This window comes from Colossoma macropomum, unplaced genomic scaffold (genome assembly GCF_904425465.1).
Source record: "Colossoma macropomum unplaced genomic scaffold, Colossoma_macropomum, whole genome shotgun sequence".
Classification (NCBI taxonomy): domain Eukaryota; kingdom Metazoa; phylum Chordata; class Actinopteri; order Characiformes; family Serrasalmidae; genus Colossoma; species Colossoma macropomum.
The window spans coordinates 3531734-3675912 of record NW_023494805.1 but is presented as its reverse complement, the minus strand read 5'-3'; the positions used below and the strand labels follow the sequence as shown (position 1 = coordinate 3675912).

Below are 144179 nucleotides of genomic sequence, written 5' to 3'. Positions count from 1 at the left end.
GAGGAGGGGAAGGGAGGGGGAGGGGGGGAGGAAGAAAAGGAGAAGGGAGAAAGAAGGGGGGAGAGGGGAAGGAGAAGAAGGAGGGGGGGAGGGGGAAGGGGGGAAGGGAGGAAGGAGAAGGAGGGAAAGGAAGGGAAAGGAGGAAAAGGGAGGAGGAGGGGGGACGAGGGAAAAGGAAAAAGGGGGGGGAGAAAGGAGAAAGGAAGAAGAAAAGGAAAAAGGAGAAGAAGAGGGGAAAAGGGAGAAGAAGGGGAGAAAAGGAGAAAGGGGGGGGAGGGGGGGAAGGAGAGGGGGAGGGAGAGGAAAGAGGAGGGAGAGGGGGGGGAGGGGGGGAAGAGGGAGGGAGGGGAGGGAAGGAAGAGAGGGAGAGAGAAGAAGGGGAAAGGAGGGAGAAGAAGGGAGGAAAGGAAGGGGAAAAGGAAAGGAAGAAAAGAGAGGGGGGGAAAAAGGGGAGGGGGGGAGGGGAAGAAAGAAGAAGGGGAGGAAAGAAAGGGGAAAGAAGAGAGAGAAGGAAGAAAGGGAGGGAGAAGAAAAAGAAGGAAAGAAGGAAAGGGGGAAGGGGAGAGGGGGGAGGGAGAAAGGAAGGAAAGAAGAGGAGGAGGGAAGGGGAGGAAAAGGGAGGGAAGGAGGGAGAAGGGGAGGAGGAAGAAGGGGGGGGAAAGAGGAAAAGAAAGGAAGAAGAGGGAGGGGAAGGGGAAGAGGGGGGGAAGGAGGAGAGAAGGGGGAGAAGAAGAGGAAGGAGAGGAGAGGGGTGTGAGAGCGAAGGGGGAAAGGAAGAGGAAAAGAGGAAAAGAGAAAAAGAAAAGAAGAAAAGGGAGGAGAAAGGAGGGGAGAAAAAGAGGGGAGGGAAAAGAAGGAAGAAGAAGAAAAGAGGGGGAAGGAAAGAGGAAAGAAAAGGAAAGAGGAAAAGAGAGGAAGAGGAAAGGGAGAGAGGAAAGGGGAGGAAAGGGGAGAAAGAAGAGGAGGGAAGAGGAAGGGAGAAAGGAAAGGAAAAGGAAAGGGAAAGAGATGGAAGGGAAGAAGGAGGAAGGGAGGGGGGGGGAGGGGGGAAAGAAAAGAGAGGAAAAGGAGGAGGGAGAGGGGAAAGGAAGGAGGAGAAGGAGGAGGAAAAGGGAAAAGGAGGGGAGAAAAGGGAGAGAAAGGAAGAGAAAAGGAAGGGGGAAGGAGAGAGGAAAGGGGAAAGAAGGAGGAGAAAGGGGGGGAGGGGAGGAAAGGAGGAGGAGGGAGAAAAAGGAGAGAGAGGAAGAAAGGGAAGAGGAGGAAAGGGGGAAAGGAGAAGGAGGGGAACGAGAAGGAGAAGGAGAAAGAAGAGGGGGGAGGGAGAGAGGGAGGGGGAAGAGGTGAGGAGGAGGGGAGAAGAGGAGGAAGAGGAAAGGAGAAAGGGAAAGAAGGAAAGAGGAAAGGAAGAGAGGGGGGAAAAGAAAGAGGGGGGGGAAGGAGAGAAGGGAAGGAGAGGAGAAAAGGGAGAAAGGAAAATGAGGGGGAAGGAGAGGGGAAGGAAGAGAAGAGAGGAGAAGAGAAGAGAAAAGAAGAAAGGAAGGAGGAAGGGAAAGGGAAAAAGAAAGAGAGGGGGGGAGAAGGGAAAAGAAGAGAGGGGAGGGAGAGGGAAAGAAGGGGAGGAAGGGAGGGGGGAAAAGGAAAAGAAAAGGAAGGAGGAGGGAGAAGGGAGGGGAAAAGGGAAAGGGGAGAGGAAAGGGAAGAGGGGGGAAAAGAAAAGGGAAAGGGGGAAGGGAAGGGGAAGAAAAAGAAGGGAAGGAAGAGAGGGAAAGAAGAGGGGGAGGGGAGGAGGAGAAAGGGGGGGAGAAAGAGGGGAGAGAGAAGGAAAAGGGGAAAGGGAGAGAAAGAGGAAGGGGGGGGAGAAGAAAGGGGAAAAGAAGGAAAGGAAGAAGAGGAAAAAGGAGGGGAGGGAGGGGAAGAGGGAAGAGGAAGAAGGAAGAGGAAAAGAGAGGAGGAAAGGGGAGAGGGGGAGAGAGAGGGGGGAGGGGAGGGAAAGAGGAAGAAGAGGAAAGAGAGAGAAAAGGAAGAGAAGAGAGGGAAGGGAGGGGAAAGGAGAGGGAAGAAGAGGGGGAAAAGAAGGAAGGGAGGAAGAAAGGGAGGAGGAAGAGAGGAGGGGAAAGGAGAGAAGAGAGAAAGAAAGAAAGGGGGAGAAAGAAAGAGGAAGAGAAGGGAAGAAAGAGGAGGGAAAAGAGAAGAGAAAGGAAGGGGGGGGGAGGGGGGGGAGGGGAAAGGAGGGAGGAAGGGGAGGAAGGGAAGAGGGGAGGAGGGAAGAGGAAGGGAGGGAGGGAAGGAGAAAGGGAAGGAGAAAAAAAAAGAAAGAGAAGGAATGGGAAAGGGGAAGGGGGGGGGGAAAGAAGGGACGGAGGGGAAAAATGGAAGGAAAGGGAGGGAAAGAGAGAAGAAGAGGGAAAAGGGAAAGGAAAAGAAAGAAGAGAGGGGAGGAAGGAAGGAAAGAGAGGGGAAGGGGAAAAGAAAGGAGGAGGAAGGGAAGAGGGGAGGAGAAGGAGAGAGAGAGGAAGGGGAGAAAGGAGAGAAGAGGAAAGGAAAGGGAAAAGAAGGAAAGGGGAGAAGGGGAAAAGGAGGGAAGGAGGAAGGAAAGGGGAGGAGAAAGGGGAAGGGAGAAAGGGGGAAAGGGAGAAGAAAGAGGGAGGGGGGAGGAAGAGGAAAGAGGGGAAGGGGGAGAGAAAAGAGGGGAGAAAAGAGGAAGTGAGGAAGGAAGGGGAAGAGGAAGGAGGAAGAGGAAGGGAAGAAGGGAAGGAGGGGAAGAGAGGAGAGAGATGGGGGGGGGAAGAAAATGAAAAGGGGAAGGAGGGAGAAAGAGGGAGGAGGAGAGGGGGAAGGGGAAGGAAGGGAGAGGGAAAGGGGAGGAAAGAGAGAAGAGGGAAAGGGGAGGGGGAAAGAAGGAGAGAGAGAAGGGGGGAGAGAGGAAAGAGAAAGAAAGGAGGAAGAAAGAGGGAGAAAGGGAAGAAGAGGAGGAAAAGAGAGAAGAAAGAAAGAGGGAGGAGAGGAAGAGGAGGGGGGGAGAGGAAGGAGAGAAGGGAAGGGGGGGGGAAGGGAAGAAAGGAGGGGGGAGGGAGGGAAAAAGAGAAGGAGAGGAGGGGAGGGGGAGGGAGAGGGAAGAAGGAGAGAAAGGAGAGGGAAAGGAAGAGGGAGAAAGGAAAGAAGGAGGGGAAGGGAAAGGGAGAAAGAAAGGAGAGGGAGGGGAAGAGGAAAAGAGGGAGAGAAGGAAAGGGAGAGAGAAAGAAGGGGAAAGGGAGGAAAAAGAAGGGAAGAGAGGAGGAGGGGAGAGAAGAAGGAAAGAGAGAGAGAAAGGGAAAGAAGAAGAAAGGAAGAAAGGGAGGAGGAGGGGGGAGGGGGGAAGAAAGGGGGGAAGGAGGGAAAAGAGGGGAGGAGGAAAGGGAGGGGGGGGAAGAGAGGGGGGAGGGAAGGAAGGGGAGAAGGGGAAAGAAGGGGGGAGGGAAGAGAAAGGGAGAAGGGAGAGGGAAGGAAAGAAGAAGAAGAAAGAAGGGAAAGAGAGAAGAAAAGGGAAGGAGAAGAAAAAGAGGAGAAAAGAGGAGGAAAAGAGGGGGGGAAAGGAAGAGAAGAGAAAGAGGGGAGGAGGGGGGGAAAGAAGAGGGGGGGGAGGGGAAGGAAGGGGAGGGGAAAAGAAAGGGGAGGGGGAGGAAAGGGAGGGAAAAAGGGGGGGAGGGAAAGGGGGAGGGGGAAAGGGGAAGGAGGGGAGGAAAGGGGGAAGGGAAGAAGAAGGGAAGAAAGAAGGAGGGGGAGGGAGAAGAAGAGAGAGAGGAGAAGAAGAAAGAGGAGGTGGAGAAGGGGAGGGGAAGGAAAAGGGGGAAAAGGGGAGGAGAGGGGAAGGAGGGGAAGGGAAGGAGGGGAAGGGGGGGGAAGGGGAAGAGGGGAAGGGGAGAAGGGAGGAGGGAGAGAAGGAAAAAAAGGAGGGAGAGAGAAGAAAGAGGGAAAGGAGGAGGGGGGGGGGGAAAGGAAGGGAAGGAGGGAGAGGGGAGAGGGGGGGGGAGAGAGGGGAGAGAAGAGGGAGAGAAGAAAGAGGGAGGAGAGGAGGGAGGGAGGAAGGGAGGAAAGGGAGAGGGAGGAAAAGGAGAGGGAAGAGGAAAGGTGGGGGAGGAGGAGAGGAGGGGAGAAGATGAGAGAGGAAGGGGAAAGAGGGGGGGAGGAGGGGGGAAGTAGAGAAGAGAGAGGAAGGGAGAGGGGGAAGAGGGGAAGGAAGAGGAGGAGAAGAGAAGGGGGGGAGGAAGGAGAGGGAGGAGGGGAGGAGAAGGAAGGAGAAGGGGAGAGAGGAAAGGGGAGAAGGGGAAGGAAGAGAGAGGGAGAGGAGGGGACGAGGGGAGGGGAAAGGGAAGGGAGGAGCAGGGCAGGACGAAGAGGGAGAGAAGGGGAGTGAGGGGAGAGAAGGGGGAGGGAGAAGGGGAGTGAGCGAGAGGGAAGGAGGGAAAGAGGATGAGAGGGCGGAGGAAGGGAGAAGAGAAGGGGAGAGAGAGAGAGAAGAGGAGGGGGGAAGAGACGGAGAGAAGGGGAGGAGTGGAAGGAAGAGACGAGGGGAAGGAGCAAGGAGGAGAGAGGAAGAGAAAGAGAGGGAGAAAGAGGGATGAAAAGGAAGGGGGGAGGGAGAGAGGGGAGAAAAGAAGCGAGAGAGAGGGAAGAGAAGGGAGGGGGAGAGCGAGAGAAGAAGAGAGAAAGGAGGGAGGGGAGAGGAAGAGTGAGAGAGAAAGAGGAAGAGAGAGGAAAGGAGGGAGGAGAGAAGAGAAAGGGGAGAAGGGAAAGAGAGAGGGCGAGGAGGAAGAGATGAGGGGAGAAAGAGAGAGGAGAGAAGAGAGAGAGAGGAAGAGGGGAGAGAGAGGAGCGGGGAAGAAGGGAGGGGAGACGAGAAGGAGGAGGAGAGGGAGGAGGGAGAGGGAAGGGAGGAGAAGGGGATAGAGAGAGGGAAGGAGAGAGAGGAGGAGGAACGAGAGGGCGGAAGGAGAGGGGAGGGGAGAGGGGAAGGAGAGAGAGAGAAAGAGAGGGGAGGAGAAGAGAGAAGAAGAGAGAGAGGGAAAGAGGGGGAGGAAGGGAAAGGGAGAAGAGGAGGGGAGGAGAGAAGAGGAGAGAGAGGGGGGGAAAGGGCGAGGAGAGGGGAGGGAGGAGAGAGGGGAGAGGGAGGGAAGAGAGAGGGGAGAGGAAAGAGGGAAAGAAGAGGGGGGGAAGGAGGGGAGAGGGAGAGCGGGGAAGAGAGCGAGAGAGAGAGAGGGGAGAGAGAGGAAGTGAAGAAAGTGAAGAGAGGGGGAGAGGGAGAGAGAGAGAGAGAGAAGGGGAGAGGGGGAGGGGGGAGTGAGAAGAGAGGGAAAGAGAGAGGGAGGGCGGGAGAGAGGGAAGAGAGGGGGGAAGAGGAGAGAGAGAGGGGAGGGGAGGGGGAAGGGGAGCGCGGAGGGAGAGAGAGGGAGAGAGGGAGGGAAAGGGGAGAGAGAGGAAGGAGGACGAGGGGGAGAGAAGGGGAGAGAGAGTGAGAAGAGAGAGTGAGGAGAGAAGAGAGGGTGGGAGGGGGAGGGGAGAGAAGAGAGAGAAGTGAAGGGGAGGGAGTGGAGAGGGGAGAGAGGGGAGGGGGAGCACGTGAGAAGGAGAGAGAGAGAGGGAAGAGAGGAGAAGAGAGAGAGGGAAGAGGGAAGAGAGAGGGGAGGGGAGAGGGGGAGGAAGAGGGGGGGGGGTGGAAAGGGGAGGAGGGAAGAGGGGAGAGAGAGAGAGTGGGGAGAAGAGAGGGAGAGAGAGAAAGAAGGGGGGGGAGAGGGAGAGTGAGAGGGGAGAGAGGGGGGGAGGGGGAGGGAGGAGGGGGAAGGGAGAGAGGGGGAGAGAGAGAGAAGAGGGGGGGGGAGAGGGGGGAGAAGCGAGAGGGGGGGAAAGGGGAGGGGGAGGGAGAAGAGGGGGAAGGGGGGAGAGGGGAGGAGGGTGGGAGAGGGAAGAAGGGGGGGGAGGGGAAGAGAGGGAGGAGAGGGGAGGGGGGAGACGAGGAAGAAGAGGGAGAGAGGGGGGAGAGAGGAGAGCGAAGGGGGGGGAGAGGGGAAGAGAGGGGAGAGAGAGAGAGAGCGAGAGAGAAGGGAGAGGGGGGGAGAGAGGGGGGAAAGGGGGAGGGGAGAGAGGGGGGGGAGAGAGGAGGGGGAGGAGGGGGAGAGAGGGGGGGGTGTGAGGGGGGGGAGGGGGAGAGGGAGAGAGAGAGAGGGGGGGGAGGGGGAGGGGAAGAGAGGGGGGGAGAGAGGGGGGAGAGAGAAGAGGAAAGGGGAGGAGGGGAGGGGGGGGAAGAGAGAGTGAGGAGAGAGAGAGAGAGAGAGAAGAGAGGGGGAGAGAGAGAGGAGAAGGAGGGGAGAGGGGGGAGAGAAGGGAGAGAGGAGAGGGAGGGGGAAGGGGGGGGGAGTGAGAGAGAGAGAGGGGGGGTGAAGAGAGGGGGGAGAAGAGGGGAAGGGTGAGGAGGGGGAGAGAGAGGTAGAGGAGAGAAAGAGAGAGAGGGGAGAGAGAGAGAGAGAGAGAGAAGGGGGGGGAGGGGGAGGGGGGGAGAGAAGTGAGAGAGAGAGAGGGGAGAGGAAGGGAAGGGGGGAGGAGAGAGAGAGAGGGGGGAGGGGGGAGGGGGGAGAGAGGGGGGAGAGGAGAGGGGAGAGGGGAGGGGAGAAGAGAGAAAGGGAGGGGGTAAAAGGGAGAGAGAAAGGGGAGTGGGAGGGGGGGAGAGGGAGAGAGAGGAGAGGAGAGGGGGAGGAGAGGGGGAAGAAGGGGGGGGGGGGAGGGGGGGAAGAGGGAAAGAGGGGAGGGGAGGGGGGGGGGGGGGAGAGGGGGAGGGGGGAGGGGGGAGAGGGAAGGGGGGGGAAGGAGAGGGGGGGAAGGGGGAAGGGGAAGGGGGGGTGGAAAGGGGAGGAAAGGGGGGGGAGGGGAGGGAAGGAGGGAGGGGGGGGGAAAGGGAGAAGGGGAGGGGGGGAGGGGGGTGGGAGGGAAAAGGAGACGGACACATCAAACAAGAAGCTGAACAATGGACTGACCACCCCAGAGTCCAGACCTCAACACCACTGAATGTGTTTGATTACTTCAGAAAATGATCAACCAGCTTCTAAGACTGAACTTTGGAGGTGTGTCTGCAGATTCTTTGAGGAACTGAAAGTGAGTCTCCTGAAAAGAATGGAAGCTGTCGCTACTCAAACAGCTGATAGTAGATTTAGCTGTTGAGGCCTCAGTATGATTTTCCTTTTTTTTTTCTTGCTGCTGAAAAATAAGTAACTTGTACTTTATGGCTGTTTTGAATGGAAATTATCAGTGAAGAGTGATCTCTGACGTTGTATAGAATTATATGAATTACATTTTCTAATACGGACAAAAATCAGAGAATATCAAACTGCTGTACTTGCTGAAGGACATGACAGGTATGGGGGTGGGGGGTGCCCATTAATAGTGCCCCTCAAGATCAGTCAAAGGAGGCATACTGTGAGTGTGTGGAGCCATGCCCCAGAGACAGTCACTACAGGGTGTCAGATTGTCTAAGATCCACACCCAAGATCATTTCTGGGTTCATTTGATGGAGGGGCTCATTATGGCAGATATGTTTTCACACAGTGGAGTTTCTTCTGAATCATGGATGCACAATTCCATGTCATCTCTGTGTACACAGCTTTTGCAAAATGGTCCATAACAAGTTCAGCCCTTCACTGATTTTGACTGTAAAGAGATGGCAATTGACAGTAGACTTATGCTTTTATTATTATTAGATGCCTTTGGTGGGATTAAACAGTGGTGACTGGATGTGTCGTATGTCCTTGTGCAGATATACCTAAAAACGAGGACCAGTTCTCACTTGGGAAGATGTTTAGGCATGTCAGATGGCATGAGACGCGAAACTGTCAGTGCAAAATACCCGCACCACTTTTTGTCTCATTCCCCACCATTACAGAGCATTAAACTTGGAGTAACGTGATGAAACAAAAGTGAAAGGGATCTGTTCTCTGAAGCACCACTGGGCTCAAATACAGCTTTCAGAGATCAGATATGGTGCACATGTACACTATATTGCCAGAAGTATTCACTCATCTGCCTTCACACACATATGAACTTGAGTGACATCCCATTCTTAATCCATAGGGTTTAATATGATGTAACAGCTTCGACTCTTCTGGGAAGGCTTTCCACAAGGTTTAGGAGTGTTTATGGGAATTTTTGACCATTCTTCCAGAAGCGCATTTGTGAGGTCAGACACTGATGTTGGATGAGAAGGCCTGGCTCGCAGTCTCTGCTCTAATTCATCCCAAAGGTGTTCTATCAGGTTGAGGTCAGGACTCTGTGCAGGCCAGTCAAGTTCTTCCACCCCAAATTCGCTCATCCACGTCTTTATGGACCTTGCTTTGTGCACTGGTGCGCAGTCATGTTGGAACAGGAAGGGGCCGTCCCCAAACTGTTCCCACAAAGTTGGGAGCATGAAATTGTCCAAAATCTCTTGGTCTGCTGAAGCATTAAGAGTTTCTTTCACTGGAACTAAGGGGCCGAGCCCAACTCCTGAAAAACACCCCCACACCATAATTCCCCTCCACCAAACTTTACACTTGGCACAGTGCAGTCAGACAAGTACCGTCTCCTGGCAACCGCCAAACCCAGACTCGTCCATCGGATTGCCAGACAGAGAAGCGTGATTGGTCACTCCAGAGAACACGTCTTCACTGCTCCACTGCTTCACGAGTCCAGTGGCAGCGCTTTACACCACTGCATTCGACACTTTGCATTATGCTTGGTGATGTAAGGCTTGGATGCGGCCACATGAAGTTTGGAGGTCTGTAGCGATTGACTCTGCAGAAAGTTGGCGACCTCTGCGCACTATGCACCTCAGCATCCACTGACCCCACTCTGTCATTTTACGTGGCTGACCACCTCGTGGCTGAGTTGCTGTCGTTCCTAATCGCTTCCACTTATTATTATAATACCACTGACAGTTGACTGTGGAATATTTAGTAGTGAGGAAATTTCACGACTGGACTTGTTGCACAGGTGGCATCCTATCACGGTACCACGCTGGAGTTCACTGAGCTCCTGAGAGCGACACATTCTTTCACTAATGTTTGTAGAAGCAGTCTGCAGGCCTAGGTGCTTGGTTTTATACACCTGTGGCCATGGAAGTGATTGGAACACCTGAATTCAATGATGGGTCAGTGAATACTTTTGGTAATAAAGTGTATTTAACCTGGCAGATCAGTGCAAAAACATGCTTGAAATGCAATAACAAATTGACCTTCTTGACTGATTACAAAACTGAAAGCAGACTTTTCATTTTCCTAGGCAAGTGAGCAAGTCAACATTCATAAAAAAGGGTCTTATTGTGTTGCCACAGTTTCACACCAGCACTTTCATTTCTGCAGGTTCAAGCCAGTGGCAATCAGCACATACACCGAAACTTCTGTTTTTTCTTAGCGATTTTTAGGCTTATCGATATTTCAGTTTTATGTGGATTTCCAATAAATTTATGATAAAGTTGCATTGGGCTAATGTTAGACAAACATATTGTTAGACAAACAAACTTTGGTTTCAACGCATATAGAGATTCACAGGGTAAATATTACACAAACTAAAGCTGATGTAGTCTGGATAAACTAATGGGTCATGTAGACATAAAGCACAGTTCACTTTCCCTTAATACGGGGGCTTTATGTGAACACTTACATTTGTAGTAGTAAACCTTTACATTAAGCAGCTTAAACTGAGCATAATATTAAGCTTTAGACTAAAACAAACTTTATTTTTTTAACGTATCCCTGATGAAAAACCCCACAGAAACCATTAAGTGTTTCTTTTGGTTTCTGGTTTTGTAAGGTGTTTTGGCTTGTGGTTTAACAGGTTACCAATGGTTGATTTGTATATTGGTAACAATATCCTTCCTTGAATGGTAATATACATGGCGTCACATACAACCAGCGCAAACAGTCACTGTTTATCTCAGAGACGTTACAGATGAGGAGTCCGAAGACTGGTTGAATATTAATGAGATTATATAAATGCATTATCCTGTGGTATAAGTGCATTCACCTGTTGTGTAAATGCATTATCCTATTGTATAAATCCATTATCCTGTTGTATAAATGCATTATCCTATTGTATAAATGCATTATCCTGTTGTATAAGTGCATTATTCTGTTGTATGAATGCATTAACGTATTGTATAAATGCATTATCTTGTATGAATGCATTATTCTATTGTATAAATGCATTATCCTGTTGTATAAATGCAGTGTCCTATTGTATAAATGCATAATCCTGTTGCACAAATGCATTATCTTGTTGTATAAATGCATTAACCTATTATATAAATGCATTATCTTGTATAAATGCATTATCCTATTGTATAAATGCATTATCCTATTGTATAAATGCATTATCCTGTTGCATACATGCATTATCCTATTGTAATAAATGCATTATCCTATTGTAATAAATGCATTATCCTGTGGTATAAATGAATTAACCTATTGTATAAATGCATTATCCTATTGTAATAAATGCATTATCCTGTTATATAAATGCATTATCTTGTTGCATAAATGCATTAATCTATTGTATAAATGCATTTTGTTGTATAAATGCATTAACCTATTGTATAAATGCATTATCCTGTTGCACAGATGCATTATCCTATTATATAAATGCAATCACCTGTTGTATGAATGCATTAACCTATTGTCTAAATGCATTATCCTGTTATATAAATGCAGTGTCCTATTGTATAAATGCATTATCCTGTTGCACAAATGCATTATCTTGTTGTATAAATGCATTAACCTATTATATAAATGCATTATCTTGTATAAATGCATTATCTTGTATAAATGCATTAACCTATTGTATAAATGCATTATCCTGTTGTATAAATGCATTATTCTATTGCATAAATGCATCACCTTGTATAAATGCACTATCCTGTTGTATGAATGCATTAACGTATTGTATAAATGCATTACCCTGTTACATAAATGCATAAATGCATTATCTTGTTGTATAAATACATTATCCTATTGTATAAATGCATCATCCTGTTGCATACATGCATTATCCTATTATATAAATGCATTATCCTGTTGTATAAATGCATTAACCTATTGTATAAATGCATTATCTTGTCTAAATACATTATCCTGTTGTATAAATGCATTATCCTATTGTATGAATGTATTATCCTGTTGCACAAATGCATTATCCTGTTGTATAAATGCATTATCCTGTTGTATAAATGCACTATTCTATTGTATAACTACATTATTTTGCTGTATAAATACATTATCCTGCTGTATAAATACATTATCCTTTTGAATAAGTGCCTTATCCTATTGTATAAATGCATTATCCTGTAGTGTAAGTGCATTATCCTGTTGTATCAATGCATTATCCTATTGTATTAATGCATTATCCTATAGTGTAAATGCATTATCCTATTGTATTAATGCATTATCCTATAGTGTAAATGCATTATCCTATTGTATTAATGCATTATCCTATAGTGTAAATGCATTATCCTGTTATATAAATGCATTATCCTATACTGTAAATGCATTATCCTATTGTATTAATGCATTATCCTATAGTGTAAATGCATTATCCTATTGTATTAATGCATTATCCTATACTGTAAATGCATTATCCTGTTATATAAATGCATTAACCTATTGTATACATGCATATCCTGTTGTATAAATAGATTATCCTTTTGAATAAGTGCATTATCCTATTGTATTAATGCATTATCCTATAGTGTAAATGCATCATCCTATTGTTTGACATGCCCAACCTTTCTCCTAAAAATCCTAACCAGTAATCCGTCTCGTAATGTACCTGATCTTCTGGAATCCATCAAAACATTGTTTTCTTTAAAAGTATTTTTATTTATCAAAGGATTTGCAGTGACAGTAATGAAGTGTACTTTTAACTTGTGTACAGGAAAAAGAAAATCATAAATGAGGACATATTTAATACAGTTACACAGTGACAGAGTCATGTGAGCTTTCTGTTTAAAGTGATTTATAAGAAAAAGCTTTATTCTCTGGTCCAGGCAGAGACCATCCTAGCACTGCTGTAATAAGGAGATGAAAAGTGCATTCCATAAAGAAACCATACGCTGATTTCACATTAATCCAGACGGGGTTTAATCATCTGTGGAACCTTCCACATTTCTAATATCAATCTGGTCTATGGCTCGCTTCACCCACTTGAAGCCGGGGTCCACACACATACGAGCTTCTTTCTTGGTGATAAAACTGCAGATGAGACGAGATTTTTGTTTAATTACACAGAAAACATTCAGAAACAGTGTAGAATATCTATGAGGAAGCAGTTCTGTTCCAGTAGCTCTGACACACATCTAATACTATAGCACTGTAAGAGAAGTGTAAACTCATAGTTATAACATAATCCTCTCATCTCAAAAATGAATATTAATAGAGCAGAAGAGGGTGAAGACCTACACGACTCCAGCTTTTGGACACTCAGTTCTTGTTTCTTCATAGGACACGATGGATCTTACTGGGATCGGTTTGTTGAAGAAATTAAAACAACATTCATCTGGTGATTTTCCATCTGTGAGGAAAAAAGAATATTATTATTATTATTATTATTATTAATTGTAGGCTTGGTAAGAGTAATATTAAAAGCCATGCTTTTGCTCAGAAATATATAAATTTATACAAAAACAAATGACTTTTTATGTGACAGAAAATGTGCTAAAGTCAAAATTGGTTTAAACTACAACAACACTTCTACACTGTTGTATGAAAAAGTTTGGGCACCCCTGGTCAAATTATGTTTGGCTAATTTCTAAGTGAAAAATAAGAAACAAACAAACAAAAAAAATTATATATATATATATATATATATATATATATATATATATATATATATATATATATATATATATATATATATATATATATATTCCCAGTATGTTAAATTCAGCAAATAAATTGAAATTGTACACTAAAATTTGCAGAAAGTGTCATATTTAAGTGTGCGGCTCTCTGTAGAGGATGTTTTAACTTATTTTCACTTACAAAATCAACAAAATATGGAATTTGACTAGGAGTGTTTACATTTTTGCATATTGCATATTACTCCGTCTAGACTGTAAGTGTAGCATCTATAGAGCTCCAAAGGTCAATTACATCACAGAAGGTTACAGTCTTTAAACCAGAAAGAAATCATGTGCCACCTTACTGGTCACTACCAAGTCTTTGTGTTTTAACAGTCAGTATTTAAACAGACAAGCAACAATGTGGACTCAATTACAAGAAAACACACAGAATGTCAGAAGTACAGGTATAAAAGAGCTGAAAACCCAAAACAGGCTTACTGTTGCCTGCGGCGAACGACTGAAGGCAGGTGACCACCAGCAGGCCGAGCAGGAGAGCGCAGTAAAGGTTTCGCATGGCTGCAGATTCGGCTCCACAGGTGATGAGTGCTGCTGATACGAGGGTAAGGGGTGAGCTTTCTCTGGGCCTCAGTGTTTTATCGGTAGATGAGGGGAGGGGGTAAAGTGCAGTCTGGGTGAGGGGACAACATAGGCGACAAAATGTTCCACTTTGACTGAAAGAGACAAAGAAACGTGCTGCTTCCACAGGAAACCTTGTGGTTTTCACCTTCAGAAGAGACAATCGAGCAGCAAACATCGCTCATTACCCCAACTCATCACAGAGCCTCGCTGAAAACCGCCTCAGATCATACACAACACGCAAACGTCAACAGCTACAGCTTTAGTCAATAAGACAGCAGGTCTGACTTAATTAGTGTGTTTGTTTACTTAGTAAACAAAAACGAAATATATTTTTATACAGTACTGTGCAAAAGCCAGACAGCACCCTTCATTAGTTTAACCCCTTAAAATCCCAGCTTATTACTTTCTAAGGCTTATTATTCAGTAACTACAGGGACTTCAATGCAAACAGGCTGAGCTATTCTTAGGTTATAGAAGTGTGTAATAAAAAAATGGGCCTGCTGGTGGGCCCTGACCATTTAAGGGGGGTTCACTTTCAGTCAAAATGGAAATTAAGTACAAGTTACTTATTTTTCTAGAGATACTTCTGAGGAGATTAGATATGACATAATCCACTTTCATGAGGAAGAAGAAAATGTGGCTCCTAACAACCACCTGGAAGACCTGGTAGACCCCAAAACTGCCCCCATCAGATAAACAGCACTTAAAGCTTTCATCTTTGAGAGAGAAGAGAAAATCAAGCTGCTTCAGATCTGAAAACATCCACAGGTGTTTCTGTCCATCTTTCCACTGTGAGAAGACGACTCAGCGCTGTGGGTCTGAAAGGATGTGTAGCTGATCAAGAAGAACCTCACTGAGAAAAGGAGACGGACACATCAAACAAAGAAGCTGAACAATGGACTGACCACCCCAGAGTCCAGACCTCAACACCACTGAATGTGTTTGATTACTTCAGAAAATGATCAAACAACTTCTAAGACTGAACTTTGGAGGTGTGTCTGCAGATTCTTTGAGGAACTGAAAGTGAGTCTCCTGAAAAGTGTGGAATTTTGGAGATGGATATTCCACATACATGCATGTAGACCACTGATAGAAACTTGGAGCATGTGGCAACCCTAAAAGTGGCATTTACAATACAGTCTTAAAAATGAATGTGCCAAATAGGGTTCTTTGTAGGGATAGAACTACCACTTTTGGTTCCTTAAAGAACCTTCCAGTCCATTAGGTACACCTTCCTTGTATCTGCACTCATTGTCCAATTTATCAGGTCCACTTACTGTTTAGGTACAGTTTGTAGTCCAAGCATGTGCACAGGTAGACCCCAGGGGGGGCTTGAGCTCCTGCCTCTCTGCCCTCAAATGGGTTAGTGCCCTCCTAGTTGGTGTATCTAACAACTGTTTTTTGTATTAACTCTGCTGTTCGTCAAGATCTAGTTCAGTGAGGTGAGGCTCAGTTTCTCCCCGGGAATTAGGTTGGAGCCCTGGAGTTAGAGTTCTAGCTTCAACAACCAAGGAACAATCACCTGAAGCTGGTCTGGCAGACTGTAGTTGGAACTAGTCTACACAGGAAAGTAGATCTCCAGGACCAGTGGACAAGGATGACCAACACAAACTGTGCAGCAGCAGATGAGCTATCACGGGTTCATTAGCTCACTCATTGTTTAGCCTGTTAATGGACTCCCATTTAAACTGAAACCAAAGTTCAATCAATAGTTTATCATTTTAAAATCTAATTAGCACAATGTAACCCCCACCACCCCCCACCCCCCAACACTGCTGCTAACCTGAACCACAGTGTTGTGGCATGTTTATACATGACTCATTGTGCAACACAGCCAGTCAGCTCTTACTCTGACCGTCACACTTTATTGGATTCTTTTTGCATAAATCAGCAACTGATTTTTCATTGATGTATTAAAAATATTCTACATCTTCTTCTGTTTGTTTTTCTGCTTATTTTTGTACTGTTTTCATGTCAGTGTACAAGGTAGAACCACAAACTTTGCAGGTTCGTACAGCCTGTGGACCAAATCAGAATGTAAACAAATGTTGGCTGTATATCCGGGTGGATAACTCACATGCAGTCAGACTAGAAACAGTTCAATTTATGGCACAGTTTACACTAAACAAGAACAGAATATATATACTTTACATCTACAAGGTGGACTGACAAGGTAGGAGTGTCTAATAGAGTGGACAGTGAGTGGACACAGTGTTTACAAACTCCAGAAACAACATCACCATCACATCAGTGTCACTGCAGTGCTGAGAATGATCCACCACCCACATAATACCAGCCCTGCGGTGGTCCTGACTACTGAAGAACAGGGTGAAAGGGGGCTACCAAAGTAAACACAGTATGCAGAGCAACAAAGCACAAAGTGCACCTAGTCCATGTTTATAGATAACAGTCATACAGTGTCAGAAACCACATTAGCAAGTCTGTTAGAGGTACTGGACAACTTCACACAGCTTGCACCATGCTAACTGGTGGGGTATAAACTTCCATTACTTCTTAGCTACATTAGATTTGCATCTATACTACTAAACTGAAGATGCACTGAAGAATTCCACCGATTTCTCTAAATGTCTTCAAAATTAGATGGTAAAGATCTAAACAGAGTCGTCCACCTCTAAAAGCTCCCTCACAGAAAGTTATTACATTAAATGGTTATGAATTCACTGCCTGATGACTGAGACGCTGTTTTACGGAAGTTTTGAGAAGATTTTGGCCTTAAAATCCATTTATGTTGGAGGGATACATAATATGCAGGGTGCTGTGAGGCAAAATAGTCCTGAAATAAAACTTATTTTTTCAGATTTTCCACTATTTTCCATCATCAACATTCCATATAGACTCAGAAGACTCGTGTAGGTTCACTGGTGGTTCTGGATAGTAAATAAAATGTCTATATTTGTGTTGTAGTCATGGCGACCCCTGGTTCCTATCACCACCACTTTAAAGACATCTGAGCCATTTCACACCAGACCACTCTGTTTACATCTCACACACTGAGTTATGGAGGAATTTTGACAAGCTCCCCTTTAAAAATGAGAAAAAATAAAACAGATAATTAACTGTGTGTACTTTGAGATAGAAGAACAAATTGGTGCTCATATGAAACCATCATAAAGAGAGAATAGAGAAAGAAAAAAGCGTCTGGTGTGGAAAAACCCGAGTCGCGGTGCAGAGCTCAGTGCAGCTCTCTGCAGGCCGCGCTGTGGTCGCCACAGATGAGTGGAGGGGCGGCTGAGCGGTTCGATGTGAATCAGGTCACATTCTCCACTTTACTCTTCGTAGAGTTTACTCTCTCTTTAGGCCCTGCAAAAGCAGCTTCATTAGCTTAATCATTGTTTAGCCTATTAATGGACTCACATTTAAACTGAAGCCAGAGTTAAATTAATAGTTTATTTACATTTTAAAATCTAATTAGCACAATGTAACCCCCACCACCCCCCACCCCCAACAATGCTGCTGCTACACCTGAACCACAACGCTGTGGCATATTTATACATGACTCATTGTGCAACACAGCCAGTCAACTCTTACTCTGACTGTCACACTTCATTTGATTCCCTTTATTTAAATAAGCAACAGTGAATTAAAAATATTAAAAATATTCTCTTTCTTCTTCTGTTTGTTTTTCTGCTTATTTTTGTACTGTTTTCTTATCAGTTTTCAAGGTAGAACCACAAACTTTGCAGGTTCGTACAGCATGTAGACCAAATTTAGAATGTAAACAAATGTTGGCTGTATATCCGGGTGCAGTCAGATTGTAAGCAGCTCAATTTATGGCACAGTTTACACTAAACAAGAACAGAATATATATGTGTGTGTATATTACATTATTCATCAGTGCCTCTTTTATGTCCTATATAAGTATTTTCAGTGAAAAAAAAATCATTTTAATTTCTTTTTTACCTCCAAAAGTTTAAAAATATGAAGTGCTGTAACACCCAACCATACATGTTGATTGAAATAAACTATCCAGCAGGTAATTTAATTCTATAAAAGTCTGAATAAAAAAGTTTGGCATAATTTTTTGTTTGAAAACTTTAAAACAAAAACCATTTTACAAAATAAGGCAACTTTAAAAGTGCTCAACTCACTGTCCACTGGAAAACCCTTATTCACATGTTCGTACTCTCTCAAATTTAAGGCAGCACAACCAAAAACAAAGGACTTTCATTTTGACATGCTTTTACAAAAGAGGGGCCAGGGTATTGCATCATAAAGAAGACCCCAAGTGACCTTCATGTCAAGGTCAGTAGCTCTTATACAAATTTAGTTGAAAATGTAATTTTTGAGTCGTGGTTAGAACGGTTCAGTTTACCATGTCTAGGTTTAGGGCTGAAATGTGTAATTATTTAAAAATGTTTATTTATTTATAAAATGTAAGTGTAAACTAAGTTCAAGGACAAATGTGTCTTTGAGTGTCTAAGTAGATGCCTGCTTAATTTTAAATTAGTCTGAAAAGTCAGGTGGCTCAACCAACCCTCGTCCTGACTGAAACAGGCAATTAAAAGCTTTAATAACACTCACTATATTCACTAAGTTCTGGAGGTTAGGGAACCGGCCCTGTGACCAGAAGGTCGCCGGTTCGATTCCCAGAGCTGACAGTACATGACTGAGGTGTCCTTGAGCAAAACACCTAACCCCCAACTGCTCCCTGGGCGCTGCGGATAGGGCTGCCCACCGCTCTGGGCAAGTGTGCTCACTGCCCCTTAGTGTGTGTGTTCACTAGTGTGTATGTGGTGTTTCACTGCACGGATGGGTAAAATGCGGAGGTGAAATTGCCTAATAAGGGTCACTTAAATTAAAATAAAATTAAATTAAATATAAAAGTGCGCATCATGACCTTTTTAATAAGATCCACATAACCACCAGGGACACCATATTCACAACCTACCAATGCCTTAGCAACTACCTTGGATACCATAGCAAAAGCCTAGCAACAACTTAACAACCACCAGAAACGCACTTTGTCATATTTTTCATAACTTTCATATTTCATAAGCTACATTCACACGGTGGGGGTTGTATGAGAGCTGTAACTGTCTTCTTTCCAGTCAAATAGATGGGTGATGTAATAACCCTTAATAAACCCTTATAATAAAAGAAGCTGAACTCATTTTTTTTTCTACTGAAAGTCGACCCATTTTTCCACAAATCTGGGCTGTAAACTATAAACAGATGGCGTCTCTTCAGTGATCTGCTCTGTAAAAATGATTATAAAATAATACAAAGAGCGTCTCAGATTTTTGGCTTTCAGCAGTAAATTGTAAGCATATAGCAATATGTGTGATCATAAAACACGTTCAGTTAATTTGAGGGGAAGATTTTATGAAAAATAAATAAATAAATGAAATGAAAAACTTACATTTATTTCATGCAGTTACTGAATGATTTGGTCATGTAAATTCAGATGGACAAACCAAAATATACCCTGGAGCATAAGAGGCTAAACATAGAGCAGTTTATGATGCAACTCCTCTGGACTTTGGGAAAGTTCTGGCCTTTTGGGAAGCAAACAGAAATGTACCAGCAGTCAGGTGTCTGAAATTTGCGCTGGAGCTATGAGGCCAATAACAGCAAATAGAAGCTTACCAACTGAACGGGATTTTCCTCCAATGTTCTGTGTTTGGTGTTTGCCAGGCTGATTTCTTAAGAGGAACTTTAACGGCCTGACGTTACACGTTAGAAGTAAATCAGATCCATTTTTTGGCGGAACATGAATACGCCAATCATTAGTCAGACGAAGCTGAAATAACAAGAGATACGGAAAAGTGGCTGGGGTTGTGCGTCTAAGAGTTTTCCCAGTTGGTACAGGAACGTGTGGTTGAAAATCAGTGAGCAAACATATTTACCCATATTCAAACTAAGAGCAGTGAGGCTGTGGGGGGCTTTGTGGGCTTTCCTGAAAAACACAGATTTCCACCCAGTCGAGGCACAGTAGTAGTGTAATGTCTTGAACAAACACAGATCTCCGCCCCAAAACTCTGGCCAAACTCAAACAATCTCAAACAGATTACTCAGTAGCTGCGTTCCACTCAAAGGTCAGATGCTACTCACTCGACAGTGGCATTTCCTGTCGGCCTCCCAACTGAACAGAGCTGGTGCTGTTTCCTCACAGGTGGAGCACGAAGGCAGAGCACACACAGGCAGCTACAGTAGGTACAGTCAAGGAATCTGGGTCTATTACAGCAACAGGACATGAAGTCATATCTGCCTCATTTTTCACCTGACCTGCATGTGTGTGTATATATATATATATATATATATATATATATATATATATATATATCCACTGTATAAACCCTATATACTATATGTTATTTTAACTATTACACTTTTTTGAGTCATCAATTCAACAATATTTGGTTTTAAATCAATCATATAGAACTCCGAGCACCACAGAAGAGCTCCTCCTCACAGTCATGTGTGAAGGCTGAGGCCATATTTTGAAGTGAAAAACACGTTTTTCTGCAGTTTTAACTACAATAATCTATACATGACTATGAAATATATGATTTAAATTACATAAAGAAAACAAAAGCCAAATAAATATTATAAAATTTATAATGAAAGTTCCCCAGGAGTCGTGTCACTGGTGTTACTGCGTAACAAAAAATCTCTTATTTTGAAATAAAAGTCACACCGATGACATCACTTGACTTCCTTTTGCCTATTTTCTGAGGATCTATGAAGAAAAGCACATGGTGAGTCCACTGAGTCTTTCAGTTATCAGAGATTTTCTCATTTAGCTCATGATTTCATATGAAGCTTTTAGCTGACGTCACTGGTGTGACCGACTTTATTCTGAGGTAACTGTGATAAAATAGAACTCAAATGGATTAAATTACATATTTTAGAGGATATTCCATGACTGTCAACATGTGGTTTGATGCTCTGTAGCAGTTATTTTGTAAAATGTATTGTTCATTAAAATGTCTCTGGTGTTTCCTTTATTATGTGTAACACCAATGAGGATCAGTAACACCAGTGACTCCTATGGGCAGATAGAAAAGTGGACGTTTCTGTAGAATGACCCATTTATATATGTTGTTTTGTGTAAACCAGTGTACAAAAAAATACACCAGGTCAAGATCAGGTCGGAAAAACCTGGAGTACTCGAGACCAAGGCTCACTAGCCTTTAATTTCTGTGACCGTCAGCTTTTCTGGTTTTCTGCAGATGAAACCAACCACACATAGTGACACGTAGGTTAGTGAGGGGAAACTGTCTGAATGCCAACTGCTCTCTGTTTAACACTTTTAACCACTGCGGAGGAAACATGGTGAACTCCGTGAGCACAAGGAACCCGTTTCCACACACATCCTTAAACAGTAGAGCACTCACAAACTCACCTAGCAGCATGAGAGCGACCTGAATTCTCATAATAGCTAAAACAGACCAGCTGAAAGGCAGGTAATCCTCTCAAACCAGCTCCAGATTGGGCGGCTTCCCACCAAACTGGGCAGGGAAACACATGCTTTGGTGGGTGGACAAAATTTGGGCTGGTTTTGTTTATGAGTTTAGCAGATTTTTGGCTAAAAAAAAGTATATTAAATTCATAAACTGGACTGTTTAGTAATGCAGCTGAAATGTGCCTCACTGCTCCAATCAGTTATCAAATCTTCAATTTACGTTTTATTCACTCATTTTTAATTCATCATTTACAGCATATGTTGCATTTTGGATGCTCGTTTGCTGGTCAGCCAGTAATGAACGTCCAGATGTTTCAGTCCTAATCTGAAAATACAGTGGTCAGGTGAAAAATGAGGTAGATATGACATCATGTCCTGCTGAAAATAGACCCAAATTTCTAGACTGTAACCAACTGATTGCCCATACAATTAACTCATCCAGTTAACTGAACAATTACTAATGGTATAGTTCTCCAATTATTGGAAACCAGAATGGCCTCTGAGCTGTTCCTTGTAGCCAATGAAGCTAATCATGTCTTAAAAATATAAATACATGTATATATGATGAGTATATAACGTATATTTTCTATATTGTTCTCCATTTGTCTTTCTGATTGCATGGGGTCAAATATAAACAGTACATTTAAATAAATAAAATGTAAAAACTCGAAATCTGTGAGAAATTTGCACCACAAAGCAACTCCTGCATGTTATTAAGGTACGCAGACAAATTAAATTAAAGGCTACGTTCACATTACCAGGCTGAAGTGGCACAAATCTGATTTTTTGCCCTAATGTGACTCAGATCTGATGTTTTCAGAGCTGTGTGGACACAAATCTGATCTTTTCAAATCCGACCTGAGCCACTTTCATATGTGGTCCTAGATCGGATACGTATCCGATTCGTGGCCATGAAACCTTAATGAGACGCTCAGATCAGAATTCATGTGTTTTTTTTCCCACTGCTCCATCATTCAGCGTTACCATGGCAGCAGCGCTGAACAGAAGTTAAAGCCTGTAAACAGTGGAAAAGCAGCTCATCTCACCTTTTTCTCCTTCGTCTCGCTCTAATAATGAAGCTGAGAGCTGATCAGAGTTAATGATCTTCTCAGCGAAGCTCGTTCTGCTCGTTAGTTTGTGCTGATGATGAACGTGATTCATTCACGTGATGTTACTGAGTAGGATGAGCTCATGCGGGTCATTTCAGGACGCCGGTTCATCACATTAATGACAGATTTGAGTCACTTACCTAAACCAGTGTGAACCATCGTGTCAGAGAGATCGGATTTGAGCAAACAATCAGATTTGAGCAACGAGGCTTGTAATGTGAACGTAGCTATAATGTCCTAAATTATTTCCTTGTCCTGGAGGCTCTTGAGCTCTCAGGTTGCCATTTATCACAACTTAAATACGTTTCTGCAAAGTTTCAAAGGCATCAGTGATTAACGTCTCCAGCAGTTTGTTACTGATGTGGTGTTGTTTTAAACGCTGTAGTTTAGTTCTTTATTATAGTGGTTGAAATGCTCACCTTTGTCATGTTTTTTGACAGGGTCTGGCTGGAAACCATGGCGGCAATCTGGCAACCCTGGCTAGCCCAGTTATAGGTGATTGTGTGAGAAAAAGCGAGAGAACGAGTGGGCAGGCAGACTCATCTGTACAGTGGTTAACTCTGCAACCTTCGATTCCAGTCAGCAGCTAATGCACAGAAAACCAAACCCACAACCAAAACAGAGAGAGAGAGAGAGAGAGAGAGAGAGAGAGAGAGAGAGAGAGAGAAAAGAGTCGAATAGATGCTAATCATAGACGCTGATCATTGTGCTACATGCTAAAAGCGCTTTACCACACACTCTCCTCAACAATTAAAGATATCCAGTCATGTTTAGTGTCTGAAGTTTGCTTCTGCAGTTTTACACTGTAGCTATGAGGCTAATGTAGCTGACAAGTAAGATTTAGCCACTAGATTAGCATTCGCAAATGATTACACAGCCACCACAAACCACGTCCAGTTGTTCTCAAATGTGGTTTCTGACACTGTTTGACATTGTTATCTATAAAAATGGACAAAGCCACACACTTTTGTGGCTAAAAGCTTCCACTGTTTGTTAGCTACATTAGTCTCGTGGCTCCAGTGCAGAACTACAGCAAACTTCAGACACCAGACATGACTTGGCTGATAAAATACACTATATTTCACTCACCCATGCAAATCATTGAATTCAGGTGTTCCAATCACTTCCATGGCCACAGGTGTATAAAACCAAGCACCTAGGCCTGCAGACTGCTTCTACACACATTAGTGAAAGAAAGGGTCGCTCTCAGGAGCTCAGTGAACTCCAGCGTGGTACCGTGATAGGATGCCACCTGTGCAACAAGTCCAGTCGTGAAATTTCCTCACTACTAAATATTCCACAGTCAACTGTCAGTGGTATTATAACAAAGTGGAAGCGTTTGGGAACGACAGCAACTCAGCCACGAGGTGGTCGGCCACGTAAAATGACAGAGCGGGCGCATAGTGCGCAGAGGTCACCAACTTTCTGCAGAGTCAATTGCTACAGACCTCCAAACTTCATGTGGCCTGGCGTAAAGCGCCGCCACTGGACTCTAGAGCAGTGGAGATGTGTTCTCTGGAGTGACGAATCACGCTTCTCCATCTGGCTATCCGATGGACAAGTCTGGGTTTGGTGGTTGCCAGGAGACGGTACTTGTCTGACTGCACTGTGCCAAGTGTAAAGTTTGGTGGGGGGGATTATGGTGTGGGGGTGTTTTTCAGGAGTTGGGCTCGGCCCCTTAGTTCCAGTGAAAGGAGCTCTTAATGCTTCAGCACCAAGAGATTTTGGACAATTTCATGCTCCCAACTTTGTGGGAACAGTTTGAGGACGGCCCCTTCCTGTTCCAACATGACTGCGCACCAGTGCACAAAGCAAGGTCCATAAAGACATGGATGAGCGAGTTTGGTGTGGAAGAACTTGACTGGCCTGCACAGAGTCCTGACCTCAACCTGATAGAACACCTTTGGGATGAATTAGAGCGGAGACTGCGAGCCAGGCCTTCTCGTCCAACATCAGTGTCTGACCTCACAAATGCACTTCAGGAAGAATGGTCAAAAATTCCCATAAACACTCCTAAACCTTGTGGAAAGCCTTCCCAGAAGAGTTGAAGCTGTTATAGCTGCAAAGGGTGGGCCGACATCATATTAAACCCTATGGATTAAGAATGGGATGTCACTCAAGTTCATATGCGTGTGAAGGCAGACGAGCGAATACTTTTGGCAATATAGTGTACATGTGCACCATATCTGATCTCTGAAAGCTGTATTTGAGCCCATTGGTGCTTCAGAGAACAGATCCCTTTCACTTTTGTTTCATCACATTACTCCAAGTTTAATGCTCTGAAATGGTGGGGAAAGACAAAAAGTGGGGCAAACCACAGCCGCCACAAACCACGTCGAGTTCTTCTCAAATGGTTTCTGACACTGTATGACATTGTTATCTATAAAAATGGACAAAGTACGGACTAAAATCAGGTTTCAGAATGGCTGCTACACACTTTATGGCTAACAGCTTCCACTGCTTGTTAGCTACATTAGCCTTGTAGCTCAAGTGCAGAACTCCCAGATAGCAGACAGTTTTGGGCGATTCTGGCTTTCCTATGTGAGTACTGGTTGACTACCGGGTAGATGTTAGGTACGCAGACCAGAATAGGGCCAGATCCTGGACAGCTTCATCGTTTTGCCCCATGTCTACATTTGTGGGACAATTCTGGCGTGAATGTTTTGGACCAACAATGTAGTTGGGCCAGAATGGGTGTGTGGGTCAGATCTGGGCCGAGGACCCAGCTGTATACTGGGCCAGAACAAACCAAGTATGTGGCCCACAAGTGGGCCAGGCAAATTTTGCTAACTGGGCTGACTAAAAAGATTTGGGGTTGATCTGCTCTCTAACACAGAGTGAAGGTGAGAAGAAAAAGAACGAGAGGTAAGAGGGGTAAGAGGAATAGATGCGATCATGATGCTAAATGCTAAAGCTGCCACCACACGTTCGCCTCGTTAAGTGACGGTGTGATGAAAAAATCTAATTTAGTTTACTTCTTAACCCAAATGTAGTCAATCAACCAAGACATGCTCATTTCTTTAAGTTTGCACCGTAGCTACAAGGCTAATGTAGCTAACAAGCTTTAAGCCACTAAATGAGCTGCATTAACTGCATGCTTACATCACGAATTCACCTCAAACTGTGTCGAGATGTCCTCAACTGTGATTTCTGACACTGTGACATTCCGTAAGAGGGCTCCTTCTTGTAGCTAGCATAGTTACCCTATTATCGGCCGCCTCAAAACGAAAGAAGTATTATCTGCTAATCTGTAAAACTTTACACTCAGACAAATATCCTTCGCCAAATGCAAATGGGTCAATATCAATATTGATAATATCAATACCAATGCGCCTCTGGTGTCCCCGGGATAGACTCTATTTTATACCATCTTCTTTGATGTGGAAATGTGAATCTTCACATGTCTGAGGTGCTGCATGGTTCAACTGAAACACTCAAGTGGTTAAATAACAAATTCAAAAATTTACACATTTTCAAGTTTTAAAGAAGTTTGTTAATTAATCTGATTATTCATGTTGCCATTTTGATTAGTCATTCTCTCCCATTTTGTCCATCTTGCCATGACAGGGTGGACACAACTTGGTAGTTGTCATACGATGCTGGCTGGCCATTGCAAAATAAAAAGTGTTTAAGCTTGACACAGATGTTCTCTGGCTACTGTCGTATAACTATGGTGCAAAATTACTATTTTTTTGTTTGTTTTCAAGTTACGAGGTCCCAAAGAAACAGCATATATAACCCCAGTAGTGCAGTGTGTTTCTGCGGTTCCATACATGCAGAATTACACTGAGTGTGTTTACGTGCACTTAATAGTCCGATCATAATCGGATTTCTGCAGTTATCCGAGTATTCAAATTGTCATGTAAACACACTACTCTAATCTAGAAATCTGATTAAGAAATCAAATAAAGCTGGATTTTAGCTTAGTAATCCGATTTCTCAGTGCTGTAAACTCTTACTCTGATTTCTTTCAGATTTCTCAGTCTGAGCATGTGTGAAAACAGATGGCGGTAACGGAAATAAGCGAGCAGCGTCGCCGCGAGACGCAGCAAAACACTTTTGGAGTGACGCCGACACCAAATATGAAAAAAATTAAATATTCATCTTCTAGATGATGTTTGTTCATATTTTCAGTTAAAGTGGTGCGATGTTTTAAAAAAGCTGCGTCATGAAGTTTGAGTTTTACATTGTTTACATCACGTCTTTATTGGTTTATTGGCTGGTTGTAAAGCAGAAATCTGATTACTGTCTGACTCATGTAGACCTGGAGTTTCCCCATTATCTGATTACTCAAGTGCATGTAAACGTGTTGATCGGATTACTGACAAAATCTGATTTTCAGCAGTTATCGGATTATTGAGTTCATGTAAACACACTCACTGTTAGCGATACTTCAGTACTGTTTTCAGTGAATGCCCTTCTGAAGGGGGAGCTTAGTTTAACATTTTCTCACAGCAGTTGGCAAAGAGAGAGATGAGAAATACAATGTTAAAAAAGATGGTTCTCCAAGGGTTCTCCAAGGGAGAACCATCTTTTTTTATACACACAGTATGCAGAAGTGGCTGAAATTGTGTCGGGGGGGGAGGGGTGGTGTTACATACTTTTGAGGCTAAAAGCTTCCATTTCTTGTTGGCTATGTTAGCCTCATAGCTCCAGCGCTAAGGCTAAATAAGTAAACTTCAGACACCAAACGTGTCTTTGCAGACTAAGCACATTTGGAGTTGATCTGCACTCTAATACAGACGGAGAGAAAGAGAGGAGAGAGGTCAGCGGAACAAATGAGATCACAATGCTAAAAGCTACAGGTGCTTTACCACAGACTCTCCACCGGAGCCTCATATAGAACAGTGAGTTCAGCATAAACAGACAGGAAAAGAATTTTTTTTTCTCATAACACTACCGTCAACCCCAGCATGGAGGCCCAGTGTACTCAAAATGAATAAAGCTTATTTAACATGTCATGCTCTAACAGACTATTCCAAAATAAACTGCTTCATTTCTTGATTGATTGATTATTTATTGGTTTAATCAGCTCATTTTGAGTCATTCTGTCCTCCATATCCCACACCGAGTGCTTTTTAGTTCATCTCGTGTAGAACCGCCTCATCAGAAGCATCTCCAGAGGACACTTTAGTCATACAGAGACCAAGTGCAGCTTTTTCAGACCAGACAGACAAACTAACAAATACAAATCCACTACCACAAATCAGCCACCTGGCTAAAAAATAAACAAACCAATCAATTTTGCAAAGCAAAACAAATAAACAAACGAAAACATCAAATCAGACACTCAAGTACCATAAAAAGAGAAAGAAAGTAACACAGTGGTCAAATTTGAAGACCAAAACCAAACAAACTCGTTTGAGACTGTTGATCACAGGGTCTGGACACACATCCTGAAGCAAATTTAAATTAAAAAAGGGGCTTCTGGAACCCTATCAAACTAAATTTCCAGCAACATATCATCACTGTCATTTCAAATCCATCTCCATATCTTTTGCATCATTTTTATGATGAAAGTGCCCACAGAAACGGTCCAAAACTACTTTAAAAAAAAAATAAACTAATTTTATTAATGTACGTTAAAGTTGGGGTTTCTTTCCTTTTCCTGTCAAGCTCCCATTTCCACATATTTGAGGTTTTGTTATGACAGCGCTGATATGAATTATTAGACATTAGTAGTTCTGGGACAATGAAATATATTATTATATGTTGTCGGTATATTATAAAATATAAATAGAATATATTCAACGTTTTCAATACATTACTTTTTAGTATGGGCGGGATACCTGGCCCAAATATAGGTAATCTGGGGGCCCAAACTTAATGCGATAATCCACAAATCCAGCTTTAAATAACACATTTGGACCCTTTTCACATTCATAAGTTGATAAAACAATTTCGTTAAGCATATATTTTGATGTCAGTAGCTCATTTATACACACACACACACACACACACACACACACACACACAAACAAACATAGTGGACAAAACCCAATAACAAAGAAGTTCCAGTTTTAACGCTGTAGCTCAGCACAGACTGAAAGTGGCCTGGTTGGAGATCGAGGATGGAGGAACGAGAGCTGAGAACCATCAGAGCTCCAATTCGTTGTCCATATCAGCAAAGCTGGACGAACAAACCTTAAACACATTTTAAAGCGATAGTTCATCCAAAAATCAGATTTACGGTCTCCCCCTCTGGCTCGTCAGCCAAAGCATGTTTGGTTTCTGAAGTTTCTTTAGATTAGCACGGACTGAGGTAAATGTGGAATGAGGAATGCAGTGTGCAAGATGCCAATTGGTGGACTGGAAGCTTCCATTAAGATGAGTTCAAGTAAAATGAGTTTTAGGAAATATGGGTCAAAGGCCATGAATGACCGTCATTATTTCATTGTATATAATCAGCAACAGTTCATTTCTCTCATTTTAAAAAAGCAACAGCTGAAGTCTAAACAGTCCCAAAATATCCGACTACTTCACTTGCTAGCTACATTAGCTGAGTTGTATCCTCAAATAGACCTGCTCTTGTGGTTTCTGACAATGTAGGACACACTGGTCATCTATAAAAATGGACAAAAATACAGAAATGCATGATTCAACATGGTTGCTGCTACTGTTTTTAGCTACGTGATGCACTCACATGGCTAAAAGCTTCTGTTATTTGTTAGCTACATAGCTATTAGCTTCGTAGCTCCAGTGCAGAGACTAAGGACACCATACATGTCTTGGCTGAATGACCACATTTTTGGTGGGGGTGACCAGGAGAATCTGATTTTTGGTCAAACTATTGCTTTCAGGTGTGTATTAGTGTGACGCTTTCTTCATCCCCAAAGGAGAGTTCTGTCCACAGTAAAGTATCTCCTGAAGTGCGACGTGTTCAAACCGCCAGAGGGTTTGACTCCTGGAGTCCAGCAGATAGAAGAGGTATGAAGGTCCTGAGTCTTAAGGTTCTGCTCACACCGAGGCTGCTGGGTCTTCTCGTCTCCGTTGCTCCAGGTATGCGAGGTGTTTCCCTCAGCGCTTCAGTACAGGACTGGCCCGTTCCGGGTCTTTCTGAAGAGCGTGAAGAACCTGCACAAACAGGCAGAGTAGAAACTCATGAGAAAAGCGAATTCACCTTCACACAGCACGTTTACTATGTCACACACATGGTATGATCAGGGTAAACAGTCGACTCAGCACTTATGGGAAGGTTTAGCCACAAAAACTTGATGTGTTCACTATGTGAAGTTTGAAAGCATTGACAAATAGGCTAATTGTGGTCTGCAGAGTGATGGTTGCATCCGCAATGATGACGATAAGACCCAGTGCATTTAAAACGCTGTTACCTGTGCTTTCTTTCTAAGTAGGTTATTTTTGCTTTTGTGGGCATCACAATCTACATCAGGGGTGCTCAAATCCAGTCCTGGAGGTCTGGTGTTTCGCATAGTTTGGTGACTTACCTGCTCAAACACACCTGATTACACTCTGTTAATTGGCATGTTTAGTGTTTTTGTGTAGAGGAACTACCACACTGTGCTGGACGCCGGCCCTCGAGGACCAGAGTTGTGCACCCCTGATCTACCTGTACATACAAAGTATGTCCTGTGAAGAACTAACCAAATGTTCACTAAATACCAAAGCATTTCACCAAAGTTCTCCTCTTTCGATGTAAACTGGGCGGTCCTAATGTTGGATAACGCTTACACAAGTAGCATCCTCACCAATCACAAGGCTGTATATATATCCTGTATACACACCAATCAGGCATAACATTCTGACCACCTCCTTGTTTCTACACTCATTGTCCATTTTATCAGCTCCACTTACTATATAGGGTCACTTTGTAGTTCTACAGTTACAGACTGTAGTCCATCTGTTTCTCTGATACTTTGTTAGCCCCCTTTTACCCTGTTCTTCAGTGGTCAGGACCCCCATGGACCCTCACAGAGCAGGTACTATTTGGGTGGTGGATCATTCTCAGCACTGCAGTAACACTGATGTGGTGGTGGTGTGTTAGTGTGTGTTGTACTGGTCTGAGTGGATCAGACACAGCAGTGCTGCTGGAGTTTTTAAACACCTCAGTGTCACTGCTGGACTGAGAATAGTCCACCAACCTGTGGGCAGCGTCCTGTGCTTTTTTTACTTCCAGCAGTGCGCTCTCTCTCTCTCTCATATATATATATATATATATATATATATATATATATATATATATATATATATATATATATATTAATGAAGGCTTAAGCTGACCTTCTTAGAACTTGACAGCCTCAGCATGATAGAGAGAGAGTGAGAGCGAGAGAGATACAGATATAGCTCTCTGCATACCTGAGTCCACTTCCTGTTCCTGCAGCTCATGCTGATGGCTGCGATGGAGGAGAAGAGCGTGTGAGTGTTGATGTGTTCGGGGAGCCGTGTGAGGAACTGAGCGTTGTGGATGAAGTCCATGTGAGTGAGAACGTCCTCGTACAGCCGCAGGATTCCCAGAGCAGTGCGGAAAAGGAACTCCTCACCATCCCGACAAAACACGTCCCACACACGACACGCCACGTCCAGTGGGAGGGATTTACTGTACAGAGTGAAGATCCTGCACACGGCACAGAGAACAGCACAGTTAGAGAACACATACTGTACAGAGTGAAGATCCAACACAGAGTACTGAGAACAGCACAGTTAGAGAACACATACTGTACAGAGTGAAGATCCTACACACAGCACAGAGAACAGCACAGTTAGAGAACACATACTGTACAGAGTGAAGATCCAACACAGAGTACTGAGAACAGCACAGTTAGAGAACACATACTGTACAGAGTGAAGATCCGACATACAGCACAGAGAACAGCACAGTTAGAGAACACATACTGTACAGAGTGAAGATCCTACACACAGTACTGAGAACAGCACAGTTAGAGAACACATACTGTACACAGAGTGAAGATCCGACATACAGCACAGAGAACAGCACAGTTAGAGAACACATACTGTACAGAGTGAAGATCCTACACAGTACTGAGAACAGCACAGTTAGAGAACACACTGTACAGAGTGAAGATCCTACACAGTACTGAGAACAGCACAGTTAGAGAACACATACTGTACAGAGTGAAGATCCGACATACAGCACAGAGAACACATACTGTACAGAGTGAAGATCCTACACAATACTGAGAACAGCACAGTTAGAGAACACATACTGTACTGAGTGAAGATCCTACACAATACTGAGAACAGCACAGTTAGAGAACACATACTGTACAGAGTGAAGATCCTACACACAGCACAGAGAACAGCACAGTTAGAGAACACATACTGTACAGAGTGAAGATCCTACACACAGCACAGAGAACAGCACAGTTAGAGAACACATACTGTACAGAGTGAAGATCCTACATACAGCACAGAGAACAGCACAGTTAGAGAACACATACTGTACAGAGTGAAGATCCTACATACAGCACAGAGAACAGCACAGTTAGAGAACACATACTGTACAGAGTGAAGATCCTACATACAGCACAGAGAACAGCACAGTTAGAGAACACATACTGTACAGAGTGAAGATCCGACATACAGCACAGAGAACAGCACAGTTAGAGAACACATACTCTACAGAGTGAAGATCCTACACACAGTACTGAGAACAGCACAGTTAGAGAACACATACTGTACAGAGTGAAGATCCTACACACAGTACTGAGAACAGCACAGTTAGAGAACACATACTGTACAGAGTGAAGATCCTACACACAGCACAGAGAACAGCACAGTTAGAGAACACATACTGTACAGAGTGAAGATCCTACACACGGCACAGAGAACAGCACAGTTAGAGAACACATACTGTACAGAGTGAAGATCCTACACACAGCACAGAGAACAGCACAGTTAGAGAACACATACTGTACAGAGTGAAGATCCTACACACAGCACAGTGATAACACAGAGAACACACTGTACAGAGTAAAGATTGTACACATACAGCACAAAGAGCACAGTCAGAGAACACATCGTACAGCATGAGTAAGAGCAAAACTGTCATCCAACCTAATGAGACACTGTAACAAACACAAGCTCGGTTTACTGCTCGACGTGCCAGTATAAACACCCTGAAATCACCATGTGGGTATTTATTACAGTTCATCAAGGGAAAAACAGAAAACATACAGTTAAATAATATTAGTAATAATTAGTATTTGCAATTTTATAATTAGTAAAAAGAACCACAATCTATAACTGGAACCAAATTTAACAACTGAAATGAATTTCAAATATTTTTATTGCGCAAAACTGTATAATCGCTGCTGTCCGAACAAAACCTCATATCTTCTCATATCTCATAACTTTACAGGAGAAAGAAAAACATACTTTGCTTTTAATGGAAGTCAATGGAACCAGATTTTTGTTCAAGTAATTTTGGGCCATTTCTTTTGGTCCATTCATTGTGAAATTCATGGTAAAGGGCAAAAGACATTTTCAAATTATGTCAAAAACTGAAAAACGACAAAAAAGGAGACACAAGGTTTTGTTCCGACAGTAGCAACATACAGATAAACCTGTGGCGAGTACACATAAACAAGCAACTTTGCTGGCTCGGCAAAAACTGCGCTAAACGTTCACATCTGACCCGTCCCATTACATCTATGAGCATCAGACTCTGAGTTCAGTAAATATTACAGTCATTTATGTTAACAGTGGCAGTGCTTCTGAATGGGTTTCTTGGCTTGATTAAAGCACCAGGCTGCGAGACCACAGCGCTGTGTGTGGTGCAGCTACCTGATGGAGGCGCACCGCAGGCGGGGCTATAGGGCACGAAACGCTACGCTAAACCTAGGCTAAAGGCTACTGTTACCACAAAAGACCGGCGATTTGTTTTATATATTTTTTTTTTTTTAATGTCTGCTTTCTCATTTACAACCTGGACGAACATTGATTCAGACTGTACCTGACTACACAGCAGGAGATGAGTGATTACTGAAAGAAGCCTGACTAACGGTAAAGGGGCTTCTGTCTTAGACTGTTTGTATTGTTTGTTATTTGGCTGATTTGTGTTATACCAATAAAACTAATATCTTATGAAGAAATATAACCAGTACATCACTCACTAACTACTACTGCTTCATCTCGAAATACAGATGCGGTCATGAACATTTTTACTGCTGCTTGTAAACCCACACCGCCAACGTGTTGTTCCATCTATTGCACACAGGCAGGTGCCACATCAGCGATTACTTTGTGGTATTGGTATTCTCCATTACTGACACTGATACTGCGTTAAAGCGCCAGTACGGGTGATGATTCTGATACGGTATCAGTACAGGTACAACCCTAAATCAGTTAAAGAATGATTTTATGTTTAGCACGGCTGTAATTCTGCTTGTACGTGTATGTTTTGCTGTTCTCACAAAACAGTATGGAGACTTTTGCCAAATATCACTTATACTTCTATAATTCTAAACTTATTTTCAAAAATTGATGCAAATTTCATATGAAATTTAGAACATTTTCAAAACTCAATACAAATCTGACTGAATTTCATAGTCAGGGTCAGAAGTATCCCATCACTATAAACATTCATGCTCTGTTTTCTACAAAAACATTAGTCTAGCCCTAAAACTGAGATATGACAAACTTCTGCACAGCTTAATAAAGACAGCACTGTGCTGGCGCGCTCGAATACCGGATGTCAGCACCGTAACTGAAAAAAACACACAGAGGAGCGAATCATCTGTGCAGTATGTGTGTATTCTTTTTGTCTCATATCCTTTTTTAATCCTCTTTGTTCTTAAACATGGTTTCTTCATTCTCATACCTCAGATGCTCCAGAATTAGCTCTACGTCTCATTCACTAAATGACCCAGAGCTTTCAGAACTCTGTGACGTCGACAGCTAAAGACGTCTTTGATTCCACAGCGGCTTCCCCGACACGTAAAAACTGCAGTCCATTCAGAACATCTCTCAGTAGCTTACACACATCCTCCTTCAGTCTAAATATAAGTATACATTTCCCTGATGCAGGAAGAAGTAGTGGGAGTAACAAATATGTAAGTCATCAGTGTAGTAATAAAACTCTTTCAGCCACTGATACGTTTCGTTTGGGCTGCGTTACTCAGTGGTGTTACTCTGTAATAGAGAAAGTAATAGTAATTAGTAACAGTCAGTAATAGTCTTAGACCCCAGAGCACATTGTTTAAAGACTTTTATATATATATATATATATATCAGGCATAACATTCTGACCACCTCCTTGTTTCTACACTCATTGTCCATTTTATCAGCTCCACTTACTATATAGGTGCACTTTGTAGTTCTACAGTTACAGACTGTAGTCCATCTGTTTCTCTGCATACTTTTACCCTGTTCTTCAGTGGTCAGGACCCCCATGGACCCTCACAGAGCAGGTACTATTTGGGTGGTGGATCATTCTCAGCACTGCAGTAACACTGATGTGGTGGTGGTGGTGTGTTAGTGTGTGTTGTGCTGGTCTGAGTGGATCAGACACAGCAATGCTGCTGGAGTTTTTAAACACCTCAGTGTCACTGCTGGACTGAGAATAGTCCACCAGCCAAAAATATCCAGCCAACAGCGTCCTGTGGGCAGCGTCCTGTGGGCAGCGTCCTGTGGGCAGCGTCCTGTGACCACTGATGAGGGACTAGAGGATGACAAACACAGACTGTGCAGCAGCAGATGAGCTATCGTCTCTGACTTTACATCTACAAGGTGGACTGACAAGCTAGGAGTGTCTAATAGAGTGGACAGTGAGTGGACACAGTGTTTAAAAACTCCAGCAGCACTGCTGTGTCTGATCCACTCGTACCAGCACAACACACACTAACACATCTCCACCACGTCAGAGTTACTGCAGTGCTGAGGATGATCCACCACCCAAATAGTATCTGCTCTGTGAGGGTCCATGGGGGTCCTGACCACTGAAGAACAGGGTAAAAGTATGCAGAGAAACAGATGGACTACAGTCTGTAACTGTAGAACTACAAAGTGCACCTATATAGTAAGTGGAGCTGATAAAATGGACAATGAGCATAGAAACAAGGAGGTGGTCAGAATGTTATGTCTCATCGATGTGTGTGTGTATATATATATATATACACCTCATATCTCCATTTTTGACATTTTCCTTTTTTTGAGATAACTTGAAAAGCCCGTAGTCCTATATATTGTGTGTAAATTCTATGATAAATGGACCAACAGAAATTGCCTAAAATTACTTGGAAACAAGTCTGGTTCCATTGACTTGCATGAAAAGTAAAGTATGTTTTTTCCTTCTCCTGTAAAGTTACTATTTTGGAGATACGAGGTTTTGATCCAACAACAGCGATACATATACATATATATGAATACTTGGGTCATTTTATGAGTGCGACCTTGAGCTAATTCTGGAACATCTGAGGTATAAGAATGAAGTAACCACCCATGTTTAGCAACAAAGAGGATTCAAAAAGGGACATGACACAAAGAAAATCCACACATATTACATCCATGTTTCACTCGTCAGAGAAACATATATTTTGTGAGTTAGTTTGAAGAACAGTTTGAGTTGATTCTATGATTATTAAACTTTGATTATTAAATTTCATCAGGAACGCCTGATTTAATTTAATGAAGTACAGATTAGAATAGTGTATATGTATGTGTATATATATATATATATATATATATGTGTATATATATATATATATATATGTGTGTGTGTGTGTGTGTGCAGAAGTGTGTTCCCTGCAGAGGATGCATGAACTTACTCTCACTTAGAAAATCAATATGGAATTTTCCAGGGGTGTGTACACTTTTGCATATAGCTCCTCATGTCACATATACGGTGACTTGGAAACCGTTTCCATATATGGACTGTATGGACGGTAGGGAGTGAATGTTTGAAACTAACAGTGTTTACGATACAATAAACTTTATTTTTTAAAAAAACGAGGCAAATTCAGTTTGTTTTCCACTATATGGGCCTTTTAAATGTGCTTTATACAATAAATATATGTACTTGCTTAGTCAGCATGGCCTGGTCAAGCTCAGGTAAATAAATATCACACTCCTGCTTAAAAAGCCTGTAGCGTGTCTTTGCTCTCACACCTCCACACTCACACGTTCATTCTAAATATAAAAAGTGTGAATTTCCTGGTAAATAGTGAACGGTAGGTGAGGTTAGTGTGACTCGCAGGCAGCGCGCAGGCAGTTTCAGTACTAAAACACCCCGCTCCCCCTCCCCCCAACATACTAAACCTGCACCCGTTTAAAGGTTGTGTTAACCACATCAAGTGGGTGAGAAGCTTCCAAAAACCTCTCCGTAAACCTTTATCTCCGTCAGCACAAACCCAGCACTATATTATCAGCCCATCTGCGCCACAACAAAATAACTTCTTGAGGTTTACGGATAAATAAAGATAAATAAACAAAAATAAAATGTCTTTTTAAACATTACTCTCTATTCAAGCTTTGCAGATTTGGAAATACATGCAACTATACAGCTACATACACTCATCAGGCATAACATTCTGACCACCTCCTTGTTTCTACACTCATTGTCCATTTGATCAGCTCCACTTACTATATAGGTGCACTTTGTAGTTCTACAGTTACAGACTGTAGTCCATCTGTTTCTCTGCATACTTTTACCCTGTTCTTCAGTGGTCAGGACCCCCATGGACCCTCACAGAGCAGGTACTATTTGGGTGGTGGATCATTCTCAGCACTGCAGTAACACTGATGTGGTGGTGGTGGTGTGTTAGTGTGTGTTGTGCTGGTCTGAGTGGATCAGACACAGCAATGCTGCTGGAGTTTTTAAACACCTCAGTGTCACTGCTGGACTGAGAATAGTCCACCAGCCAAAAATATCCAGCCAACAGCGTCCTGTGGGCAGCGTCCTGTGGGCAGCGTCCTGTGGGCAGCGTCCTGTGACCACTGATGAGGGACTAGAGGATGACAAACACAGACTGTGCAGCAGCAGATGAGCTATCGTCTCTGACTTTACATCTACAAGGTGGACTGACAAGCTAGGAGTGTCTAATAGAGTGGACAGTGAGTGGACACAGTGTTTAAAAACTCCAGCAGCACTGCTGTGTCTGATCCACTCGTACCAGCACAACACACACTAACACATCTCCACCACGTCAGAGTTACTGCAGTGCTGAGGATGATCCACCACCCAAATAGTATCTGCTCTGTGAGGGTCCATGGGGGTCCTGACCACTGAAGAACAGGGTAAAAGTATGCAGAGAAACAGATGGACTACAGTCTGTAACTGTAGAACTACAAAGTGCACCTATATAGTAAGTGGAGCTGATAAAATGGACAATGAGTGTAGAAACAAGGAGGTGGTCAGAATGTTATGCCTGATCGGTGTATAAAATCAAAATATAGCGTCGCTAACCCCGAATTAACCGGGTTACAAATTTGCAGACGCCTCCCGAAGCTTTTCAAAGAGCCCGTTATCTGACTTCCTCATCTCCAAACCATCGACATATCAACACCACCATCTGAAAAACCTCATAAACCCCATTACAGGCAAACACAAGAATTTTTCAGTTGATAAAACCAAAATTTTTCTCTGATCTCTAAAACTTTTGATGCCTACGTAATGAGAATGAATGCAAGCCGTCTCTGCTAAACCTGCAGTGAAAACTCGATCTATTTAAAAGTATTTACACGCAAGATGATTCAGATACGTACCAGTCGATCAGATAAATATCAGGCGTCAAGTTGTTGCTCTTAAAATGTGCAAATAGCTTTGGTAGGTTTTCTTCAAAGAACACTTCAAATGCAGCAAAATATGTCAGCATCTGTGAAAAAGAAAGACCTTTTATTCACATGTTGAAATGCTTTTACTAAACTGACACTGATACAACATTAAAAAACGCTTAAGTCACTCCACATAATATAATGTTTTATACTGTTAACCGCATGTAAAGACAGTGGATGTTAATGCATTTTGATGCATTTGTTTATACAATGTTTGCAATTTTGCACATCAACATTGACAGACTACAAAAAACAAATTAATCAAAATGTACACAATTTTCCATTTACACCAGACACAGACGATCAGACAAGACAACAACGTTTAGTGCTCAAGTGTTGCTGCTTTAGTTTAGAGCTAGGCAGCCATTTTAGAAAACGTGTCTAAAAGTCCACTTTACATTCAAAACTGTTCACAATTTATGGTGCTTCTTTTTTTAAACACATATAATCAGTAAGAAAATTTAAGATTCAAATTCTGCAGAGTTAAACAGAGTCGTTCAGAGCGGTTTGGTGAGTCAGAATTATTCACAGTGGTGGTGATAGGAACCAGACGTCCACCTCTAAAAGCTCCCTCACAGGAAGTTATTACATGAAATGGTTATGAATTCACTGCCTGATGCCTGACACACTGTTTTAGTGATAGTTCTGAAAAGAGTTTGGTCTGAAACACATATTTTTAAAGTGTATTCATGGTGGAGGGATACATAATATGCAGGGCGTTATGAGGCAAAATAGTCCCCAAAGAAAACTTATTATTTCAGATTATCCACCATTTTCCATCATCATCATTCCATATAAACTCAATAGACTCGTGTAGGTTCACTGGTGGTTCTGGATAGTAAATAAAATGTCTATATCTGTGTTGTAGTCATGGTGACCCCTGGTTCCTATCACCACCACTGTAAAGACATCTGAACCATTTCACACCAGACCACTCTGAGTCTCTCTGTTTACCTCTCACACACTAAATTATGGGGGAATTTTGAAAAATCGATAGAATTATGTTCATAAGCCCACATGACATGCATGCATGAGAAGAGGAGTCTGAACTTTAGCACAGCACTTGTCTAAAGTAGCTGCCTGCAGTGCTCAGCTACAGAGTGAAGCACAGTTTATTTTTAAAGCTCACATTAAGTCACACTGTGTGCTAAACCACATCAGCAAGTCTGCACGACCTTAATGAAGACGTGGATGCAGTTTGGGCAGGTTGAGAGAAGTTTTGGGGATGCATTCAAGGAGTAAAAGATGTGGGTGACCACTGAATTCTAGTGTTGGTTAGCTACATTGACCTCATAGCTTCAGTTCTTAACTAAAGAAGCAAAACCTCCACCAAATAAGTCTTGACTGATTGACTACATCTGGGGTAAGTGTTTTTTTCATGTGTAATTGTGCACGTTTACACGACTAATAATAGCTGGCTTGTGCTCATTACATCCTTACAAGGCCCACTGCTACAATACTGAGGCTGGTATTGTGCGGTGGGTTAACACTGCTGTGCCCCCACATGGAAGACTGGGGAAGGGCTGGTGTGTTTTCCAACAAAGCAAGATCACACATGATACACTGACCATTTGCAAAGTGAACACTCAGGAAAAACTCTTCACAACAAACCTGCAGTGAGAACGGCGGTGGCAGTAAATCAGTCGGTATTATTAGAGTAAAAAAAGGTGCAAGGAACTATCCTTATCAACTTGAAGGTGGAGCTGTTTTTATTTAATTCCTGAAGCCAAAAAGGTTTTGGATTAAATTCTGTGGAAGACCAAACTCAGAGGTCAATCACAAAACTGTTAACAGACAGAGCTACACTGACTCTAAGGTGAGATACACTTAATCTGAGATACTGTATTTACTAAAAATCATTTTATATGATATCTAATGTTATACAACTGTTAGTTCTGGCCACGCAAGCTGACTGGTTGAGAAGCGTTCTACAACAAAATGGGCTGTAAGATGCTTTACAGACCGGCTGGAACAAAACAACATTAATATTGATCTAGCAAAAAAATGACAAAACTGAGCTAAACTTGATATTGCGGCTGTTTAATGGCTCAGTCTGATTTGGTCAGACTCTGAAGATCAGACTACACGTTTGGCGAATGGTATTCGGTTCATTTCTGGCTGATTCCAGGTTGTTTAGCTGTTCTTCTGTCACAGCTGCCGACTGAAAAGCTGCTCAGTGGTGACGACAGTTTGGGAATTTAGTGTAAGGAGCTGGAGAACGAACTGCCAGCTGTGCAGCGAGTGGGCGGAGCTCGTTACTCTGACGTAGCAACAAGCTGCTCGTTAAGGAACTATAATTTGGTGAAGGAACTGCGAACATTAAAACATATTAAACGCCGCGTTCACGGCCCAGTTTATTAATTTATTACTTTATTTATTTAACTGTTGTATTAAAGCAGTAGAACACTCGAGGAGTGTGTTATCGCCAATAACATCACGGCTGTGATGATCTACGGCGACCAAATCACAGCCATGATGTTATTTCAAGATAACAAACTCCCTCTCGTGTTCTGTTGCTTAAATAATGTTATAAAACAATGTTCAGATCAGTTTGCTGACTTGATTGACTTTTCTTAGCTTAACTACTTAAACACTTCAAAAGACTCAGATTTAACAGGACTGTACAGCACTCACATTAGTAATTAAACTTTAATACTAAATACCAAAAGCTTATTAGTAGGGCTGGGTATGGGCAAGAACCTGCCGATACCACAAGTATCATGATACAGGGGTTACAATTCACAATACTGTGATATATTGCAATACTGTAAGCAAGGTAATATATTGAGATTTTGGTCTAATTTTAGTATAAAAAAAACACACCATCGTTTGTATAAAATCTGAATAAAAGAACAATTTTACATTTTGTGCAATCAGAACAGCGGGAATCTGCACTTGCATTTATCACAGGCTGGGTTTCCATTGAAATGTTTTGCAAATGTTATGTGCATTTACAAAATTTCAGCGGAAAAAAATGCTAATTAAGTTGTTTTTCCATCCAATACAGTCAGGCAAAGAATCTTCAGATGACGTAGGCTACCATGATTAGGGGCTGCTTCGAAACGAGCAAGATGAAGAGATTTAACTCAGTTTTTGTTTTAAGTAGAATCATCTTTACAGTCACTTGCCATCTTTTATGGCCATGCGGGGCAGGATGACCAAATGCCCACCTAATGAGGGCTAAAATCTCTGCACCACCTCAACTTGCATCTGGAAACGCAAACGCACCAGACAGTTCTGGTGTCCGCTGAGCAGTCATTTTTCAAACAAGCTTTGGATTTGGCATTTCAGAATGTCAAAGACAACCTTCGAAAAGCTCTGCGGCACAATCAGACCATCTGATTCGTACGACTTACGGCTTGATATCATCATTTATTCGAAAAACTCTGTCCCATCACTCATTTTGGCTTTAGCTTAATTATAGCTCGTCCATCTCGTTCTAGTGTAAAACTCTTGTTTATTTGAATGTTGAGGTTTTTCCTTGCAGGCTTTTTTCGTGCATTTTCAAAATTTGGAAAAAGTGAAGGATGGAAAATCTGCTACATTCCTTGTAATAAGATGCTTGCAACATGATAGCACTACTTTTTGCGCAATCTAAACAAAATGGTGCTCCGACTTCGCTGGAATGAACATCTCAAGACACAACTAGCCCTTTGCGGATTGGATTTGGCACTGTTTCACGAAAATAATAATAGTGGTTAGTAATGACCTTTAGGGCCTCCACTTCAATACGAAAAGGGGATATTGGTAAATTCAATCTTTAAATAGCAGTGTGCCACTGTGTGATCTTTAGCATAAAAACCACCGTGAGGAACCACCATTCCGTTACAACTCAATTATAATAACAAACTAATACCGATGGAAAACCCACCTGCTCTCGTCCCACTATAACTGAGTAAGTGTTGGTTTAGTGGCCAACTCAGATGCAATCAGCGATAAGTACACTTTTATAGATTTGCTCAGAGCAAAAAAAAAACACCCACATCCTCCCACTTAGTCAGAGCAGAAACCGTGTAAAGGTGTGGAAGGAATTAAAGCTGAAGCATCTCTTCTACTTCTTCAAATATGTCTTCTAATGAACTCAAAACTCAACCAAATAACCTTCAAATGGCCTCTGATCACTGAGTAAAAAACAACGATTACCTCAATAACTTGATAACTCACTACACTCAGCTTTGTTATATGACACAGCAGAAATGTACCAAAATTCAAAATAACTTTATGTAACAATACAACTTGATATAATGCTTAATATAGGTTACAACTACTGTAGCTGTGAAGGTAAAACTATTCTAAAATGTTTAATTATGCGAAAGTACTGTGCAAAAGTCAGAAACCACTTTATTTCTTTAATTTCCATTAAAACAGCCAAGTTATTTCTAGTTTCCATTCCTTTCAGGAAACTCACATTCAGTTTTTCAAAGAAATACTGAAATAATACCGAAATATGAAGAGAGCCACGTTTTGTGAGAGGCGAAAATTAATTTTCAAAGAAATCTCCACTGATTGAATGATTTTTCCACACCTCCAAAGTTCAGTCTTAGAAGCTGGTTGATCATTTTCTGAAGTAATCAAACACATTCAGTGGTGTTGAGGTCTGGACTCTGGGGTGGTCAGTCCATTGTTCAGCTTCTTTGTTTGATGTGTCCGTCTCCTTTTCTCAGTGAGGTTCTTCTTGATCAGCTACACATCCTTTCAGACCCACAGCGCTGAGTCGTCTTCTCACAGTGGAAGGATGGACAGAAACACCTGTGGATGTTTTCAGATCTGAAGCAGCTTGATTTTCTCCTCTCTCTCAGAGATGAAAGCTTTAAGTGCTGTTTATCTGATGGGGGCAGTTTTGGGGTCTTCCAGGTCTTCCAGGTGGTTGTTAGGAGGCACATCTTCTCTGCAGCTTTTAATCAGTTTTGAACTCCAAACTTTAAGAGAGAGGCATGTTTGGTGAGCAACGAAATTTCATTTCTTGCATTTTTTTTTCTTCAGACGCTTTCAAAAGATGGCTGAATGAAGATTAACATGTAAATTATTTTTAGCAAACAAGACAACCAGGTTTCATTCAGTTTGTTTCTAAAATTGATGTAGAACACATTGAATTCTGTGGACTGTAACCGCCATGACAGCAAAGCGACCATCTACAACAGGCATGTCAAACTGGGAGACAGTCAAAGCGCTGTGGAGATCAGTGTTTACCCTCATTTACCACTCTGAATTCAGTTCATGAAGGTCTTGCTAATTAACTGATGAGCTGAATCAGATGTGTTTGATCAGGCAGAGTGCTGAAGTCTGTAGTGTTTTGGCCCACAAGAACTGAAGCCTGACACACGTGACCTACAAATTACACTGCAAATGGCAATCATCGGGGTCCAAGCACTATGTGCCATTATGGAGCCAGTAGATCACAAATGACAAAGTTTTTAGAAATGTTCTCCATTTATAATAGATACAGGTCTCAAAAGGAGATGTCTGCCGAATTTCACACATATTGATCTTTTGACTTTGTTATGGTAAAAAAAAAAAAAAAATAAATAAATAAATAAATAATTTTGCTCTTGTGTTCTTGCTTTGCTATCCGGTGTCAACCAGAGGAGGATGGGTTCCCCTTTTGAGTCGTGGTTCCTCTCAAGGTTTCTTCCTCTTGTTCTTAGGGAGTTTTTCTTGCCACTGTCACCACTGGCAACGCTCACGGGGGCTCGGACCGGGATTTTTCTGTAAAGCTGCTTTGCAACAACGCTGTTGTAAAAAGCGCTGTATAAATAAACCTTGACTTGACTTTTAACAAATCAATCAAAAATCACAGTACAATATTTAGACGTGACTTTGATATGCACAGTATTTGAAATCAATGAACAAATAATTATTCCACCAGAGCTACCATTGTATTATAGTGTTAGAGTGCACCAGAATGTCATGCTCAGATCACTAAAATTTTTTTACCAGGAAAAATTCTGCTGGACCCCACTGCTTATGCAAGTGGATTGTCTCAAAATCTCCTCAGAAAAATTAATAATTTGTACTTGGTGGCTGTTTTGACTGGAAATTAAATAAATGAAAGGTAGTCTCTGACTTTTTCACAGTACTGTACAGGATGAAACCCACAGTGTGATGCTATAATGCCCAGCCCTACTTAATGTGTATGTGCTGGGGAGACACTCACAAGGCTATGGTCCACCCTGTAGAAGGCCATCTGACAGGGTTTATTCAGCAGGTTGGCAAAAGCAATGAAGGCATCAGCAGTGTGCATGTTCAGGATCAGCACGGCCGCGATAAACGACATCCCCTGCACCTACACACAAAGAGGAGGAGGACAGAGCAGTTAGTCACTTCACCTGAAGCTAATTCATAACTGACATTATACACAATCTCAATAATTAAAAAAAAGAAAAAACTATAAATGTACATGCTAGTTAGAAAGAAACTGATCTGATAAAGACAGAAGAATTTGACTGTCAAAACACATTTATGACTGCATTAATAAAATACATTCTCAATACTTATCAACATTGCTGCTTATCATCACTGTCAGAACAAAACCTAGTCTCTAATTTCGAAAAAACCAGCAGTAAATTGGCAGCACTTTACCTGAACCCTGCTATACAGTGCTGTGAAAAAGTATTTGCCCCTCACACAATTTCTTCTATTTTTGCTAATTTATAACATGTAAATGTTTCAGATCATCCAACTAATTTAACATAAGATTAAAAACAACACGAGTGAACACTAAATGCAGCTTTTAAATGATTATTCCATTTATTGAAGATATAGATTTATTCAAAACTTCTATCACCCCTGTGAAAAAGTAACTGGTTGTGCCACCCTTAGCAGTAAAAACTGCAATCAAACGTTTGCAATAACATCGCTGTGGAGGAGTTTTGCCCACTCTTCTTTGCAAAACTGTTCTAATTTGGCTACACTGGAGGGGTTTCAAGCATGAACTGCCCTTTTATGGTCTTGCTACAGCATCACAATGGGACTCAAGTCAGGACTTTGACTTGGCCACTCCACAACCTTAATTTTGTTTCTTTTTGAGCAGCCCCAGATGATAACACTACCACCACCATGTTTTACTGTTGGTATGATGTTCTTACGAATGCGGTACTAGCTTTACGCCAGATGTAATGGGACCCATGTCTTCCAAAAAAGTTCCATGTTTAACTCATCAGTCCACAGAATATTATTCCAAAAGTCCAGGGAGTCTAGATGTTTTTAGTAAATGCAAAATGAGCCTTTTGTGATTTTTTTGGTCAGCAGTGGTTTGCGTCTTGCAGCTCTCCCAGGGTATGCCATTTCTGCCCAGAGTCTTTGTTTTGTGGAATTGTGTACATTGACCTTAACTGAGGCAAGTGAGGCCTTTTAGATGTTCGTCCGGGTTCTTTTGTGACCTCCTGGATGAGTCAGATTATTCACAGCACTGTATAACATTAACAGAACCATGCCATAAACATGTAATGGCTGATCTCATATGCTGTTGTGATGAGGACATGACAGATTATGCCCAGTAAGTGTCATGTTATCATTACTGTTATAGCAATGTCCCTAACGTTTGATGTAACATAAACTGTTTCATCATCACACATTTGAACCGGTCATGGCAATTTCTGGTAACAGTAACATGATGCGGTTATACTACTTAACAAAATCTCTCATGACAACTCATTATAGTATCTGCTATGACCAGTTTATGACATGGTTGTGTCAATGTTATGTAACAGCATTCAAGCTAACTCAAAACTTCACAATGAACGGAAACCAAAACTTGTTTTTAAGCCCAATTTTTTCATGTTACTTGCAAAATGCGCACAAAGCTGATGCAACCCTAACTTGTTTTGCACGAGTGTTTGGTTTTTGATGGTGGCTGAAGGTTTTGTCAAGGTTCTGCCTGCAAGTGTCATATCTGTTTAGAAGTAACACTATCTAGAAGGAAACGCTTAAAACCCACAGCAGCCACAGCGTTCGTATCTGTTTGTTTTTCTTCTGGGAAAAAACCCTCTGACCAGACCACAGGCGCCGAAAACAAACATGCACAGGCTGATCAGGCATGTTTAGCACCACTAATAGTTTCATTAGGGTGGTGGGTGACTGCAGGTCTGGAAGGTTACACCAGACGAGTTCTTCAGGTTTTTCAGAAATGAAGGGTGCATTTCTCGGCCACACTGAAGGATCCTTGGCCACACTGAAAGATCGGGATGGCCCTTCAGCGACACAAAGGCTGATAAAGGGCTTTGAGACGACCAATAGCCCAGAGTATGGTTACAAATCCATGCTCACGCATTTTGCTGTCATTCCCACTGCTGACTGAACCGTACTGAACCAGAGTACCCGGTTACCCTTCTTGAGCCCAGTCCTCAAAGTCCACACTTCATTAGCATGCAAACCTGTACACTCTTAAAACAGATGGTGCTTCAAGGGTTCTTTAGTAAAGAAAATGGCTCTATATAGAACTATGAACACTCAAAGAACACTTTGCATGATTAAAAGGTTCTTTGCTTATTCATGGTTCGACATAGACCCATTTTCTTAACTAAAGAACCCTTGAAGCACCATTTTTTAAAGGGTGTAGGGCAAGAGACCTCAAGGGTGCTCGGGTTAAGCATGTGCATTTGGGACATGAGCCATGCAGGATTCTAGGCTAACAAAAATGCAGCTTTAAGCTTAAACCTGCATGCACAGAGGTTTGTGCCGTGCAGTGTGTTTATGACTAAACTTGCATAAAAGGTTGAGGCTCGCCTGCGTAGCAATGCGGTTAAGCATGCTGTGTTTAGGCCGGAGAGGAAGGCTTATTTCTGTGGAAAGAATTGAGCTGCCATGGAACCAGAAAACTCACTTAACGTTAAATATTATTCAAATGTTGATGGTGAATCATGTTTCAGGCTGAGAATTACTGTAATATTAGTCAGTCATATATCCAACATGACTGTATAACAAATTCAGTAGCACAAAGAAAGCAGACAGAGGAGCATGATATCTGCCTGGGTCATCAGCTAACAGTTTAGCGTCACACTGTGTCCTAATACCAAGCGAGGCAAGTGAGGAACAACAAAACCAAAACACTTCAGGTATATTCAACAACACTGTTTACACCAGCTGTGAACGGCATAAGGCAATGCAGTGCGATGCAACACGCCATTTTTTGATGGTAGCTATTTGTGGTTGGTTTCTATTTTTGATGAGTCATGTTGCTCAGCAAACTTTCCGCCTGAAAATGGAAGAGGAAAAACTCGACTCATCCAGTAAACAGTTTTGTGAGAATTTTCCAGAGTGCTGGAGGCTAGAGGATATTTAGCTACTTAGCTACATAGACTTAGCAGATACAATTCAACTGATACAGCCGAGTGCTACAACTCTATTTTAACTGTTATTTAAACTACTGATGTTAAATGTGGGGATAAGACGTAACCTGCTACACATACTATTAAATCAATGTCCCAAAACCACAGCTGCACAGCTCCATCAGTACAGCAGCTATAACCTGATAAGTGGTTTGTTTACATTTTGACTTGCAGCACATGCCCGACATTTCCAGACATCCTGAAGGCTTTGCGATGTCATGTTGGCTTTTCAAGGGAAAAATCAGAATAAAGCAGTGTATTTTTTTAACTTCAGCTAGGCTATTTTTACACAGCAGGCAAAAGTGGCCCAAAATGATCTTTTTCTTTGTATGTGACATAGATAGTGTTATCTGTGTGGTGAACAGCAAAAAAAACATTTAATCTGACATTTTCAATTCCGATTTGAGACGCTTTCATATGTTGTACTGAAATCCGATCCGTATCCGATATGCGGCAATGTGACTCAGTCTGAACAGCCAGATCAGAATTCATGTGACTTTTACGTCAATCCAACTCGACATTTGTCATAATTTTGTGCTGCTGAGACTCAAACATTTAGGCTGATGTTTCTGTACAAAATTAGAAGAGATGTATCCAAAACCCAGTGTGGTCAAAGTGATTTCTAAAGAAATGTCCGATCGCGGCCGCAGGAGAACGAGGCTGCAGCGTCGAAGAACAGTTAAAAGTCTCAAAGCAAAGTTTAAAGAATCCCAGGACGCGTAGTAAAGAAGTGACCGCGCCCTTTTTACGGCTCCAACACATTCTGGGTGATGTGCCCAGCTGTCAGTCAGTGAAGCTTCAAGATGAAGCTGATCCTCCAGGGGGCGACTGGCGCTCGTTGGCAGTCGTGATTGTTTACCTCTGGATGAGCCGTGAAGCAGCGTGAAGCTCTGTTCTTTTATGCATGCGGGTCAGTTTAGGAGCTGATCTGTTCAGACTGATGTTGCATACAGATCACATTTAAAAGATAATGTGAACAGCCAAACAAAAAAAATCAGATTTGGTGAGAAAATCAGATTTGGGCCACTTTTACCTGCTGTGTGAACGGAGCCCTAGTTACTTCAGACTTCAGTCAAGTCTGAGGCACATTAAGGTTAGTAATGTTAGCAAATTAAAATAACATACAGCAGTACGACACTTCATGAATGAGAAGGCTGAGCTGTCAGTTCATTAAGTACACCTGCCTTGTAGCTCTCATTAACCATTTGTCTTGCACAACTAGAAAGTAAGTAGTAAGTAAAGTTTATTTATATAGCGCTTTTTACAACAGGTGTTGTCAAAAAGCAGCTTTACAAGGAAATCAGCATTACAGAAAGAAATCCGGATCTGAGCCCCCATGAGGTCGCCAGTGGTGACAGTGGCAAAGGAAAAACTCCCTAAGAGAGACAGGAAGAAACCTTGAGAGGAACCAAGACTCAGAAGAGGAACGCATCCTCCTCTGGTCGACACCGGATAGTAAACATTGTTAGTACAAAACGGGGAAAACAGGTGGAGCAATGATTAATTTGATTAGTTTAGTTTATGCAGCAGCAGCATCAGTGGAACTGCACCATGGAATAGGCGTTCGAATGGGGTCGACCTTTAATATTTAGGCCTACAGTTCAACACCGCCTGAGTCTCTCATTAGATTTTGACAGCGTCAGCTACTTTTGTTACACCAGCGTATCAGTCATGCTCATTTTTTTAACGCTCACCTGTAGGGTTGGCTTGAATACCATGTTTTAGGCTCTGGAGCTTCAGCAGTAGTTACTAATTTCACCCCACAGCAGACACCCGTGTTGAAAGCACATTCGCGGCTTCATCCGCTGTAAAATCCGAATCTCCAGGCCAGCTGATTTCCTCTCAGAGCACTGCGGTGCTCAGAGAGTGGCTTTGCTCCATCCACCAGGCCTGCTAACCTCTCTCAGTGGTGGGCTAGGGGGTAACAGCACACTGCATGCACAGGGTTAATCAGCACTTCACTGAGGTGGTCTAACTCGAGGTATGAAGGGCAACACTGCGGCCCTAGTAAGGGTCCAGTACGGGGGCCCTGCTTGCAACCACACTGGGAATACATGCTGTCTAGCATCACGTTAGCCTGACGTTCACTGCTGTGAGTGAGCAGGATGTCAGGCGCCCGAGCGGAAGTGGTTTATATTTAAACATTTTAACAGAACCTTTAAAAAGTATACGTTTAAGGATGTGCTAAAAACGGACTGTGGCATCACTGCGCTGTCAGTAGTTCATGTTTGTAAAGAGAAGAAATGTTTATGTTGGGCAGTTTTAGGACTTTTATGTTGAAGAGCCTGAATGCGGGTGGAATGGTGGGTTTTCTGGAGTAGAGCAGGGGGCTTAAGCTGTCTGTTATGTCTGAGGCTATGTCTGTTTTCAGCATCTGCAGCATCTAAGTTCCTCCCAAAAACCCAGAATGTTCTTATTTTGCAGTTGCCTTCATTGGTAGCCTAAATAATAACAATAAAAAATGAAAAGTTAACAAATATCCAAATCCCAAAATTAAAAACTGAACACCTGCCAAATGAACGAATATCTGAACAGTTAAATTTTGGGGTCCAGCCTTACTAACTTGCGTAATTCATCACCAACTGCATAATTCATCACAAAGAGAGCATAATTAAGCCTGTTTGAGTGGATTTAGTGCGGTGCAATTGGTGAAACGTTGGAAAATCACTGTATTCATTGTTTTTATAGTAATTTTTTTACATTAACATTACTGGTTCGTTTTCATTTGTTCCAGCTTATTAAAGTCAGTAAATACTAAATATTATAGTGCATATCGTATATTGTGAAAATGTCTTCAAGTAACACCAGCGTTACAGAATCATCACGCGGGGTCACTGCAGTCAGATGACCGTTATTTAAAAATAACACTTTCTATTAGACTCACTTTCTGTGAATCTCCCATGTAGCCAAACAGAGTAGAACACAGCCTGAAGCTGTACTATTCTGACCTACCTGGTGGAAAAATGGCATTAATGACACACTATTCTGATTAATGATCACTTTCTGAAAAACAGTGCATTAATTATAAACATATTGACTTTATTTCAGCTGCTTTGTGCACTGAATAAACAATTTCGAAGGAAACGCTTTAAACCCACAGCAGCCACAGCGCTCGTATCTGTCTGTTTACCTTCCGGAGGGAAAAAACCCTCTGAACACAAGAAACGCAGGCTTTTAGACCATAACATTTGCTCAGGCCACGTTTTTGTTTTCTCCCAATATGTTAAATTCAGTAAACAGACTTTTGCATATGACTGTAATAACTGCTGCATGTATTTTATTTCATATGCAGTGTGTTGGGTATGTGTTAAATTCATGCACTGTATTTATATAATGCTATATTTATGCTATATATTTTGTATTTCTATAATGCTTAATCATGCTCTGTATTTATATAATTCTACATGTATGCTACATGTATTTATATCATGTTACATTCATGCACTGCATTTATATAATGCTATATGTATTTATATATTATATTCATGTACTGCATATCTATATATATTGCTTTATGTAGGCTATATGTATTGTATTTATAATGCTATAGTCACACACTGTATTTATATATAATGCTATATGTATGCTACATGTATTGTATTTATGTTATTCATGCACTGTATTTATATAATGTTACATGTATGATATGTATTTAAATAATGTTTTATTTATGCATTGTATTTATATAATGTTAAGTTCATGTACTGTATTTATAGAATGTTTTATTTATGCATTGTTTTATTTAAATATCATTTTTCTATCAATTTAGTACTTAAAGAATAAAGATTGTAATTCTATGTCGTTTCTGTTTATTTGCTGCTGACATGATAAACAGTGTGTTGATGAAAGTAGCTCACAGGTGTCGTGACTCAGAAGGTCGGTATACAGGAAGTGCAGGGTGGGGGTCTGTAGCGTAGGACGAAGTCAGCAGAAACAAGTATTCAGACCCTTCTGTATTTTTTTTTTACATTTAAAATGAAGGTGAAGATGGTCTAGCTCAGTGGCCTCCTGGGTCCTGGAGAGCTCCCGTCCTGCAGGGTTTAGTTCCAACCTGTATCCAGTAAGATGGCCCACCCCCCCTTAGTGAACTCTAACACATCTGATCAGCCAATCAGGGACTGGGAAAGAGGCTGATTAGCTGGAGCAGGTGTGGCAGACTGTGGTTGGAACTACGCTCTGCAGAAAGGCAGATCTCCAGGACCAGGGCTGGAGACCACCGGGCTAGCCAATCTGAAATCTCCTAAATTAATTTATTTTGAAACAGTCCATCAGAGGGACCCTCGTAACCTTGTGGTCATTACCGACAGTTTGCAGAGAGGACTGGACCAAAACTGAACCACAATGCTGCAAAAAATCGTCTTATAGCTGAAACTGCAAACAGCAGCTCTGCACTAAAGTACTAGTCTTATTCATTTGTGGTGTCTGAAGACTTTTCTCTTTGTTAGTTTAATTTTTTAACCTCATCTTTAATTATGATTATGAATACATACTTTTTGTTCATATTTATAAATAACAATCAAAAGACACCATTACTGTCCATTACTCGTCGAGTTCAATCAAATCTGACTGTAAAGTGAGCGCTCTCACATTTCACCCACAGTTTCGTGATTCGTCAGTTTCACCTGTGGCGTGTGTTTATGGTCAGACTCATGTCTGGTAGGAGTGTGTAAACTAAACTGCGGTGCTATAATTTATCCACCTGAAAAAAGGCCTGATTTGGGATTAACTACACAAAACTATTACCATCATCTACAGCATCAATAATGAGAAGGAGAATGAAATTGACACACTGGTGTAAACAACTGCTGCTATTTCATTTCCAAATAAAGTCATCTTACACTGTGCTACTGTTTTATACAACAGGACAAAGCGCAGCACCAAAAAAACATATCAGGAGAAAAACCTCACACTGCCACTCACTTTTACACCCCCAACTCACTCTCACACACAGTACAGAGCATCTGCACACACACACACACACACACACACACACACACACACACACACACACACATTCTGAAAGCAGGTTCAGTTCCAAAACGTGATTCATTTCACCAAAATACACTGATTACTCAGAGCAGCACACAACACCAACTTACCACCTCTCTACACCTCTCTCTTTCACCGTTTCTCTCACTTTACCTTACTCTCTCTCCCCTATCTCTCTCTAGTAATGAGTCTCTGTATGACGTTAAACACACACAGTTACAGCAGATTTCCCTTCTAAGCTGTTCATCTGTTTGTGCCTCTGTCTGTATATGTTTGTGTCTGTCTGTATCTCTGTTTGTCTTTCTGTCTGTGTCTCTGTCTGTCTGTCTGTCCATGTTGGTGTAGTAAACACTAAAGTTAACATACGTATCCCACGTCTGGCCGGTAACACGTGTAAGCTCCCAGAATGCTGTGCAGCACATCATAATACGGGCCTCCCTGCAGAGTCAAATACAAATACAGCTGAAAATTACAACAATAAAAGACCAAAAAAACACCAGAAATACATTAAAGTATAATAACATTAATATTATTAATATTAGTACACTATTATTGTTATTATTGTTATTATTACTATTATTATTATTATTATTATTATTATATTATTATTATGTAGTATATGCAATACACCGTAGAACATCAAGAATGAAGTTCTAAATTATCATTATACCACAATTTTAAAAACTTAAAAACAGATTTAAGTGTAAAATGTTCGTTTTGTGTTTCGCCAAAGCCAGACAAACATTCACCTCCTGAAATATACAGAGGCTGGGGAACGTTCTGGAAATGTCCAGCTTTATCAGCTCTAGACTGGCCTCTCGATCAGCATGAGACGATCCTGCATCTGAAGAGCACAAAGTCAAGATAAATGAAGATAAATAAGGATCTATAAACATACAAAAACAGACAATAAGACACACCAGTAAATGACTCTGCAGAACAGTTAACAATATGAAAGATGAGTGATAATGCAAACATAGATAATCGTATCTCTGCTGTCGGACCAAAACCTCATATCTCCAAAATGACAACTTTACAGGAGAAGGAAAAAACCGTAATGTAAGTCAATGGAACCAGACCTTTTTCCTAGTAATTGGAAATCTGGGCCATTTATTTTGGTCCATTCATCTTGAAATTTACACACAATATGAAGGAGAGTAGGTATTTTCAAATTATGTAAAAACTGAAAAACGATCATGATTATGATGATTATGTAACATTATGATAGTGAGTCAATAACAGTAATAAGAGCATAACGATTCAAAAATGATATATACTGGCACTGCAAGTGGATACCAAATATAAATATCTGAAGAATATTGCAAATATATCTGCAGTACATCCAGCATGAGATAAATAAAAATAAAATGAGATATCTGGAGGACGGATATATAAAAAACAAGTAAACAAATGAATAAATCTATCTAGGGGTGACAATATAATAGAGAAAAAGTAAATAAGTAAATAAGCAAATAAACAAGCATACAGACAGACAGAGAGATAAAGAGGAGTAGACATAAAATCTGAATATCTGGCTTTACTGTCAGGTGAATAACGGCAGCAAAACTCAACCAACAATAAACCCAAACAGAAGAGACTGTATTTTATTCTTTTTTCCAGCCTTTTACAGCAGCTCTACCTGCGTTTAATGTTACTGATCCCACTGAAAACTAACTCGTCCACCATCTTTGGTAAAACTTGCAGCTAAAGCTCACAATGAATTCTTTACTCTTCTCTCCTCTCTGCAGTTAAAGGGTTAATTGTGGTTATTATTGTGGTTATTGACCCTAGTTTGGAGAATAAACTAGAACTAGAACAGCCACAGTTCTGTTTTTTAGTGCACAGTTACTGTTCATTTGCTGAATTTAACATATTGGGGGGGGTAGAAGATGTGGCCTGTGCAAAAGTTACAGCACGTGTGTTACTTTCTCTTATTTGTCCCCCCAATGTGTTAAACTCAGCAAATAACTAGAAATCGTGCAGTAAAATTTGCTGAAAAAATGACATTTAAGTGTGTTCTCTGTAGAGGATGTGCTTCACTTAGTAAATTAACAAAACAGGTCGTTTGGCCAGGGGTGTCCAAACTTTTAAATATGACTAGCTCTCTAGATTAGTCCAAAATCCTGTCATACTAATGCAGAGCTGCAGGCACTATCCATCCAGAAATAAGCTGGTTGCTGTTGTGGTGTAAAACTGATACAGCCAAAACAAACACACACACACACACACACACGCACACGCACACATACACACACACACACACACACACACACGCACACATACATACACACACACACACACAGTGGTGCTTCAAAGTTTGTGAGTCCTTTAGAATTTTTCATATTTCTGTAAAAATTTTACCTAAAACCTCATCAGATTTTCACACAAGTCTAAATAGTAAATAAAGAGAACCAAATTAAACAAATGAGACAAAAATATTAGACTTGGTCACTTATTTACTGAGGAAAATTATCCAATACTTCATATATATGAGTGGCAAAAGTATGTGAACCTTTGCTTTCAGTATCTGCTGTGGCCAGCTTGTGCAGCAATAACTGTCACTAAACCTTTCCGGTAGCTGTTGATGAGTCCTGCAGAACAGCTCGGTGGAGTTTTAGCCCCTCCGTACAAAACAGCTTTAGCTCTTATGTTGGTGGGTTTCCTCCATGAACTGCTGCTTCAGATCCTTCCACAACATTTCTACAGGATTACGGACTTTGACTCAGTCATTCCAAAACATTAACTTTACTCTTCTTTAACCACTCTTTGATAGACTGACTTGTGTGCTTAGGGTTGTTGTCTTGCTGCATTGTCCATGTTCTCTTGAGTTCCAGCTCATAGACAGATGTCCTGACATTTTCCTTTACAATTTGCTGGTATAATTCAGAGTTCATTGTTCCATCAGTAATGGCAAGCTGTCCTGGCCCAGATGCAGCAAAACAGGCCCAAACCATGATACTACCACCCCCATGTTTCACAGATAGGATAAGGTCTTTATGCTGGAATGCAGTGTTTTCCTTTCTCCAAACATTACGTTTCTCATTTAAACCAAAAAGAGCTATTTTGTCTCATCCATCCACAAAACATCGTTCCAACAGCCTTCTGGCTTGACCATGTGATCTTTAGCAAACTGCAGATAGGCAGCAATGTTCTTTTTGGAGAGCAGTGGCTTCTCCTTGCAACCCTGCCATGCAAACCATTGTTGTTCAGGGTTCTCCTGATGGTGTACTCAAGAACATTAACATTAGTCACTGTGAGACGGGCCTTTAGCTGCTTAGAAGCTACCCTGGGTTCCTCTGTGACCTCGCGGACTATTACACGCTGTTGCTCTTGGTGTGATCTTTGTTGGTTAACCACACCTTTGAAGCGTAACGATGGTCTTGAATTTCCTCCATTTGTACACAATCAGGACTGGTGCTTAATTTGGTTCTCTTTTATCTACTATTAGGACTTGTGTGAAAATCTAATGAAGTTTTAGGTTGAATTTATGCAGAAATATAGAACATTTTAAAGGGTTCACAAACTTTCAAGCACCACTGTACATACATAGGAGACAGTAAAACACAGTGATAACGGACAAATACCTCCAGTATCAGTGTCGGTGGTTGTGGATGGAGAAGGAAAAGCGTTCCATCTCTCCTTCGCTCTCGCCAAACAGATATCATACAGCTCTGGTTAAAATACACAAACATACACATAAATATACTAATAAAGATGATTTAATAATGATATGACCAGTAGAAGCTGGTCTGTTAGAAAAGGAGAATCAATAATATAGTGAGTGCAGTTCTGCTTTCACAGTGTTTTAGGACCTCTAGTGGTGAAGCAGATTACTGCAGTCAAAGAAAACCCAGATAACGAGCACTAAACACAAAGTGAGGATGAAACAAAAAACTATGGATTTCTAAACCGTTTTAACCCCCTAAATTCTGAGGGTCTGAACTGATACTTTAGTTTCACAGCAGATTGCAACTGTTTTGATATTAATTCTTTTACTGTTTGATTTTAGTAAATAATTGGATTTTTCTAAAATGTTAGTTTTCTAATTGCTTACTATCTAAGTTGGTTCTTTTACTCCATTTTAAATGTATTTTCATTCAAATATTTGATTGATATTTTATGCCCGTTTTCTATTTGAGCGTTCTTATTTTTTTATTATTATTATTTTTTTAAAATACAAATCTTTTTGTCTTGATTTTCATTTGTTTTAGTTGGTGAATTTCATTTTGGCTTTTTTAATCCTTTGTAATATGTTCGGCTACACTGTAAATAATGGTCACCCTTAATGCACTTCTGAGTTGAAATAAAGGTTGATTGGTTGATTGATACTGAATATTTCATAGTAGTTACTAAACAATTCTTAGCAGGTACTGAATAATTCATAATAGATAGTGAATAATTCATAGTAGATACTGAATAATTCATAATGGACAGTGAATAATTCATAGCAACTGCTGAATGACCCATAGTAGTTACTCAAAACTGCATTGCGGATCCTAAATAATTCAGAGTAAAGAATTAATAATTCATAGAAGTTACTGAACAATTCACAGTGGTTATAGTAGTAACAGTAGTAGAACACCCCATACTAGTTAATGAGTTATTTATACTAGTTACTGAATAATTCATAGTAGCTATTGAATAACTTCAGATAATTACTGAGTAATAGTAGATACTAATCACTTCATAGTGGTTAGTGAACTCATAGTAACTATGACCACATACCGTGTGTGATGTTGAGGTCGTTGCCGATGGCCAGACTCCACACTCGGCCTCTGACACTAGGGGGCACTCCCTGCCACCACAACTCCTTCACCCGCTTAGAGGAACACCTGCAGAGAGAGGGAGAGAGAGAGAGTCAAATGTCACTATGGACCAACACGAAAGGTTCAAAATGACTGAATGAATAAAATCTTTTTAAATTAATTTATTCTGAAGGGAAGCTTTTTCATTCCTCTGTACTTTTTTGGAGACACAAGGTTTTGCTTCAACAGTGACAGCATATAGGGGAATATTAAAAATAGGCACTTAAACACATAAGTATGGCATATATTACCACATATTAGCACTGACATATATGGTATATATGGGAAATATTAACAGTGTAATGAGAGTGCGTTTACATCGTGCTCCAGTTGGGCAGTATCTCCTGGCTCCAGGTGAGGGCAGCATTGCCGATGCTTTCCTCCTGCTTCACTCTGTCCTCCAACTGCTTCTTCCTCTTCTGAGCTTCTTTCAGCTCTGCACAGAGACAGGAAGTGGAACCTCAGTATATGATACCACAGTGATACGGGTCATTCTCCATTCAGAGGGGAAACCGTGCCACAAAGGTTTCAGGGCTTAATAAAGATGTTTAAAATATTAGGCACAGCTCCAAAACTCAGTGTGTACATTTACTGACCTAAGATTAAATAACACTTTTCCTTTATGATTCTCTGATTTTTCTTTTTTTGTCCTGTTTCATATTCGCTCTGCATCTGTAAAACAGCTCATCACAAAACCACTTCTCAACATCTGAGAATATAAAACAATATTTTATAAGAGGTTTAACTCAGGAATTTGTATAAAACAGATTGATGTTTACTTTTTATATGATTAATGTTATACTACATTTGAAAAATATAGATTTTATTTAAAAATTCATTTGACACAGAGATTTTGGTCACTGGTGTTATCAGGACTCTTGACATAGTATTTACAGCTCTATTAAACTTCTTTGGGTCGAGGCTCATCAGAAAGGAAGCATCTCAAGGCATGAGAAGGCGAGTCACACTCGCTATATTTCATTAATTAATTAATAATTTTGTTTATCAGGCAGCTCATAACTTCTGTCACCACTGTTATGTGCTTTAATAGCTGGGTAATTAAAATTTTGTCAAATATCATTTTTATTACTGTTTATAAATACACAAGGTCACCTGACCAACAACGAGTCAGCTGATTTACAGAATCCTCAGTTTTAACCAGAATGTCACTGGAGTCACCGTCACTGGTGTTACACCATATTCATACAACACCAGTGACTGTAAAATATGTTTGAATTAAGCTCCTTTCTGCATAGATGATAATAGGAGATGTTAATGGACACATTAAGATTATTTAGTTTTGGGATAAAAGAAACTGATTTTTTAAAAACGTTTCCACCTGAATTCCCACTCCAAATGGAGAATGACCCAAACCTAAGTGACTAAAACTGAGCTAAAGTGAATTTGTTGTTTTTGTGATGTTAAAGCAGGGGTTGCATTTACCCATATTCCCACTTATTCAGCCTTTAACAGTTTAGCCCCGCCCACTCACACTGATGTTATAAGGAGTGTTTCAGTCCACACCAGGGACGGGCGATACCGCTAATTTTCTTCTGATAGCAAGTGATACCAAGGCTAATGTTCCGATACCAACTCATAGTATTCGATTACGCCATTAAAACGCTCCATCACCATACTGGTAGATAAAAACATAAGCCATCGTATTCTAGTTGAGAAGTTTAATGCTTCACTACAGCGCCCCCCTGAGGCTGAGGGCCTGAGAGGAGGGAATGACCACTACCATGTGACTGAGTTGCACTTGTACACGCCTTGCTGAGACTGTCAAAATAAAATCTGTATACAGGGTGATTCAAAAAGATTCATCCGATTTCAAAGCTCCATATTTTTACAACCGTGAGGCGTCTAGGAACCAATCACAATCCAACTGAAAGAGGGGATCATAGAGTTTCTGACTGTCAGTATGGCAGTGAGCCTCCAACAGCTCAGAGCATTCGTCGTTGGTACCAACAGTTCCAAGAAAAAGGTCACCAGCATCACCAGATCTCACGCTGTGTGACTTTTTATGGGGGTACGTTAAGGTTTCTGTTTATGTGCCACTCCCAACAACACTGGATGATCTCCAAAATCGCACTGAAAGAGCCGTGAGTGCAGCGACACCCGACATGCTCAATCCAGTATGGGATGAGTTTGACTATGGCGTTGATGTTGTCTGTACAGCTGGAGGAGGTTCATACTGAGACCTTGTACAATTACATAATAAACTTTATGCTCATTTAAACCGTTTACAGTTTACTGCACTGATCTGTAATGATTTACAAGTGAAATGAATCATTTTGAAATCAGATGAATCTTTTTGAATCACCCTGAATTTTTTTAACTGAATGATGAAAATGCATATGTGAATGAAGAAAACACATTTAAAGCCTCTCAATGTGTTACAGGCCGATCAATTACTAACATTATCACAAACACTAGCTAGCAAACAGAGGGAAGGACCTGCCACTGCTGACCAAAACAAAACAACTGTTTATTTTAGCTTTAATTAGAATTGTATGGGTTTTTTTGAGGAGAATATTTTCAAACATCCGACAGCTCAGTGGTTCAGAATGAGGCGGCATGTTTACAAACTGTATAATGCTAGTGGGCAAATGCATGTTTTCGTATTTCTGAATAAAAAAATAAAAAAATAATTTAAAATTAAACACCTTTTTAAAACAAACATTTTTAAACACTTTTTTTAATTAAACCATACTTGATTATTTTGAAAAACAAGCTGTAACAGACAGTGCTCTGATGGAGCTACGATGGAACTCGTCTCGTCACTTAACAGCAATTTTTTGTGAATTTTAGCACAATTTCTATTTATTTGTATACATATTATATTTATCGCATTTAACATACTGGGAAGAACTAAAACAAAACATATATATGTATATATGTAAAATGTGCCATATCATTTCTACAGGCCACACTTTATTCATTAAACTTATTTATATTTTGTATTAAAGAAATGAAACTATATTTGATTATTTTGAAAAAGAAAGCTGTAACTGACTGAGCTTTGATGGAGCTCATCTAGTCATCTAGCTCATCTCGTCATCGTTGCTGCAGCACTTCACTTCAGCAGTGGATCAAGACCAAGCAAAACAGACCAGAACGACGGGTACGGGTACTTGAGCACTCAGCTAACTGTTCAAAGAGCCAGTACTCAAATACTGACATCACTATTTGGATTCACTGCTGTAAAACATTAGTTCTGTATTTGCTAGTAAGTCGTATTATACTTCACTCCTCTGAAGCTTGAGGGCCTGAACATGAGTAAGTTGCTAAGGACGTGTTGTTAAGAACATAAAGCAGGATTACAGCTACATATGTTAGGCTGATGTAAACATTAGTTGCAGAAAGAGTTACAATATATTTCTCTGATGAATTAACGTATTTGAACATCGTCCCACTGAAGAGGAAAAACCCCTGTAGAAGACAGTAAGTCTCTATCAGCATTGCATTTACATTAGATTTATGCCATTTGGCAGACACACTTATCAATTTGATCATTTTACACAGGTAGGTGAAGGTAGTGTTAGGAGTCTTGCCCAAGGACTCTTATTGGTATAGTGTAGGGTGTTTACCCAGGCAGGGACTGAAACTCAGTCTACAGTGTAGAAGGCAGAGGTGTTACCCACTACACTACACCAAACACCATCCAGTGTTGTACCGGTTAGCTGTAGTTTTAGCTAACTAGCTCATCTGAAGAGGCAGCCTTTGTTATGCTGCTCCTCCGACATGAAAACCTACAGATTTCTCTTGGCTGTTTCTGAATAACAGAGCATGCTTTCAAATGCGTTCCTATGCATGATACTACATTTCTGTGCACCATCAGTGCTGCCATCTGAAATGTGAGCATACAGCTCTGCACTGATTTCAGCCCAAATCCACTTTTCTTTTTTCACCGTTTTAGCTTTTCTACTCTGCGGTTGACAGTAGTGTCTGTTCATGACCTCTCACGGATAATGGATAATGTCCATTCCTAATACACTGCAGACATAACAGGACACGCACCCCTCTTCTTGGCCTGCGCGACCATCTCCTCATACTGCTGCTGGTGTTTCTCAGCCTCCTCTGCTGGCTTCGCTGGCAGGTTCCTGCAGGAGAGCAGAGAGAGACAGATTATCAGCAGAACCTTCAGGCTGCTGGTAAGGCAGCTTCACCATTCACTCACAGTAGCGCTAGCAGGAGTGACTGATTACCAACAGGGGCAAGTTGGAGGACCCAGCCCTCCACCCCTTTTAGCATGCAGAGCTAAAAGGTTCTTGAGACATTTTTGAACTGGTGGGAAAAAGAATTTCTCCTCTGTGACACACAATGTAATACAGTGGTTTTACACCTGTGGGATGTGGCCCCCCAGTGGACAATGGCGGTACTGCAAGGAGGTCACTGGGAATCTTTTTATTTTTTTAAATACCAAAAATACAATAAATAAATTACAAAATTTAATTTTAGCAGCCATATGCAGACGTTTGAGCATCCCCAGTCAAACATGTTTTGTTGATTTTTTTTATTTTAACATTCCTCTACAAAGATCACACATAATGCGTTATAGGACACTGCTGACCAAAACAAAAACAACTGTTTATTTTAGCTTTAATTAGAATTGTATGGTTTATTTTTTTTTGGGAGGGGGGTATTTTCAAACTTCCAACCAGTTTTAGCAGCTCAATCATTCAGAACGAGGCAATGTTTACTTTATAAACAACAGGCAAACACAACTTTTCATGTGTTACATAAAAACAAACAAATAAACAAATAAAATATTTAAATATTAAAATACATTTAATTATTTCAACAAACAAGTAAGAGGAAAACTCTAATACGTCCTCTGATGCCATCTTAAAGCCCTACGTCTTAGGACTGTCCAAATTAGATTTTGTTGGTGAACTCACGCTGGGCGGTGCTCCAGTATGAGTGCTGTAGTGGAGAGCGGCTCGAACTCCAGGTTCTTCCTCACACTCTGTCTGGGAGATGGAGAATCACCGGCCTGAGCACCTCTTTCATTTTCCTGAGAGAGAGAGAGAGAGAGAGAGAGAGAGAGAGGAGAGAGAGAGACATAAACAGCTTGTTAGATTAAAATTGAGCCCGATTTCCACTTTAAACTCAAACTGACCCTAACAAACCTCCCTTACTGTATTACAGCAGAACTCCTTCTGCAGCATAATACTCACCTGTACAATGTTTATTTTTACAAATGGTCATATAATTCTGTAATATTCCGTATGTCGCTGTGGAACAAAACATGTGGTCCATTCATCATGAAAGTCACACACAATGTAAAAGACAGCAGGCATTTTCAAATTATGTCAAAAATCGAAAAACGACGAAGGTTTTGTTCCGACAGCAGCGATATAATAGTTATATGTCTATTCAGACCTTCATATGTATAGATGTTTAAATGTGCTTATGCAGATAAGAACATCTCTTTAGCTTGTATCACATGGCTCTTCATTATTATTCTATCTATTGTACAACCCCATTTCCAAAAAAGTTGGGACGCTGTGCAGAATGTAAATAAGATGTGCTGGTCAAATGAGCTCAGGCCCAGAGAAGGTGGCAGCATTTCTGGATCCTGTTTATATATGATTTCTTGTTTGCAAGTTTTGTTGAGTTTTAACTTGCATTTGTGGATGCAGTGATGAACCGTTTTCACAGACAGTGGTTTTCAGAAGTGTTTCTGAGTCCATGCAGTGATTTCCACTACAGAATCATGTCTGTTTTTAATGCAGTGCCGTCTGAGGGCCCAAAGATCACGGCCAGCAAATACTGGTTTTCGGCCTTGACCCTTACATACAGAGATTTCTCCTTTTAAATGTTATTATGTACTGAAGATGACGAAAAGTTCTTTGCAATTTTATGTTGAGAAACGTTACTCTTGAATTGTTGCATTATTTGATGGTGCAGTCTTTCACAGAGTGGTGAACCCCTCCTCATCTTTACTTCTGAAAGACTCAGCCTGTCTGAGATGCTCTTTTTATACCCAGTCATGTTACTGACCTGTTGCCAATCAACCACCAGGTGTTTTTTTAGCATTACACAACTTTACCAGCCTTTTGTTGCCCCATTCCAACTTTTTTGGAACGTGTTGTTGGCATCAAATTCAAAATGGGCAAATATTTTTCAAAAATCAATAAAATTTCTCAGTTTCAACATTTGTCATGTTGTCTTTGTACTGTTCTCAATGGAATATAGGGTTTAAATGATTTGCACATTGCATTTTGTTTTTATTTACATTTTGCACAGCATCCTAACTTTTTATGGGGTTTTATTTTTATTTTATCCTTTAGAGTAATACTGGTTACAGGCCTGTGTGCTTGTCTTGTCTGTTCAGTGTGTACGTGTGACTAACCAAGACTAACTCCTCACATGTGTAACGTACTTGGTGAAATAAAGTGATTCTGATTGTGATATAAGTATAATTAGTTATACAGCATCACACAGCGCTTCACTGTTAGAGGTGGGTGATACGGCATCATTATATCACAAAACATTTTCTTGATACACAACACACATCACCATATTTCCTTTTCTGATATTTTATAAGTCGGAAAAAATCTCCAGCAATGCCACATTCAAAAATACTATCAAAATTATTAAATGGAAAATTATACTATGTAATTATCCAGTTACAGCAAATTCTTGACAAAGGTGATCAATTCTGGATATTACTTTTAATACAACATTTTTTCTGTATGTTATGTTAATTTTATCAAAACTTCATTCCGGATGTTGATTTTATTAGAACTTCATTCCCGGCGTTAATTCTATTGGAACTTCTGTCGGAATGTTAATTTTATTAGAACTTTATTCTTAATGTTCTACAGTTTCCTCAATTGTTTTAGAATCATGTACAGTTCTGTTCATCATTCTAGACAAGTCTATGATTTCTTTTAACCTTATAGCCTTATAATAATTTGAAACCTCTAAAGTTGTAGAATATTAGCACCACATGAGGATCACTTTATACATGTACCTGTAAAATAACTGGTTTTGTATGATGATAAACAGGGAGTGTGTAAATTCATACAGTACTGTATATCAAACGGTTTCCTGATAAATCAGAAAGTGCATATCGCCCTCCAGTGGTAAGACGTCTGAAATACAGACTACACAAAGCAGAAATCACTGTTTCAACAGTCAATGACTACATTAAACTGGAAAAGCCTCACATGAAGTGACTATCAGTTAGAAATCAGACACATGAAGCAGTAAAACTCCTGCATTCACCAATCTGTACACTCTGCCCATCGAAAGATAAAGGACACCAAGATTTTCAAAACGGGTTCAATAAAATGAGCATGTTTTCTCTGCCTGTTTTGAATAAACCGAAGCAATAGCGATAGAAGCCCTGCCTGAAGTCCACATATTTTCTCTCCTTGTTGTGATGTCAGAACCTTTGGGCTTAAAGAGTTTATAACAAGTGTTTGGGAAAAAAAATGTTCAAGTCATTATTTAAAACCTGTTCTTCATACCAAGAAAGATACTTTCATAAACATGAATCTGAGTGTTGAAGATAAATACACACAAAGCATCAATTCAGAAATGAATTACATTCTCATTTCAAAAAAAGGAGGAGACACTGCTGTAGTTTTGAAAGTGAAATGTTTTCCATTTTTGTTTAACATACGATTTCAGCTGCTTGACAGTTCAGGGTCTCCTTTGATGTATTTTTCATTTCATACTGTAGCAAATGTTATCAGTGGTGACAGGTCTGGACTGCAGGCAGGTCAGTTTAGCACCCAGACCCTTTTAATACGGAGCCATGCTGCTGTAATACATGCAGAATGGGCCCAAAGATCATGGCCAGCGAATACTGTTTTTTTGGCCTTGTCCCTTACATACAGACTATTTTCCTTATCTAATTGAAAAGTGATAGTGAACACACACACAAATACGCACATACAGCACAAGAGAAAGACAAAGAGACAAAGAGAGAGAGAGAGAGAGAGAGAGAGAGAGAGAGAGAAAGAGAGAGAGAACGTTACTGAATGAGAGGAAATGAGGTTTAATCAGCAGTCAGACTGACGGTCAGTGCAGTCAGAGTTATCTGGAGTGTATAGTGTTTCTCAGAACGGTGAATAATTCAGATGTGATCTGAGGGCCTACAGTGAACTGGTGCTCACTTCAATGAACATGAACAACATCAGGCCGAAAACTGTGGGAACTGAAACACTGCAGAAGTTTACAGAGATTCAGATTCTGAATAACACAGATTATTTTATGTTCCACTTTAATATTTGAAGAGAATCCCTGAAGAGATTTACTCAGCTCACTTCAGGCAAAAAAAAACAAAAAAAACAAGACCAAAATTGACTTTGTGTTATGACTGGACTGCTCAGCCGGTCAGCCTGTGAGCCTATGTTACTTAATGACTGACTGAATAACTGAGTGAATGATCAAGTGAGTGACTGAGTGACCGATTAACTGACGAAGTGCATGACTGAGTGACTGACTGACTGTGTGTGACTGACCAACTGAATGACTGACTGTGACTGACCGACTGACTGTCCGACTGGGTGTGTGACTGACCAGCTGTGCGTGACTGAGTATGTGACTGACCGACTGACTGACTGACTGACCGACTGAGTAACTGTGTGAGTGACCGAGTGACTGACTGAGAGACTGAATGACTTTGAATGAGTGACTGACAGTGCCTCACTGACTGAGTGACCCTCATAGTTTAGAGACCAAGTGTGTGAATGATTGAGTGACCAAGTGACTGACTGACCAAGTGAGTGACTAACTAACTGATCAACTGAGTGACTGATTGAGTGAATAAGTGATTGACAGACTGAGCAAGTGTTTGTGTGAGTGACCGAGGGACTGACTGATTGACCGAGTAACTGAGTGACCAAGTAACTGAGTGTGTGATTGACCAAGTGACAAAGTGATCGGATGAATGACTGACAGACCAAGTGACCGAGTGAGTGACTGACTGACAGAGACTGAATGACTTTGAATGAGTGACTGACTGAGTGCCTCACTGACTGAGTGACCCTCATAGTTCAGAGACGTCGGTGTAGCACAGCGGGCAGTGGCTCATTAGACGAGGGCTGAAGTCACTGTCCCACTTCACTGCTGCTCACCAAACCTCTGAGCACACCACTGGACCAGACGAGTCTGAGAGGACACTGAGTCAAACAGTGATAATTCTAAAAACAGCCATATCAAATTGTATCCTACATCCTGTATCAGACACACTACCGTGACAAAGCAGCTGACGGTGCTCCAGTAACACCAGGCTTGTCTCGTCTTGTCCAGAATAAGGCTATTATGCTCAAACTGCTCAACAGGCTCTCCTACCAACAGGAAGAAGCCCACAGCTAACGTCACATCTCAGTCACATCTACTATCAGATCTGACATGCCTGGTATCAGATTTATAACCCAAAGTATTTCTTCAAATTTTGCAATCCGCAACTTCAGAAATCTGACGGAAAAGCTGCTGATACCTGAGGGCCGTGCACCGCTCTGAAATTCCATCCCTAAATCTCTAACTTCCTTTCTGCTGAGTGTGCACGGTAAACAAACCCACCAGCAGCTCTAAACACAGAGCTGAGCATTATTACAGACCGAAGTGGAGTTAGAAGAAGGTAGAAGCTGTTTACGGAGGAGTCGTTAGGTAATTCTGTTCACTACCTGCCCACCGACTCCACTTTCCTCAGTCAAATTTGTTGTTAGAATTTGCAGGATATTATTCAAAACAATCAAAAATCTTCAGAAAATTCAATACAAAAAAAGAAATTCAGGCAGGTGACACGACAGCTGAAAACCCGCTCCTAATTTACTATGACTTCAAACTATCATGACTATTTTAAAATATTTAAATTCCAACTGATCCATACTTTAAATTCCCAAACCTGTAGCATGAAGAGTCAAACATCAAATATTTAAGCAATAGAACGTGAGAGGGAGTGCGTAATCACGAAATCACGGCTGTGATTTGGTCACCGCAGATCATCACAGCCCTGATGTTATTGGCGATAACACACTCCTCGGGTGTTCTATTGCTTTAATACAACAGTTAAATATATAAAGTAATAAATTAATAAACTGGGCCGTGAACGCGGCGTTTAATATGTTTTAATGTTCGCAGTTCCTTCACCAAATTATAGTTCCTTAACGAGCAGCTTGTTGCTACGTCAGAGTAACGAGCTCCGCCCACTCGCTGCACAGCTGGCAGTTCGTTCTCCAGCTCCTTACACTAAATTCCCAAACTGTCATCACCAATGAGCAGCTTTTCAGTCGGCAGCTGTGACAGAAGAACAGCTAAACAACCTGGAATCAGCCAGAAATGAACCCAACACCATTCGCCAAACGTGTAGTCTGATCTTCAGAGTCTGACCAAATCAGACTGAGCCATAAAACTGCCACAATATCAGGTTCAGCTCAGTTTTGTCAGTTTTTGCCAGATCAGTATTAATGTTGTTTTGTTCCAGCCAGTCTGTAAAGCATCTTACAGCCCGTTTAGTTTGGCGAATGGTATTGGGTTCATTTCTGGCTGATTCCAGGTTGTTTAGCTGTTCTTCTGTCACAGCTGCCGACTGAAAAGCTGCTCAGTGGTGATGACAGTTTGGGAATTTAGTGTCGTCTCATCTTCAGAGTCTGACCAAATCGGCTGTCGGTCAAATATGATCTTAAAAGTGTCCATTTTCTGTTTGTGGCAAAGTAAGAAGTAAAAACGCTTAAATGTCTTGAGCGTCTCCTCCAGCTGTCAAAGCCGTTGTTTAGCAACAGCCTCTCAGTGGAGTGATACAGTGTTTGTGAAAAACCTGTGATGTTATGGTGAAATAACAGCACGGATAGAACACCTCTCAACCAATCAGCTTGCGTGGACAGAACTAACTGTTGTATGGTATTCAATTATTTTAAATCTTTTTTACCATTTTGAATTCCAGCATCTAATGACGTTCATTAAAAGCAAAGTTTTTTGAAAAAAAAAGAGGTCATCACTGGAAACTCAAACAAAAGGAATCGGAAACAGTTCTGAACTAATGAACGTGTGAGTGTTTGCTTAATGGAAAGCTGATGTAATATTTCAGGATAAAAGAAATCTCTGACTGAAGAAGAGCAGCAGTAGAACACAACTGCTCTGCCGGGAAGATGCGATACAGCTACCATTACAGTATAAATCCCTCACAGGGACATTCTTCACCATTTGAGTCAGCATATGCTGCTAAAATATGCCAAGACAGCACATCAACCCTGCATTAACACAGGCGTCAATACACAAAGCACAAACCCAGCACACCCACACAGAACTGCCAGAAACAGCAGTCTAAACACAGAACCACCCAGGCCCGTTCACCACAGCAGCAAAGCTGAGCGGTCGCTGAGGATAACGATTATGGACGATAATAGCGCTACTGACACCAGGAAACTGAAGAGGCTGATAAAGAAGGCTGGCTCTGTGCTGAGATCTGCTCTGGAGCCCCGAGACTTGGTTGCTGAGAGAAGAATGTTGTATAAATTGCTCAACACAATGGACGACAGTTCATATGCCCTGCAAGACGTACTGCTCAGACAGCACAGTTTTCAGTGGGAGGATCATTCATCCTTCAGCTGTGATAAGGACCACTGCAGGAAGCCATTCCTGCCCACTGCAATAGCAATTTATTATGATTCCCTGTGTAGGGAGAGGAGACTTATCCCCTGAGGGGCAATGCACAGTCATTAGTTAGTGCAGTCGCGGGCTGGAGGACAGGGAACCAGCCTTGTGACCGAAAGGTTGCCTGTTTGATCCCCTGAGCCAACAGTATGTGACTGAGGTGTCCTTGAGCAAGACACCTAACCCTCAAATGCTCCTCGGGCACTGTGGATAGGGCTGACCACCGCTCTGGGCAAGTGTTCTCACTGCCCCCTAGTGTGTGTGTTCACTAGTGTGTATGTGGTGTTTCACTGCACGGATGGGTTAAAATGCGGAGGTGAAATTTCCCCGTTGTGGGACTAATAAGGGTCTCTTAATTAGTTCTATGTTTATCCTATTTATTTAACCTAGCAGTACAGTAATTAGTACGGATACATTTGTAATTTTTTTTCTACCTCATGTCTGCTTTTGTATAAGCTGTGTGTGTTGGGTGATTTATGTGAATTGCTGTTGCTGATTCACAGTCATTCTGACAGACTGTAATACACTACAGGAAGTGTAGGGGGCGATATGGCTTCTACTGTTTCATTTAAAAAGCTCTATAATGTTCATATGATCCACACAGTCATTCTGACAGACTGTAATACACTACAGGAAGTGTAGGGGGCGATATGGCTTCTACTGTTTCATTTAAAAAGCCTCTATAATCTTCATATGATCCACACAGTCACTCTGACAGACTGTAATACACTACAGGAAGTGTAGGGGGCGATATGGCTTCTACTGTTTCATTTAAAAAGCCTCTATAATGTTCATATGATCCACACAGTCACTCTGACAGACTGTAATACACTACAGGAAGTGTAGGGGGCGATATGGCTTCTACTGTTTCATTTAAAAAGCCTCTATAATGTTCATATGATCCACACAGTCACTCTGACAGACTGTAATACACTACAGGAAGTGTAGGGGGCGATATGGCTTCTACTGTTTCATTTAAAAAGCTCTATAATCTTCATATGATCCACACAGTCACTCTGACAGACTGTAATACACTACAGGAAGTGTAGGGGGCAAAATAGTTCAGGCCTGGCATTATAGGCAAATTTTTTAGGGTGATTTTTAATCCACTTTGACCTGTGTATTTACAATAAAAGGTACTTAACGTTCTACCATATCAACTTATTATTGTTTAGATTTTTTCTTTGTACATTTTGTAAATGCTCGTTTTGAAACTGATGGCTGCAACACATTTGAAAAAATTCTGACTGGGGCAAATTAAGATTAAGAACATTATGAAATATTGTAAACACCGTCTGCACCCACAAATGGAAGTGGTCAGAGCCCGCTGATGGGCCCAAAGTGTTATTACACACTTCTATAACCTAAGAAAAGCTCAGTCAGTTTGCACTTAAGTCCCTGTAGTTACTGAATAATAAGCCTTAGTATGTAATAAGCCTGGGATATTAAGGGGTTAAGACTGCACTATGCACAGTGGAAGTCAAATATCAACAATATTCAGAAACACTGCCGACTTCTCTGGGCTCAAGCTCATCTCAAATGAACTGATGCACAGTGGAAACTTATATTGTGGTCTGTCAAGTCAACCATTAATTGAAAAAATAGATGTTGCATTCTCTGGGCCAAAGGAGAAAAGGACCATCCAGACTGTTACCAGTGTAAAGCTGGTATTGGGGTGTATTAGTGAGCAACTTACACATCTGTGAAGGCACCATTAACGCTGAAAGATGTACAGACATTTTGTAGCAACATATGCTGCCTTTAAGGCACTGCTTTTGCAGGTACATCCTGCAGATTTCAACACGATGACACATAGAAACATTCTGCTTATGTTACATCAGCACGGCTGCGTAATCAGAGAGTGCAGGTGCTAGACTGCGAGTACAGACCACAGTCTCCCACAGGAAATGAGAGAATGAAGCGAGAGGAAGAGAGAGAGAGAGAGAGAGAGAGAATGAGTCACCATGAAGGCTTATAAGAAGGTAATGGGTGATAAAAATGAAAAATGAAAGGGGAAAACTGGACCACTGAGGAGTTATATCATCACACACAGAGTCAGGGCTGCTTCATCAGCACTTACAGCACAAAGAGAAACATAAAACCTCTCTCTGTGTAAATGTACCTGTACATTCATCCCCTCGGCACATTCCCCCTCATACAGATCCTCTGGAGCTGCAGTTTCATATTGTTACAACATAAAATATGAACATAGCCTATTCCAACAAAACATTACCGATGACTAATATTTAATGACTGAACTACTTTCCTGCATTTTCCTGTGGTGCATTAATTCACATCAAGCAGAAGATACACCTTTGTTTCAGTTATTTAGATCAGTTCAACCCAAAAGGTGCGATCTGGCCAATAGGAATATATTTCAGCTCTATTCTACTGGACGGGCTTGACTTCTGGCTATCTGGCTAATCTGAAGAGATCCTGCTTTGTGACCGATATGTACCGACACTATACACCTACAATATTAACAACCGAACATCGTTAATTATTTAACCCTCCAATTATCTTTGGGGTCAACTTGACTCCATTCAGTGTTTAATGTCTCTAAATAAATGATTGACATGAAAGGTTTTGCTTCATGTCAATCAACCACACCTGTAACACACCTCGCCTAACATAACCACACCTGTAACACGCCTAACCTAACATAACCACACCTGTAACACGCCTAAACTAACATAACCACACCTGTAACACGCCTAAACTAACATAACCACACCTGTAACACGCCTAAACTAACATAACCACACCTGTAACACGCCTAACCTAACATAACCATACCTGTAACACACCTAACCTAACATAACCACACCTGTAACACGCCTAACCTAACATAACCACACCTGTAACACACCTAACCTAACATAACCACACCTGTAACACGCCTAACCTAACATAACCATACCTGTAACACACCTAACCTAACATAACCACACCTGTAACACACCTAACCTAACCACACCTGTAACACACCTAATCTAACAATAACCACACCTGTAACACACCCAACCTAACATAACCATACCTGTAACACGCCTAACATAACATAACCACACCTGTAACACACCTAACCTAACATAACCATACCTGTAACACGCCTAACATAACATAACCACACCTGTAACACGCCTAACATAACATAACCAAACCTGTAACACACCTAACCTAACATAACCACACCTGTAACACAACTAACCTAACATAACCACACCTGTAACATGCCTAAACTAACATAACCACACCTGTAACATACCTAACATAACATAACCACATCTGTAACACACCTAACATAACATAACCACACCTGTAACACACCTAAACTAACATAACCACACCTGTAACACAACTAACCTAACATAACCACACCTGTAACACGCCTAACCTAACATAACCACACCTGTAACACAACCAACCTAACATAACCACACCTGTAACATACCCAACCTAACATAACCACACCTGTAACACACCTAACCTAACATAATCACACCTGTAACACACCTAACATAACCACACCTGTAACACGCCTAACCTAACATAACCACACCTGTAACACGCCTAACATAACCACACCTGTAACACACCTAACCTAACATAACCTGTAACACAACTAACCTAACATAACCACACCTGTAACACGCCTAACCTAACATAACCACACCTGTAACACACCCAACCTAACATAACCACACCTGTAACACACCTAACATAACCACACCTGTAACACGCCTAACCTAACATAACCTCACCTGTAACACAACCAACCTAACATAACCACACCTGTAACACGCCTAACCTAACATAACCTCACCTGTAACACAACCAACCTAACATAACCACACCTGTAACACACGCCTAACCTAACATAACCACACCTGTATCACAACCAACCTAACATAACCACACCTGTAACACACCTAACCTAACATAACCACACCTGTAACACACCTAACCTAACATAACCACACCTGTAACACACCTAACCTAACATAACCACACCTGTAACACACCTAACATAACCACACCTGTAACACAACTAACCTAACATAACCACACCTGTAACACGCCTAACCTAACATAACCACACCTGTAACACACCTAACCTAACATAACCACACCTGTAACACACCTAACCTAACATAACCACACCTGTAACACAACTAACCTAACATAACCACACCTGTAACGCGCCAAACCTGACATAACCACACCTGTAACACACCCAACCTAACATAACCATACTGCAACATACCTAACCTAACTACACCTGTAACACACCCAACCTAACATAACCACACCTGTAACACACCTAACATAACATAACCACACCTGTAACACACCTAAACTAACATAACCACACCTGTAACACGCCTAACCTAACATAACCACAGTTGTAACATACCTAACATAACAATAACCACACCTGTAACACACCTAATCTAACATAACCACACCTGTAACACGCCTAACCTAACATAACCATACCTGTAACACGCCTAAACTAACATAACCACACCTGTAACACGCCTAACCTAACATAACCATACCTGTAACACGCCTAAACTAACATAACCACACCTGTAACATGCCTAACCTAACATAACCACACCTGTAACACACCTAACATAACCACACCTGTAACACACCTAACATAACATAACCACACCTGTAACACACCTAACCTAACATAACCACACCTGTAACACACCTAACATAACCACACCTGTAACACGCCTAAACTAACATAACCATACCTGTAACACGCCTAAACTAATATAACCACACCTGTAACATGCCTAACCTAACATAACCACACCTGTAACACAACTAACCTAACATAACCACACCTGTAACACACCTAACATAACCACACCTGTAACACACCTAACATAACATAACCACACCTGTAACACACCTAACATAACATAACCACACCTGTAACACACCTAACATAACCACACCTGTAACACGCCTAAACTAACATAACCACACCTGTAACACGCCTAAACTAACATAACCACACCTCTAACATACCTTACCTAACATAACCACACCTGTAACACACCTAACCTAACATAACCACACCTGTAACATACCTTACCTAACATAACCACACCTGTAACACGCCTAAACTAACATAACCACACCTGTAACACGCCTAACCTAACATAACCACACCTGTAACACACCTAACATAATCACACCTGTAACACACCTAACATAACCACACCTGTAACACACCTAACCTAACATAACCACACCTGTAACACACCTAACATAACCACACCTGTAACACACCTAACATAATCACACCTGTAACACACCTAACCTAACAAAACCACACCTGTAACACACCTAACATAATCACACCTGTAACACACCTAACCTAACATAACCACACCTGTAACACACCTAACATAATCACACCTGTAACACACCTAACATAACCACACCTGTAACACGCCTAAACTAACATAACCACACCTGTAACATACCTTACCTAACATAACCACACCTGTAACACACCTAACCTAACATAACCACACCTGTAACATACCTTACCTAACATAACCACACCTGTAACACGCCTAAACTAACATAACCACACCTGTAACACGCCTAACCTAACATGACCACACCTGTAACACACCTAACCTAACATAACCACACCTGTAACACACCTAACATAACCACACCTGTAACACGCCTAAACTAACATAACCACACCTGTAACATACCTTACCTAACATAACCACACCTGTAACACACCTAACCTAACATAACCACACCTGTAACATACCTTACCTAACATAACCACACCTGTAACACGCCTAAACTAACATAACCACACCTGTAACACGCCTAACCTAACATGACCACACCTGTAACACACCTAACCTAACATAACCACACCTGTAACACACCTAACATAACCACACCTGTAACACAACTAACTTAACATAACCACACCTGTAACACACCTAACCTAACATAACCACACCTGTAACACACCTAAACTAACATAACCACACCTGTAACACACCTAACCTAACATAACCACACCTGTAACACACCTAACCTAACATAACCACAGCTGTAGAAGTGAGAGAACCTCTGGTAGTTCACACTACATGGGAAAGGGGAAAACAGAAAACAGAATTCCCACCAGAACTTATTTCCCAGAGGTTTGAACTGCTGGGGTCTGACTGATCCCAAGGATAAAATATTAGTAAATTTGAGGATAACAGAAGGGTTAAATACAGTGGCTGGAGACCATCGGGGGGCCTGAGGCCCAGGCGTTAGAGCTACCGTTTAATTTTTTATATTACTTTAGGTAGACATTTTTCATTATTTAAAAGATTTTGCATTGTCAAAAGTATAAGAATAGATATAAGAGCTCCTAAAAATAAAGAACAGGGTATAGAAATTAATTAAACATACTACTGGAGCTAAAGGCTGCACAAAAAAAGCTACAACATACAACAAAATTCAAAAGCATTAACAAAACGGTAAGTTAAATACAAAAGAATCCTTTCTTTTGGATTTCGGGTGAGTATGTCCAGAATTTTGGTCTCAAGACTGAAGAATTTCCACTTTGGTGCGACGCTAGCAGAGAAGCTTAATCTTTTCTTTTTTTTTCACTTTGGCTGTGATCTTCATTTAATGTGGCGTAGTTTATGTTTTTGGACTGCAATGTCTTCTGAAGTCTGTGGTGTAGACTAAATGGATCTATTTTCCACAGCTACACACAGAGGGCAGAGAGCAAAGAGGCTAAACGAGGCTAAAACGTGGAAAACACTTCAGCTGATGCAGAGAGAAAAGGTTAATGCAGCCCACAGGGGCAGAACCAGTATGTTAATGTGTGTGGGTGAGAAAGAGAGAGAGAGAGAGAGAGAGAGAGAGAGAGAGAGAGAGAGAGAGAGAGAGACATTCAGCTGACTCTCAGCTCAACATGACCCTGAAGCAGGGATGTAACTAAGACAAGGATCTTGTGTCTAAAGTACACTATGCGGCCAAAAGTATGTGGACACCTGACTATCACACCTCTATGAGCCTGTTAGACGTCCCATTCCGAAACCATGGGCATTAATGTGGAGTTGCCCCCCTTTGCAGCTATAAAAGCCTCAACTCTTCTGGGAAGCTTTCTACAAGATTTTGGAGTGTGTCTGTGTGAATTTGTGCCCATTAGTCAAAAGAGCATTTGTAAGGTCAGACACTGATGTTGGACGAGTGGGCCGGGCTCACAATCTCTGTTCTAGCCCATCCCAAAGGTGTTCAGTGGGGTTGAGGTCCGGGCTCTGTGCAGGCCACTGGAGTTCCTTCACACCAAACTCATCCATGTCTTTAAGGAGCTCACTTTGTGCACAGGGGCTCAGCCATGCTGGAACAGGAAAGGCTCTTCCCCAAACTGCTGACACAAAGCTGGAAGCACATAACTGTGTAAAATGTCTTTGTGCTGTAGCATCAACATCACCCTTCACTGGAACTAAGGGACCTGAAAAACAGCCCCAGCTCATCATCCCTCCTCCACCAAACTTTACTGTTATCGCTCTGCATTCCAGTAGGTAACGTTCTCCTGACATCCACCAAACCCAGATTCATCCATCAGACTGACAGACAGAGAAGCTGATTCATCACTCCAGAGAACTCGTTTCCACTGCTGAGTCCAGTGGCGGCGCTTTACACCACTCCAGCCGACACTTGGCATTGAGCATAGTGATCTTGGGCTTGTGTGCAGCTGCTCAGCCATGGAAACTCATTTCATGAAGCTTCTGATGCACAATTGTTGTGCTGATGTTGCTTCCAGAGGCAGTTTGTAACTCCATAGTAAGTGATGCAACAGATAATAGAGAGTTTTTCACACGTTACATGCTTCAGCACTCGGTGGCCCCACTCTGTGAGTTTGCGTGGTCTACCGCTTCGTTGCTGAGCTGTTGTTGCTCCTTGATGCTTCCATGTCACAACACTAGCACTTACAGTTGTCTGGGGTAGATCTAGCAGGACAGAAATTTCATGAACTGACTTGTGGCAGAGGTGGCATCCTGTGACAGTGCCATATTTAAAGTCACTGAGCTCTTCAGTACGACCCTCTACTGCCAGTGTTTGTCTATAGAGATTGTGTGTGCTTGATTTTATACACTTGTTAGCAATGAGTGTAGCTGAAACACCTGAACTCAATAATTACTTCTTAAATATATTAGTTTGTTTTTAAAGCATAACACTGATTATCACCATCACAAATTGCTCTTCTCTTTAAACCTGGAGTTGTTCTCCAAGATCCAGCACCGCAGGCCTGCATAAAGGGTCCTTATCATGGAAAACTGAACGATCCTCACTGTTTAGAAAAGTACGATGTCGTATGTAAACAACGTTAAGTTGTCAAAATGTACATTAGCTATGCTGATCACAAAGTTCATATATGGTAATATAACCTGTCTTTAATTATCTGTTTTTGTGACATCACAAAAAGCAATATATCTACATATATCTGCCTCTTCAGCCTACAACATTTTAGCTCCGCCCATTCTCGCTGAAGTGTCCCAGGCTGCTTTTTGAATGTGGCAAAGTACAGAGCAGCCAATCAGAACAGAGATCATTTACATATATGAGTCTTAAATGAGGAGTAACAAACAGTCTGATTTGTCTGTTTAGTTCTAAGGGATAAACAGAGGTTGGAAAATGGACATGTGAAAGTAAACTATGAATATTCAAGAAAAAAATCTGAATTTTGAAGAAATTTTCACAATACATGATGTCAATATTTATATTTTCAGACATCTAATCAGTTGGAACTGAGACAAAAAAGAGCCAGTAGTGCTACATAAGTGACTACAAAGATTTTTTTTCAATATTTGTCACTAAGTTCAGTTAAACAGGGACTAATTTTGATGTCTTTATAATAAAAAATGAAGCGGGTCTGTGCTCAATTACTGACGATATTCATGATCTGTTCAGAAAAGCATACTGTATTGTATTTTGACATAATTTGACATAATTTATCTCAACAATAATATATATTATCATTTTGCCCAGCCCAACTGCTTTTCTCTAAAGCTGCTTTGAGACAACACTAGTTGTAAAAAGTGCTATACAAATAAACGTTGTTGTACATAAAATCTAAACAAACACAGAGCAGCTGTACAGTGTAACGTCTCATTCAACCTTCGTGCAGAAGGTTCGTTTTGCCACACTGACCCAGAGACACAGAACAGCACACATAAATATTTCAGCACTCATTCACTTCCATCCCTCTCTCTCTCCTTCTCTCCCAAAAGATGACCCACATTCCACAGTCATGAGTCCAGAGAAGGAGGGGAACAGGGAGGGATAAACGTCAGTCGTGCTTATAGGCAAAGATTTAACCCCTTACTGCAAGAATTGGGTTAAAAAATGTGGGAAGAAAAAAAGAAATAGCCTCATCTAATAATTAATTTCTGGTCAAAATGGCCATTAAGTGTAAGTTATTCATTTTTCAGGAGGTGTTCCTGAGGAGATTAGATAAAACATAATCCACCTGCATCAGAAAAAAGACAGACGACTGAAAAATAAGTGAAAAAAAAACCAGGAGGTTTCAAAACTGAGTCTGGTTCGTGGATTCGTTTAGAGTTTGTTCACATGTCTAAAAGAAACCACGACTCGGTGGTCTGAGATCACTGAAAGGGTCTCACTAAACCACCTCAAAACACGTCCATAAATATCTGAGTGTCAAAATCAACACAAAAACTATTCGTATCATTCGGTGGATCAGCTGGATCTGTGTCGCACAGGAAAAAGCATTTTCTGAAGTAATCAAACACAGTCAGTGGTGTTGAGGTCTGGACTCTGGGGTGGTCAGTCCATTGTTCCGCTTCTTTGTTTGATGTGTCCGTCTCCTTTTCTCAGTGAGGTTCTTCTTGATCAGCTACACATCCTTTCAGACCCACAGCGCGGAGTCGTCTTCTCATAGTGGAAGGATGGACAGAAACACCTGTGGATGTTTTCAGATCTGAAGCAGCTTGATTTTCTCCTCTCTCTCAGAGATGAAAGCTTTAAGTGCTGTTTATCTGATGGGGGCAGTTTTGGGGTCTACCAGCTCTTCCAGGTGGTTGTTAGGAGCCCCATTTACTCGAGCTTTTAATCAGGTTTTGAACTCCAGTTTTGGAAACTCCTCATCCACATCTTTTCCTCTGACTGTCTCCTCCTTTATGTAAGTGGATTATCTAACATCTAATCTCCTCAGAAACATCCATTTCGAATGGAAATGTAAAGGTGGTCTCTGTCTTTTGCACAGCTCTGTATATCCAATCATACATGCTGGTGTGGGTTTCCTCCCTTTCAACGACGCACACAAAATTAACCTAACAGCTCCCCCTTGTGGAGACTCTGCTGAACAAGGCTTCACAGCGTCCTGCACTGAACTGATCACCGAGCGGATTCACACAGATCGGATATTTTAACTGATATTGTATTGATTTATTGATTTGGCCTAATTAGCACATGCGGTTACTCCGTCTATAAACCCGCAGCTACACGAGAACGAAGCTCAGGCACTCACCATGAACGCTGCAGTGCTGTAGCTTCATCTAGAGGTCAGTGTTTTAGCCCGATCCTCCATCACGGGCCGCTCTACACGGACCCTCACCGGCCGGCCGGACCACTGACACAGGAAGAGCTGGAGGACGGAGCGTGAGGAGCAGCGCCGAAGGCTGGACACACCCCAGCTCGCTCTCTCGCTCTCTCTCCTGCCTTTGGCTTTTATCACCGTCTCTCTCCGTCGTCTTCTGTCTGTCTCTCTCTCTCTCTCTCTCTACACTGTCTTTGCTCCTTCACTCTATCGCTGTCACTCACTCAGTATCTGTTTTTCCTGCTCACTCTCACTCTCTCTCCTTTTCCCTCCTCTTTTTTGCTCTTTCACTTTATCGCTGTCATTCACTGTATCTCTGTTCTTCCTGCTCACACTCACTCTCTCTCTCTCAGCTTCTACCACTATCTCTCTCTCCCTCTCTCTCCTTGCCTCCTGTTTTTCTCCCTCACTCGTTCAGCTTCTGCTGTATCGTTCTCTTCTTTTTCTTTTGCTCGCTCACTCTCTCTCTCTCCCCTAGCTTCTATTGCTATATGCCTTTTTTCCTGTTCACTCTCTCTTAGCTTCTACAGCTCTCTGTCCCTCTCTCACTCTTTCAGCTTCCACTGCTGCATCATTCTCTTCTGCATTCTGTCTCTCTCCCTGCTTCACCACCGTGTCATTTTCTCTCTCTCCCTTTGTTTTTCATCTCTTTTCTCTCACGCTCTCTTTCCGAGCTTATGTTAATGCCTCTCTCGTTCTCTCTCTCTTATACTCCCTCACTATTTCAGCTTCTATTGCTGTATCATCTCTCCGGCTTTCTCTCTCCTGTCCTCTCTCACTCTGTCTCTCCTTTCCCTGCTGTTTGTGCTCTCTCTCCCCAGTTTCTATAGTGCTCTCTCTCTCTCTCTACCTCTCTTTCTCTTCCCTAGATTCTACTGTTGTGTCATTCTTCTTCTCCTGCTTTCTCTCTCTCTCCCTCCTAGCTTCCATCACCGTATCATTTCCTCTCTCTCGTTTTCTGTCACGCTCTTCCTCTCCCAGGTTCTAATGTCATCTCTCTCTCCCTCTTTTCCTTTTGTTTTCTGTCACGCTCTGTCTCTCCCAGCCTCTACTGCTGTGTCACACACTCACTCTCTCACTCTCTCTCTCTCTCGGTGTGTGCTGTGACGCCGTGCAGGGAGGAGGTTCTGCATCACTGAAACGCAGCAGATCTTCTCCTCTGTTATTAGTCATCGTGTCTGCGCTCTCAGAGGGTCTCCACCGCCCCCCCCCACCCCAGTCACGCTAATCAACAGCCGCTGGAAGAACGCAAAGTCCTGCCCTGCAGAACCGCTCCGCTCAGTGATCGACTCGTCATGCCTGGGGCTCGTAGACGAGCGCTCCTCTCATTAAACGCTCCGATTCCCGCCGCTGCTCTTCTCTTTATCTCTTCTTCTTCAGAGTCTCTCTCTCTTATTTCCTTCACTTCTGATGTGCAAGCACAACAAACATGCTCGGAACTCTCTAACCTGCTAACTGCTCCAAGCGCAGAAACACTTCTGTCGTCATGTAAGACAGAGAAATGATGAAAACAATTAAACATGATTAATCTGTCATAGTTAACTGAGATAAACTGCATTTTTTTGCTGTAATTTGATGCAAAAGAAAGACATTTTCCCTTTTAAAAAGGAGGATGTTGTGTTACGGCCATACAGGAGGATTATTATCTTTTAATAAGGTTATCCTGAATGCAGAACCCAAACATGAGACATGTCTAACATACAGACAGAGGAGATGTTTGCCAAACAAAATAAACTAAAAAATGTATCAAAAAAATAAATGAATAAAAATGATCTGTGTACTGGATGAAAACAAAAACAAACTTGTTTCCACCTCACTGTATATCTTATATGCAGTCAATAGCACGGCAGCTGGGCAATAAGACAATACTTGGCATCACTATTTACATCATTAAATTACATCACTATAAATTACTTCACTACACCAATATTTTCTGAGCCTACTGTGGTGCTTAAATCACTTCCTAACTGCATGTCTGATTAAAAAGAAAGCATTGTTAGTCCTGTTTAATGGGGTTTAGTGCAGCACAGAGTGTGAAATATTGAATACAAGTGACTGGATTCATAGTTTTGATAGTGTTTGTAAAATGTGGCTCTACTTTGTCCAAATACCAAGACACACAGTGTATCGTAAAGAAACTTTGTGAAGTATCATGATATTACATTCTGCCACATTGCCCAGTTCTAGTCAATAGTCGAAGCCTGCCACTGTCGTTCACACAGCTCGTGGAAGTCGCTCCACCCTCATTACAGACGAATTCCTCTGTGAAGAACAGACTGATGTAACTAGCAGTTAAGTAATCAGTGTTCTGGACTTGTACTCTGTGTGTAATTTCTCTCTCATTTCACAGACGTTCACTCTCACTAGCTGCAAGTAAACACGTTCAAAATGAGCCAGAGAAGCAGCGCTGAGAGGTAAACACCTCTAAAGCTGAGCGACATCATCAGCTTCAGCTCCAGGGCCGTTACTATGGAGCTCAAACGAGTGGAAACAAACAGTCACCTGATCTCTCACTCAGATTACTGACACTGATACACTGATACAGAGAGAGGAGAGAGAGAGAGAGAGAGAGAAAGGGAGAGAGAGGGAGAGAGATGGAGAGAGAAAAAAGAGAGAGAGAGAAAAAAAAAGAGAGAGAACGGAGAGAGAGAGAGAGAGAGAGAGAGAGAGAGAGAGAGAGAGAGAGAACAGAGAGAGAACAGAGAGAGAGAGAAAGGGAGAGAGAGGGAGAGAGAGAGAAAGAGAGAGAGAGGGAGAGAACAGAGAGAGAGAGAGACAGAGAGGGAGAGAGAGGGAGAGAGGGAGAGAACAGAGAGAGAGACAGAGAGAGAAAGAGCAAGAGAGCAGAGGGGGGAGAGAGAGAGCAGAGGAGAGAGAGAAAGCAGAGGGGAGAGAGAGCAGGGGAGAGAGAGAGAGAGAGAGAGAGAGAGAGAACAAAGAGACAGACAGACAGAGCAGAGAAGGAGACAGAGAGAGAGTGCAGAGGGGAGAGAGATGGAGAGAGGAAGGGTGTGAGAGAGGGAGAGAGAGAGACAGAACAAGGAGAGACAAACAGAACAAAGAGGGAGGTAGAGAGAGAGACAGAGGGAGAGCATAAAGAAAGAAAGAAAGACAGACAGACAACATCTGGGTGATGAACGGTCAAAACTGATAATATGTGAATTTTTAGTGATGCGAATAGAGAATATCTAATCTAAATGTTTAAAAATGTGGTCAGCTGGTATTTTTAGAGTTTTAAATTTATATAAACTCGACTGAGTCTTAAACTCAGCTCATTAAAAAGCTTCGCTCCACACGTGAGAGACTTTTCACCACATTTCTGGTTTACTTGCTGTATTTTCTTCTTTCTTACTCTCAATACAAACCAAACAATTTAGTGCAGAGCACTGTCAACGGTCGAAATAAAACTGCTCCAATTTAAACATTTCAGCAAGATATTTACAGACATTTACAGACATTCTTTGTTAAACTTCAGTAACACTTTAGCCTCAAAATCCTGTGACTCTGACTCTGTTTGGGGTGAATCAGGCCTGAATAATCTCTCCACTGCTGCAGAGCTGCTGAGGCTCCACAGCAGAACTGGATTTTTAGCTAAAATAACATTATAATCCTCCTTTACTGTAAAATCCTTATAACACACAGTTCTAACACAGTTTTCACAATAAATTGTCTTAAACGCTGGAGTTAATGTAGAACTGCTGATTCACCCTTTAACGCTGAAGCCTGACGCACAGACTGCTGGTCACCATAGCAACGCAGATAATGAAACGGCAAAGAGAGAGATTTAAGACGAACATCGATCATTTGGAGATGAATGGACTATTTGTGTTTATAATCACTCAGCTGGTTTCTTCATTCGTTTAATCTGCAACACCTCGCGAAGTTGAAGTCGCTTCTCATCCTCCAGCTTCTCATTCGAATTCCCCCGTTCCACCTTAAATGGCGCCGTAGGTGCCAGATTGTACTGCTGCGCCATTTAAGGTGGAACGGGACAATTCGGTCGAGAAGCAGGAGAATGAGAAGCGACTTCAGTCTCGTAAGAAGTCGAACATTGAGAGACGTTTTATAAGAAACTCTGAGACGTTTCCTGAGATGAGAGAAAAGCAGCTACAGCTGAGCTAAAGCTTAAAGCAGAGCAGAGTAAGTCTGAGCTTGTGTTTATATTTTTATCCTGAACTATCAGCACATACTGAGACATGTTTACAGCCGCGATGGTAAGATGGACATAAAACGTTGTGGCTCCCAAGGCGGTTTCATTAACATTTGGGTTGCGACCCCTCAGCTAAGCCTACTAGTAAGAGGTGATCAGCGCGTGACCGTTTGCTCTAACTGTCCGTGGCTCAGTCAGGATTGCACAATCGGCACCAGCCCAGTTAACGGCCGCGTTCTGTGGGTTCAGATTTTGAGCGGATTGTCCGAAGCCTGTAGCGAAATTGTAGAGAAAATTATCACCATAGCTACAGAAAAAATCTGTGGGAGCTACAGCTACTAGCTACAAAAATGTGTAGCTGACTAAATAAAGTAGCGCACTACTTAGCCACTCCCCCATCCCTGATGGTATCGTTGCTAAGCAACCACTGACCGATTTGAAACTTTTTTCGCCGTTTGACAGTAAATCATATTGTGAGTACTTTAATTCAAGCCTGTGATACTAATGATGGAGGTTTTCAGGCAGTTTGCTCCTTTAGCCTGTTAGCTAGCTGATCAGCCCGGTTCTAGATAAGAAAATAAGTTTTCAGCCCTCAGTTTAAACAAAATCAGGTCAGCGCACTCGGTGCTCTGTGAGATCAGCATTACGGGAGGCCAAAAATCTGAGTCTGTGCCTCTCAAACACGACTCGACTCTCTCTCCAACTGTCGACTCAAAAATCTGCAGACCAGAGCCGACCAGCTCAGACCCAGCCAGACTGAGAATCGGGGCTAAGATCGGGGTTAAAGTCGTAGAGTGAAACCCCATCTTAACAGATGTTAAACTGCTGTGTAAATCACTGTCGGGCAGGAAAATTATTTTGTTCAAAGTCTCTAAAAGGTCGTGTCAAATTGGACGGAATCGCTTCACTGCTTTTAACACACACCTTCACAAGCCGCTCCTGACCCGTCTCTCTCCAATTATCATTAAAACAGTGTTTATTGGGCCTGATGATGGACCGCCACAGCACTAGACGGACCACCACAGCGCTAATTTCCAAGCCCCGTCATTTTAAGAGCAGAAAGACACTAAAGTGCAGTGCACGGGCCGTGAGAGGAGACAGAGGCCATCTCTACGCCGATAACCACTCCAACAACACTAAGTTTGACTACCATTAAGTGTACATCTCCAATAGGTCCACAGAGACCAGCTGCACAGTCCATAGACTGTGAGGAAGTGAGAAAACAGTCTCAACAGCGAGAAAAAGAGGAGTCCTTACCTTCAGCGCTGTTTTGGGGTCTCTGGTTGAGGGAGGAACTCGACCAAACAGCCTCCAGCCCGGCTCTCTGTGACCATCTGCAGCACTCACGCCCTTCAGCTTCTTGGAAAAAAGATTCCTATGAGAGAAAAATAGAGAGAGAGAGAAAGAGAGAGAGAGAGAGAGAGAGAGAGAGAGAGAGAGAGAGAGAGAGAGAGAGATGGGTGCCTCTGCAAGTGACTATATCTCCAATAACAACGAATTATCTCCCTAAAAGGGATACAGACGTCCTAGAGGAATATTAAAGAAGCGCTATGTAAGATTTGGGGATTTGGAGACCTCTCTGGTGCAAACGTGTAATTGCACGCAACATGCGGAGGAACATTTGGTATCATCGGCAGAGCCGGTTTAAGAGCCCACATTGCAGAGTGGGAATTCTCCTCTCTACAAGTTCTCTGTAGTCGGTGGTGCTTCTGATACCCACGCATGGATGAATCTGCTGTTTTAAAGAGATTCCAAAGAGAACTCAGTCTAAACTTGGTGAGGGATGCGTCTCTGAGGATGTGAGTGAATTATCTATCACTTTGAGGCGTGAACATCGAGCCGGACCTTCTTTCTGAGTCTGTGTGTGTGACGTTAATAGGTAAAGACGTACGATGTGGTGTGAAAAACTCTCGACCCGACGCCTCTGACTTTTAAATGTGAAGGTGTGAATGCAGTGTAAAACGGAGAGCATTGCAAACTCAGCGTCAGTTTGTCAAAGAATGTGTCGTTTTGTTGTGAGGCGCTCAGACTAGACAACAGAGCAAAGAGAGAGAACAACACACACAACGAGTTTGGGCTCCGAATAAGAACTCAAACTCCCAGATCTCCTCAGATCTCACGACACAGACAGAGCTGAACTTACTGGACCTGTTTGGGCTTTTATGAGCAGTGAAAGCTCAAACTGGGGATGAATCGGTGGTGAGAAGCGCTGAATCACAGTGAGCTGGAGAAACATTTCACTACAAACTGGCAGCTGAGCTGAAACTGTAAAGACAGCGACCTGATCTGGATCAACATTATAAACATGATTTCGGCTCTGTGTTTCAAACACAGCTCCTTTGTCTCCTCTCCGCTGTTCAAGCTCGTCTCTTCTCCTGTCTCTCCGCTCTTCCAGCTCTCTGATTGGCTGTTTGAATCACTCAGTGAGTAAATCTCCGACCTTCTCAGACTGCAGGACTCATTTTGAGTCGTAAACATGTTTGATAATATCGGAGGATCTCTGATCACTCCAGAGTTTGATTGGAGTCTAAAGATTCACTCCTTTCTCCTCTCACACTACGGATCATCTCCACCGTCAGACGCTTCCGATCGAGCTCACGACCTGGAGAATCACTTCAGATTGTGAAAATTTGTGGCAGGGGGCAAATCGGGCAAAAGATCGTGTAGTGTGGGCCCAGCCTTAGAATTAAACAAGATGGTTTTGTTACTGTGCCTTTACAGCTGATATATGTAAATGAGCTCTGTTCTGATTGGCTGTGTCTCATTCAAAAAGCAGTCCAGGCTGAAACTGTAACAATAAAAAATCTGCATGTTTGTGTTCATGTATGTGTGTCAAAACCTGTTGCTGCATTAAAAAAACAAAAAAACAACAAAAAAAACCATAAATAATAATAATTGGCCATTTTGCTTACATTGGCAGAACCCTGGTTCCCCAAATGCGTCCTCAATTACAACAAACCTCATCAAAACGAAGGGAAACAAAACAGAACCTAACACTTGGATTTATGGTACAAGTGCGTTGTTTTACCTGTTGATGAAGCTCATGATGGGACTCGTCCTCTTCGGTCTCAACTCCTCCAGCGTCAGCGCCCCCTGCTGGCTCTGCGGCAGGTCGTCAGAGGGCGGCAGTGACACTTCCGAGAACCGCGAGGCACTGACGACCATGTCGCTGCTGTTCTCGAAGGTGACGACAGCGCTGGAGTCCGACGTGACCATGAAGTCGACGATGTCATCGTTGCTAAGCGACAGCGTGGCCGACAGCTCGGTGCTCAGGCTGGAGACGCTGCAGACGGAGATTTCGTCGCTGCGGTTCAAAGCTCCGCCCCCTGCGCGGACGCCGCCGGGGGGGCTGAAGAGGCGCCACTCCAGACTGCTGCGGGGAAACGTGGAGGACTTGTGCAAAGTTCCGTCCGAGGACTCCAGCGTCAGCGTGGCAGGGCCATCGTCACTCGGGCTGAAGGGCTGGACGTGGACGTGTTCGGGGGGGTTTATTTCCAGCGTGGGGATTCCGGAGTCCTGCGAGGCCACACTGCACTGGTCCTCCTCGCCACAAGGGGTGCTGGTGAGCAAGGCAGGACTGTAGCTGGGGAGGCAGTAGTGAGGCACAGGGCCATTTGGGTGGTCCGGGGTGTGCGGTCCCAACGATGAGCCATTTTCAGCAGCGGGTAAATCTACAGGGAAACATTTCCTATTTAGACTCATCACAAGTCTTAAAGTCTTAAAGATCACATTTACACAGTTTTCCTCTCTTTAATACTTACACAGTCATTCACACAAGTCATGTTTAACGTCTGATGTACCTCACAAATAATAGAAACTTACATCCCACCAATTATCATCATGTTAACTGCTGAATTATCACTCATTTGGCCCCGTAAGCCAGACTACTGTGTATCGTCAGAGAGTTCTGTTGCGTTTTGTTGCTTAATTCTGCAAAATAAGCAACCACTACCCATGTTTTTGACTGACGGGGAGGGCAGGGCTGGAAGCTTGATTTTTATATCAAAATCGTAATTTGAAAAAACGCAGTTTACAAATCACAACAACCTAAATTATCAACACCTTCGTCTTGACAACTTTTAAGTGGAAAAAAATTTCAAGCCAACAAACAGAGTTCATTAACTGCATGCAGACGATTCAGACCTGCAAGAAGTAACTAAATACCCATGTGTTCTGTAGAGTCTGGCAGTCTGGCACTCTACATTCAGTGGTTAACCCCCCAACCAGGAAAAAAAATGGATAAGCTTGTCTTCTTGACCAAAAAAACAGGCCTGAACTTTAATTCACAGAAAAAGTCACCACAATTCCATCGTAGTCACAACATTGGTGAGAAAAATCACAATTAAATATCTTCTCCAAATTGTTTTGCCATACTGGGGCAGATGATTTTAAAACTCCAACAAAAACACTGAGAAGGAATAAAGTGGCTACTAATTTTTTAAAAAAAAAACTCAATCCAGCCACCATATCTTGCTTCTTTTTGAGTCCGTGTGTGTGACGTTAATGCATAAAGATATACGATGTGGTGTGAAAAACTCTCGACCTGACATCTCTGACTTCTAAATGTGAAGGTGTGAACGCAGTGTAAAGCGGAGAGCATCGCAAATATCTTCTCCAAATCATTTTGCCATAGTGGGGCAGATGATTTTAAAACAGGTCTACAACAAAAACACTCAGAAGGAACAAAATGGCTACTAATTTCTTTAAAAAACTCAATCCAGCCACCATATCTTGCTTCGAAAGACTCGTCATGGTGCACAGAGTAGGTAACCATGGGCACAGCTGTGACAGATCAAATCAGACAGATTAAACTGGTGCAAGGAAATGCATTCACACAGATGGGCAGACAGCCAATCAGAATGGAACTGACAAAATCCTGACATGTGGCTTGCTTAGCATGAAACAAGATAGCAAGATATCAGACACTCTGTATGAGTGAGCAGAGCAGGGTTGGGCCACTCATTTTACTTGTAAACACAGTGATTTTTAAGCAAACATTCAATAAATGTTAAATCATCTACCTACAATCTGCTAAGTGTTAAACAGTGCTGCTAACTAGGAGAGAGTAGCTGGTCAGTATTAACTTATCCATCATGATATCAGCTCCATTCACCACAAAGCATGTTCGGTTCTGGCTAACTAGAGCACCGACACAAGTTTAGATGATAATGACTCAAATCTGAAGGAGTGAAATTGAGCGGCTGGTGCTGAAGAGACAGAAAGGTGAAATTAAACCTGTTCTGTAGTGTCTGGATCTGTAGCCTGATCGGCTAACGATGTTAGCTTAGCAACCAGGCTGCACACCCAAACAGAGCCACACACCAGAGTACAGGTCTGGTTCTGACCGCTGCTCTGCTGAAGCAAGTGTAGATGATCTAAACTAATGCCTGAGAGAGTAAAAGTGGAGTGGCTGGTAGACAGAAAGCAGAAATCGATGTCTGGGACTGTAGTGGTTTGCAGACCCGATGTGCCACACAGCACAGCACAGGCTCGGTTCCAGCTAATTGATGCTAAAACGACAGGCGTTTCGAGGACATCTGAGAGAGCAGAGTCGAGTCACTGCTGTTAGAGTGGCAGAACGCCACAATCGAACCTGTTCTGTGGTGTTCGGGACTGCAGCGCTGTGCCTGCGCTAACGATAGCTTAGTTAGCAGGCCAGATGTGCCACACAGTACAGGCTTGGTTCCAGCTAACCGATGTTAAAATGACATGAGTTTCGAGGATATCTGGGAGCGCCGAGTCAAGCGGCTGCTATTAGAGTGACAGAAAGCTGAAAACGAACATGATACTGTAAGGCTGCGTTTACACAGCAGGTAAAAGTGGCCCAAATCCGATGTTTTTCTTTATATGTGACACAGATGTGTGTCTGTGTGTCAGTGTGAACAGATAAACACACTGAATCGGACATTTTCAATTCAGATTTGAGACGCTTTCATATGTGGTACTGAAATCCGATCCGTATCCGATCTGCGACAATGCGACTCAGTCTGAACAGCCAGATCGGAATTCATGCGACTTTTACGTCAATCCAACTCGACGTTCGTCATAATTTCACGCTGCTGAGACTCATAAACATTTAGTCTGATGTTTCTGTACCAAAAAATTAGAAGAGACTCATCAAACCGCTCCGTGTTCAAACGGAACGGCCGGACGCGGCCGGAGGAGACCGAGGCTGCAGCGTCAAAGAACAGTTTAAGGAATCCGAGGACACGAACCAAAGAAGTGGCCGTGGCCGAATAACGAGCCCTTTTTACGGTGAACTCGAACACATTCAGGGTGATGAGCCCAGCTGTCAATCATTGGAACTTCATAATCGCTCATGTGATGCTGGTGAAGATGAAGCTGATCCTCCTGGAGTGACTGGCGCTCACTGGCAGTCATGACTGTTTACCTCTGGATGAGCCGCATGATGCTCTGATCTTTTGCTCATGTGGGTCGGTTTAGGAGCTGATCTGTTCAGACTGATGTGATCACATTTAAAAGATAATCTGAACAGACAAAACAAAAAAAATCAGATCTGGTGAGAAAATCAGATTTGGGCCACTTTTACCTGCTGTGTGAACGCAGCCTAAGACACACTTATCTATAAACATGGCCTAAATCAGGGTTTCTCAACCTGTGAGCCGAGGACCACCAGTGGGCTGTGAAGCACTCTCTTGTAGTCCGCGGGCCGGTTCTCAGGGGGAGGCGGCAGTTCATAGTGGGCCAATAATGTCACTAAGTCATAAAAACTAGTTTATAACTGCTTTTTCCAACAGGCGTAATTCGCTTTAAAGGTAACAATTGTCAGTTTTGATCAAAGTTACCTCAAGTGGCCTTTATGGCAGATGACGCCTATTAGCACAAGCATTTATAAACATTTATGTAGGGGGACGTCAGGCGTCATGACAAGCTTATGTAGGAGTCATGTAGCCTTACGAACAGCACCCTACAGTAAAGTGTTAGCGAAAATTCTGAAGAAGTTATTTGAAGAACAGCGATTTTTCATAACTATTTTCTCAAGAATGAAATTAGAAAAAAAACATCGTTTTTGAGCCTTAATTCTCAGGTTTTCAGTGTCAGCATTAAAGAAAAGAAAGAAAATTGTATTTTAAGAAGCTGATTTTAGTTTTCCTGTGGGCCGCTATGCTTTGTAGGTATAAACAGGTGGGCCTTTGGGTGGAAAAGGTTGAACCACTGGACTAAAGTACAGACAAAACATCAGGCTTTAAAACGTCTGTTACTGTTTTTAGCTATGCTATGCTAATGTGCCATGTTAATAAATACAGTATGTCCTAAACAACATCATCAAGTCTATCATAGATTATCAAGGTCTGAGGCAAATGTGATGATTTAGGCATGCAGTTAGCACCAGGCTAATTAGTGGGGAATAAGCTTTATTTGCCCTGCTATAACTACATTAGCCTCGCAGCTCCGGGTGCTAAAAATAAAGAAGCCAAATTCAGACACCAAATATGTCCTGGCTGATTAAATACACTTTAAGTACATCTGATTTATCGTTGAACTAGCACTATCACTGCCCCCGTAATGTAGGAAAACAGGCAAACTATGAAAAACAAATTAAAGATAAACTCAGGAAGTTAAAGACTGTTGATCACTGTGGAGAACATTACAAGTGCAACCCATGAAAAAGTCCCAATACAACCAAATGGACTCGAAGTGCCCTGCAATCAGCCCAGGGGTTAAATCAGACACAGTAAACGAGGAGAAATGCTGAACTCTTTAGTGGTGTGACCCAAAAGATTTCTTCCCATTTTGATGATGTGGCAAGCCACGCATCAAACCACATGATGACGTATATGAAAGAGCTCACTGAGAAGACAAACATCACAAGAGTTAATTCCACTCTAAGTTCCCGTCACCTTTAACACAGCACAGACAAGAAAATCCAGTTCTATATAAAAGACACACAAACAAAACCAGCACAGCTTAAAACATAATGAGCCTAATACTAGGAGTGGCCAAATCAGGGCTGCTGTGGGAGCGCGATTAGCGTGGCATCACTCCAAATCCACAGAGACATTCGGTTAAAGGAATAAATGAAAGAGAAAATCATATTTACTCAATATTCCCCTCTGGGTTCTGACACTGTATGGCCTACTGTTATCAATACAATACATATACTGGATTAGAATCTACATACAAACCAGCCACTTAAGCCGTTAAGTCCACCTCCTTGTTTCGACACTCATCGTCCATTTTATCAGCTCCACTTACTATATAGGTGCACTTTGTAGTTCTACAGTTACAGACTGTAGTCCATCTGTTTCTCTGCATACTTTGTTAGCCCCCTTTTACCCTGTTCTTCAGTGGTCAGGACCCCCATGGACCCTCACAGAGCAGGTACTATTTGGGTGGTGGATCATTTTCAGCACTGTAGTAACACTGAGGTGGTGGTTGTGTGTTGTGCTGGTCTGAGTGGATCAGACACAGAAGTGCTGCTGGAGTTTTTAAACACTGTGTCCACTCACTGTCCACTCTATTAGACACTCCTACCTTGTCGGTCCACCTTGTAGAAGTAAAGTCAGAGACGATAGCTCATCTGCTGCTGCACAGTTTGTGTTGGTCATCCTCTAGTCCTTCATCAGTGGTCACAGGACGCTGCCCACAGGACGCTGTTGGCTGGATATTTTTGGTTCTCAGTCCAGCAGTGACACTGAGGTGTTTAAAAACTCCAGCAGCACTGCTGTGTCTGATCCACTCAGACCAGCACAACACACACTAACACACCACCACCACCACGTCAGTGTTACTGCAGTGCTGAGAATGATTCAGTAAAAGCTCTTTTGACAACGCCCAGTTATATCAATTTTGTCAGGTGTGTCAACTTTTGCACAGTACAATGTATAATTATGTATTTATTCATCTTTATTATGAAATCAGTTCAGGGAATATTGACTGTATTTCCAGCCTTACAGTGCAAAAATGGGCTTGTAGGATTTAAGTAGCCATTTATATCTCATATCTATTTTTTTTAATATTATTTTACACTTTATAAAATAGTGGTGCTTCTGTAATTTTGCATTTCTGCTAATTACTTTAAGAAGAGGCTGGCTGACCTTTCTGTTTAATTACACAGTCAACGTCGTGATCTTCTACCACTCTATCTAACCTCATCTTTTATGTTCATATGGTTCAGCACTAGTGTCAACCTCAACCATCAGACCCTCAAGCCTACATTAAACCACACAGACCTGCAGTCTTACCAAAGCTGGCCTTAGGCAGAGGCTTCCTGTCCCAGTCCTGAGGACTCCAGACGCTGCGCATTACTAAAAACAAACCTGATCCAGCTCACAACTTACACTCAGTGTTAAACCTAAAGGCTGCCAGCCATCGCACAACACCGTTTTCTCTCCCTCACTCTGAAAACAACTGCAGAGTGACGCATTTCAGCTCATCTGACGTTTAGAAATGATTCTCACAAGCACGATTGGCTCACACTTGTTGCTCCACTCACCACCGAGTGGGGTAATAACGTGATTTGCTTGAACTCAGTTCTCCTTTAGAACAAGGTCCATCTTTAACTGCAGATCTTAAGATCTCAAATCACGCTTTCAGTCATGTTTGGTGTCTCAAGTTTCCTTCTTTAGTTTTACGCTGGAGCTACGAGGCTAATGTAGCTCATAAGTGCAGATTCTGAACTGTGTTTATGGTCAGGCGGCTTTTCTTATTGAAACACACTCGGGTTGTAAATTTCAAAGAATGAGAATCTATTCAGTGATAAAAAGATGTAAAGGGGAATTCCACCATTTTTCTAAATTTCTAAATGTCTGATAACACATTCCTGCATCTACATAATTCAGTGGTCGAAATCTAAACAATGTCATTCAGGGTGGTTTGATGCGAAATGGTTTATTTGTAGAAAAACTTACTGACTCTGATGTCTTTACAGTGGTGGTGATAGGAACCAGGGGTCACCATGACTACAACATAAATATAGACTTTTTTTTACTATCCAAAACCACCAACGTACACAAGTCTTCTGAGGTTTTTACATGTCATGTTGATGATGAAATAGTGGTAAATCTACCTAGAACACCCTTAATGTATCCCTCCACCATGAACAGATTAGAATTAGTTTATTAAAATACGGTTTAGGCCAACATTTCTCAAAACTACTGTAAAACAATGTCTCAGGCATCAAGGGATTAACAACTATTTAATGTAGTACCATTGTGCTGTAGATTTGTAGAGGACTTAAACTCTTCAGACGTCTGGTTCCTATCACCACCACCGTGAACAGTCCTGACTTACTAGGTTTCTCTAGAATTAAGCACTTTGCACCAAACCACTCTGAATGGCTTTGTTTACATCTTCATCATTTAATTATGCAGAATTTTTGAAAAATTAGTGGAGTTCTCCTTTGAGTGCTTTTGCTCATGACTTCACAATATTAACAACACTGACAGAACATTAGCGAAGCTGGCATTCATGTTCCTAATGAAATCTTTGAGCACGTTCTCACAGAGAACATCTACCCTCTGTTTCAATGCTGCTTTAAAACAGGCCCACGTCAACTTCACCACTTCCCCTTCGGGCAGTCCCCACGGTCATCCTCAGGGCTGTTCCATTACCGGATTAGCTCAGAGGACCCCTCTGGAGAAGCAGAGGATGGAGTCAACATAAATGAACTTGACCAGAAACCACTGCAACCTGACACAAAGTCCATTTTGTTTATGAATGCAACACTCTGACTTCTCAGTAAACAGTCTGCATAACCAAGTTTGCCTAGGACGCTAGTTAGCTCTCTGTGGCTAGCCTAGCTAAGAGCAAGGCCCAATTCCCATTTCACCCCCTCGCCCCTACCACTTAGCCCTACCCCTCCGTTTTTCTTTTCACGTCTAGGGGTAGGGTGTCCTCATTTTAGTTGAGATAGAGGGGTAGGGTGAAGTGTTGGGGCTACATGGCCCTCCAAACAGAGAGATATGAGAAAAAAAGAAAAACCAGCAAGATGGAGAACAAGAGACCAAAGAAACCCACAAACGTGAGAATTTTCTCTGATAAAAATTACAATAATCACCGTATTATCTTAGTCTAATGTCGTTTCAGTGTATTATGGTCGTTTTCTTCATAACAAGCATAGAAAATCACTAAAGCAGTGCTGATGTCTCGGTAGCTAATTAGCTAACTTTCCTGTTCCACCTTAAATGGTGGAGCAGTTACATTCTGGCACCTCAAGCATCAGAAATGCTGCATCATTTAAGGTGGAACGGGAAAATTCAAACGAGAAGCTGGAGAATATCTGACTTCAGCTTCATATCACTGAAGAATTAGGGGTGGGTGATAATAAATAATCGCCCCCCTCTTTGAAGTCATATGATGCCCTAAATGTAACTAAAGCCCAGCAGTGAGGAGCTGAACTTTACCCTCCTCTGCTGTCACTGCAGACTGGCAGGGTCGCCTACAGAGCAGCGCTGGTAGCTGTTAATGAAGTGATGCTCTTTTTATTTGAGGGTCCCATTTCAGAGGGAAGATTTCAACCACTACCCTGTAACTCAGTTCCAAGGGGCAAGATGAAGAAATGGGATTGGGCCTGAGTGTTCTCCACTTGAGGAATGCTCTGCTTATTATGCCCTGTAGGACTTTTGATGATCCCAGGACCCAAACCATGACCTTACGAACCCTTTCACAGGTTTCTTTCATGCATCTTATTGAGGTATGATGTGTCAAATAAAGAGCTGAGGGACACAGAACCCTTGGAACATTGGAACCTGAGAACATGGGAACATAGGAACCAGGGGACAAAGGAACCTTGGAAACATGGAAACAAATAGACACAGGACCTTTGGGGACAAAAGACCCTTGGGACACTGGAACCTGAGGACACAGAAACCAAGTGAACATAGTTCCCAGGCAACATAGGAACCTTGGGAACATAAGAACCTTGGGTGCATGGGAACCTGCGGAATGAAATACACAGAAATATTCTATTTTTTCCTGTGGCACTAGAGGCTGTATTCTGCTGCTTCAACTTATTAAATCTCAGAAAAACTAAATAGCCTGATGCACATCGAGTATCGTGAAAATACCTAAAGTAATGTGACATATTTTTGCCACATCACCCACTACTAATGTACACACTTCCATTTTTAAGCCCTGTGTCTTCTGCATGTTAGCCATCTAGCAGGTCTGTGTAAATCTATAGCTTTATGTCCTCTGAAAACTGGCTTTGTTCCTCCTAAACCCAGTGTGCTCTGCCAGAGCTCAGTTCCAGCCCTAACTGAGCTGTAGCAGCTAATTGAGCGTGATCAGGGTTAATGCTGCGATAAAGCTGGAGAACACTATGCATGGCGGTTGGTGTAGAGGAGCAGGGCTGGGTCCCCTCGGGTTACACGGCTCCATTTCAGGTCCCAATCTCAGTCCAACTGCCATCTACAATCTCATCACCTCCATCATTCAACATAAACTACCCAGCATTGGATGTGATAATTAGCTTGAGCTGGAGGGCTATGGGAAAATACTGTCCCGTACTCCGGCGTGTCTCATACTAGAGGTTGGCTTTGCTCAGAAATTAAAATGGAATTTAACAAATATTTGAAGATATCTAAACATTAACCACACCATATTTCAATAATAAGGACGCTACTTGAATGTAATAGGCATTAGAGCCGGACCAATAAATCGGCACCCCGATATTATCGACCGATATGAGCTAATAGCAGAAAAATCTGTATTGGCATTTATAATGGCTGATAAATGACAATTTAATCCACATCGAGCATTCATCAGACACTGCCCTCACCATCCAGAGTGATTTCAGCCACTTGTGTCATCCATCAGCCAGAAATCCAGCTCCAAAATCACCCAAAACCCACTCGCTATTGTTATACTACCTCTCCGCTTTTAGCCTTCATTTATAAACAAAGGGTTAAAAATAGTGACGTGATTCACACATCAGATCACTCAGAGGAACCTGACCTCACTAGCCAGAGTGAGAGAAACCAGCTCCAACAACCCACAACCCAAAAATACAGCACAAACACACAGCCAGATCACTGTAAAACCTACTATTAGCTCTCCGATTTACCCTTCATATGGCAACAAAAGGGCTAATTCAGAAAACCACCATTCAGATCCTGCATTTACCTCCATTTAAATCCCCATTTAAACGCCCTCACAGTAACATGTTCAGTCTAAAACTTTCCCTCGTGTCTCAAATAGTGCTCTGACTCAGGCCCAGACTCTGCGTTTAGTGCTGATAATCAGGAATTTACATCTAAATTCAAGTAAAAAATGACATACATACTTATAAAATTGAGGCTAACCGCTAACCATGCGTTCGGTGTGTGTGTCTGAGCTGAGAGAGTGGGGGAGGGGTGGAAAAACACGACCATCTGTATCGTTATTTATAATTGCCGATAAACGAAAATAATAACGTGAGAAAAGACAGACCTTCAGCCGTGTTGAGTTGACATTGCGCAGTTTGTCCATGAGAGGGCGCTCTGAAACTTTCCTGTTGGTAACACACGTGTTTGGAACGCCACAAATCACAATAATCAGCTGAGAGGAGAACCAGTCGAGCAGGGTACTCCATAACGGAGATCACGTGTGTTCATGGTAAAGCGATAAATGCCATGTGAAATATGTTACTTAAACAATAATAAAATATCCTCGTCACTTCGCCTCTTAGGCAGCATTTATGTCAGCCCTGCCTGCTTTTCCTGTAGTGATGTGAAAGCCGGTACCGTCAGGCAAACAACAGAATTAGCCTTCGTTTAACATCACGGTAGCTGAGTGGTGAAGGCTGAGCTGTTGACAAACTAGGTTGTAGATTTATTTATGAAACACTGAGTGTGTTTACATGCACTCAATAATCCGATAACTGCAGAAAATCAGGTTTTGTCGGTAATCCAATCACACACTTCAGTAATCAGATAATGGGGAAACCCTGGGTCTACATGAGTCAGACAGTAATCAGATTTCTGCTTTGCAACCAGCCAATAAACTCACAGAAGACGACGTGACGTAAACAGCTTTTTTTTTTTTTTAAACATCGCACCATTTTACCTGAAAACATGAACAAACATCATCTAGAAGACGAAGAATATTTAAATCCTTCATTTCAAGGATGTATTTGGTTTCAGTGTCGCTCCAAAAGTGCTTTGCTGCGTCTCGCAGTGACGCTGCTCGCTTCTTTCCGGTACTGCCGTCTGTTTTCACACATGCTCAGACTGAGAAATCCGAAAGAAATCAGAGTAAGAGTTCACAGCACTGAGAAATCTGATTACTGGGCTAAAATCCAGCCTCTTTACCAGATTTCTTAATCGGATTTCCGGATCGGAGTATGGCGTTTACGTGACCATTTGAATAATCGGATAACTGCAGAAATCTGATTATAATTGGATTACTGAGTGCACATAAACACACTCAATGTGGCAGTTCTAGTGAGTTAAAAATCAGCAGTCTTATCTTTTCTCTCGTCACTTATAAAAATTCTCTGGCAACATCACTTACAGCAGCTTATAACCCTGTTCATTGCTAAATTAGCTTACCCACAATGCTGGCCAATGCTGTGTTTATCAGTGAATGAAAACAAAGGTTAAACTACAGTGTTTAACTTACTCTGCCTATATATAGTGATAGTAAACATATCTGTGACTCTCACGTCAGTAGTTGCAGTCAGTGCACTGGAAATGATTAAACCAGAGGGCCCACGTAAATAAACATGAGCTGAACAAGTATCTAACATGGCTCAGTAGCCAAACAAAGCTATCTAGCCTCTCTTTCAAATGTGTGTGTGTGTGTGTGTGTGTGTGTGTGTTGTAATGGCACTATTTTGTTAGAGCACAAAGCACATTTATATGCTGCGAGACGTTATTCACATCTCTAAAAGGAGTTCCGGTTAGTTGTGAGTAGTACACCATGTTTTTGTGCTCCCACATGTAATCCAGTTCATCTTTAGTATAACTTTTTTTTTCTTTTTATATATTTGACTCTTAGCAAAACTTTCATATACTCATTTATCAAAACTAATATATTCTGTTGTACTTTTGTACTATTTTTGACAATAAAAAGTTTATTTTTAAACTGCATTTTGTCATGTTTATCTTGATAAGGACTCAGATAACCACGCGTAACAAATGTCAGGGAAAAATCTTCGTTTATGTATTTCTGAATTCAAAAAAATATCGGCTAAAATATCAGATATATTAGATTAAATCCTCAAAATACAGAAATCGGCCTTAAAAATCATATATCGGCCGGTCTCTCGTAAGTAGGATTGTTTGGTTCTAATAACTGGGTTCCAAAAAATGATGGGAAGAGATAAAATCGATTCCACATAACTTACATTTATGGCATTTGGCAGACGCTCCTATCCAGAGACTTACGGTTTGATCATTTTACACAGGTAGGTGAAGGTAGTGTTGGGAGTCTTGCCCAAGGGCTCTTATTGGTATAGTGTAGGGTGGTTACCCAGATGGGGGATTGAACCCCAGTCTACAGTGTAGAAGGTAGAGGTGTTACCCACTACACTACATTATACCAACCACGTATTAACTTTCTCAGTTCCAAAAATCCAGACAGCCCCTTTCCCACATGCCCTTTTATACGGGAATTAAACAGTTTAAATAGGAAGAAGTTAAGTGTGGAAACAAGCTGTAAGACTGACGCCGAAATTTGGTAAAATTCCTGGGAAATGACTGGAACGGCGAGTGAACAGAAGCCGATATGTCACCCGCAAAACAATGACATTTTGATCACAACCAGCAAAGGTTACAACCAGCGCTTTTGTTTTCAGCGCTGCAGTTTCAGGTTTCATGACTGAAAAATGTCCAAATATACAGGATTCGAGTAGAATATCACACAAGAGAATCAGCAAACGAGGCCTGAGGTGAAAATCGGCTCAGATCTCTTTACAGTGGTGATAAAAGGAACCAGGGGTCACCATGACTACAACACAAATATAGACATTTTATTTACTATATAAACCCAGCAGGAAACCTACCACCCAGCCACCTTTATCTGAATCCCCCTCTCATGTTCTTCTTTTCTTTATCTTTTACATGCTTTCTTCTTTCCTACATTTCCTTCTTTCTGTTCAAGCACAAAACATGTCTAAACACAAGTTCATTAAACTGGGAAAGTACCTAAAACAAACTCTTTGGGCTTTTTAGTACTTTCCCTGCTCTTTGGTTATTGTTTTATATTTTGTACCCTAATACTCACTATATTTGGTCTAATGTGCATAAAATAAAACCTGCCTCCTGGGTTTTATATGTAATGATGATGGAAAATAGTGGAAAAACTGAAATATTAAGGGACTATTTTGCCTCAAAACACCTTGCATGTATCCCTCCACCATGAATGGATTTCAAAAATATATTTTTTAGACCAAAATCTTTTAAAAACTATCATAAAACAGTGTCTCAGACATCAGGCAGTGAATTCATAACCATTTCCTGTAGTAACTTTCTGTGAGGGAGCTTTTAGGGGTGGACGTCTGGTTCCTATCACCACCACTGTGAACAGTTCTGACTGGGCAATATGACATTCATCATTATTGTGATACACCACATTACGATACGTCATAATAAGCTTTTCTGAAAATAGTGGATCAGTACCATAAGAAACACCTCCCAGCTGTATGTCTGATTAAAGAGAGAGCATAATTAGTTCTGTTTAATTAGATTATGTGCAGTGCAGTGTGTGAAATGAAGATAAATCTCTGTATTTATTCGTTTTTAATTGGATTTTTTAAAACGTGGCACAATGTTGTCTCTTCCAAGCATATTTGGACTTGTATACTACAGTGTTTTTCCAAATCGCCCACCTCTACATGGCAAGCATGACTTTGTTCACATCTTAACCATTTATCTATGTGGAGATTTGCTTTTTTGGTCATTCTGATTAAAACGCTGATACGAAGATGTGCAAAGGTGCATCGTTCTCTCAAAAAAGGAGCCCAGATTTCTGTATATCTAATCCACGGTTATACACCAGCATAACGAGACACAGCCTCTAAAAGGCGGCTGGTTTGCTACACGTGCCTCACAGATAAACGTGGTAATAGTTTTACTGCACATACCTGCTGTTATCACTGCGTAAATCCTTCTACAACCACAAAGAGCTGTATAAAGTTCTGAGCATGTGCACTGAAGCCACAGAGAAATCACGCCCAGTGGACTCATTTCATTCATAAACCTTCAACCGCAACAAGCAGCAAGAATGCCTTCATTGCATGAGCATATTTTACATTCAAATGCAGCTTCTTTACACACTTACACGAGCTAAACCACCAGATTTGAAGGGATCATCGCGAGAAAAATCTATTTTACACCATTTTCACCCAAATGTAGTCGATCAGCCAAGTCATGTCTGCTGTCTGAGGTTTCTTCTTAAGTTTTGCACTGGAGCTATGAGGCTAATATGGCTAACAAGTACTGGAAGTTTTAGTTATACAGCAATTAGCATCGTACTAACTTGCCTTAAAGTGCATCAGGTTGTCCAGTAATCTCTAATACACTCCAAGCTCTACTGTAAAAAAATCTAGGCGTCTCCCTTTTGATACACGTGTGCAACATCAATAGAACTGCATTCTTTGCGTAACATCACAAAACTACGCAATATTCTAGCCCTAAACGATGCGGAAAAGCTGGTGCATGTCTTTCTAACCTCCAGGCTGGACTATTGCAACACCACTTTGGCTGGATGCTCCAAAACGTTACTAAATAAGCTCCATCTGGTCCAGAATGCAGCTGCTAGTCGTTACAAGGACCAAAAAGTCTGATCATGTATCCCCAATCCTGTCATCATTACACTGGCTACCTGTTAAATTCGGTGTAGAGTATAAGATCCTTCTCTTAACGTACAAATCGTTAAACGGCCCCACAGTATCGTAGTGAATTAATTCAGTCATATGAACCCACACGTACGATCACAAAACAACGGCCTGCTGACGGTTCCTAGAATCAGAAAAACCACAGCAGGGGGTCGAGCTTTTTCCCACACAGCAGAAACTTCATATCTTTTTGTCTTAACAGGTCAAGATAAGATTTGTCATAAACTCATATCGGAAAAGCAAATCTGATCTTATCTTACAGCATCTTTTCTTATCTCAAATTAAGAATTCTTAACCCACTCGATCAAAGTCGACAATCAAATGTCACATCGATTACCTAGCAACCAAACATACAAGCACAGCTGAAACATAAACACGTTATCAAAATAATCAAGCTAGTTAGCCAGGTAGCTAACATTAGCTACCGTTACTGATGTGCAAAAAGGTAGAATAAAACTAAAGCGTGATAAACTGAGAGTTAAGAATATTATGTCAGCGCTTCGTGCTGTCTATCAGAGCGTCGCCGTCTCCAGTTTCAGTCTCCATTTCCCAAATGCTTTAGCTGAGCGCGCTAACATTACTCTTCCTAATAAACAGACACACGTTCAGCTCTGTCTCCTTATTATTCCAGCCATTTTTCCACCATCACTGTAATATTTCATCTGACGAGTTTTCATCAGCATTAACACACAAAGGTAATAAGAGGGACAGTGGAGACTGAGGGTTTGGAAATCGTCTGGGTTTTTTAAAAACACTGTTAAAAAAACACAGTCAAAGCACCATTTTCAGTGTAGATAAACGTAGCATCATTATGCTGGTTATAGTGTACTTTGCTACCTGTCACTGCATAAAACGATAGAAACAGACAGTTAAAACAGAAGTTAAGACGCTCTGGGGTTTATCTTAAAGTTAGGACAGAATTTAGGAAATCTTGTCTAGTTAGGATGTTTCTGTAATACTGTTTTCTTATCTGGGGTTAGGATGAGACTAAGAACTTAAGAACTGTTGTTCTGTATTATACAACAGTTAGTTCCAACCATGCAAGCTGATTGGTCGAGAGGCGTTCTAACCATGCTGTTATTTCGCCATAACATCACAGGTTTTTCACAAACACTATCACTCCGCTGAGACGCTGTTGCTAAGCGACGACTTTGACAGCTGGAGGAGACGCTCAAGCCATTTGAACGTTTTTACCTCTTACTTTGCCACAAACAGAAAACGGACACTTTAAAGATCACGTTTGACCGACAGCCGATTTGGTCAGACTCGAAGATGAGACGACACTAAATTCCCAAACTGTCATCACCACTGAGCAGCTTTTAAGTCGGCAGCTGTGACAGAAGAACAGCTGAACAACCTGGAATCAGCCAGAAATGAACCCAACACCATTCGCCAAACTAAATGGGCTGTAAGATGCTTTACAGACTGGCTGGAACAAAACAACATTAATACTGATCTGGCAAAAACTGACAAAACTGAGCTGAACTTGATATTGCGGCAGTTTTATGGCTCAGTCTGTCCTTCAAAAGGCGAGGCTCACAGCAGACTGAGCAGTGAGTGGGCGGAGCTCGTTACTCTGACGTAGCAACAAGCTGCTTGTTAAGGAACTATAATTTGGTGAAGGAACTGCGAACATTAAAACATATTAAACGCCGCGTTCACGGCCCAGTTTATTAATTTATTACTGTATTTATTTAACTGTTGTATAAAAGCAGTAGAACACTCGAGGAGTGTGTTATCGCCAATAACATCACGGCTGTGATGATCTACGGCGACCAAATCACAGCCGTGATGTTATTTCGCAACAACACACTCCCTCTTGGGTTCTATTGCTTAAATAGCTTCTGTCCTCAATTCAGTCCTGACTGAAGTTGTCATGGTGACTAAACAGATAAGATTTCCGACTTAATCTGAAATCTGTAATATGGCCCCTGCTCAGCAGTTCACGGCTGCTTGGCAACAACAGCGTACACTAAAGGAGCTACATTTCAAACACTTAGAACGTACATATTTAACGCTGTTACCATTTTATAAAAGCAGTAAAAAAGTCAAAACCATGTTACAGTTTACCTCTTATGTTCGTCGCGCCTGAGAACACAACAATAGAAACTAGTGGCTTATTGCCTTATCATGCAACAGCCCATAAACTCGCTGACCTTAAGGTTTTCATCCTAATTCATTCTGTTGGTCTTTTTTTCAGCAGTGAGTCTTAATGGGACCATTAAGAAACCATCAAATGCATCTGTTCAACACCACCAGGCACCAAGAGATCCTAACAGTTTCTTTGATTTTTTTCAGCAGGGTGGTCACCTGCCAAACCAGCATATCGCTGTTGTGGTCCATTGCTGGTCAGCACTAATAATTTTTTAGGCTGACCAGCAACAAAACCAGCATATTTTGAACGTTGGTACGCTGATCAACCAGTATGACCATGCTGGGTGACCAGCATAAACCAGCATCAGACCAGCACTACAACAGCACAAACACGCTTAGACCAGCAGGGAGGAGAGTTGCTACACTCTTAAAGAAGATGAGTCTTCAAGGGTTCTTCAGTAAAGACAATGGTTCTGTTTAGAACCTTTCATGCTTAAATGATTCGTTGCATGGCGAAATGGTTCTTCACATTGGTAGAGAATGTGCTGTGTATGGTTCTATATAGAATCATTTTGAAAATGGTTCTAAATTGTGCTAAAAAGGGTTCTGCTGTTGTACCAGTGTCAAGCAACAGAACCCTCTTGGTGCTAAACAGAACCTTTTTGAAAACGGTTCTATATAGCACAAAAGGGGTTCTGCTATTGTACGAATGTCAAGCTTGTAACAGCAGCAGAACCCTCTTGGTACTAAACAGAACCTATGAAAATAATGTGTGTGTGAGTGTGTTTGTGTGTGTACAACAAAACAACAAGCTTGTAACAATAGCAGAACCATCTTAGTGCTAAACAGAACCTTTTGGAAAATGGTTCTACAAAGCACAAAAAGGGTTCTGCTATTGTACCAATGTCAAGCTTGTAACAGCAGCAGAACCCTCTTGGTGCAAAACAGAACCTTTTTGAAAATGGTTCTATATAGCACAAAAAGGGTTCTGCTGTTGTATCAATGTCAAGATTGTAACAACAGCAGAAACCTAAAGAGAACAAAAAAGGGTTCTGCTACTGTATCAATGTCAAGCTTGTAACAACTGCAGAACCCTCTTGGTGCTAAATAGAACCTATGAAAATAATGTGTGTGAGTGTGTGTGTTGTTTGTGTGTACAACAAAACAACAAGCCAAGCCTGTAACAGCAGCAGAAACCTCTTGGTGCTAATCAGAACCTTTTGGAAAATGGTTCTATTAACAAATATTGTTACAAGTTTGACATCATCATAATACCAAAGCCTGTTTTGATGCTATATATTCAAACTGATTCTATACACACACAACAACAACAACAACAACAACAACAACATATTCTCCATCAATCTGAAGAACCATGAAAGCGTGAAACTGTTCTATAAAGAACTCACGGTTCTACACAGACCCATTCCCTTTACTAAAGAGCCCTAAAGAGTGTGGGGCTTCAGTGATGACCCCAGACACCTGTTGCAGGTCCCACAGACCTCCACAGTGACTCACCTGGTTTGGTCTGAGAGGTTCTCCAGGCTTCAGTCTGGTCCTTCACTGTTATCTGGGCCATGTTCTCCAGGCCGAGCTGCCGCAGGTGGATGGTGGTGCTGGAGTCCTCTTCACTCGTCTCATCACCTCACCTTCTCTCTTCTTCTCCTCTCTGGGAAACGAATAAACGACAACACAGCGTCAACACAGGAGCGCCAGCGAGCCCCTTCCACTCTTTAAAGCCGGTCCCCAACCCCAGACCAGGTCCAAGAGCCGCTGCCATCAATGTTTATCTAAGTTAGCAGCTGCTTTCCGTTCACTTCACGGCTGATTACAGCTCCAACTCGCCGAGTGACGCGGACTAGGTTCAGCACAGAGACCCATCCGAGGTCCTGCTGCCTGTGTGCGGCTACAGAACCGCTCTAATTCTTCACAAACCGGGTCGGAGACCCACAGTAAACTTAGCTAACCTACCTGCTGCTCCGGTGCCGCCGCCGCCATTTTAAAACAAACTTCCCAACAATGTGTGTGTGTTAGTGAGAGAGAGAGACACACACACACACACAGAGAGCGAGAGAGAGAGAGAGCGCCTCGACCTGAGCACCTGAGGAACAATAACAACAGCAGGAGAATCAGCCCCGCTGCTCTCAGAGGGACACAGCACCTGTCTTACTCTCACACACTCACAGTTCAGTTCAGTTCACCCACACGGCGAGCCGCTTCGGCTCCTCGGAGCCCCTTCATTCATCTCAAGCTGCGCGCTAACATCAGGAAGTTCGGCATGAAGATGCTAACTCTCCTGGGAGGAAGCGCGGATGAGAGCTCTGCTCGTTTGACCCCGTACTATGTCGAAAAAGACCGGTTAGGGTTGTTTTTATTGTTATGTGTCGTTAATAATAAGTCTATAAACGCTCTGATTGCACATGTGCTTTTAGAGACGCTCAGTGTTCTTAACGTCGCTCTGTCCGCATTAGTAAAACGTTACAGTGGGCGCTGCTCCAATTCAGGAAGGAAAGCAGCCCCGACTGTCTGCTGACTTCCCCTAGTGTACAACCGCCACCTGACTTTAGCCTAGCTTCCCTAGTTTAAACACTGCCTTTAGACTAGCTCCCCTACTGTAAACACTGACTTTACTCTAGCTGCCCTACTATAAACACTGACTTTAGCCTAGCTTCCCTACTGTAAACACTGACTTTAGACTAGCTCCCCTACTGTAAACACTGACTTTAGTCTAGGTTCTCTACTGTAAACACTGACTTTAGCCTAGCTTCCCTACTGTAAACACTGACTTTAGACTAGCTCCCCTACTGTAAACACTGACTTTAGTCTAGGTTCTCTACTTTAAACACTGACTTTAGCCTAGCTTCCCTACTGTAAACACTGACTTTAGACTAGCTCCCCTACTGTAAACACTGACTTTAGCCTAGCTTCCTTACTGTAAACACTGACTTTAGTCTAGCTCCCCTACTGTAAACACTGACTTTAACCTAGCTTCCCTTCTATAAACACTGCCTTTAGACTAGCTCCCCTACTGTAAACACTGACTTTAGACTAGCTCCCTACTGTAAACACTGACTTTAGTCTAGTTCTCTACTTTAAACACTGACTTTAGACTAGCTCCCCTACTGTAAACACTGACTTTAGTCTAGGTTCTCTACTTTAAACACTGACTTTAGCCTAGCTTCCCCTACTTTAAACACTGACTTTAGCCTAGCTTCCCTTCTATAAACACTGCCTTTAGACTAGCTCCCCTACTGTAAACACTGACTTTAGCCTAGCTTCCCTACTTTAAACACTGACTTTAGTCTAGCTTCCCTACTTTAAACACTGACTTTAGTCTAGCTTCTCTACTTTAAACACTGACTTTAGCCTAGCTTCCTTACTTTAAACACTGACTTTAGCCTAGCTTCCCAACTTTAAACACTGACTTTAGTCTAGCTCCCCTAGTTTAAACACTGACTTTAGTCTAGCTCCCCTAGTTTAAACACTGACTTTAGCCTAGCTTCCCTACTTTAAACACTGACTTTAGCCTAGCTTCCCTACTGTAAACACTGACTTTAGACTAGCTCCCCTACTTTAAACACTGACTTTAGTCTAGGTTCTCTACTTTAAGCACTGACTTTAGCCTAGCTTCCCTACTTTAAACACTGCCTTTAGACTAGCTCCCCTACTGTAAACACTGACTTTAGTCTAGGTTCTCTACTTTAAACACTGACTTTAGACTAGCTCCCCTACTGTAAACACTGACTTTAGTCTAGGTTCTCTACTTTAAACACTGACTTTAGCCTAGCTTCCTTACTTTAAACACTGACTTTAGCCTAGCTTCCCTTCTTTAAACACTGACTTTAGACTAGCTCCCCTACTGTAAACACTGACTTTAACCTAGCTGCCCTACTGTAAACACTGACTTTAGTCTAGCTTCCCTAGTTTAAACACTGACTTTACCTTAGCTCCCCTACTTTAAACACTGACTTTAGTCTAGGTTCTCTACTTTAAACACTGACTTTAGCCTAGCTTCCTTACTTTAAACACTGACTTTAGCCTAGCTTCCCAACTTTAAACACTGACTTTAGTCTAGCTCCCCTAGTTTAAACACTGACTTTAGTCTAGCTCCCCTAGTTTAAACACTGACTTTAGCCTAGCTTCCCTACTTTAAACACTGACTTTAGCCTAGCTTCCCTACTGTAAACACTGACTTTAGACTAGCTCCCCTACTTTAAACACTGACTTTAGTCTAGGTTCTCTACTTTAAGCACTGACTTTAGCCTAGCTTCCCTACTTTAAACACTGCCTTTAGACTAGCTCCCCTACTGTAAACACTGACTTTAGTCTAGCTTCCCTACTGTAAACACTGACTTTACCTTAGCTCCCCTACTCTAAACACTGACTTTAGCCTAGCTGCCCTACTGTAAACACTGACTTTTGTCTAGCTCCCCTACTTTAAACACTGACTTTAGCCCAGCTTCCTTACTTTAAACACTGACTTTTGTCTAGCTCCTCTACTTTAAACACTCACTTTAGACTAGCTCCCCTACTTTAAACACTGACTTTAGTCTAGGTTCTCTACTTTAAACACTGACTTTAGCCTAGCTTCCCTACTTTAAACACTGCCTTTAGACTAGCTCCCCTACTGTAAACACTGACTTTAGTCTAGCTTCCCTACTGTAAACACTGACTTTACCTTAGCTCCCCTACTGTAAACACTGACTTTAGCCTAGCTGCCCTACTGTAAACACTGACTTTTGTCTAGCTCCCCTACTTTAAACACTGACTTTAGCCCAGCTTCCTTACTTTAAACACTGACTTTTGTCTAGCTCCTCTACTTTAAACACTGACTTTAGCCCAGCTCCCCTACTTTAAACACTGACTTTAGCCGATCTTCCTTACTTTAAACACTGACTTTAGCCTAGCTTGCCTAATTTCGATACCTGACTACCCCTAGCATTCTTACTTTAAACACTGACTTCCCCTAGATTCCTTATTTGAAACACTGACTTTCCCTAGCATTCTTACTTTAAACACTGACTTCCCCTAGATTCCTTATTTGAAACACTGACTTTCCCTAGCATTCTTACTTTAAACACTGACTTCCCCTAGCGTAGAAGTGTCAACACCTAACTTTACCTTACCATCCTTACTTTAAAGATTGAATTGCCCTAACATTCAACTGTCAACACCAGATTTTACTCTCACTTTCTTACTTTAACCACTGACGTACCCTGGCGTACAACCATCAACGCTTGACTTTATCTGAGAATTCCTTACTTTAAACACTGACTTTCCCTAGTCTGTCTAACTTCAATACCTGACTACTCCTAGCATCCTTACCTTAAACACTAATTTTCCCTAGCCCTAGCTTCCTTACCTTAAATACTGACTTTCCCTAGCCTGCCTAACTTCAACACCTGACTACCCCTAGCCTCCTTACCTTAAACACTGACTTTCCCTAGCCTGCCTAACTTCAACACCTGACTACCCCTAGCTTCCTTACCTTAATCACTGACTTTCCCTAGTGTGCCTAACTTTGATACCTGACTACCCCTAACCTCCTTACCTTAATCAGTGACTTTCCCTAGCCTGTCTACCTACGACACCCGACTACCCCTAGCTTCCTTACCTTAAACACTGACTTTCCCTAGCCTGCCTAACTTTGATACCTGACTACCCCTAGCCTCCTTACCTTAATCACTGACTTTCCCTAGCCTGTCTACCTACGACACCCGACTACCCCTAGCTTCCTTACCTTAAACACTGACTTTCCCTAGCCTGCCTAACTTTGATACCTGACTACCCCTAGCCTCCTTACCTGAAACACTGACTTTCCCTAGCTTCCCTACTTTAAACACTGCCTTTAGACTAGCTCCCCTACTGTAAACACTGACTTTACCTTAGCTCCCCTACTGTAAACACTGACTTTAGCCTAGCTGCCCTACTGTAAACACTGACTTTAGCCTAGCTCCCCTACTTTAAACACTGACTTTAGCCCAGCTCCCCTACTTTAAACACTGACTTTAGCCCAGCTTCCTTACTTTAAACACTGACTTTAGCTTAGCTTCCCTAGTTTAAACACTGATTTTAGCCCAGCTTCCCTACTGTAAACACTGACTTTAGCCTAGCTTCCCTACTTTAAACACTGACTTTAGCCTAGCTTCCTTACTGTAAACACTGACTTTAGCCTAGCTTCCTTACTTTAAACTCTGACTTTAGCCCAGCTTCCTTACTTTACACACTTACTTTAGCCGATCTTCCTTACTTTAAACACTGACTTTAGCCTAGCTTCCTTACCTTAAACACTGACTTTCCCTAGCATTCTTACTTTAAACACTGACTTCCCCTAGATTCCTTATTTGAAACACTGACTTTCCCTAGCATTCTTACTTTAAACACTGACTTCCCCTAGCGTAGAAGTGTCAACACCTAACTTTACCTTACCATCCTTACTTTAAAGATTGAATTGCCCTAACATTCAACTGTCAACACCAGACTTTACTCTCACTTTCTTACTTTAACCACTGACGTACCCTGGCGTACAACCATCAACGCTTGACTTTATCTGAGAATTCCTTACTTTAAACACTGACTTTCCCTAGTCTGTCTAACTTCAATACCTGACTACTCCTAGCATCCTTACCTTAAACACTAATTTTCCCTAGCCCTAGCTTCCTTACCTTAAATACTGACTTTCCCTAGCCTGCCTAACTTCAACACCTGACTACCCCTAGCCTCCTTACCTTAAACACTGACTTTCCCTAACCTGCCTAACTTCAACACCTGACTACCCCTAGCTTCCTTACCTTAATCACTGACTTTCCCTAGTGTGCCTAACTTTGATACCTGACTACCCCTAGCTTCCTTACCTTAATCACTGACTTTCCCTAGCCTGTCTACCTACGACACCCGACTACCCCTAGCTTCCTTACCTTAAACACTGACTTTCCCTAGCCTGCCTAACTTTGATACCTGACTACCCCTAGCTTCCTTACCTTAAACACTGACTTTCCCTAGCCTGCCTAACTTTGATACCCGACTACCCCTAGCTTCCTTACCTTAAACACTGACTTTCCCTAGCCTGCCTAACTTTGATACCTGACTACCCCTAGCCTCCTTACCTTAATCACTGACTTTCCCTAGTGTGCCTAACTTCGATACCTGACTACCCCTAGCTTCCTTACCTTAATCACTGACTTTCCCTAGCCTGTCTACCTATGACACCCGACTACCCCTAGCTTCCTTACCTTAAACACTGACTTTCTCTAGCCTGCCTAATTTCGATACCTGACTACCCCTAGCATTCTTACTTTAAACACTGACTTCCCCTAGATTCCTTATTTGAAACACTGACTTTCCCTAGCATTCTTACTTTAAACACTGACTTCCCCTAGATTCCTTATTTGAAACACTGACTTTCCCTAGCATTCTTACTTCAAACACTGACTTCCCCTAGCGTAGAAGTGTCAACACCTAACTTTACCTTACCTTAAACACTGACTTCCCCAGCCTCCTTCCCTTAAACACTGACTTTCCCTAGCTCCCCAGCCTTCTTCCCCTAAACACTGACTTTACCTTGCCTCCTCTGCATTCTTCCCTTAAACACTATCCTTTTTTCAGCACTAGACTTTCCATTAGCCCCCTTCCCTTCAACACAGACCTTCCCAGCCTCTGTACTTTAAAGGCTGAACTATTCTAGTGTCATTACCTTCAAGAGCTAACGCTTTCTAGCTTGATTACCTCCAACCCCCAAGTCTCCTCGGCTCCTTTGCTTTAAATGAAGCTGATATCCTCTGGCCTTCTTCCCAATGACAGCTGGGATAGGCTCCAGCACCCCTCTCTAAGCAGTTTAGATGGTGGGTGTGTGTGTGTGTTTCCTCTGTCCTCTCTACTTTCAACATCTACTTCCTGTCCTACAACCAAATAAAAAAAACAATGTGTCATAATGGGAAACTGTAGTTATTTGAACACTATCCTTGCCATCATACTTAATTATATGGTTTTGTGCTTCTGGACGTGGAATACGAGCTCATGTTAAACTTGAACCTCTCTGGTCTGAGTGGTGTGTATATAAAAATGTCACCATCTTGTCAGTTTTCTATCGATGGGCTTCTCTCCGGCTGAAGAGCGGTTATAGTTCTCCTCTTCACCTCCATGAAACTGTGACTGTACGGGATCCACTTCCCCAAAAACAGCTTCTATTACAGAAATGTCTGGGCAGAATGTTCCTCAATGGGCAAACCACAAACCTCAGATGATTTAACAATGACACACTGTGTGAGATCACAGGAACCTCTTTCTTGAGACCTTTGAACAAAATTAGGCCCCAGGCGAACAGTTTTGAATAGACATTCAGTACGTTGGGCCATTTATCTCCACTTACTCCGTGTCCCAGTTTGGGGCAGGCGATAAAATAGTGAGTTTAGGTCAAAAATATAGTACAGATACATGGAAGCCCAAGGAATAATACTTCTTATTTAATTACTGATATTTTTAATGTGTGGTAAGCCTACTGGTAGACTAACAGGCAAGCAAAATCCATTTTCAGTCCACAAGATGGCGCTAAGAAGTTGTTTTTTTGTTTGTTTCTGGTGAGGCCAAGGCTTCTGTCAGTGGCGCTGTTGGAAGGGATAGATAAGAATGTCAGCCAGAATGTCAAAAGTTCAAAAGTATAAAGCTTCTATGCATAAAAAGAGCCAATCGCAATAGAATTGAGTCATTCAGAGTGGTTTGGTGTGAAACGCTCTGTTCTAGAGAAACTTAGAGCCTGAATTGTTCACAGTGGTGGTGATAGGAACCAGACGTCCACCTCTAAAAGCTCCCTCACAGAAAGTTACTACATGAAATGGTTATGAATTCACTGCCTGATGACTGAGACACTGTTTTATGATAGTTTTGAGAACTTAAACTCCATTCATAGTGGAGGGATACATAACATGCAGGGTGCTGTGAGGCAAAATAGTCCCCAAAGAAAACTTATTTCAGATGTTCCACTATTTTCCATCATCAACATTCCATATAAACTCAGAAGACTCGTGTAGGTTCACTGGTGGTTCTGGATAGTAAATAAAATGTCTATATTTGAGTTGTAGTCATGGCGACCCCTGGTTCCTATCACCACCACTGTAAAGACATCTGATTGAAATTGAATTTTCCTTGCATTATAGTTTTGATATGCAGTATGTAAACACTGTTGAAGGACAATTCACTGCCCAGTCCAGACAGCCCCTTTAAAGACACTAAAGAGCAAAAACAGGCTGTCGAATTCATGAATTTATCATTTTTGTGATGTCGCAAACCATCATATATATATATATATATATATATGACCTATTTGGCCAACAGCAGTTTACATTGAAATTAGTGCCTCAGTCTGGGCTGCTTACAGAAAGAGGCACAATTCGGGGCAGCCAATCAGAACACAGTTCATTTACATATGTCCGTCTTAAAGGCGCAGTAACAAAAACAGCCTGTTTCTAAGTTCTAGGTTTCTAAGGAAAATGGTCACGTAGAAATTAAGTAGGACTGTTTTGGCACACAAAACCACACAAACGTCACAGGCAGACCTCTGAGGAGAAACCAAGTACAAGAAAAGTGTGGGACAGTTGCCCTTTAACCACTCCAACACAAGGGATTCAAGTGTGAAGCCATCTGCGACGTACATTCGATCAGGAGTTCATTATTTATCACCAACATGGGCTCATATTTTAACTCAGTACACAAGCAGATATACTCAATCCTTTATTAGAGATTTAGAAACTCAAGAATGAAACAAAATTTGGTGGAGATGTACATGGAATTAGAACAATATTTCCACTTTTTTGGGGGAGTGGGGTGGGTGGGGGTGGTGGCACTGAGGTGATGACTCAGAACAGGTGTTGGAGAGGAGACAGTGGTGGGGTAGGTACCACTGGGCTGGATGAAAGACTGTTACAGAGAAGAATGGATGGACAGGAGAGAAAATAAAACCTCAGGTGCTCAGTGCTTCCGAAACCATCCCAAGTCAACGTTAAAGCTCACTGGCGCAGCCTCGATGGCCTTTTCCCCCCTGCCGGCCACCAAGCCTTTCCTCCCACCATGCAAAACAAAGCCAAGGAACAGAAACGAGATGACAAAGTCTACTAAATCCAATCTCCCACAAAAATAAAATAACTGTGATGCAGGAACAAACTGATTAGTCTGCTTTTAAACGGATGTTTTAGTGAGGACCCACATACACTCGCACGCACACAAACCAGCGTTACTTAAAAGCAAAACAAAATAAAACACTCCTGCAGGTTTCTTACAACTTTAAAACCTTTTTTGCCGTTTAAGCAAAGCAAAACAGGGACTCGGACGCCAAATTAAAACGATATCAACCTCGATGACCTCATGCGTCATTTTTCTGATCACTGAAACCTCTTTAGTAAACGCTGTTATCATTCTTCTCAGACATCTGTTTAATGTTCTCTAGGATGAAAACAATAATAATAATAATAGTAATAACAATAATAATGCTTATTTAGACTTGTGTTATAAATACAGGTACCATCTGTGGTCAACAGTGGCTAAGTGCCAAGGGGGGGTGTTTCGAAAGGAAAGTATTAGAGAAATAAATCAGCATCTTTTGTGCCGTTTTATTAAACGAACTTCAAATATTATTCATTTATTAGAGTTTTTTAATAATAAATAACCGTCTTTGTTGGACTGAGTTAAACATATTTTTGTTATACAGCAGCCGAATTAGGCTACTGCACTGGTTCTTCCCAAAATGTAGCTGTAGTAATAATTATAGTAATAATATTAATAATAATAATAATAATTTAATAGTTCATCCACTAGCAGGCGCAACCATAAAGTTAAATGCACAGATTCTGGCAATAGAAACCCACACTACATTATTTTATCTAGTAATATTTACAGATTTAGACATAAATATCACTAGATCCATCCCTCCTTGGCCCTTAGGCTGGATTCAGGGCAGATATCAGAGCATTTTGCCAAATATGAAGACTCAAAATGGGAAATCTATACTTTTTATGAATTGAATGTAGTGTGCTGATGACTGCAGCAATGGTAGGGGTAGTTATTTGCTTTCAGACTCTCAAACTAAATGAAAACATCCCATTTTCTCACAACATTAGCATCTCATTACAAAACAAGCAAGCATACAGTCGCCAAGTTCAAATTTGATTTGATTAGTAGTCAAAAAAACCATAAACTACCAGCCAATTCAAACCTATTTTTTCAGGAATCTGTTGTTTTTTTCCCCTCTATGTGTTTTTCACATTCCAAACATGACTCAGCATTCAGATGACAATATTCACACATTAATAGGTTCACTCGAGAAAGTACACACACTAGCAAACATGAAGAAAATGAGGGACAAACAGATTATTTCAAAAACACCACACCTGAAAATATTTACCAATTTTATACGCACAGCGCTGCGCGAAAGTCAGAAACCAACCTCCGTATTTAATTTACAGGAAAAAAAGCCATCGAGTTTCCAGGATATTTCTGAGGAGATTAGATAATGTGGTAACACTTTACTTGAAGGGTGTCTACATAACGCATTCATAACATCTTACACAAGTGCTTCATAACATGTTCATGAATGTTTAAATCATCATTCATTACGCATGGATGTTTTACATGATATTAATACGGACTACTATGTCGTTTTACTGAGACATTTTCCAAAACAGAAGTTCTCAATTTATTATTTTCAGTAAAAAGCCTTATTTCCCGATAGCCAAAACAGAAATCACCTTGTTTAATACCTGTGGTCATTAAGTGCTTTGACACTAAGCCACATCGTCATACTAAGATTCAGTCGAATGACTGCTCCTAAGCATATTTAATTCATTGTCCATGTAGTAAAGTGACAAAAGATAACAAATGCTTAAGAAAAAACAGATAATTAAAAAGAAATCAAAAGTATCGGTGAAACGTGTCTGAGCATCAAAGCACTTAATGACCAAAGGGATGAAGCGAGGTCATTTTTACTTTGGCTTTCCAGAAATGAAGCATTTTACTGAAAATAACATACTTTTTCAAAGAAAAAATGAGGACTTTTATTTTGAAAACTGTATCTTAGCAGAATGACATTGTAGTCTATACTAATATAATGTAAAACGTGTACTTTATAAATGTTCATTTAAACATTCATGAACTTTATGAAGTGTTAATGTAAGATGTTATGAATGTGTTATGTAGACACCCTTACGTTATGTGTTATGTAGACAAGTGTTACTGGTAATACACTCTCCTAAGAAAGGAGAAAGTCTAAGAGAAAAAAAAACAGGAGTTTTCAAAAACTGATTAAAATCTACAGAGAAAATACCTCCTAACAACCACCTGGAAGACCTGGTAGACCCCAAAAACTGCCCCCATCAGATAAACAGCACTTAAAGCTTTCATCTCTGAGAGAGAGGAGAAAATCAAGCTGCTTCAGATCTGAAAACATCCACAGGTGTTTCTGTCCATCCTTCCACTGAGAGAAGACGACTCAGCGCTGTGGGTCTGAGGATGGGTGTGTAGCTGTCAAGAAGAACCTCACTGAGAAAAGGAGACGGACACATCAAACAAAGAGCTGAACGATGGACTGACCACCCCAGAGTCCAGACCTCAACACCACTGAATGTGTTTGATTACTTCAGAAAATCATCAACCAGCTTCTAAGACTGAACATTGGAGGTGTGTCTGCAGATTCTTTGAGGAGCTGAAAGTGAGTCTCCTGAAAAGAATATAAGCTGTAATGAAGGTAAAGAGAGACTCACTGACTCACACAGCTGAGATTAGAGTTAGCTGTTTCCTGCTTTGTTCCTGACACTGAACACTGAATAACTTACACTTAATTTTGACTGGAAATGAAATAAATGGTCTCTGACTTTTGCGCAGAACTGTACCTTTTAACATTTCAGTACATTCTTTGAACAAACTGCCAATTTCAGATCTAAATGTTTGAATTTGTAGTGTCTACATTCTTCTGCCTCTTTTCCAGCCTTTAGTCATTCACGCTACTGCTGGGGAAAAAAAGGCAGCCCACACCAAAACGTATTACTCAATTGGCAGACTGAAAGTAGACATATATATATATATATATATGTAAAAAAAAAAAAAAAAAAAGAGGGCAAAGGAAACAAAATAAAACACCTTTTTTAACAAAAAAAAACAACTGCTATCGTAGCCCGTAGCTCTTCTGGGGAAAATAAAAGAACCCTCAGCCGTCACACGTTTTACTCTTCATGGGAACAGATTCATTAAATCAGTACCGATAGAATAAACGCTGAAAAATCATGGCCACTTACTCAACGTACTCAACTGCAACTGCTACACAAGTTTGTATAGAGCACCTATAGCACCAAATGTTTTGTGCTACAGAGTTTTCAAACAAACAAAAAAAACCTTAACCATCAGGTGTCCCTGTAAATAGAGCTATAATGTTTTTTTTTTCTTTTTATTGTCTTAAAATTATATTTTAATGAAGCATTGTACGCCTGAAGGATAGTAGATACACGTCTGTACCCCAAACTGTTAAACACAGAACTCAAACTTTCAAACTGATGGCACACCGTCTCCTTTTCCGTTATATTTTTATACTTTTCTTTCTTTTTTTTTTTGCATTTTGGGAAAAGTTTGGTGCATATTTCCTACCTCACAAACCAAAACGACTAAAGTTTCAGGAATATTTGGAAAAATATCTTTCAAAAAAAGATGGAAGATGGGAAGATATTTCATAGGACAGACCGTCAAACCGGCTGCATTCGAAGGGTCACTCGTTCGATGGAAGGAATGCCACGCCTCGACTCGTTGCTACGCTCTACGCGTTACGGAGAAAAGAAAAGGAACCGCCGCTACTACGGGAGTAAAGACGAAAACGAGAGGATGAGGTCATGGGGCTTTTTTTTTTGCGACCTTGTTTTTGGTGGACGTTACGGTTAGGTCATAGAGCAGTTACACTGTTAGGAGTGAGAACTAGCGTGACAGCCACATGCACAATCAGTGGGACACCACAGCTCTAGTTATCCTAGGTCAAACAAAAGAAAAAAATAAAAAGATTAGCAAGAAACCTTACATGGGGTTCAAGTAGAAGATCACTGTTATCACCTGACTCTGTACTGTCAACTAAAGATCATTCTTATCACCTAACTGACTTTTTTGTCATCAAAATGGATTAACGTTGGAATACACAGACTTCAAACAAATCTAGAATAAATGCCCTCAGATAGAACATCGGTAGGCAGCTCCCCCCATTCTTTTAGTTTTTTTTGGTTGATGGTGCTGACAGAGGGCTGAGGTGAACTCAAACTGAACGAGTATCAAAGGGGGGGGTCGGCTGAGGAGGCCTTTCTCTGGATGCTGCGGGCCCAGGGGTCTGCTGTTCTGATGAAGGCCCTGCTCTTGCTCCTCCTCCTCCGCTGGGTTCACGTGAAAAAAACTGGACGCAGAGGAGGAGAAAGCAAACGGCTGAAGCATTTCAGCTCGGTTCTGCGTTGCCATGCCTCTGTGTTGAGCAGCAAAGTCATATGTTACTGCTTCCTGAAGGAAGAAAGACAGAAAAAAAATAATAAAACATGCATTCATCACTGATTTTTCTTTCCAAATAAAAAATAAGAAAAATAATAATAAAAGTTTACTTATATGGCTTTTTTCATTTTAGTTTAAATAATATCCAAGGTCTTTACACATAAAGATAAGCAAAGCATTATAAAAATACATTTAAGATTTAAATGCACACACTGCAGATTCATACCGGATTACAATCGTGCCACAATTATTACCGTCAGACTGTTAAAACTACACACTCATTTTGTGTTCTTACCTGTGCACTGAGACCCTGAAAACATGGATGAGCAGAGAGTGTTCTGCCACCAGCACTCCTCCGGCTGGCTACTCCTCACACTCTGCTCTCCAAAACTCAACAGGGGAAACTAATGAAAGAAGCAGATAAGAAAAAGGAAGCGTGTATTAGAGAAAGAAACGTTTTCATGTTAGTTTAAAATATGTCTTTGAAGGCTGTGGAAGGCAAAGTGCCTTGCAAACGGATGGATTCCTTTGGATCCCTGCACTTTCAGAAATAAAGGTACTAAACGGTCACTGGGGTGGGACCCTCAAGGGTCCATCTCAGTACCTTCAGTCAGGGAACATAACTGAACCATAATCCACTGAAATGATATGTTCTAAGCTGTACTGACTCCACACACCCCGTCTCGCCTCCAGGCTTTTATTTTACTGTTCTGTTTTAAAACATTCGGTTATGAAAAGGTACAAATACGAACTTTTCACCTGGAGAAACTTATTTAAGGTTCACAATCAGACCTTAAAACCACTGTTGTACCTTTGAGGGAACATTTACACTGTTTGTACCTTCATGAACAAAAAATGTACCTGAACAGAACCTTTATTAATAACAGTGTGTGATATGCCTTCACAAAGCAACATCAAATATATTCAGTATTTTCAGTAAGGATGCTCAATCATAACACAATCATGTCAGCATTGGCAGACAACTGTTCAAAAGAAATGATCTGCACAGGACAAATGTTTACATTTAACCAATAATTCAAACTGATATTTGGTGACGTGTTTATTGTGAACTGGAGGAGCAGAACATTTGGGCAACGCTGGGGCTTGTTTACTGTATTTACAAATATGTACATAAAAAAATGTCAAAATTCCTACACTGGTGCATCCCTATCATCCAGTCAGGCTAAAAAAAAAATTACAATGAACCTCATTCACCAACTTGTTCTTTCAAATTTCTTCTTAAAACCCACTTACGCAGTTTTCAGGAAGATTCTGACTCACCAGTGTTTTCTTATCTGGGATTTGTTCTTAGGTAAGAACAGAATCTACACACACTCAAGAGCACAAAGGTGAGAACCGTTCTGCGCTTTGAGAACACGTCATGAATCTGACGTAGACTTTTTCTTAGGACCTTTCTCAACAACACATTTAAGATCAAACTTAGGAAGATATTGGAGAATGAGGCCCAGTAATCTGTAAACAATAAACAGTGAATAAAATGCACAGTTAATATTAATATTCTGATATATGCTGTACTCACTTGGGATTAGTGGTTAGTGTAGTTTAAGTACTTGTCTGTACAGACATTAGCTGGGTTTCCATTCAAATGTTTTGCTAATATTATGCAAATTAAGTAGTGTTTCCATCCACTACAGTTATGTGAAGAAACTTTATAAGACGTAGGCTGCCATGATTAAGGGTTGCATCAAAACCAGCAAGATGAAGAGATTTAACTCAGTTTTGCCTTAAGTAGAATAATCTTTACAGCCATTTGCCATCTTTCTATGGCCATGTTTGAAGCTCAGAGATGCCTTGCATCTGGGAACGCAAACGCACCAGATAATTCCGGCACAACGTTGTGCAGAGCCATTTTTCAAACAAGCTTTGGATTTCAGAACGTCGAAAGCAACATTCGAAAAACTAATTACCACCTTCGGACCATCTGTAGGGCCAATTGTCTCTTTCTTACAGCTCGATACGTCATTCTTTACGCGAAAAACCCTTTTTCATCACCGTTTTGGCTATAGCAATATTCTAACTGATCCACCTCATCCTGGCGTAAAAACACCCAAATACTGCAAATACTTCAAATTTTGCGCTTTTCCATTCTTTTTCTTTTTTTTGCGTTTTCATTAATCGCAAATAATTGGTGAATGGAAAATTTGCTATTAATGTCTTAAAATGTTATTAATCTGGGTGTGAGGTTGTATGTTCTGGTGCATGTGTATGTCTGGTCGACATGCAGTCTTGGGTTGCCCAACAAAAAAATTTCCCCTAGTGGGACAATAAAGTTAATCTAATCTAATCTATTATAGACCAACTATCCCTATTTCACGTCAACCAGACTCGTCTTTGTGAGGGCCACTGGATTTGCAGGATTAGAAAATCACCTAGAGCAAAACACATTTCAAGGAAGCTTAGAAAAAGAAAGCAGATATAAATGAAGCAGGGGGTTGCATCATACCACCCCAGTGCAGGGTGTGCCCCATCAGTGCTGCAGAGCTTCTAATCATACTAAGGGCAGTCAGATAAACATTTATGACCAATAAGGATACCAATTTTAAAAAGTGGATTCTTATAGCTGATAGCCAATGACTGACAGATACTGTTTTATTTTCTCAATTAATAAGCCAAAAAACATCACTTTCACTTTTAATCCATCATTTAATTTCATCACTTTCAACTCAAACAGCAGAAACTCAAAGCTTTGAATATTATAAACATAGTTTGGGTGAGAACTGCCCAAAAACATTTGTATGTTGGTTTCTGTTTTGTGCACAGGTTCACCAGTTCAGCCTGTATTGCTGTTAAAGTTTTAAAAAAGGGGGTCATTTATATTGGGCTCACAAGTGGCACAACAATCTCAGGTTTTGCCTTATTGCCTATGTCCATGTTTGAGAGGTCGCTGGCAAAAAGTTGCTGATTCTCAGCACATCAGTGCCAACATATTCTCTGGTACTGATAAATCTACGGATTGTCAAGATCGTCAACATATCGTTCAGGCTCCGGTCACACGTGCCAAGAGCTGCGGCTTGATTCAGTGTTCAACTTCATAACATTTTACTAAAGTTTGAAAATCAATAGCTGATAAGATTTCATATGTAGTACAGTACAGTACAGACCAAGTGCCAGTTAATCAGCTACCAGATGTCACATAAATACTGACAGTGATCTAATGAATCATATACATCAGAAGTCAATCAATAATATTCTCTGGTAATGAACTGCATTCAAGACGTGCATCTGTACATACCAACTACTTGGGCAACAAACAAACAGTAATGAAAATCAATGAAATGTGGGTCTATGAAGACCTTTTAAATCAAACAAGATTCCTGTTACAAATAACGCCCCAGCATTATTAACAGCTGGACAGGAAGATGACTACACCTTTGTGCAGTTAACCCGCACGACTACGTGCCTGGTCACAATACATTACGTTGTACCATCATGTGTAGCACTTTAACACCTAGCTCTGTGCTGACCATGCTAAGACAGCGATCACGTGCTGGAGGAGCCAGTCTGATGATGCATTCACATGGCACAGAAAAAACCTACTACACTGGAAAATGACAACTGCTTTGTTGACAAACACACTAATCATTTCTGGATCAAGTCTAACGTCACTTATGACCAATTAAACCATCCTTTGCAGTGCAATATGGTGATGGCAGAAGAGCTGGAATGGTTGTTCTCAGCATTTACTTTTATTAGAGCCCAACTCTAGTGCCAGAGGGCCACAGCAATGCCACTCTTACAACACAGAGGACTGGCCTTCCTGGGTTTTCCCCCCTTTCTCAAATTGTGTGCTTCCTCTGAGCAACTTTGGCTGTGCTCATAGACTGTATTTAAGAAGTACCCCAACTATGCACCACTGTACTGTGACTCTGTACCACAGGTCCCCAACCCTGGTCCTGGAGTACCCCATCCTGCAGATTTTTGTGGTTTCCTGCTCTAAAACACCCAGCACTAGCTCGGACAGGACTTGTTAATTAGCTGATAAGTTAAATCAGGCGTGTTGGGAGCAGGGAAAACACCAAAATGTGCAGGGCAGGGGTACTCCAGGACCAGGGTTGGGAACTACTGCTCTATACTATAACTCACTCAGAAAAGCCCTGCCAACAAAGAATGAACTAAAGTCAAACATACACACAGGACGAGACACTGCAGTGTGATAGGACTGCTGTGAGAAAACAGGTGAATCCGCCCTCCTTTTCAATGTTATTTACATGTTCTCATGAACCTATCCTCTCCACTGTGTCTCGGGGGAATTTAAGGGCCTTTCCATTACTATATTAGCTCAAGTAAACTCTGTTTTAGGTTGCCTTAGAGGGGCGGGGGATCGCGCCAACATAAATATAGAATTCTACAACAGAACGTGCACAGAAAACTACAATCACATGCAATTTCCTTTTCAAACCAAAAAAAGGCATACCGCCCATAAGCCTGAAAAAAAAAGTTAAAAATACTTCACATTTCAAAACCATAACATTCAATTAGTTCTGTTCGAACTGTGTGGGCAACTTCATTACTTTGCTAGCAACCTATGGGCTACACAGTTATAAAAGAAGGATGAGAGACCATAGTTTTCATTCTAAAGCAAGACAAGTTAATGGTTCACAAAGGTCATGTACATTTCATCCTGACTTCTCAAAAAAAGTTGTATTAGTCTTGTTAGTTAGATAATAAGCTCAATGAAGTCTAGCCTAGCTGAAGTCCTACTGAAAAGAAACTGCTCCTCACTGTCATCTTTTCTTGCAAGTGTCCATCTGGGCAGCACAATGCCGAGTGTAAACCATGAGTTTAGCCCCGTTCTTCCTGTTGCAGACAATTTTTTGAGATTTGCAACAAAAAACCCCACCCCAACCTCAGTGCCTCTGATGACTGCTCGTGTTGTACAGCGATTTTCCCAGACACACCAATATTTTCAAACATATCTTAACTTCTCTGAGTGAGCGCCACTACGAGTAGTAGTAGGAGCAGAAATGAGCAGCAGCCAATGAGAACGTGAGAGAAAAATCTCAAATACTAACAGGCAAGCAATCAAAACAAGAAACATTGTGAAGGAGTTACTGTACAAAAAATGTGTGAATATTGACAAAGGCTGCTGCTCACCACCACCACAGCTGGGTTTAGAGCCTCTGAGAGAATTTTCATGGCACCTTCCACCTGTGCTGCCAATGGCCATTCACATTCTGTATGGACTCAGGATATGAAGCAAAGGCTACAGTGAAAGATTACGACAGTCACATGTCTCTCCAGTTGAAGGATCATGTAGCGCTTGAGCCTCGCCTGCAAATGCTTGTGTTGCGCACATTACCATATCATATAGTCAAGTCATATAGTGTCCACTAAGCTTTGAAAACAGAAAAGTCCCAAGGCTGAAGGGTGTTGATTATCTAGATCAGATTTCAGGTGTCACATCAGTATTTTCCCAAACCCCCATCCAAACTCTCCCTGCATTGTTTTGTTTTTGTTTTGTTTCTTCCCCTGCCCTGATACAGCCGATTCAGTTAAAGAGCCTGATAATTAGCTAATGATATGACTTAGATGTGTTAGAGAAGGGAAAGCGCAAAGCTTTGCACAGCCAAGGAGTCTCCAGGACTGCAAAGTGGCAGAGTTGGCCAGCCAAGAAGTAGGCTAATCTGATCAGCGTTAATCCTGCCGGCCGTTAAAAAGCAAGCTTTAGCACCATAACTCTAACTCTCTTTTGTACATGACAGAATTACGATATTGGAAAACTGAGAGATATATCTGATATGAATACATGTGTTGTATTTTTTGCACCACTGATGTGTGATAAAGTGACTCCTATCATGAAAGCGAGTGGTGTGGCCTGGGCAAGATCCAGAATGTTACAAAAGTGTTGGGGAAGAGGAAAGAAAAGTCTGCCTGGATAAAGTGACGCAACTCAGAGCTTAACTCGTTGTTCTGTACCTTGTTTTCCAGCCAATCAGAGGTCAGGAAACAGTTGGAAACTTTTGTAGTGCTCCAAGTGAAAGATTCGAGTAGACTAGCTCATGTTAATCCTTCTTGGTTACGTGTAAAAGTGGTTCAAGTTGAGCTGTCCATGGCCCTCAGCACACACGGAGGATTATGTGCTTTCAATTCACGCATTACAGCAAGTAGTAGAAGCAATCGCTCACATCTTGGTGTCACCCAAAGATTACCATAGATATCAGATTTCTGGCAGATTTTAAGAGAATATCGATGACTAGTTACACTCAGGACTTCTGAAAATTTTGGAACCCCCTAATCTGAGAAGCAACACAAGTGGGGGGAAAAAAAAAGTCTGGTTATCTGCAAACTTGAGGCGGACCCTGATTCATCTTCTACCACAGCGCAATGGATCTGAATCAGAGATTGAGGAAGTGGAAATCAATAGAGTAACAAATACATGAAAGAAATGTGTGAACCTTCAAAAGGTTAATTCAGATTTGCATCATTCTTTTTATCTGCGTTCCAGGTTCTCTGTTTGTTTGACAAGACCAACGGAAGTAAATCATTAACGGCCATCAACTCATGTTCATTCCCCTGAAAACCCCACAATTATCACGGAAATCTTTCTATGAAAGTTTCAGAAATTTGGCATCCGTAGGTATTAACTATGCAGTAACATAGGACCTCATTCACCAACATCTTCAAAGTTTTTCTAAAATTCTATTTGTGAAACGTCCTCAGAAAAACCTCAGATTCATGACGTGTTCTTAAACAGCAGAACTGTTCACACCTTTGTGCTCTTAAGTGTGTGTAGATTCTGTTCTTACCTAAAAACAACAAATCTCAATCTTCATAAAAAATGCTAAGTGGGTTTTAAGAAGAAGTTTCTTCCTAAGAACAGTCGGTGAATGAGGTCCATTCACATTACCAATGGGTCACTCAAACAAACCATTTGCTTACTTACCTCATGCAACTCTTGAACCATATCATACGGTTTTCCGAATTCTAGAATCTGGCTCGTCCCGTCGCACATGCAAGCCTCGCGTTCTGTGCAGGGCTCCTCTTTCTGAAGCGTATCCGCCGGCACTTCGACATGAGCGCTCGCCTCGGACACTGCTGCAGATACGCCTGCAATTTCACAGTCTAAGCAAATCTCCTGTTCTGCAGTTGGCAGGGATATACCCCCGCCTTCCTGTGAATCCAGTGAAGTCTGGGCACTCTTCTCCATGCCAGACTTCTTTAATCTGGGTAAGAATTTACCAGATTCCAGTTCAGACTTCCCATAGTAAGGGCCCTCGCACTCTGCATCCTCCTCCAGGGGTTTAAGATCTGCCTGTGGATCATCAAAGGGGTCTGTCTGACCTGGAATGGGAAGACTCATTTCCTCTTTTTCAGACTCTGCGTCTGACACGCTGCACCAACCTGGAGACAGTTCAGAGGCAGATATGGGCCGAAAGTGCGTCCTCGGGGATATGCGGATGGCCCGATACTGAGTACGGTTGATGCCGTACAACCGTGGACAGAAGGGCTCGTTGTCCGACTCCGAGCACAATATAGACTTCGGCTTAAACCCTGGGCTGAACGAAGCCATGTCCTCAGGTTCAAAGGAGCATTCCACATGCAGGACTTGAGAAAAGGGGTTATTCAGATCCAAGGACGAAAACGGGTAATCCAGTCCTTGCTCCTCTCCACAGTAGCCTCCGCAGGATCCAAGTAAATCTTCATGGAAGATAACAGAAAATCCCTTATTCAGCCCATCTCCTGCCCCTTTGGTTGCCTGATCATTCTGTCCAAAGGACACCAAAGGTCTCCAGAGAGGCTTATGGCCAGGAGCAAAGCAACTGCCTGTGTTCATGAACACATCTGTCCCTGCAATGGTTACCACATCAGAGGAGGCTGCTGCACACTGCAACAAGCTGCCACAAGTGTCACCAGGCGGAACCACAGTCCATTCCTTGTCATTGCTTAGGGTCTTCAGCTCCCCGTATACTCCTCCAAGAATAAACGACGTGCTGTCCTTCTCCGAGGGAACATCCCAAGGTCTAGCAGGTGTTGTATAATCCCCTCCATCTATCTTGGAGACTTTATTTTTGGCCAGTCCTTGGTCCTCTTTCTGACTCTCCCACAGGTGGTACTCTGAACGCTGCACAGCCTTCTTCTGGACAGGTTCGCCCTTCACCTCAACATCGAGACAGCAGCACTGGTAGCTGGGCGTCTCCTCTGAAAACAAGTTCTCACTTGCTTTCTCCACTCCAAGTGCTAACACACAATCTCTGTCTCCAATAGCCATCCAAATGTCTTTTATTATTCCTGAGCTGTAATCATCACTTTGTTGGTTTGCATCATCTGAAAACAAAGCAGTGTTGTACTGTTTGCTCTCATCCTGCTCTAATGCTATTCCACAAACAGACTCCAGTTTAGACACCTTGTTGAAGGTCTGGTTGGACACTGTGCCTACACTCATTTCGTCTTGCTGGTGACTTGGGTTCTCCTGCAAAAAATCAAGAATTTCTTCCTCCAGATATGAAGCTGGGATTGGAGGAATTATGCAGCTGACCTCCTCGCTGCCAAACTGAGCCAACTCATCCACCTGAGCACCAATTTGCTCGCTGTCTGAGCGCGTCTCCTCCGAGTGGGACCATGGACTACAGGTCCTTGTCGACAGGTTAGAGCAGTGTTCAGTTTCATCAAAGGCACTGTTTTTGGTCCAAATTAGCAAACGGGACTGTTTGTTTCCAAGGGGATCTAGACAGCTACTTAAATCTACATCGTCACGACTCGGTGTAAGCGAGTCACAGGGAAAGGGGAAAGCAGAGCTATCGCACTGCAATTCAAAGAGCGAGAAGCAGGAGTTTAGGGCAGACGTGCTTCCACTGGCTTCTTGAAGGTGAGGTTCCCCGAGAGCCCCAGGAAGCCTGTTAATGTTAAATGGCACACTGCCCAACACTGGGGAGAGTCTACCTGGAGAGTCACCTGCACAGCTTTCTCCTTCCAAATCCTCAGAACTAGAAGATGAGCAGCACTCCCACACATGAGCTATGTTTTTCATATCTTGCGTGAGGGTCACGTCAGCTCCCAAAGCTCCCAGAGAATCCACCGTTATTGCACTTTCCCCTTGCAGCTCAAGGCCATCTAAAACTATGTGACACCCTGTTTCAATGTCTCTCGGCTCGCTGCTCTTTTGCCGAATCATGTTTAAGATTCGGCTCTCTTGTACTGCATCTGAGGCACTAGGATCCAATATGGATTGATATATATCAACTTCATAGAAGTGAGTGAATTCAGACAGATGCTCGTCATCTAAATCTTGACCATCCTCAGGAGGAGGGCAGCTTGAGGTCCCGTTCAGTTCAGTGGCCTCCTCATTTCCTTCACCAGACACTTCAACGAAGTGCCCATCCACAAATGTACCTGCTGCAAGGTATGCCCTTTGAAAAAAAGAGTTGGCGATGCAGATCCCTTGCACCCTCTCTGACAGATAGTCCATATCAGTGGACGAAGCCAGGTCACTGGGGGAGTCTGGTTTGCTTCGGTACTTTGTCTCAAGTTTACTCTGGCTGAAGGGGACGAAATACTCGGAGATGGGCTCAGTGTACCAAAGGGGTTCTTCCATATATTCCTTATTGTTACTAGCCTCACCTCCAGACTCCTTCGCCTCAGCCCAGGTGGGATCTTTCCGAATCTCCCTTAATGGCCTCTTGCCTTTTTTCATGTAGTGCTGCTGTTGCTTTGAAGAGCCTTCGGTGGCACTGCAACTGCTACCTGTGTTTCTACGCTCTTCTTTGTCAATAGCCTTAAGGGCCAGCTTAACTTGCCCACTGTTGCGCCCCTTTTTGCTTCTGCTGCCAACCTCACGAGACTTGTGTCTGATCCGGACTCCTTTGCTATTAGACGTTTTTGCATCACCTTGGTTACCACTGGAGCTTGAGCCACCCTCACTGGAGCCAGAGGACCAGGATCGGGGACGGTGCCCCAAATCAGATCGGTTTCTGGCCTGCCTCTTGTTCTGGGAAGCAGCCTGATCATCAGACACCCCACTTGCACCCCCATGGTATCGGTTCTCCTTTTCTTTCTTGCTGCGCCGCTGCTGGGCCTTCTCATTAGCTGTGGTGGTACTCAATGCATCAGGCGTTTTGTCCTTGAAGACTTCACCTTCACTGGTGCAGTCTTTTGGGGAGGATGTGTCTGTGCTTGTCTGAGGGGCAGCAGATGAGGATGAGCTGGAATATGTGCATGCTTTAGCCTTGTTCCACACTGTCATTATCTCTTGAAGACAAACAGGTTTTTCTGAGAGTGGTGGAAAGGCTTCATAGTACCTTTGAAAAGAAATAAACAAAACGCTAGAGGTTGTATGATCCATAAATATATTTCATTTAAATGAAGTATTTATAAACACTGCAGATTCAATATAGCTAATACGGAAATTACACAGAGCCAGCTCATAAAACAGATTAAAGAAATCCCTTACATTTCCACCTGGTCTTTAGAGGATGGTGATTCAGCTAATTCAGGAGACCGAGATTCATCAGACTTCTTAGTTGCTTGCTTTTCCTTTTCTGTAAGACAATCACAGAAGCATAGTTAAGCAAGGTTTCTGATGCACAACACAGCCCCTGTTAATTATTAGGCCATACTGCAAGCGGAGGAGAAAGAGCAACAAACCTTTTTGTTTATTCTGAATGTCCTTCAGTTTGGAGCAAAGCTCCTCAACCAAGCTTTCGATTCCAGAGTTCTGAGAAAGAAAATTCATAAAATAACACATCAGCAAATTTTGTTCAGTGTAAGTTAGCACAAACCCAAAAAGATATCACTTGACTTAAGTGTAAAAGAGAAGTCTGTAACAGGCAAGACTGAAGAGCCATGAGCTGTTATTAAAAGCAAGAGCATGCTCACCCATGCCCTGTGTTAATTTTAGATACAAGAAAGCTAAAGATAAAAATATAGGCCTGTCAATATAACACAGAAAACACTGCATACAGCAGTGTGTACAACAGGCAACACAATTTTGTCCTTTAGAAAAAAGTTTTACAATCCCAGTAAAGTGAACTGTGCTGTAAATGAGCCCTGTTTAAAGCTAGTCTATTTTGGGACAATCGTGTCAAACTCACAAACTGTGTTAGACACATACCAAATGAGACCATTCAACACCTCTAGAAGCTTCTAAACAAAAGCAGCTGAAGTTTCGTTAGTAAACAGACATTTCTTACCATGCCAGTAAGAAAAGTTTCTTCTGTGGCCCTTTGCTGGTTCATTAATCATCGTGATGATATTGAGCAGCTGACAAGAAGTATGTGTGACTATGCACTGAAACTGAGCAGTGAAAAAGTCCCAGGAGGACTTCTTCGTATTTTCCTTCTCAAGTCTCAGGCCCTCCCCTTAATGCTACTGTTGCCATCCCAACCCATGAACAATGCTTTCATCAGAACTAGCCTGAATAAAACAAACCACTACTGTTAACTTACTAACATCTCAATGATCAGTTAATAATATACAAAAGTAAGCCTAGGCAAAAAGATATAATTTATCCTGCTAATGATAAAATGTCAATATGCTTTTCTGAGCATATTATGGATATTATCAGCACTTGAACATGGACCAACTGCATGTTTTATTGCACAGAGAGCAAAATTAATCCTGTTTAATTTTAGTGCAGCTCAGTGAGTAAAACACTGAATAAAAGTTATTGTAAGCCAACTCAAGCTGTCCTCCACAATTAGAAAAACAAGTTTTCCTGCCTCTCTGCACTTTTAGAAGTAATTTTAAACCATATATGTTTTTTTTTTCATACTGGAAGGATAAGTGACTAAACATCCCTACTTTCTAAAACACTCTTTTAAAGTACACTGTCAACATCACCATAACTCTCTAACAAATGTTCCAGATACGTTTATTGCTTCATTACCTTTACATGCACAACTTGACTATTGATGGAATTAACAAATTAAGCTACCGATATTGCTTCACAGAATTTGAATGGACATAAGAGGAACCGCTTATGGTATATTATTTAATGGCCCTTGGTGTTACAAGGCATATTTATATGTATGAGTTGCAACGCTGGACTAAGAATGGGGGAAAACTTCATGCAAACTAGGAGTCACTTTAAAGCCAACAGCTAACAGGAAAGTGAACCATGTTTTGGTCAAGGAGCAGAAACTCTTACTTCGTCTGAGGCAGAACGCAGGCATTGTACAGCGGCTTGCTTCTTCATCTCCTCCAGACTAAGGTCCGTCCCGCCCTTCCTCCTGCTCTTCCCCCATTTCTTCCCTGCTCCCTTTTCCCAACCCAGGAAGATGTCGTTCTCCTGCGCAGACACATTCAGAAATGTCAAGGTCTCTTCAATCACACTGTCGATTTGATAAGAACTAACAAAATAAACTTTAAGACGGAAATTTACAGTGTAGCAGCAGTTTGCACAGCTAATTATCATTCTTCTGATCAGCTCTGAGAATTGCTAGTGACAAAAGTGAGCCACAAACAGTGTAACAAAGATCCTCAATCTTGGTTCTTCTCTAGACGCTCCAGTAGCATTAAGCCACCTAGCAGCATGACAAAGCGCTCTTTTGTATTCTCTTAAAACCGCTGATAACTAGACATGAAGCCAAGAAGACTTTAAGAGGCATGTGAATCTTCTAGGTTCCACAAAACTGTCAATATTTCTTTCTGTTGGTGTCATTAGTTTGTGTACAACATAATGTGTAAACTTAATGAAGATACAGCAAAGCAGCACCACTCCAGTGGCAAAGATCTTCTTGTAAGCTGCTACTCTTGGTAAGATGGTAAGATCTTCCTGTAAGCTGCTACCCTTTTTGCTGCAGCCTAAGCTAATCTCACACCATCTTCAAAGTGCACACAGCGAGATACATCAGTGCATTAAATTCGTCTGAGCTGAGCAGAGTTCACAAACTGTTGAGGTATGTTGTGGAACAGTTAGTGACTCTTCAAGACACCAACGAACATAAAACCACAAATGTATGAATACATGAATAAACGTCAGGTGTTGATCACAGTGTAGAACCACTGACAGAAATGGAAACTAAAATGGGTCTTATTAATATTATTAAAACTTATTAATAACTTTTCTCTGCCTTCTGTAGAGGACTGTGTCAATTACTGATATTTGTGGAGGCAAAGATCATTAGAATGGTATACAAGTTTACAGATGGCCAATTCAGTGAGACGGCAAATACCAGTCAACATCGTTTTATTTTTGTCGCTAATGATGTTGACTGGTATTTGCAGTCTAACTGAATTGGGAGTCTGTCTGTAAACTTTTCACACTGTAGATCAGGGCCGTCAAACTCAACCAGTAAAAGGGCCATATTAAAAAAATCTCATCAAACCTGTGGGCCAAAGAAAAAAAAAGTGTTTTATCTCATCTTTAATTAATGTTGTGCTGTAACTCGAACTGGCTATTGTTTATTCAAAATATGCAAAAAAACTTCAGCAGTAAAATACAGACACTTGTAGTAGACCTTGAAATTTTACATGAATACTTGAAATATTCTAAATGTAAATGTCCTCAGGAGCTCAGTCTTTTAAGCCTTTCCTATTTGCTTGAACTAAACACCTGGCATCTTTTCTTTGCTGCAAGTTCACTAAAACTTGGGCTCGTGTTCTGAGCTGCTGAGCTGACGTTAAGTGTTTATACCGGTTGAACTGCAGCTGAAATGCATTTGGGTGATATGACTGGTGTAGAATTGTGGTGCAACTGCTGTCCCATAGTTTGTTTGTGGGGTAGGACAGTCAAAGCGCACATTATGTTGCAGTGCATGCTGGGGACTGTAGTGCAGCGCACTGTGAAACGGGCTAATATTAATAGTAAATTAAAAAACTGTTGTGGGCCAGACAGGATTGTGTGGCAGGCCTGATCTGGCCTGCGGACCTCGTGTTTCACACATGGGCTGTAGAAGAAGAGCCACTGTAAGTTTTCCCAAAAGGAAACAGTTAATTTTTCTAGAGTAGTGTATAGTTTTCCTCCAGTTCACTTCCACAAGGCACTGGATGAGACAGCCAACAGAGCAAAGTAATATTCTCCAAAATCTGTGTTGTTGTTTGCATCTCATGATAAGACAAGGCAAAGTGCTTAACTTAATAAAAATGTGATTTTATAACTCATTTTGGACAGTTTCTCATCTATTCTCTATTCTCATCTAGAATAGACAGCACTATACTTAATGGGCTAATTTGTAAATAATTTTATGCCAAAAAAAATGTAAAGTCATGTGGCCACTTGCATAAAACAGTCTCTATCCCAAGTTACAAATTAAATGTGCTAAATTAAAAGACGTACATTTAAAATTTGCAACAGTCAAAATGTGCTGACCTAAAATTAAACTTAGGGTTAGGAATTATTTTGAGTTTTCACTTAAAGCATGTTTCCTGAAGAGATTTTATGAAGCTCATTTAAGGTCTTAAGGCCAAAATTCACTTAATACATTTTATGCAAGTGACCACTGAAACCTCCATACCTGGTCCTGCAGGTCATAGTCGTAGCTGTCATGCAGCAGGAGGCTGAGGACGTATCGGGTGTAGATCATCGCGTCTATGCCACATTTCTCCAGCTCCTGGCCCAGCCAGCTCTGCACTGGGCCCAGAGACTGCAGCAGGGACATCTCCGAGGGGGGCAGCGAACCCAGCACGGGGTAGGGCCGCAATACGCTCTCAGGGGGGGCAGGACCGGACGACTCTCCGCTGACTGGACGCATGGAACTCTAGGTGGGAGCCATTCTTAAGTGCAAGGGCATTCTCTCGGGTAGGTTCGAGAGGGGGCGGATGGAAGCCTGAAGGGGAGAGGACTCACTCCAGTTGGACGGACAAGGGGAGGCCTACATGAAGGTGCATGTAGAATTTTTTTGTATTATGTTTTTATGATATTAGCAAGGAGAGGTGCTCTAATCTTCAGGCATGGTTAGGACAGCTGGTAGCTGGCAGCTTACAGGAGAACACAGAGCGTGCTCTGTTTCAATCAGAGACCCTCATGTTGGAGGACAGCTGGCTCCAGGAATCACCTGACAGAAAGAAAAACACAGATAAAATGCACACGTTTATAACTGTTCAGTGCACATACAAGTCCAATCTATGGTATAAGAGCAGAAGCCAATATTCTACCCATAATCCCACTGTTTCAGAGCTCCAGAGTTTGAGGACTGTAGCACTGAAAGAAGAGTTGTGCAAAGAACTGAACAAATTCCAGTGTCAGGCCAACAAGCATTGATCTTGAAGAGCTAAAAGATGATTGATCATATTAGGGATTTTGTTCTGCCATTTGCTTAGCTTGGGTTTACACTGATTTGGCTACACCGGCCACTTCAGGCGTTTAACATTCAGCTGCAGTGTAATTTAAATGCGATTTCTCTGTCAAAACAAGCTAGTTTACTTAACCTGGCAGCAAACCAGAGTCAGAATCAGCTCAGATACAACTGCAAAATAATGACACACATTGCAATTTACTATTTACAATTTAGCAAGTATTACATTTTATCACCATCTCTTACAATATTACACAATATCCAGTTACATTACGTAATATACTGTTTGTAAATTCTGGAATTTCACCTCATACTATCAAACACAAATCACACAATAGATTATACAGTCGGATTGGCTCAGCTATGTTTGAAGCTATTCAATTTTGTATTTATGTATTTAAAAAGCTTTATGTTGCTTAGCCTACTGTCAGCAAACTACATGCTCGGCGAAATAATTGTGTATTAAAATTATTATTGGATAGGTATTATAAAACGGATAGTTCCGGGCCTAAAATCTCATTGGCTCGGCGGCGTTCGAAGCCGTTGTAACATACAAGATATACACGCACCCATGAGCACCTCACTACAACTGAACTCTGCATAACTGCGCCACATCACAAAAAAATCCTTTGCTGTTACTGGAATAACCACTGACTCTAAAATGCTGCTTGCATGAACCACTGAGTATACTGATGAAGTAAGAACCTGTTTTTTGTTTAAACTGACAACTTATTTTACTAGAACTAGGCTGGTCGGCTAACTAACAGGCTAAAAGATAGCTAACATGCTAAACAACTCCATCATTAGTATCACAGGCTTGAATTAAAGTACTCACGTTATGATTAACTGTAAAACCGCAGCATAAAAGTCTAAAGAATATCACTTGACTGGATTACACACTTCAAATGTCTGCGTTTCAGTCAGAAGTCACGTCAAACCCAGGCCGAGTCTCAAACGGCTCTGTACCCCCTAAATAGTGCTAGCTATGTGTGCTATTTGTTGAGCATGGATGTGGCTGAATCCCACATGAGAATTTTTTAGCTATTTTCTGCTCTGTTGGGCTGCAGGATCCACTATGTAAATTCCTATGTAGTGCACAATGTAGGGATCAGGGAGCCATTTGAGATTCAGGCCCATTGTTGGACGAAGGCGCTTTGGATTGGTACTAAATAAGACTCGAGGTGGCAATTTGGTGAAAGTACTTATAAAGCGAAGGTTTTTGCCCTAAACAGTGCTGTGTTATCATATGTTCACTGTTACATGACAAAAAGCTAAAACGTTCATGAAATGACTGCAGTGTACAGTGATGGGAGACGGTCTTCTCCTCGTTCAGCAGTCCATGATTGCTTGGCAACGCTACTATTCTCTAAAGAACTACATTTCTTGGCGAAATATACTTGTTTGTCAATTATTAATAATAATAACTAATTATTTTCCTGAAAAATTGTCTATTTTGTCATATTTTATGTTGGTCGACATTTTCTATAAGCAATAAACCACTTGAAGCTGTGCTTTACAGCGATTTTATCACAGGGAAGGGAGTTTTAGGCACTCTGCTTCACCCTTCCCCATGATAAAATCGCAGTAACGCACGGCCTCTCATGGCTTATTGCTTTATTGAACGCTGGTGTATTATAGATCATATATGGCAATATGACAATATTTTCTGAACATATTGTATCATCAGTACTTGTAGACACTGACCAACTGCACATTCCATTATAAAGAGAGTAAAATTAGTCCCATTTAACTGGATTTAGTGCCAAATATTGAATAAAAATCAACGTATTCCCAGTTTTAGATAGTATTTTTTAAATGTTGCACTACTGGCTCCAAAAAATGAAAATTTCTTTAAGTAAAACAATATTACTTTTGCTATATCGCCCACCTCTAGAGGGAAGTTCATTTGAGTGAGGAGAGTATTGTTTACTAGCTGTTGTTAAGACGCGAGTTATCCTGATCCTCGTTAGTTGTGTACTCGAGTTAGTTTCACTTTCACAGACGTGGTTAGTTTGCGGCTGCAGCGAGTTATACCTTCGTAGCCTGCTGTGGTTAGCACTCTATTTACGTTTGTAGAGCTGTTTTGTGTTGGATGTTGTCAGTGTGAAGTGTGTGATATGTGGTCCATGTTGGTGAACAGCTTTGTTGTTAAACAGCACCTCAGAGTGAACGCTCTCCTATCGCAATGTATGCATCACTTGTGCATTGAATTAAAAAAATAAAAATGCATTTAAAAAATGCCATTATCATTCTCCCCAACCTCATTCATTCTCTATTACAGTAAAAATAAAATAACTAGGGTAACATTTGGTAAAAAAATGTCTGATGTACATCTGGTGTTTTTTCCGCCACCTTATCATATCTTGTTGTGACACTTGTATTGTGATACATCATACTGTGAACTTGCTGACAGTGTGGAGCCTTGGTTACAAGTGAAAAGCACTGTAGGAAAGTGTTTTGTGCATGTTTTCAGTGGCATGCCGCTCAAGCTTAGTGGCAAAATATATACTTGAAGTGTAAACTTTGCTATTTGAGCTTCATTTTGATGAAAGGTGGCTAGTTTAACCAAACTCGAAAAGCTCTACTGTAGATCATAAAAGTGACTAAAGGTTCCCATTTTGTGCTGTTAACTGTGCCTCACCGACAAAGGCTGTGGATAACAAAGGTGACACCCGATTCATTTAAATATGCCTGGATCCGCTCCGATCCTGATCTGCTGGACTGAACCGAGACACCTTTACTTCACACTCAAGCAAGAATCACAAAAAAGATTTAAAAATAAATATATCAACACTGTGCCAATTATGTAACTCCAAAGGCTGTATAGAAAAATTATGCCCTAGGCTTTAATTCCTTCCGCACCCTGAGGAACCATCTGTTACATTCCGCAGGACTAGGGGCCAATCTCATTTCACCACTCGCCCCCATCGCTTAGCCCCACCACTCCGATTTGCATGTTCACGTCTAGGAGTAAAAAAATTATGATAACCATTGGATTACCTTAGTTTAATGTTGTTTCATTGTATTATGGTGATTTTCTTCATAACAAGCATAAAAAGCACGTAGTAGTCTTTTAGCTAACTAGTTGTAAGTAGGAACTTCCGAGGAGGACTTGAAGGCAGCATTACATTCTGGCGCCATTTAAGATGGAACAGAAAACTGGAACAAGAAGCTGGTGAATATCTGACTTCAGCTTCATATCACTGAAGAATTAGGGGTGGGTGCCCCCCTCTTTAAAGGCATATAATTCCCTAAATGTAACTAAAGCCCAGCAGTGAGGAGCTGAACTTTACCCTCCTCTGCTGTCACTGCAGACTGGCAGGGTCGCCCTACAGAGCAGCGCTGGTAGCTGTTAATGAAGTAATGCTTTTTTTATTTGAGGGTCCCATTTTGTAAGGAAGATTTCAACCACTACCCTGTAACTCAGTTCCAAAGGGCAAGGTGACCCTCTAAAACAAGGGGTAGGGGTGAAAATAAGAAATGGGATTGGGCCTAGAAGTGCAAACGTGACTTATCAGAGCTATATTGACAGTGAGATGGCCATCATTCCCTCACAATGGGGCCACGACCAACAGGCCTCTTTTGCACTCCTGAGTGAGACTCCAGTGTTATCCTGCACAGGAAGATAAACCCCAGGAGGCAGCCTGTGTGTCACAAAGCACGTTCAATACATTTTATCAAGGCAGCTTGTTTTGTGAAGCTAAGCATTCTGACATGGTCAGGCTTAATCAGCATCACAGAGGAGGTTTGCAACACTAAAACAAATGATCTAGTGTTAAATCTTTTACCTTTAGATTTTTATCTATTTTGTCTTTAATACTCAGTTTTGTATATGGTTTGACTTGCGTATCTTAAGACCTGTAACGGAAAACACCGTGACTTGGTTTGGTCTTGTTTTGCATCACCAAATTTGCATTTCTTTTTCAATGTGCTGTTCTTAGCAGTCATTCGTTTTAAGCAGCAGCATAAAGATTACATTCTCAATATAAATGTGTTCCATACAGTATTTAAAATACCTTCCAGCCTCCAGGAACCGTCCTATGAGGGTTCTATATAGCACCAAAATGGGTTCTGCTACGGTTATGATGTCAAGATTGTAATGACAGCAGAACCCCTTTTGATGCTACACAGAACCATTTTCAAAATGGTTTTCTATAGAACCTTATACAACATCCTCCACCAATCTGCAACCATTTCACCATGCAAAGAACCATTTAAGCACACAAATGGCTCTATAGTTCTATACAGAACTATTATCATTACCAAAGAACCCTTGAAGAACCATCTTTTTTAAGTGTGTATTATAATAAATACATTATACACACACATCACTACAACACGATTTTCTGAGCATATCATGGATATTGTCAGGACTTGAAGAACCGGTGTTCTTCTGCATGTTTTATTACAAAGAGAGCATCATTTTAATATAACTTGGTGCAGCCATAAACAAAATTAATGGTAAATACAGTTTATCATATTTTTAATTGTGGCACTACTGGGGCTTTTTGTCAGTACCAATTTGCCAACCAAGACATCATGATATTTATCATGTTTTGTGAAAACATCTCCAAGAATCATGATATTCTATTTTTTACCATATTGCCCACCTCTACTCCTGAACCCGATCGTCTGAGTCATAATGTGCTACATGCAGCATGTAGTCAACTGAACTGTAACTCAGTTTAAAGCAGCACTATGTAATATTATAAACTAAAAGGAGCAAAATAACAGTAAAAAAAAGTATATAATATAATTAAAAAAAAACAAAAAAAAACACCACAACACTAAAATATGGTCAGCTTGCGCTGCTGAGTTGCCCTGCAAAGCCTGAAAAAATTATTTGAAAGTCAGAGGCATCGGGTCGGGAGTTTCATACCACGTTGTACGCCTTTACATATTAACGTCACACACAAATCATCTCAAAATCTACATTATACTGGTGAAGATATGGTGATGACTGCAGATAATTCACTCACATTCTCAGAAGACACGTCCTTCACCAAGTTTTGAGTTCTCCTTGAATTTTCTTTCAACGCTCTAGCAAGTCAGATTCATCCGCTTGTGGGGGTCCAAAGCACAACCCACAATACAAAATGTTCTTCCGCACATTGCGTGCGATTACACGTTTCCACCAGAGAGGTCTCCGAATCCCCAAAACCTACATAGTGTTGCTTTAAATTACATGAGAATAAAATGTTTCATGTTTTACTTGCATCTTTTTGCAGCCAAATGTATCCAATTTTTATAAACAGCTAATTTTAAAGCTAATTTTGAGTGGCTTTTAACAAAAAAATTGGAGCAATATCGACATTAGCCAATACCCAAGTTTCAGTATCAGTATCAGAAAAGAAAGTGGTATGTACACAACATATAGACTAATTGTACTGCACACATGCATTGTACACAGCACCAATATTTCCAATCTGCCAATGAATCATGGCCACTTCTTTACACTGCAAGATTACATGCTATGCTTTCAGAACAGGGACACATCTCTTTTTGGTGAAAAAGATAAACTTCTGTACACTACGGGAAGAGTTCAGTTATTTTAAAAACCACTAGGTTTTAGATTAGGGCTGGGCAATATGACAATACATATCGTTATCATGATAAATTCTGTCGAAATACAATATGCTTTTCTGGACATATTGTGTTTATCAGTGCTTGAACACTGACCAACTGTGCGTTTGATTAAAGAGAGCAAAATTAGTCCAGTTTAACTAGATTTAGTGCCATTCAGTATGCCAAATATTTAACAAACATAACTGTTTTCACAGTTTTTAATATGTTTTTAAAATGTAGCACTATACTGGTTCTTTTTTTCTCTGTTCCAACTGATCCAATGTCCAAAAAATGAATATTGTGTATCATGAAAGGTACTGCAACATTACATTTTGCCATATCGCCCAGCTCTAATGTCAACCCCCCCCATAATCAACATCATCTCATAAACTAATGACTTGTCTACATACAAAACAGACTAATTGTTTAAGACCTGATTAAACACATGCACTGTACACGCCACCAATATTTCCAATATGTCAATAAAACATGGCTATTTTTACATTGCAAGATAACAATACCGCTGTTGTTGGAAGAAAATATTGTATCTCCAAAAATAACAACAGGAAAAGGGAAAAAAAACTACTTTACGTTTAATGCAAGTCAATGGAATCAGACTTTTTCCCAAGTAATTTTGGATCACTTCTTTTGGTCCATTCAGCAAGAAATTTACAGACAATGTAAAGGGTGAATTATGTCGAAAACTGAAAAGCGTCAAAAACGGAGGTTTTCTTCCAACAACAGCGATATGCTATGCTTTCACTACAAGCACGTATGGGGGTGTGGGTCTCTTTTTGGTAAAAAAAAAAAGATACTCTTCTCCAGTGTACAGAATTTCAGTTATTCTTTAAACCTTTGATTTTAGATGTGGTGTGGGAAAAACGAGGTGATCACGTAGAGAAGAAACATTCCTGAACTGCGATAACGTCCAACCAGTTTTTTCACTTACAGTAGACAAACCAGAACTACATACCTAAACATACCTAAAACACAGAACAAAAAAAATTGGTTTTGAGTGCGGCAGCCAAAGTACAGCCTATTTCCCGATACAGAAGTATGCATTTCCCCATACCAAAGTATCTATTTCCCCTAGTGCTCCTGTCCGGCAGCCCTGAACAGGAGAGCTGTTTAGCTGTCACTGGTGGGCGTGCCTGTCACTCGGTGAGGCGGACACGTTTTGGGTAAAGCTCACAGACACCAGCAAAGCCTGATAAGGAACTTTACTGTCAGAGCAATGCGCCAAAGGGAACTGCCCGGTCATCTGTCTCGTTTTAGTTTCATTTTCAATGTGCAAATAAAAGCAGCTGATATTTGTGGTCACTTGCAACGCACCCACCGACAACCAACACATTTTACCAGCTTTGCAGTCTTCAGATTAACATCGGGAGCGAAAAAAGCAAACTGTAACCAGCCATTCGTAAACCGCAGTCATAAATAAATAAATAAAATCATACAGTGAGGCCCTGTGCCCTTGTAGCATGCGTGTGTGCGTCCTTTCATACTGTTGAATTGTACGTGCATTCACACCAACCTCGCAGCCGGTAGTAGCCATTACAGTCCTGGGTTATTTATAGATTAACTCGTGTTAGTGCAGCTCTGACACTATTCAGGCTTTTCAGGCACTCATATGAAGCCTCTGGAAACGTCAAACCCACCTACTGTACAGGTTAAACAGGAAAATATATCGTTCTTGACGTGAATCCTTGTTTACGTTGAGCCAAATGACAGCTAAGGAGGTCTGGCGTAGTTGTATTTAGCGCCCAGCTCATCCAGATGAGCCAACCCTTTGGGAATCGTCCACAAAACCTAAGATGAGTGAACGTTTGCACATGTTTCTGGGCTCTATTTTTTTCTGGGATGAGCAAAGTAGGCTATAGATAGATAAATAAACCGGCCAGGTGATCAGCTAAGCGTTTAGATCACAGACAACATATTAAAATAATCAGAAAAGCAAATTAAACTTGACAGGTTCTTTCTCAAAACTGCTGCAATGGCAACATCCACAGTGCGCACAAATACACAGAATGTAGGTTATGTCAATGTTACAGTGAGCCGGCTACCCGCTAAGCCAAGCTAGGGTCTGTTTCAGTTCGCGTTTAAGAAGCTGGCCAATGTGTAAGAGTATGATTGTACAGTAAAGGGACCGAGATTGCGATATATTAAGCAGAAATCCGACTGTCACCGCCGCTGGAAGTTCATTTTTATCATTTATTTTGATTCTGAATTCAGCGTTAGCGCTAACGTAGCGTCAGCTCCCTCTTCGCCAAGCTTCTTGTTCGAATTTCACCGGTCCACCTTAAAGAGCGCGGCAGCTACATTCTGGCGCCGAAGCGTCAGAACGTAACTGCCACACCATTTAAGGTGGAACGGGACAATTCGAACAAGACGCTGGAGAAGGGTCGAAGGCCTGCTAATCCCTCAATACACCGCCTAATCCACCTCCAGTCCGTCATTTATTCCCAACAAAAGTCGCCCACGGTCACAACCAACAGCACAAAACGGCAAAATTAACCCCCGTCTGTAACATTTATGGAGTTTAACGGCCTTTAGCTGGAGGTCGCTGTCCGCTAGTTAACATCCGGGTACCGTAGCCGACCGCCGTTAGCTTAGCTCAGCTAGCGCCGTCGTATTGCACAGACGTTTAAAAATCTGCCAAAGCGGGACACAAACCGCGCTTCTGACACAAACCGAAGACCGCGGTCGAGAAACAAGCAGCCGCAGGACCGAGAAAGCGGACAATAATCTGTAATGAAAGTGTTATTTTTTACCTGCCGTTAAAAGGAGCAGAAGCGGTAACTTCTCTCCCGCTGCGCGCCTCTCACTCCGCCGTCTCCACGGCAACAAGCCGAAGGGCGACCGCCCTACTAATCAGGGGCCGTGTGCCTGCGCCGCGCACGATTGCATCAGAGGATGAAATAGTCCGTGTTGTGAACGTGCCAGCTAACAGCTCCTAGGTGGTGCCTAACGTGGCTGATGACGTGGTGTAAATAATAAATACACCAGAATTAGTGTTAAACTAATATAACGCGGTAAAATGTTGGTTAATCCATTGTTAGGACACTGTAAACTTACCCGGCAGAAGGCCTCCACACTAACATCCTCTTTTATTCTGATAAAAATAAGTTTCCAGTGAAGTGTGTCAAACTAAATACGTATTTAGCAGTAAATAAAGAAGGTGTGGTAGGCTTGTGAAGTCTTAGCTGAAATGCACATTCATACATTGAATTAAGTTTCTGGATAAGTGGATGTTTATTGTTTATTATTGTTTTTTTTTCCTTTATTTAAAAAAAAATATATATATGGCCAGCTGTTATGAATATACACTAACACATACGTAAATCCGATATATGGACATACATTGATCAGATAATGAACATACGAGCATATTATGTAAATCATACTATTTGCTTTTGAATATCAAACTAATTTTAAAAAACAAATTATTAAACAAATTATATCAAAAACTGAAAAAATGACAAAAATGGAGATACAAGGTTTTCTTCCAACAGCAGCGATATATATATATATATATATATATGGATGGATTAGCTGTGTGGAGCTGCAGTAAGAACATCAGGCCGTTATTTGCTTGTGAATATTCATGTGATTGGCACGAATTTAAAGGTGGATTCTATCAATTTTCTGCATTCAGAGTGGTTTAGTGTAAAATGGCTCTGATGTGTTTACAGTGGTGGTGAAGGGAGATAGTGGAAATATTGAGTTTTCTTTGGGGACTATTTTGCCTCACAACACCCTGCATGTATCCCTCCACCATGAATAGAGTTTTAGGCCAAAATCTGCTCAAAACTATCATAAAACAATATCTCAAACATCAGGCAGTGAATTCATAACCATTGCCTGTAATAACTTTCTGTGAGGGAGACTCTTAAGTTTCTCTAGAACGGAGCATTTCACACCAAATCACTCTGAACGATTCTGTTTACTGTTTAATTATGCAGACATTTGGAAAAAGAGAGAAAGTTTTTAGTCTAAAATGTATCTCACTGTACGCTGCATTACACAAGGACTGAAATTAAGGCCTTTAGATCATATTTAAGGCACTGTGTGCTCAAGTGATCAATTTCTTAAATAATTGATCAATTAATTAAATAATTACTCCGTTTCTGCTGTTGTGCTTCTGACACCGAAACATGTGATATTACTTGTATTATTGTAAAAATGTTTTTATATAATTCAGTTTCAGGCAGACTATAGATTAAAGGGCTCATATCATAGAAACCCACATTTTTCTGCCTTTTTTTGTAAAAGTTCACTCAGTTCATACAGTCCACATATGGAGACTTCGCTGCAAAAACAGCCTGTTTTAAATTCACTGTTTTGTGACACCAAAAAACCAACATGTTTACATATTCCGGCCTATTCAGCCTGCAGCAGTTTAGCTCTGTCAATTTGCGCTGAAGTTATAAGGAGTGTTTCAGGCTGGACTGCTTTTTCGATGATGCATAATACAAGGCAGCCAATCAGAACGGAGCTCATTTACATACAGTGTATCAGTCTTAAAGGCACAGTAACCAAAACAGCCTGTTTAATTCTATGAGATAAAGACAGGCTGGAAAATGGTGATGTAAAAAATGAATTCTGACTGTTTTTGGCACATAAAACCCCACAAACGCTGTAAGTGAACCTCGGGGAGAAAAATGAAATGGAAGAGAAATGCAGGATGTGGGCCCTTTAACTCAGAGTTTGATCTGCAGAGGTCTTGGGGGTCCCCTGGTGGAGGGTCTGACTACGAGGTGACCTATAAAAAATCTGTCATAGGTGTTGTGCTTGTTACATAATACAAACAACAACAATGTTACCAATTAAACTTTCCTGTGAATATACAGTCGTGTGCAAAAGTTTGTGCCCCCCTGGTGGAATGTACACATTTTTGTTTATTTTTTAAAAACTGAAAATAAGTAAACACATCCTCTACAGAGAGCGCACTTCTGCACATTTTAATATTTTATAGAACAATTACTGTTCATTCGCTGAATTTAACATACTGGTGAAAATGTACAACTCAGTTTATGCTAAACTGAGCAAATAAAAAGTAATTGTGCACTAAAATCTGCCAGAAAAATGCCTTTTTAAGTGTGTTTTCATTGTGTGATGCTTGTGTGTTCATGTTTCTTCTCACAATAACTCTAAACATTATTATATATTTGGTCAGAAATTCTTATTTTGGTCAAGGGAACAGCACGGGACCCCCTAAGTTCAGTTTTGTCTATAGTAAAAGGTCACTGTTCTGTTAGGGGCAGTCCAGGACCCCCCCACAGTCCAGGACCCCCCCACCCCCCTCAGGTAGAATTAAGCAGGCATCTAATTTTAGTCTATACTCTATACTCTGTAGCAGTGATGGATGATGATGATTTGTTATCGTTATTGTGATAAATTACACCTCAATGTACTTTTTGCCCAGTGCTGCACAGTAAGCCTCTGTTTCGACTCTTGGCCGATGACTCTGAGTGTGGAGATGCTTGCAGTCAAATCTGTTGTGTTCTTAGTCATAAGTGGCTCGAGGGACATTTTGACGGAGGTGAGCGTAAAGCACTGAAGAGTTTGAGTTTAAGTAAGTCAGCGCTCGGCCAAAGCGTTTGGGAAATGGAGACTGAAACTGGAGACGGCGACGCTCTGATAAACAGCACAAAGCGCTGAGACCATATTATTAACTCTCAGTTTATCACACTTCAGTTTTGTTTGGCCTTTTTTTGTACATCAGATCGGATGGATTTCTGACATGTCACAAATTTTGGTCGCGTGTCTCACAGTGTGATCAGCCTCACGGACCGAT

General features: G+C 41.6%; 3 protein-coding genes across 6 annotated transcripts; all 3 read right to left on the bottom strand.

Annotated features, from left to right (window-relative positions):
- Window positions 1-11849: 11849 nt before the first annotated feature.
- On the bottom strand, window positions 11850-13549 carry ccl36.1 (chemokine (C-C motif) ligand 36, duplicate 1). The gene is made up of 3 exons (XM_036596780.1): window positions 13331-13549; window positions 12450-12561; window positions 11850-12242 (listed from the first exon to the last, which is right to left on the bottom strand). Exons 1-3 carry the CDS (start codon window positions 13404-13406, stop codon window positions 12131-12133), a joined length of 300 nt encoding a protein of 99 aa, XP_036452673.1. The 5' UTR covers window positions 13407-13549; the 3' UTR covers window positions 11850-12130.
- Window positions 13550-27047: 13498 nt separating this feature from the next.
- On the bottom strand, window positions 27048-111394 carry tbc1d14 (TBC1 domain family, member 14). 4 transcript variants are annotated; one of them, XM_036596391.1, is made up of 15 exons: window positions 110859-111394; window positions 104652-104802; window positions 86289-86931; window positions 84518-84635; window positions 61778-61893; window positions 60897-60979; window positions 57195-57312; window positions 56797-56903; window positions 55656-55742; window positions 52821-52915; window positions 52438-52509; window positions 43911-44039; window positions 37688-37797; window positions 30323-30581; window positions 27048-29080 (listed from the first exon to the last, which is right to left on the bottom strand). In XM_036596391.1, the coding sequence occupies exons 2-15, from the start codon at window positions 104710-104712 to the stop codon at window positions 29024-29026; spliced, it is 2055 nt and encodes a 684-aa protein (XP_036452284.1). In that variant the 5' UTR covers window positions 104713-104802; window positions 110859-111394; the 3' UTR covers window positions 27048-29023. The 4 variants fall into 4 exon arrangements, with proteins under 4 accessions (XP_036452284.1, XP_036452283.1, XP_036452282.1 ...); XM_036596390.1 differs by lacking the exon at window positions 110859-111394 and adding an exon at window positions 105318-105615; XM_036596389.1 differs by lacking the exon at window positions 110859-111394 and adding an exon at window positions 105105-105302.
- Window positions 111395-116792: 5398 nt separating this feature from the next.
- kiaa0232 (KIAA0232 ortholog) lies at window positions 116793-141216 on the bottom strand. The gene is made up of 8 exons (XM_036596172.1): window positions 141154-141216; window positions 132041-132580; window positions 129733-129873; window positions 128232-128301; window positions 128038-128125; window positions 124534-127885; window positions 117925-118033; window positions 116793-117641 (listed from the first exon to the last, which is right to left on the bottom strand). The coding sequence occupies exons 2-8, from the start codon at window positions 132275-132277 to the stop codon at window positions 117625-117627; spliced, it is 4014 nt and encodes a 1337-aa protein (XP_036452065.1). The 5' UTR covers window positions 132278-132580; window positions 141154-141216; the 3' UTR covers window positions 116793-117624.
- Window positions 141217-144179: the final 2963 nt, after the last annotated feature.

Excerpts from the sequence above, each read along its gene's own strand:
- ccl36.1 (XM_036596780.1), bottom strand. The coding sequence starts at position 13,406 with ATGCGAAACCTTTACTGCGCTCTCCTGCTCGGCCTGCTGGTGGTCACC. Across the intron at positions 12,562-13,330 it reads GTCGTTCGCCGCAGGCAACA|ATGGAAAATCACCAGATGAA; the intron begins GTAAGCCTGTTT and ends TTTTCCTCACAG. Across the intron at positions 12,243-12,449 it reads TGTCCAAAAGCTGGAGTCGT|TTTTATCACCAAGAAAGAAG; the intron begins GTAGGTCTTCAC and ends TCTCATCTGCAG.
- tbc1d14 (XM_036596391.1), bottom strand. The coding sequence starts at position 104,712 with ATGGCCCAGATAACAGTGAAGGACCAGACTGAAGCCTGGAGAACCTCT. Across the intron at positions 57,313-60,896 it reads CGCGCAGGCCAAGAAGAGGG|AGCTGAAAGAAGCTCAGAAG; the intron begins GTGCGTGTCCTG and ends GTCTCTGTGCAG. Across the intron at positions 29,081-30,322 it reads GGAACAGGAAGTGGACTCAG|GTTCTTCACGCTCTTCAGAA; the intron begins GTATGCAGAGAG and ends CTGTTTGTGCAG.
- kiaa0232 (XM_036596172.1), bottom strand. The coding sequence starts at position 132,277 with ATGCGTCCAGTCAGCGGAGAGTCGTCCGGTCCTGCCCCCCCTGAGAGC. Across the intron at positions 127,886-128,037 it reads TCTAAAGACCAGGTGGAAAT|GTACTATGAAGCCTTTCCAC; the intron begins GTAAGGGATTTC and ends TTCTTTTCAAAG. Across the intron at positions 118,034-124,533 it reads TGGTTCAAGAGTTGCATGAG|TTTCCCCTGTTGAGTTTTGG; the intron begins GTAAGTAAGCAA and ends TTCTTTCATTAG.